The following is a 115,962-nucleotide window of genomic DNA, read 5'->3' on the forward strand; positions in this document are numbered from 1 at the left end:
AGGTGTGTCCGCAGTTAATCAAACGCATACGCAGCAGAAGCGGTTCCAGGTGCCGACGTAGGAGCCTGAGGGTACCTAATAAGCGGTTCCAAATGCCGATGGTAGAGTTTGGTGGTGGCAGCATCGTTACACGCCCACGGCGCAGTGGGCGGAGTCAGTGACAGGCGGTCACTGACGGTGAGTGGGAGTCCAAAAGCGCTAACCCGTGACCAGGGACGGCCTAGGCAAAAGGCGTCCGTTCACATCTGGTGGCACAGCGGTGGGATAATCCCAGGCGGCTTTTCGGTCACCCGACGAGAGAAGCCGAGTTACTCAGGAGAGGAGTAACTGCAGTTCAGGAGAACGCGCAGGATGACTGATTACAGCGGAATGGAGTTGCATCAGACGGAGGTGGAAAGTGCAGCCAGCGTAACAATGGACGCCCCTCAGAACGTGGTGAGAGCAACAAATCCCGCCCCCTCCCACAGCAGTTATGTTTCTCAGCATTCCCCAGCATGGCAGGGATCCCAACGTCCCAGGGGGGACAGAATGGATTCCCTAGCGGAGCGGCTAGCGGAATTGGGAGAAAAGGAAACGGAACAAGAACGTATGCTCATCATTCGGATGTGGCATGACGAGCGGGCAACACGGGCCGTGGTACCCCAAGCACCATTGCAGATTGCTGTACCAGGATCAGGACGTATACAGTTTGCCAAGTTTGCAGACAGTGATGGGGACATTGATGGACATTTACAAGTATTTGAAAGGACTTGTAAACTACACGATTTACCCAAGCAGGAGTGGGTCAGACACCTGGTGCCCACACTGCATGGAGAGGCCCTGGAGACCTATCGAGGAGTGGCCACCAAGGACTGCGGTGACTATGACGAAGTCGTAAGGGCCCTCCTACAGCAATACTTTGTCACTCCTGAGTCCTACAGGAAAAAGTTCCGGGACTTGCCCAAGAACCCTACCAGCACCCATGAGCAGTTCGCCACCCAGCTGAGGCAGTACGTGGTGAAATGGGTGAAGGGATCTGGTGCCACTATCTGGGACGCACTGATTGATCTGCTATGCCAAGAGCAGTTCTACCGCAGGTGCGCCCCAGAGGTGAAGGAGTGGGTGCTAGACCGGGAGCCACCCAGCTTGAAGATGGCGGCCCAGTTAGCGGACAAGTATGTGGCAATTCGGCCACAAGGGCAGAAGCACCCGACTAGCAGCAGACCCCAATGGACTGTACAACCAGGGGAACACCCCTCTTCTGCTCATCAGCCCCCAAAGCAGGCATCCTCCAACCCGGGTGCTCTTGGCCAGCAATCGCCCCGCCCTCTCCCTGCAAATCATCAGAGACCACCGGGGCCCCGACTGGACAAGAAGTGTTATGGCTGTGGGAAAATCGGACATCTGAGGATGAACTGTCCCACAACCCAAGCACCCCAGACTCGTGCCCCAAATCCGAGTGCTGGAGCCCGGCTTGCTTGCCTGACCCGGGGAGGTGAACCCAAAGAGACTGTTCCTACTCCAGTCAGTCCAATGGAGTGTGGGGAGAATCAGGTGGACTCTACGGAGGGAGTCACCTGCATGGCCAAGGGGCCACCCCAAAATATGTGGCAGCACCTGCAGACGGTCCAAGTGGGGCCCCTGCAGGGACAAGGATTAAGAGACTCTGGGGCCTCAATAACTGTTGTAAGCCCCAGCCTAATTGATCCTGCTGCAGTACTGCCAGGTCGCACTGCCAAAGTGACCGTGGCAGGCGGAATGGAGCGAGAGGTACCTGTGGCGAGAGTCTACCTGGACTGGGGAGCTGGCCCAGAGTTGAGGGATGTTGCCATCATGGATGGCCTTCCAACCGATGTGGTCCTGGGGAATGACCTTGGTGGTGGAATCGTTACCACGTTTGCTGACGCCATCGCCCGGAGTCAAGTTTCCGGATCACAGTCTACATCAACTACACCAGAACCGCCCAGCCCAGAGGAAAAGACCACAGCGGCTAGACAACTGCCAGCGCAGCTTACCACAGCATCAACCAGCCCAGAGGAAAAGATTACAGCGGCTAGATCAGCACATCTACCCAGCATGCCTTTTGCCTCTGGTATGCCTACGTCCCCTAGCAACGCAGAGGATGTTGGTTCCGGCTCGTTGGATCCTGTGAGGGTGCCCAGTGATGCTCCTGTCCCTAGTGGTTTGCCAACTCCGGCGGTGAGTATGAGTGACCACACTGACTTCCCTTTGACTGACCTCAACCAGACTGACCCTAGCGATGCCAACCCATATCCCCCTGTAGACTGGCCCTACTTAGAAGGAAGTAAGGGCCCCAGACAGGAGTTCAGGGAAGCTCAGCTTGCTGACCCATATCTGGAAGGCATATCGTGCCAAGGTGGCAGCGGCCCTTCAGGGGTAGCGGCAGTGAGTGTGACCTGGCGGGAAGGGTTAAGGTACAGGGTAGCCAGGAAGGTAGGAGGGGATAGGCCAGTTAGGGAGCAACGTCCCCTGCTTGTGCCAAGTAGATTGGGGAAGACACGCAGCCTACCCGTGGTGGATTCCACACGGAGCTCAGAGGCTGGTGATCTGTCCGCCATCACTGTGGAACAGGTAGCGGACAAGGTGGTGAGAGAAGGCCTAGGTGACAGGGTAGGTCCCCCTAGTCATAGGTCATTGGAGGAGGATGGTAGGGCAGATCTGACAGGTAGCACAGACAGATGCCAGGTGGAGATGACAGAGGTGCAGTGCCCGGGGTATAGTGTGGGGGGAGACAGTGGTAGGCCCAGACCAGTGGGGGTGGAGGCAATCAGAAACCATCCCCGGCCCACAACCCCAAGACAGGTACTGACCTCAGAAACTGTAAGGCCCTACGGACGAGTTGTCCCTGACTGTAGTACTGTAGTGACCCCCCTTACAGAGTTGACCACGGAGGGACTTCCCAAGTCAGTGGACTGGATACCCGCTTGTGAGTTGGCATTCCAGTCATTGAAGGAGGCTGTGATACCAGCTCCAGTGCAGATGGCGCAATTTCAGGACCAGGACATTGTGGTACGAACTAATGCGTCATTGCACGGACTGGGAGCAGTACGGAGCCAGGAGGAGCCATATGGGCAAGAGCACCCTTTGGCTTGTTTGAGCAGGATACTGCTACGGTGGGAGGTGGGGTATGCCACAATTGGAACACAGTGGTTGGCAATTGTTTGGGCATTGGGCCACCTTCGGCACTATGTGTGCGACCGGTCCCCCAAAAGGGAAACTGACAGACTGTTGTGGTGGAGCCTTGGACTTCAGTGTGACTATTTGGACATTGTGCACAGACAAGGGGAGGCCCACTGCAATATGGATGAACTGTCAAGGCCGGAGGCGAAGCCCCCCAGGTAGCTTCCCTGAACCCCCCAAGAGACTGCGGGACCAGGAGCCAAATCGTTGGGACATGGCCCTCTGGTGGCCCGCTTGAGGGGGGGGGGAGAAGTGTGGCCGGAGGCCGGCCTCACGTGGGGAATGGCGGCCGCGGCACTGAAGGGGTTAACCCCTGTGCTGCGGCGCCATTTTTAAAAGGGACACCGGGCGCTGGGCGCCATATTTAAAATGTGTTCACGGCGCTAGGCGCCGAGGGTTAAGTTAAATGTATCAATTTATGTATTTTCCTGCCGCGGTCCAGCCCTGCTCTGGCGGCTGTGGCAGGGATGAGGTAGCCCCCGGTGTGCCACACCGGGGGAGAACGGAGGGCAGGGAGCCGCTCTGCACTCCACGCTGGGACACGGGAGTGTGACTCCCGGCGTCCCAGCTCCACAGGGACGCCGCTGGTCCCTCCGTGCTGGCTGCTTACTGCGGCCAGGCAGCGGAGGGCAGGGCGGGATGCTGACCGCTGGGGACTGGGAGCAGAGCTCCTGGCGCCCAGGACAGCAGGGAGCCACTGCAGCCGGGATACGATCGTCCCGGACTGCAGGGCTAAGTGGCTCAAGGGGCGGGGACCGGGCTAGCCGGCTCCCCCAGGTGGTGCTGATCGCTGGGGACCGGGAGCAATGCTCCCGGCGCCCCAGCTGTACAACGCAGCGGGGCTGGCAGTTAACCCTTGGTGCGTGGCACCGAGGGGAGAGCCGCCATAGCCACACGCTGGGGGTCGGGAGTGCTAGCTCCCGATACCCCAGTGCAGAGAGGAGGCCACATGCTGGGAGACCGGAGAAGCCAGCTCCCAGTGCAGCGGGGCTGTATGGGGGCAGTACAGAGCGCTCGCAGCCAAAGTCCTGTGGCTGCGGTGCTCAGGAGATTTAACTCCTGGTAACCCCCAGCGCTGAGAGAGCCCCAGCACTGAACCCTGCAGTCCAGGGCGGCAGGGATAAGGGAGCCCAGCGCTGAGCGCTGGGCAGTGTAATAAATAAATATAAATGCATTTGAAATGATTTGTGCAGCACTGAGCCAGGACAGCAGGTCCTGGGCTACAGTGCTGCAGTGTGTAACAGCCTGATGCAGGGCACAGACTTGGTGTATGTGTAAGAACATAAAATGTATATGTTTAATGTATAATTTAAGAAAAGTGCACTTACCTGTGGTCTGTGGAGGTCCAGGGGGATCCAGAGCTCTCTGTGGGCTGCTGGATCCCCCAGCCTCCTCCCTAGGGGAATAAAATGTCCTCCTATGCAGCCTCATACCTGGAAGTGGTATGAGGGGGTGCATAGGAAGCTGGCTAATGCAGCCAGCTAAATGGGTTTAGGGAGCTTCAAATCGCTTCCCTTCCATGGCCAGGAAACCGTGCCCAGGGATCCTGCTTGCCCACCTCTGGAGCTCAGATTCGGGCAAGAGTAGCAAGCTTGGTCCCTTAGCAGATTCCTGGAAGTCCGTTTTTGGAGGGAGATCCTTATCTTCCTAGGCTGTGTCCAGACGGAGCAGAGCCGTGGGCGTTGCCCAGCTCAGAGGTTGAGCCCAGGCACAGGGGAGTCACCACTCCCCCTTGCCATAAGGGACAATGTTAAACGTGCATGTGGCTAGCACATGCACAGGTCATGCACTTATGATGATTGGTTGGAAACCACAGGGCGGGCTTACCCCCTGTGGAAATGTGTATTAGAGTGGCATAAAAGAAGGGCCTGTGACCCCTGTATGTGTACAGCCTTGTAAATCCTGTGTGGAGAAGAATTGCTGTAACATCTTGTATGCTGATATTCCCCTTCAGGTGGAAGGGAGGGTCTTTTTTAAGACTTTGAGCAATAAACACCTTGCCTGACTTCAATGATATCTCAATCCTGCGACTAACAGAATTGCGCAAAACGCTATTCCGTTCTCCTGCTGTTCTGGGTAAGAGCTCCGTGTCTCCAAGTTCAAGCCCTCTGCCAAGCTACCGTGCAGACCTGGTCCATTGCGAGGGATCAGGTGGGAACAGCCGACACCAAACAGGAGGTGTGTCCGCAGTTAATCAAACGCATACGCAGCAGAAGCGGTTCCAGGTGCCGACGTAGGAGCCTGAGGGTACCTAATAAGCGGTTCCAAACGCCGATGGTAGAGTTTGGTGGTGGCAGCATCGTTACACGCCCACGGCGCAGTGGGCGGAGTCAGTGACAGGCGGTCACTGACGGTGAGTGGGAGTCCAAAAGCGCTAACCCGTGACCAGGGACGGCCTAGGCGAAAGGCGTCCGTTCACATCTGGTGGCACAGCGGTGGGATAATCCCAGGCGGCTTTTCGGTCACCCGACGAGAGAAGCCGAGTTACTCAGGAGAGGAGTAACTGCAGTTCAGGAGAACGCGCAGGATGACTGATTACAGCGGAATGGAGTTGCATCAGACGGAGGTGGAAAGTGCAGCCAGCGTAACAATGGACGCCCCTCAGAACGTGGTGAGAGCAACAAATCCCGCCCCCTCCCACAGCAGTTATGTTTCTCAGCATTCCCCAGCATGGCAGGGATCCCAACATCCCAGGGGGGACAGAATGGATTCCCTAGCGGAGCGGCTAGCGGAATTGGGAGAAAAGGAAACGGAACAAGAACGTATGCTCATCATTCGGATGTGGCATGACGAGCGGGCAACACGGGCCGTGGTACCCCAAGCACCGTTGCAGATTGCTGTACCAGGATCAGGATGTATACAGTTTGCCAAGTTTGCAGACAGTGATGGGGACATTGATGGACATTTACAAGTATTTGAAAGGACCTGTAAACTACACGATTTACCCAAGCAGGAGTGGGTCAGACACCTGGTGCCCACACTGCATGGAGAGGCCCTGGAGACCTATCGAGGAGTGGCCACCAAGGACTGCGGTGACTATGACGAAGTCGTAAGGGCCCTCCTACAGCAATACTTTGTCACTCCTGAGTCCTGCAGGAAAAAGTTCCGGGACTTGCCCAAGAACCCTACCAGCACCCATGAGTAGTTCGCCACCCAGCTGAGGCAGTACGTGGTGAAATGGGTGAAGGGATCTGGTGCCACTACCTGGGACGCACTGATTGATCTGCTATGCCAAGAGCAGTTCTACCGCAGGTGCGCCCCAGAGGTGAAGGAGTGGGTGCTAGACCGGGAGCCACCCAGCTTGAAGATGGCGGCCCAGTTAGCGGACAAGTATGTGGCAATTCGGCCACAAGGGCAGAAGCGCCCGACTAGCAGCAGACCCCAATGGACTGTACAACCAGGGGAACACCCCTCTTCTTCTCATCACCCCCCAAAGCAGGCATCCTCCAACCCGGGTGCTCTTGGCCAGCAATCGCCCCGCCCTCTCCCTGCAAATCATCAGGGACCACCGGGGCCCCGACTGGACAAGAAGTGTTATGGCTGTGGGAAAATCGGACATCTGAGGATGAACTGTCCCACACCCCAAGCACCCCAGACTCGTGCCCCAAATCCGAGTGCTGGAGCGCGGCTTGCTTGCCTGACCCGGGGAGGTGAGCCCAAAGAGACTGTTCCTACTCCAGTCAGTCCAATGGAGTGTGGGGAGAATCAGGTGGACTCTACGGAGAGAGTCACCTGCATGGCCAAGGGGCCACCCCAAAATATGTGGCGGCACCTGCAGACGGTCCAAGTGGGGCCCCTGCAGGGACAAGGATTAAGAGACTCTGGGGCCTCAATAACTGTTGTAAGCCCCAGCCTAATTGATCCTGCTGCAGTACTGCCAGGTCGCACTGCCAAAGTGACCGTGGCAGGCGGAATGGAGCGAGAGGTACCTGTGGCGAGAGTCTACCTGGACTGGGGAGCTGGCCCAGAGTTGAGGGATGTTGCCGTCATGGATGGCCTTCCAACCGATGTGGTCCTGGGGAATGACCTTGGTGGTGGAATCGTTACCACGTTTGCTGACGCCATCGCCCGGAGTCAAGTTTCCGGATCACAGTCTACATCAACTACACCAGAACCGCCCAGCCCAGAGGAAAAGACCACAGCGGCTAGACAACTGCCAGCGCAGCTTACCACAGCATCAACCAGCCCAGAGGAAAAGATTACAGCGGCTAGATCAGCACATCTACCCAGCATGCCTTTTGCCTCTGGTATGCCTACGTCCCCTAGCAACGCAGAGGATGTTGGTTCCGGCTCGTTGGATCCTGTGAGGGTGCCCAGTGATGCTCCTGTCCCTAGTGGTTTGCCAACTCCGGCGGTGAGTATGAGTGACCACACTGACTTCCCTTTGACTGACCTCAACCAGACTGACCCTAGCGATGCCAACCCATATCCCCCTGTAGACTGGCCCTACTTAGAAGGAAGTAAGGGCCCCAGACAGGAGTTCAGGGAAGCTCAGCTTGCTGACCCATATCTGGAAGGCATATCGTGCCAAGCTGGCAGCGGCCCTTCAGGGGTAGCGGCAGTGAGTGTGACCTGGCGGGAAGGGTTAAGGTACAGGGTAGCCAGGAAGGTAGGAGGGGATAGGCAGTTAGGGAGCAACGTCCCCTGCTTGTGCCAAGTAGATCGGGGAAGACACGCAGCCTACCCGTGGTGGATTCCACACGGAGCTCAGAGGCTGGTGATCTGTCCGCCATCACTGTGGAACAGGTAGCGGACAAGGTGGTGAGAGAAGGCCTAGGTGACAGGGTAGGTCCCCCTAGTCATAGGTCATTGGAGGAGGATGGTAGGGCAGATCTGACAGGTAGCACAGACAGATGCCAGGTGGAGATGACAGAGGTGCAGTGCCCAGGGTATAGTGTGGGGGGAGACAGTGGTAGGCCCAGACCAGTGGGGGTGGAGGCAATCAGAAACCGTCCCCGGCCCACAACCCCAAGACAGGTACTGTAAGGCCCTACGGATGAGTTGTCCCTGACTGTAGTACTGTAGTGACCCCCCTTACAGAGTTGACCACGGAGGGACTTCCCAAGTCAGTGGACTGGATACCCGCTTGTGAGTTGGCATTCCAGTCATTGAAGGAGGCTGTGATACCAGCTCCAGTGCAGATGGCGCAATTTCAGGACCAGGACATTGTGGTACGAACTAATGCGTCATTGCACGGACTGGGAGCAGTACGGAGCCAGGAGGAGCCATATGGGCAGGAGCACCCTTTGGCTTGTTTGAGCAGGATACTGCTACGGTGGGAGGTGGGGTATGCCACAATTGGAACACAGTGGTTGGCAATTGTTTGGGCATTGGGCCACCTTCGGCACTATGTGTGCGACCGGTCCCCCAAAAGGGAAACTGACAGACTGTTGTGGTGGAGCCTTGGACTTCAGTGTGACTATTTGGACATTGTGCACAGACAAGGGGAGGCCCACTGCAATATGGATGAACTGTCAAGGCCGGAGCCGAAGCCCCCCAGGTAGCTTCCCTGAACCCCCCAAGAGACTGCGGGACCAGGAGCCAAATCGTTGGGACATGGCCCTCTGGTGGCCCGCTTGAGGGGGGGGGGAGAAGTGTGGCCGGAGGCCGGCCTCACGTGGGGAATGGCGGCCGCGGCACTGAAGGGGTTAACCCCTGTGCTGCAGCGCCATTTTTAAAAGGAACACCGGGCGCTGGGCGCCATATTTAAAATGTGTTCACGGTGCTAGGCGCCGAGGGTTAAGTTAAATGTATCAATTTATGTATTTTTCTGCCGCGGTCCAGCCCTGCTCTGGCGGCTGCGGCAGGGATGAGGTAGCCCCCGGTGTGCCACACCGGGGGAGAACGGAGGGCAGGGAGCCGCTCTGCGCTCCACGCTGGGACACGGGAGTGTGACTCCCGGCGTCCCAGCTCCACAGGGACGCCGCTGGTCCCTCCGTGCCGGCTGCTTACTGCGGCCAGGCAGCGGAGGGCAGGGCGGGATGCTGACCGCTGGGGACTGGGAGCAGAGCTCCTGGCGCCCAGGACAGCAGGGAGCCACTGCAGCCGGGATACGATCGTCCCGGACTGCAGGGCTAAGTGGCTCAAGGGGCGGGGACCGGGCTAGCCGGCTCCCCCAGGTGGTGCTGATCGCTGGGGACCGGGAGCAATGCTCCCGGTGCCCCAGCTGTACAACGCAGCGGGGCTGGCAGTTAACCCTTGGTGCGTGGCACCGAGGGGAGAGCCGCCATAGCCGCACGCTGGGGGTCGGGAGTGCTAGCTCCCGATACCCCAGTGCAGAGAGGAGGCCACATGCTGGGAGACCGGAGAAGCCAGCTCCCAGTGCAGCAGGGCTGTATGGGGGCAGTACAGAGCGCTCGCAGCCAAAGTCCTGTGGCTGCGGTGCTCTGGAGATTTAACTCCTGGTAACCCCCAGCGCTGAGAGAGCCCCAGCACTGAACCATGCAGTCCAGGGCGGCAGGGATAAGGGAGCCCAGCGCTGAGCGCTGGGCAGTGTAATAAATAAATATAAATGCATTTGAAATGATTTGTGCAGCACTGAGCCAGGACAGCAGGTCCTGGGCTACAGTGCTGCAGTGTGTAACAGCCTGATGCAGGGCACAGGCTTGGTGTATGTGTAAGAACATAAAATGTATATGTTTAATGTATAATTTAAGAAAAGTGCACTTACCTGTGGTCTGTGGAGGTCCAGGGGGATCCGGAGCTCTCTGTGGGCTGCTGGATCCCCCAGCCTCCTCCCTAGGGGAATAAAATGTCCTCCTATGTAGCCTCATACCTGGAAGTGGTATGAGGGGGTGCATAGGAAGCTGGCTAATGCAGCCAGCTAAATGGGTTTAGGGAGCTTCAAATCGCTTCCCTTCCATGGCCAGGAAACCATGCCCGGGGATCCTGCTTGCCCACCTCTGGAGCTCAGATTCGGGCAAGAGTAGCAAGCTTGGTCCCTTGGCAGATTCCTGGAAGTCCGTTTTTGGAGGGAGATCCTTATCTTCCTAGGCTGTGTCCAGACAGAGCAGAGCCGTGGGCGTTGCCCAGCTCAGAGGTTGAGCCCAGGCACAGGGGAGTCACCACTCCCCCTTGCCATAAGGGACAATGTTAAACGTGCATGTGGCTAGCACATGCACAGCTCATGCACTTATGATGAATGGTTGGAAACCACAGGGCGGGCTTACCCCCTGTGGAAATGTGTATTAGAGTGGCATAAAAGAAGGGCCTGTGACCCCTGTATGTGTACAGCCTTGTAAATCCTGTGTGGAGAAGAATTGCTGTAACATCTTGTATGCTGATATTCCCCTTCAGGCGGAAGGGAGGGTCTTTTTTTAAGACTTTGAGCAATAAACACCTTGCCTGACTTCAATGATATCTCAATCCTGCGACTAACAGAATTGCGCAAAACGCTATTCCGTTCTCCTGCTGTTCTGGGTAAGAGCTCCGTGTCTCCAAGTTCAAGCCCTCTGCCAAGCTACCGTGCAGACCTGGTCCATTGCGAGGGATCAGGTGGGAACAGCCGACACCAAACAGGAGGTGTGTCCGCAGTTAATCAAACGCATACGCAGCAGAAGCGGTTCCAGGTGCCGACGTTGGAGCCTGAGGGTACCTAATAAGCGGTTCCAAACGCCGATGGTAGAGTTTGGTGGTGGCAGCATCGTTACACGCCCACGGCGCAGTGGGCGGAGTCAGTGACAGGCGGTCACTGACAGTGAGTGGGAGTCCAAAAGCGCTAACCCGTGACCAGGGACGGCCTAGGCGAAAGGCGTCCGGTCACATCGGGTATTCGGGGTTTGATATAAGGACGCTAGTTATTAATGGGTGAGATTTAAGTGCATAATTTCTCAGACACATAGTGAACATCCAGCAGTGTGGATTGCTGAGCATTGTAGTCCCACATGCCCTCTGTCAGCAGGCCCCCACCTGTCCTGTGTTCAAATGAAAAAACCTCTTTTGTTCTCCCAGACTCTTGTGTGAACTGTGAATCAAGCTGTGAAGTTGGGGGCATCCTGTCTGTGTGTGGGGCTAAGACCTGTTTAGGATTCAGACAAATCCAATTGTGTAGATCAATGCCTGGATTATATTACAATTGCCACAACTATACTTTATCTGCTTCCAGGGATTTCCCAATTTGTATGTAAAAATACCCATTTGCTATTCTATTTACTTTTACTCAGAAAGCTTGTTATTCCAGTTGCCCTTGGTAGATTAACAAAAACATTGCCATCTGTTCTTAGCTCCTGAGTTGTAACTTGAAATGACGCTGGTCACAAAATGGCGTCTTGCAGATTCTTGTGTCTAAAATGGAGTCTATGCCATTTGCAAGATGGCGTCGCGCACGCTTCAATTTTAAACTGATCTTGTCTCAGCCAATTATTCAGTTTCGACATAATCCTCCTGGTGCAATTCCACAGAAGAATCGTCAATTTCTACATCAGCATGTTGATTTGGGCTGCTCATCCCCACATTTGCAGAGGGCACACAAATGGTGAAAGGAGGATCCTCTTCAAGTACAGTGTTAGTAAGGTCAGGCACACACATGGCAACTGCGGACATGCTTGAACTTTCCTCGGGGATCTGTGACTTTTCTGAGCAAGCAGTTGGTTCATGTGCCTTAGTGATATAATTTTTTTTGACACTTCTACAGGGAGAAGGGCTTACATCATCATAAGATGCAGAACCACCAGCCATAAATAAAGACTAAGGCCTTATCCTCTCCTTGCCACTTCGTGTAGTAAATGGCAGATTGCCAATTTTTTGTTTCTCTGCAGCTAACTTAGCTTTTAATTTTTTTTCTTTAACACTGTAAAACATTGCTTGTTTGATTTCAACTTAAGCCCTTAGGCATCGGCCTTCATAGATGACGTTGACGTCCTTGCTTCGTCATCATGACTGCTGGCAGCAGCTGCAACACTGGTATGTGGTTCCTGCTCTCCTCTCATTTGATCGTCCTCCATATCAACAAACTTACACTGCGGTCTGACTTGCAGTGTCACCAAACAATATTTTTTTGGACACTGGGGAAAAGCACCCCTGAATGAGGCAGCTGCCCCTTGATGAACAATACAGACAGCACCCCTTCGTTATGGACAACAAAGCACTCCTGCCGAGTGTGGACGGACCACCTGCAGAGTCACAAATACGTGGACGATAAACTGCAGCAGTGTCTCCGAACAATAATAGCGAAGCTAAGTTACTAATGAACACACACACAAAAAAGAGCACCCCTAATTGACAGAGCACCCCCCCTGGACAACACAGCACCCCTTTATAGACTGCAGCCCTAGCCTGATGGACAGGACAACAACACAGCAGTAGCCACAGTTAATCGACAGGACAAGTGACACAGCAGCTGCAGCTCCCACTGAAGGAAGCCCCCTTTATATACTGCAGCCTAAGCCCCTTTATGGACAACACAGCACTGAGTGAGTGAGTGAGTGAGTGAGTGAGTGAGTGAGTGAGTGACTGACTGACTGACTACATCTGCTAGCTTCTATCTCTACAGCTGGAGTGAAAATGGCACCGAAAACGGGGACCTTTATATAATCCAAAACCAGTGAGAATTCGACAGTGAGAGGATGACGCGTTTTGTCTCTTCAGATAACTTTCATTTATTCATTGTTACGCATCATACTGCAATTTTAACTATGTTCTATCACTATGTCTCTCCAGGCCCTTGTTTCTCTCCAACCCACAGTGATCCTCCAGACCCAGGTCACGCATCACTCCAGCCCCAGCATCTCTCTAGCACAGCCCACAGTGACCCTCCAGCTCAAGTCCACAGTGTCACTCCAGCCCTCAAACTTATCTTCTTTGTCTTCTGGCTGACCACCACGGTGCCTCTGCTCTGTGTTTCATCTGTGCGGTGCTGCGTGATGTCATGATGTCACACAAGCTGCGCTGTAATAAACACAAAAAACTTTATTGCACCGTCCACCGGCCGGTGCAATAAAGCTACAGCGTATAATTAGCTCTATAATACATACACAAGTTCTAGGTGAATTTCCCCATATGTTTTCACTTGCTGCCATTATGGAGAAATGCCACACACCCAGGATAAACTGAAATGTCAGCTCTATTTATTCTCCAGTAAATGTCACAGTTGCCTCTGACTTTCTTATTGTTTTTTTTTCCAACTTACTGCTGATAATATAAATGAAGTATACTGTAGCCTGTATGCCACAGCCAAGACATTACTTCTGAATAAAGCTTTACTTGGGGAAAAAATAAAAAATTCCAGTAATGAAATGTGAATTTTCAGCATCACCTTAATGCAGTTCTTAGCTGTAGCACAATTGCTGGGCATTCCTCCCCCATCCCTGGAAGGTTATGGTTAAGACCAATCTTTGTTTATAGTGAAGATTGCAATGTAACATATGATGCTGCAAAGACAAAGCACCTCTAAGCCCCTATATGGCCAAGAGACAGAGACTGATGTTTACATAGCTCTGGCAAGTAAAGAATCCACAATGTCCGCTCTCCAGTTCTTACTGGTCTGACAATCCCATTGTCCTGCAGTGGATGCTGGGAAATGTAGTAGGGCACCAACAGATGTGCAATTTGTCTATTTCTCTTATACAAACACTCATATCCAATGCCCCAGTACTTTAACCTTGGCTTTATTAAGCTTTCTATAGAGTAATAGTAATATAGTAGTATAAATAGTGCAAAAATATTACGTAAAAAAATATTAAGGAGCCTATTCATCATCGGGGACAGGTGGCCTCCGGTAGTTATCCAACTTATCTCTGGAGCAATTCAGCATTGCTCCAGTTTAGGGATAGCTGCTAAAAAAAACAGCTGTACCCACGATTAGGAACACTGTTGCGTCACTAGCAGCATTACTTACCACCCCCTGTTGCTGGCTGCTGCGCATGTGTGACTGGAGGTCGGTCATGTGCCAAGCTGCTGGGTACACAGTGAGGAGGCGGCAGAGGGAACCACTCGGATCCCTCTTTGCATACCCGGACCTCCTTCCCATAGGAAGGAGCGGGGCTCCAAAAACCAGCGCCATCAAGCAAAAGACCAGGTTATTGAATCCCTAACCATTAGACCAAGTAGTGGAATCGCTTAAAGAAGAGACACAATTATGAGAGTAATAGTTTGTCTCAGAAATAGGGCCCCATTTATTAACAATCACATTTGCAATGTGATCTGGGCACAATACTAGTGTTAGGGTTAGACTAGGGGAAGGGGGGTTAGGGTAAGGCACCCCAGGGAGAGGAGGTTAGGGTTAGGGTTAGGCACCCCCCAGGAGACTTAGGGTTAGGCTGTGGGGAAGGTGGGGTTAGGTCTAGGCACTTAGAGGGGGGTTAGGGTAAGGCACTTGGAGGGGAGGTTAGAGTTAGGCACCCCTGGGAGGGTTAGGGTTGGGGGGGGGGGTAAGGTTAGCGATACTTACCTTAATTAACGATCAGGATCCGGGCTGCCGCTGTCGGGATTACATACTGATTCCTGCATTGTATGTGACTTATTGCTAGCTGTTGTGTTGACTATAGATTGAGAGTAGCAGAGGACCTAAGACAGAGCCTTGCGGTACTCCAACTGATCGAGGTAGCGAGGAGGAGGCAGAATCAGAAAAACGAACAGTGAAAGAGCGATTAGATAGGTAGGATGAGAACCAAGAAAGAGCTGTGTCCTTAAGAACTAGGCATTGTAGTGTTTGCATGAGAAGAGAGTGGTCAACAGTGGCAAAAGCAGCAGAGAGATCTAGAAGAATTAGGAGTGAGTAATGGTCTTTAGCCTTGGCAGTGACCAGATCACTTACTACCTTAGTCAGTGCTGTCTCTGTGGAGTGTTGGGAAAGAAAGCCTGACTGAAGTGGATCCAATAAGTTGTGGGTGTTAAGAAAGTGCGTGAGGTGGGTGTAGACCATCTCTCTTGGAGGGGCATGGGAGATGGGACGGTAATTTGAGAGTGTGTTAGGGTCAGAATAATCAAATGTACTGTTTGTAGAAATGTTTTGAAAAGCTTTAAACACATAACTCAGAGTCACATACATGCTGGCTACATGATAGGACATTTTTCTGGGTGCATAAAATTGCATTTGCATCAGACTGAGCATATTACTTGGCTTCAGGGCCAGACTGGGACTAAAAATCATCTGTGCTATTCAAAGCACATAGGCCTCTGAATGGCTCAGCCTCTGACTGCCAAAACTTCGGCCTACCTGGCATTTTCCAGAAGGGCAGTCCGGCCCTGCTTGGCATGATACATCATATTCGGTATATTACATGTTACTATTTGGTCTAACAATTCGATCTTGTTAAGTGTACTCATTGGCATGGAACATTTTCTAGTTATACAGGTTGAGTCTTCTATATCCAAATATTCCGAAATAAGGATTTTAATTTTTTTTTGGCATGACTCAGATAATGACATCTTTGCTTTTTGATAGTTCAATGTAGAAAAACTTTTTTTAACGCATAAAATTGAAAAAATTGTATGAAATGACCAGCAGGCTGTGTGTATAAAGTATATATAACACATAAATGTATCGTGTGTGTATATTTGGGTCCCATTCCCAAGATATTTCATTATGGTATGCAAATATTCCAAAATACGGAATATTCCGATCTCCAAAATAACCCAGGTCCCAAGCATTTTGTATATGGGAGACTCAACCTGTAGTACATCATGTTTGGTATATTATCATTATGGCATGTAACCTGGCAAGCAGGACCTTCTTATCTCTTTATCTATTCCCCGATCTAATTTTTATTTTATTTTTCTGTTCACAGTTGGAAAGTGCAATAGAATATTTTGGCGCTATATAAATAAATGTGAATAAATGGCACAGGGCTATTATGCTGAACTATATGGAGGGCATTGGGATTGTATGCAGTGTTTACTTTTTTGCCATACCATACATGATAAGTATTTATGGTTTTATACATTATACTTGACAGTACTGTACATGGTGTTATTATGCATAGCATAATGAGTGCACATCTGCCAATACTGTCCTACTGCAGGTAGGGATAATTATATGCACCGCTAGAAGGGCATCACAGTGGGGGCACAAGAGGTGTGTGTGTATCCACATCTCCGCAGGCCCGCCAAGAGTCGTGGTGGGCCCTGGTAATAGGGGGCATGGCCTAATAGGGGAGGCGTGGCCACACCCCCTTGCCGTGAGGAAAAAAAAAAAACAAGATTTGCAGCGCCGCTCTGAGCCCCCTCAGCCCAGCGCAAAGCCAGGGGGGCACGATCAGGGTGATCGCTCCCCCGCACAGGCATAGGAGACTGCTGTGGCTGCTGCTCAGCAGCCACAGCAGTCTCCAAATGCAGCTCAGCACACGCTGTGTGCTGGGCTGCTGTGAGGGGGGGGGGGGGGGCGCCGAGTCCCTCAGGAAGCCCGGGTAATCTGTACCCGCTCCCCCCCCCTCTCGGCGCCCCTGCATCTCCGTACCTAGTGCTTTTGAAGTACTAGGTTGACCCCCCCCAACTCCCCTCCACTAAAACGCCTCCTGTATTGCACATTTCTTTAGTTAATGCAATTGTTCTGCGCTATGAGCTGACATGTGGCCATCAGTGCAATGCTGTGTGTAAAAATGATTGTACCTCCATTTGCCGGAGCTGGTTTAAGGCTTTGGCTGCTGAGGCATTTAAGACAGGCACCTCTGAAGACTGACTTTCCAATTAGTGCTGTAGTGTTAGGTCTGCTCAGGCCACCCCCTACCTCCCGCACACCTGAGAGCTAGGGGATGAGGTTACACTCCTCCTCCTTCTTTTCCATTCTTCTCTAAGTCCCCATTACAGAGGTTCCCAAACTCGGTCCTCAAGGCATTCTAATAGTCCAGGTTTTAAGGCTTTCCATGTTTGAGCACAGGTACAGGGGCAGAACTACAGGCGGTGGGTATACTTATGCAATGGGGAGTGGTGTATATGGCCTTTTTTTTGGGGGGGGGGGGGGGGGGGAGAGGTTGTTTGGTGTGTTTTAATTCTGTCTTTGGTGAGGTGGTATATTAATGTAGAGCGTGTGTGTGAGCAGTGCATTTATATTATCGGTGTTATAATTTCTCTGGCAGTCACTGTGTTGCTCACTGCATTATATGGCGGACAGTGCGATGCTCATATTATATGGCAGACACCCATAGTTTCTGTATTATATACTGGTCACTTTGATGCGCTCTGCATTATATAATTGTCACTGTAATGCTTTCTGCATTATATGGTGGTCATTACGATGATCATTGTATTTAATGGTTTTGACGGCAATGTTCTCTGTATTATATGGTGGTCACTGCGACACTCTCTGCATTATATGGCGCTACGGATACCCTGTGTGCTGCGAGGCCACCTCCTTCCCCACAAGACCATGCCCCTTTTTGCTAGGGCACACAGAAAGTCCCTAATTTGTAGTGAGGGTGTAACACCCTGGCAAGTATTGATTTATAGTGTGGGGTGGGGGTTTCCCAATCTTACCAGAACTGAATGTTTCTCTTGGTTCTTCTTAGTGAATCAGAGAGGTAAGAAGGAGGGGACAGGCATAAATGATAACCACTTTTGGTTCAAATAAGAGTTTTGGTTTATTGAAAAAATGTTTTTCAAACAATTGGGAAAAACTAGAAGATGATATACAATATAACGACCATCTACAATGTTATTGTTAAAACATCCAGGGCCATTAAGAGCAGATGGGGGCCTGGGGGAAGGGGGCGTGACCATGCCCCTTAGGAAAAAAAAACATTTGCATTGCCATGAAGTGCCGGTGTGAGCCCCCCCAGCCTGGCGCAAATCTGGGGGGGGGGGGGGGGGAAGAGAAGAGGGGGGGTTGTGTCAGACTCGGGCACACATTTGCACACTTAACACACCAGTAACGGTTTCTTTTTCTGGAACTGGCTGGCAACTGAAGTCTTCTCCAACAGGGTCATACTCTTCCAGAAGGACTATTGACAGCAATTTCAATATTTGGAAACGAATACTTATCACAAACTATATTCTTACCATAGGTGCTTACGAATAGTTCCCTAAAACAGTAAATAAGATCCTACTATACAATAAACTTTAAACCAAGATGCACGATAAATTATCACAGTAAGGTTAAAACCATAACATCAGTGAATTACATCACAATATACATTTCACATGCATCTCTAAATAAAATCCTGTTCCTAAGACATATATATATATATATATATATATATATATTGCATGCGTGCAATATACTGTCAGAAATAAGGTCCAGTGCTTACATTTACAGGTGGTGCACTTCAAGGGATTGCCCTGTTTTGTTTCAACTAGTGGATAATGTAAAGGTGAGAATTGGTAGCCGGAGCATGTACAGACACATACTCCAGAGAGAAGTTGTGCAGACGGGATTCGCAGGAACGGAGCTTTATCGCAAGCTCTGTCCCTGCAGGTGGATGTTAGTGCATCCATGTGAGATTTCCTACATTCACACTGCAACCGCATTTTAAATGCGTATAGTAAATAGGGGCCTTAGCAATAAAGTAACTTTGTGTAGCAGTATTGGGAGATCTTATTAGCACCTTCTGAAGTTAATGTCTTTCTCTTTAGGAGATCCTCTTTTGCGGTCTACAAATCATTTACAGAACAGCCAGGGACTTTTGATAGTGACTGAGGACTTTGGGGCCTAATTATCAATGAGTTTCATCATTCACAAGTGATAAAACTCGTTGCGTATGATAATGGTCCTCCAGCCAATCAGCTCCCAACTGTCATGTTTGAAAAATGACAGTTGGGAGCTGACTGGCTGGACAGGGCCGTAGCTAGGGTAGTGCGGCCGGTGCCATCGCACAGGGCACCACAGGACTGGGGGCGCTGTTTGGGCCTATCAAATTTCTGTTTATTATGATTCTTGCTTGTAGCTTCCTCTTATTTCATCCCCAGCATCTCCTGGCCTCTCCTATCTCTTCCCTGGCCCTTCCCCATGAAGCCATGGCCCTTTTTTGGGTGCATTATGTCCCGTTTGAAAAATTAGGGGGGTGCCAATGCTCTTTCTGGCACAGGGCACCAAAAAGTCTAGTTACGGCTCTGTGGCTGGAGCACTATATCATATACCCAATGAGTTTTATCACTCATTAGTGATAAAACTCATTATTAAGGGATGTAGTTATGAGACTGGCGGCCGCGATGCTGCCGTTCTCAATACCGACAGGGACATCCTGACAAGGGACTTAGGAGTTGGTATATTTAGACGCCTATCTTATCTTAATCCTGACGCCGGAAAGCAGGACGACGCCAGCCCGAACGAGGTAAGTCTGGGGTGCCCTTAGCGTGAGCCACGGGGGGGGGGGGGGGTGGTTAGGGTTAGACACCTCTAGGGGGGAGGGGGGGTTAGGCACTAAGGGGGGAGGGTTAGGTTTAGGCACTAAGGGGGGAAGATTAGTTAGGTTTAGGCTAGGGAGGGTTAGAAAGGGGAGGGTAAGTATACTTACCCAACTCCTGTTGGGAATACCAACCATCGGGATGTCGCTGTCGGTATTTTGACAGGAGGCATCCCGACACATGGCATTACATACCCATTCCTTAAATAATAAGGGCCTCATTTATCAGTCTTTCCTGTGCTGGAGGGAATCCTGGCTGCTACAATGCTCACTGACTGCACGAACTCCTCCTTTTAGCAGTAATGTGACAGCTGCTGAATAACTTCCACTCTACTGCAATATATTTAGGCTCTTTCCCCTCTCTCTACTAATAGCAGCCCTATGGAGGCTTTTAGTGTGAAGAATGGAGCAATCCCTGTAGCCGATAGTCATACTGGTCACACTCTCCGCTACTGGTGATGACAGGTCAGTGCTGCAGCTGGGATGTAAAACTGAAGTGGGGGCTGTGATTAGCATTTTATTACAGACCTCTCTCCTGTTGGCTCAGTCACACTGTCTCAGTTGGCCTGTCCCTAGCTGTGCCGTCCCCTGCAGAATCCATCAACAGGGAAATCACCGCCCGATGCCGGGCTCCTGCTCATAGTTAGCCCAGGGCTCCCTGTAACTGTCCCACTCAGCCACCTGCAGCTTCTGAGTCATGTGACCTGCTGCTGACTCACCACATACTACCTGCACCAGTACATATATGTATATGGGTAAATGCCCCCAGACTCAGTTACCATATGCAGAGGCTTATTAAGAGAGGAGGGGGCCTGTGTGCATTCACCGTCCGTGGCCACCTCCTCTCTCCCTAGCAGAAAACGCTGGGCACTAGTCTGTGCCCAGACTCTACAGTCAGTGGCGTAACTATAAATTTTGCTCCTCCATGCCAAAAAAAGTTTCAAGCGCCCCCCCCCCGCCCAAAGATCACACACACCCAAAGACAACGTTTAAGGTGTGTGGTTACATGATACAGCAACGTGCCTTACACATTATGACACACTAAGTAATGCCACTTATAACAGTGTGCCACACCGGAATGCACCTTACAACACATTATGCCACACCAGAATGCACCTTACAACACAACACATAATGACATACAGTAAATTTATGCCATGCTGTAATGCCCCTATTTCACATTATGCCACACTGTAATGCCACATACAACACATTATGCCACACAGTAATGCCAAATACACATTATACCAAACAATAATGCCCATTACATCCCACCCTTACAGATCTACTTCACCAACCCTCCTCTCTGCTCCTGCCAGTCTGTCACCTCAGCTCAAGACAGGTTGCCGTTTTTATGTCCGTGTAGAACCAGATTATTGGGAACATAGTTTAGAACCTGTAAACTGTGTGTATCAAGTTAGTGCCCCTTATACAGGGCCCCCTGTAGTAATCATGACGTCACTCCCATAGTGCCCTGCGGGACCCGGAAGTCGGAGGGAGCTCAGTCTTCCGGCTGCCGCCGGGGGTTTGAATAGGAGCCGGGCGCCTGCTGGTAACACACTCAGCGGGCACCCGGCAGATTGAGGGTGCAGGGGGTGCGACCGCACCCCCTGCAACCTCCGTAGTTATGGGAGTTCCGCACAGAGTGGCGTAACTACTGCCTCCGTCACCCCCAAGCTACCCAGTGTCTCCAAGCCACCGCAGGGGCTGCGGAGGCAGTAGTTACGCCACTGTCTACAGTGCATGCGCAGGTAACCAGGAAAATGGCACAGCTGCCCTTTTCCCAGCGATTTTTCTACTGCACATGCGCAAAACGCCAGGAAAATGGCGGCCATTTTCTAGGTGTTTTGTGCAGCGCCAGAGCTGATGCGGGACTTCAGGGGGTAAGCATTGAAACATATGCCCCTGACCACATGGTTCCATACTGTACATTAACCATTCTGTGCCACATACACAGTGCACACTGTATTTATTTATATACACACACACACTATATATATATATATATATATATATATATATATATATATATACACACACACACACACACATACACACACAGTATTTAAATATATACATTTTATATAGGACCCAACATGAGTGTGAAATCATGACATTACTCAAACCACACAAATACTATCCCTATGGTTAATATTAGTCACTTGAGTCATTATTGATTTGGCAGCTCTTCTATCTTTATGTCTATTTTGATTGAATATAATATTGGCATCATATTTCTGTAATGATACCAAATTGTCAATATTATATTTGTGTGGTATGAGAAGAGTAATGGAGGAATGCAATTGTCATTTCACAATAATAAACTCTTACTTTCATTTTTTTTTTGCTTTTTTACCTCAACACCCAAACCCCCCCCCCCATAATTTTGTGGAGCCTCTGCAGCAGCCAAGAGCAGGTAAGTGACCACTGGGCCACCAGGGACGATATGTTGACATTGTAACATTTCATTAGTCTCTACATGATCATGTCCACATGATGAATTTTGACAATAACTGCAACACTGAAGTTTAACAGCACACACTGTATGTCATTGGCAGAGACACCCTGTCCAATACTCACAGGTAGAACTTTGGATTAAGCGTTATCACAAGTAGCTGCTGTTATCAAAAGTTGTCAATGCTCACTCCACGATATCAAGACTTTGTAACTTTGCACAGTGCATACTGCTCACTTCCCTACTGACCTTTATAGCACTCCCTCATCATTGCTGTTTTATTGTTGTTAAGAACGGGGATGTTGTGATACGGCCATTGTGGTATCCCAGGTCAGGAGAATCCACGGCACAGTGCAATAGGTTGGGTCACCGTATCCCCAGCCCGGTTTTGGCGCCCTTGCTGTACCTATACGCATACTGATCAGTACGTTTTTATACAGCCTCGACCGACTGTTTACAACATAATTTCAAACACTTCTACAATCACAACCTCATCTCAACTGTCTATAGAGTTCCTATACAGTGCATCCGGAAAGTATTCAGAGCGCTTCACTTTTTCCACATTTTGTTAAGTTACAGCCTTATTCCAAAATGGAATAAATTCATTTTTGTCCTTAAAATTCTACACACAATACTCCATAATGACAACGTGTAAAGTTTTTTTTGAGAGTTGAGGGTACGGATATGGTACAAATAAAATGCTATGCTGTTTGGCCCAGACATTTGAAGTGACACGGTTATTGCTAGCGATATGCTAGATACAGCACCTGGCTTTGGGGCTAGTCTAACGCCTCTGAACGATTTTGGTCTGAGGAAATAATTTTATTTTGTTTTTCTTTGGAAAAGTATTGATAAAAACACATTGTTTGCAGCCCCATAGAGTTGCGTACAAAAATCAGCTTCTCCGGGCGGCAGGGGGGTGGGGAAGTTCCACTGCCGTTGCAATGTCAACCTCATCCCTAATTAAATTGACTCCAGTGCATGAAGAAAGAAAAACAGGACCTCTTTCGGGTGATTAGTGGTCCCCATTAAAGTTGTGGTATATGTAAAATAAAAGGCTGTTGGAGTTGGGCGATATTAAGGTTGGTGGTGAGGGACAGATGAAGGCCTATTCCCTGTCTCAAGTGCTTAGTAAGGTCCATTTTAGGACAGCCTAGTCCCCAGTTGTAAAGAACGTCAAGTTCTGGGGACGGTCACAAGATCAGCGGCATCAATCAACATTTAAAAAAATAAAACTCCAAAAAAATGAAACAATTTCAATATATATATTTTTATTTCTGCAAAACGCACATAATTTCCAGCACATAGCACAAACCCTAGATATGTAAATAGAAACCCGACATTTAACCACCCCTCACCAGCGTGATTTCCCCTCCCCCCCCATCCCTTCCCTGGCCTGTTTGCTTGTGTCTGGAAAGAGTTAAATTATATTTGGCTTGCAATGTATTTGTACTTCGGTTGTTGAGGAGCAAGGGTGGGGACTTCATTTTACAACTGGCGCCACACCTCACGCAAAACTCCATCATGGCTTATTTAAAAAGACAATGCCTTTTTGAGGACAATTTTTTTTCTTTAAAACCAGAAACAAAAAAGTTATAAAATAAAAAAATAAATAAAAACTACTATGACTGATTGGTGTGTGTCTTTACAGCATCGCGTAATGTCCTACACCAGGTACAAATAAAATAATAAAAACCTGGGTTAAAAATAGTCACTGCCCTTCTGTGACTTAAAGTGCACCTGTCTCCTAAACCCAGTGGAGCAGCCATTTTGTGGGTTGGCCCAATATGCACTAGGACCCAGCCCATAAATTCACAAGAAACCTGTTCAAATCATTGAGGATCAATCCCTGTGCTTCATGCCTCAGTGATATCCCTCATGAGGAGCCACAGAAGGAATAGACACCCTGTGCCTCATGCCTTATTAATTTCACTAGGAATTAGTGGAATCACTATCAAAATGGCTGCCGCCACGGTGTGTAGATAACATTTGAACTTAAGATATTCAGTTACATGCTGTACCCTTCCCTCCGTCATGTGATATCACACAAAACACACATATATATATATATATATATATATAAATATATATTAATATACTGCATACAGATTGCCACTCTGCTGCAGAGCGAATAACGTAGATATTTCAAGGCTGCAGTCCCCCGTTTTATTGCATGTACAGTAGGTGATGCTGCCTGGGGTATTGAAGCTTTTATATTAGAAAAGAAAACATACAGCGACAAGGACACAGCACTACAGAGCGAAACCTCTGTATTATAGTTATATGTTGCAACGTTACCGCAGACTCCGGCAGAAGTTGTGGGAGCTACAATCAACTGTTACCCAAGAATCCTGCGGTATCCATTATAACCAAACCACCCTCCCACCCCACAAAGGAATGAGTTATGAATAATGGACCAGCAATAATATACATTTATACACACACACAAACAATGTATGTATTTTTACATTACAAATAAAAAGGAAAGTGTGTAGGATTACACACGCCTGCTTTGTGCTCTTAGCGTCCTGTGACAGAGGTCCCCGAATAATAAAAGAGCGCAACAACCCTGCAACCCGCAGGCTGGTACTTAGTGGCTAAGAATGTTTAAAAGGGGGACACAGACAAGTCGGCAGAGGCTGCGGGACCGCACGGGGCACCTTCACCTGACCCAGTAGGTATAAACTGGAGAAACATTGCTGGTTTCTTAAAGTGATGAAATCTGCAGATCTCCCTTTAAGAGTAGTCAACTATACATATTGGACTTTTGTAAAATAATGTGTATTGTGGGAAATAGTCTACGGGAGACACCCTCCAAGGCTGATGGAGCAGCACTGCAGGTTTCAAATAGTGCAATGATCTGAAATAGTCTGTATCCATCTATGGAGGCAAATCAGGCCATATCCAGATTGGGTCTTGTGTTCTGCAGCCCTCCCATCATCCCCTCTGGTATAAATTGGGTATGGAGAAAACATAAAAATGTATATAATGACGTGGAAGGACCATCAGTTATTCTCGAAGAGGGACAGAAGGTCGTCATTGCCACTGCTTGGAAGGTCCGGCGGTCCAAGGTAAGAGAGCAGCTCATCCGGGTTTGTCAGTTCAGGGAGAAGCTGGAATACAGAAAGAACAATCAGACAATGTAAAAAAAAAAAAAAAAAAATTAAAATAAAGATAATGAAGGTCGACAGGACAGAGGCAACAGAAAAGAGAGCGAGGGTGGAAATCTCTTACATCAAGTGAGGGTTCTGTTACATCGCCAGCAGCTGGCATTGACACTGAATGGTTGAATGCCAGGTCACTTCCGGGCTGAGCCAACGTTTGCCGTGGTTGATTCCGATGGTGAAGCTGCTGTGGTGACTGGCTGCTGAGGTTGGAGGTATGAAGTGACTGAGAGGGATTGTGTGATGCCTCAATCCTTCCAGTTGAAGGAACCTGTAATTACATGATGTGGAACATGTCTAAGGCACAGTTATAGTAATGGGATAGCCAAACCAAACGTTCCTTGTACTCAGTACAAAAGTCATCTATATATGAACCATAGCATTGTTTGCTGAATGACCGACAGTTAGCATTTGGGTTCTGTGGGCTTGAACAGTGTATTCATTAAAATGATCAATTTACTAGGAACCAGTGACGACATGTCAGGTACTTTGTGACCTCACTGAACCTTGGTAAATAATTAAGTTACATTCTCATAAATAATGACTCATCCTACAAATTAGCTGCCTGCTCGTACAGATGTGTCCTTGATCATCTAGCCTCAATATGTCATGCAGCGCCTGGCGTGAATGAGCCTCAGGTCCCATGCAACTCTGCTTGCGCCGATGCGACTAGGACGCACCAGGAGACTGTGCTAACTTGATATGCAGCACTTGTATATCTTTGTGCGACGGAGACTGTAAATGGAACTTGGCGTGGAAAAAAAAGCTGTGGCCGCTAAACTGTAGCACTTGGCATGTTGATTGAGAGACTCAGTCGCACACAGATATACCAGTGCCACATATCAAAGTAATCGGCAGTCTCCTGGTGCACGTTGCGCTTCGACTTAGATTCATTTTTGGCAAAAAAAACAAACAGATGCCCGGCACGGTCTCATGGGACGAGGCGCGCAGTGAGGGGCTGTTTGGCGCGACTGCAGCAAAGACAGGTGAGGTAACATCTGTAGGTAGTGAGTACACTTTAATAGCTCCTGTAAAAGGCACGAGTATATGCCTATTCCTTTCTGCTCTAACAAATACACAGATCTTACTATGCAGACACTCAGTTGTCTATCTACACAGAAGCAAATCAAGATCAACACGACTCTCAGCAGCAATGAGTCCAGATACCCTGTACAGGGGCTCAATCACTAAACACACACAAAATAATGAATCCTTTATTCGGAGCCTCGGCTAGTTGGTGCAGGTACACCAGCCAGTTACTTGTACTGTCAGACCAGACAAGTATAATGAAGGTCGGATATTCATGGCTTTGATTTGGCAACATAGAGAAATCACTGTGCCCGGAACCAGCTTCAGACTGGTCAATCAGCAAAGCTGCCAGCTTCACCCAGAGATTTCGGCTGACCACTAAAGCTCAGTTTATAGACAGTTTGTAATAAAGGAGACTACCAAGTCAGGGATGTTACCAAGTCCTCCTCACATAGAAAGGGACATTACCTATGGGTATTTTTCAGGGATAAGAAAAACTAAATGCTGTAGTAGCAGGAAGCTTACACTAAAATAATACTTGAACTACCGTGGTTGGTCACTTTAAACAAATTTCGCCCCCACAGCTTCCAAAAAATAATACAAAGCAAATTTCCTTATAACACTGTATTACGCTTTGGGAAACATGCTAAAACGACAGATTAGCGAAATCATCCAGATATTCCCAGCAATACATTTTTCTGCCACCAGATGGCGCTTTGAGAGATCCATACAGTACCTCAGATGGATGGAATGTACTGTATGCAGCACAGACAAAATGTGTGCTGCAAATAAAAGTTACCATGTTCGTGTCGGACCTTAAATGAATGACAGCATTTGTGATCTGATCGCTTAGGGACAAAACTTGATTTACAGAGAGCTGCAAGGGATTGACAGTTACCTTCCCTCAAACCCCAGATCACCACCATATATGAGCCTGGTGCCACAAATTCTACACAAGTACCAATAAAGAATACTGTAGTCACACAATGCATGGGACAACTGTACGTATGAGCTGCACAGGGACAATGATAAATACCATAAAAACAAGTACAGATTCCATACATAGAAGTTGAACATAACTGAATAAATAATTTTAATAAAATTGCAGCATGAAACCTAATCTGTAAAAGCGGCGCAGTAAGCGATGGGACAGACATGAAACGTAAGGTGATAACGACGCAGGCAGCCTGGACCAGCACTCCTCACCCCTGTCGCACGTGTCATCATGACATCACAGGGAGCAGGAAGACGAGAGCTAGGTATGTCCTCCTTCACGTGCCTTTCTAAGTGGCAGGGGGGAACTCCAGGCACCCACTTTTGCACACCCCTCATGACGGTCAACCCTAATGGCTACTTGAATACGCCCCATTTTTGTTGTATATAAACATAGAAGAATTTAAAATAGGGGATTTACCTTATAGGGTGGAACAGTCAGACAACTATAAATTTCCCAGATAGAGTTATGCATTAACAGTACCGGGGCAAGAAAATACCAGAGGACTGTGGTAAAAATTCTCACACAACTGATCAGACAGAGCCCTTGAAAATATTTTTATTAATATTTACTTATATAGCAACAGCAACATTTCGTTGCGCTTTACAATTGAGAACAACACACTAAATTTGTCTGCTCATATTATCGGTGGAGAAGCACTTTAATAATAAGCAGTCTTAGAATTTAGCAGCGAGAATGTAGAAATTACCCGCTACAAACCACTTGCCTCCATTTTCCAACATTCTCCTTTATTTGTTTTTTTAATTTAAATCACCAGGATAAATAAGTAGAAAATAAATCAGACCCCCAACCAAAGCGACAAAACAATGCATAGCAAACACACAGTAAGCTGCAACCATTTACTCCTAGTACTTCACCTGTCCAGTCATTGGGGGGCCTCCAGTCTTCTCTTGGCTCATCATTGAGCTTGGAATGTCAGACTGATAGGAGATGGGCGGAGGACCATTGGGGGTGAAGTCATTCATTGTGGGGGTGCTGGGGTTGGAGGAAGGGAATCCGCCTTCAGAAAACGCACCAGGATTCTGGAAAGCTGGACCTAAAACGGGAGTAAATTACAGCCTGATTATTGGGTACCTGTGTATCACCTGTGCCCCATACTCTACTAGCGGTAATCTGAAACATTAAGTTCACTTCTCTCGTTTTACGTCTTTTCTGTGCTAGAAATAAACTGAATGAAGAGTCACCAGGTGAGGGGGCAGGGGTCAGCTTCCAATGTTACCTGCCTTACACTGCTATTAAGAGTAACAGCTGCTGATAACCGATATCCGATATCCCCAGAAGAGGCCGACTACTTATGACCAGAATAGGTAAACAGATATTTTGCTTACAATATGTCCAAATAACACAAATAAAGCCAGTGGCACCTGCTATAATACAATTGGCAGCTGTCCCTTATTACAAGGGATAGAATCAGGTTTAATATCCTTGTCTCGAACCCCTTAAAATGTCCCTATTTTCATCAGCATTTTCAAAAATTGACCAAATGCACAATACAATTCCTTTTTCATGCAGGTCAAAAGTCATTTTTACCCTCTGTCCTTAATTTCTGGGTTTTTTCCAGTGGATATATATTTAAGAACGGTATTTAAAAAAATAAATAAATAAAAAAGTGCATGTATTCCAACGAAATTCAGTAAACCAGGCACGTTTGGGATAACAGCGATGTTCTGGTCTGCGGAGACCATTTTATTCTACGCAGACCAGATCATCACTGTCCTGCGCTATATTTATTACGTAATTCTTCCTAAAATAGAAAAGGCACGGTATAAACGAGTGGTGCCTCATGTTTAAAGAACTTTAAACTACACATGTTTCTTAAAAGAAAGATATATTTAGTCACAAAAAGCCGAGCCATAGTACAGTACAGGAAGGGGTATACAAGACTTGTGAGGGGCCGCTGGTTCCAATTAATAGAATACCAGTCTATGAAAAGATTGTTTAATCTGGAATATAGATCTATGCAGAGAATGTTATTTGGGGACTGCCAGCTAAATACTTGTACGAATAATACAAAAAGTCTAAACAAAAATGAATGCAAAAAAAAAAAAACACAAGAAAAGAAACCAATCGTGTAGCTACACATAGGGATATATTTAAGGTCGATTTTAACAGATTTAAAAATCAATTAACATCGATGTTGTGTTTCTAGAGCTAAATCACACATTTACTGACAATTTTTTTATTTGGTTTTTTAAGTATTGGTAAATGTGTGATTTTGCCCCATAAACATAACATAGATGTTGATAGACTTTAAATCGATCAAGATTGACCTTTAGTAAATATACCCCATAGTGTAATTAAAAGAGTAACACATTATCCTCCAGCTCATGAGTTCCTACTATACAATACACTCATCCAGCTAATTTAGAGCCACTTAAAAGGAAAAAAAAAAACAAAGATAATGAATAAAGTGATAGGAAATGTAAAAACATAAAAGAATCCAGAAAACAATCCAAACTAATCCAGTTATGACAAAATGAGAAAATATTGATTAGTCGTGTTAAATCTCTGGATTGTATTATTGCATTATATAACTTATTAGTATTGTTATTAATGTATTATGCCGCAGCATTAGTAGCATTTATTACCCACCCTGTTGGCCACTGTAGTCTGGTCTGACGCCGCCTCCTGACTGCATACTATTGAAGGGGGAAGAACTCGGGCCTAGTGCAGCTATCATTTCCATGACATTCGGCATCACCATGTGGGCCGGGCTCAGACTTCGACAGCGCTTGAGAACCGGCCCATCCGACTCTTCCTTTATGTGGGTGTCTGGCTTCACCGGAACTGGTTTCCAGCAACACGAAGGATCAATAGTAATCTCTTCATAATCAGAGCTGGGCGGCAACATAAGACAAGAAGTGGAACCATAATGAATAATTCAGTTATAAATATTAACCTGTAGAATACATGTAACTGTACCAAATGAAATTGAGTATTTTTTGTAATCTAGATCACACATTACATTATAGATCTAATACAGTCAGATATTGTGAAACATCTACAAATGTATATATTAAGCTTAGCACAACACAGATTTTAAAGTAGAATTACTCCGCAGTTTTGATTTGTTGTAGCATTTTCTTTCAGAGGTTGCCCAATTCTAATTGGCCATATTCTCTGAAAGTCTCTTGTGCATTGGTGTATTTATAATAAGTGTGGTGCACACGTTCCCCTGGGTCCAGGGCAGCCCAAACCGCACACCCTGCACCCATAATTATACTTACCACTCCAGAGTCCCGCGATGGTCGGCACTGCAGTACAGCAGAAATCAGTGGGAAAAATGGCATGGCGGCCATTTTCCCAGTGTTTTGCGCATGAGCAATAGATTAGTCTCCAAGATCGTGGCATGGGCGCCATGTTCTCGGAGACCTGCATATGCGCTATGGACTTTTGCACAAAGCCAGAGTCACCTGCGCTGGCAGAGAGCAGGAGTGCCCGCACGGAGCTTGCACACAGGCCTCTCTTAAATCGTCTCTGCCCTAGCGCATGATGTGAAGCAGGAGAACTACTGCCCATTTAGTAGTAAAGTGAGTAGATTAGCATTAATCATGATCTTATAAATAATCGACACTCGACACACAACACAGCATCCCCCAGGCCTCAGACATATTACATGGAGTAGCTTTACTCCACATTATGATGTTTGACAGTGGATGTCCCATATTAATCGTATCATTTACATGGCGCAATCTATTTTTAGGCAATTGCAGGTTAACGCAGGCTTCTGATTCTTATCCTTTATTTAGTGCCACTCATTTGCAAAGAGCTGGGTAGAGAGTAGAGGTCATTCATTGCATGTGCGCACACTACTGACCACAATCATTTGCTCCAGCAAACTGCAGAGCGCTATACAAACCAAACAGGTACTACATATACCTTGGTTATGCTTTGGTGTGCATTAGTACTCAGTGCGTCCATTTCTAGTAACGTCTTCTTGTCTGACAGATGTCAGAGCTCTCTGTGGTGTCATATTTACTTTTAAATAAAAACTTGCACCCAATCCTATGTACATACTGTAGATGCAACAGACGGTTTTTGTGCCTGTCCCTAGAGGCCCTTACAGACTGACAATTTATTTTGGATACAACAGGTTCAGTAAGATACAGATCATACACAAACACCATACAAATAGAATTAGCACATATTACACATATACAGCCTAGCGCTATTACATAGTACTCACTTCTGGATATACAGCAGAGTTCCCAGCATGTACTGGTCAACTTCTAACCCTTCCAACAGGGCGGTTTTACTGCAAAAGGTCAAAAATAAAAATCAGATTATCCAGGAGAGGGGTGGCCATACAATACTATGGGACGTTTAGCTCAGCAATCATCTTACTACCTGACACGGAACACCTACATAGGAGACTAACTTTAATTACATGAAAGATACATTATTGAAGGACAATGTTTCCTGGTAGAAGCCGAGCTTTTTTTGGAAAACTAAAAATAAAATGTATTTGTGAATGTAAAGTTTAGGTGTATAATCAAAAAGCTTTAGCGGTTACACTCTGGGGCCCATTTATCAACGAGTTTTATCAGATAAGTTTTAAAATTCGTTGTGTATGATAGGAGCTGATTGGCTGGAGCACCATATCTGTCATCTGTTTGAAAAATGACAATTGGAAGCGGATTGGCTGGAGCATCATTTACCACATGCAATGAGTTTTAAAACTCATTATGTCTGATAAAACCGGTTGATAAATGGGCTCCTCTGTTCCTCGTTATTCAGATCTAGCCAAAGCACTACGATTCCACATGTTAAAGAGAATATTTTGTTATTCATTGGAATTCAAATACAAAAACTTAAAAAGGTGCCCATCCACTAGAAGATAGGCAAAAGACTGCACAATTACGACATTGTAATTGTGCAGTCGTTTGTCAGTCTGATGTGCCTACACTGAACGAGCAGTCGTTCAGTGCAGGCTCATCAATCATCTGCAAACATGCTGAACCTGACGTTATCGTCAGGTTGTCCAGCATGTTTGCCCGATGATAGATGTCTAAATGACCAGCGGGAGCGCACATCGCTGGTAGTTTTAGACATTTTTGCAAACTATTTATGAACGATATCGTTATCGTTCAACTTAATAGTCTAGTGGATGGGCACCTTAAGGAACCAGTGAACAATCACTAAAAGAACACATTGAGAGTGATAACAAATAAAGGTTTGGTTGGCTGGGAAATATGTATTTTATCTGGATATCTGTGGCACCATCTAGTGTCTGTAGGAATGTACTGCATGTATGAAACAAATACACCTCTGTATCCTTTATAATGAGCAGCTTTATATATCATACGTTTACACTCCTACACATCTAACTAAACGTTAAGTTTTGATGAAATTAGGAAAGTGTATTATAAGGAATAATGCATCCTGCAGCCTCTGATCACCGAACTCTATCATAATGGCCCTCATTCAGAGGCGGTCGGAGGATGCAAGCGGTCGCTCAGAAACTGGGCGGCCGCTTGCATCCTGACCGGCCGCCTCTGTTTCGGTTGTTAGGCTGTGGCTGTGATGGTCGCGATGGTCATAAGCCCCGGAGAGCTTCTGGCTCTGTCACTAGTGATGTCAGTGGGGCCTCCCCCAAACGGCAGGCGTTCCCATGGGAACGCCTCCGTTTGGGCTGCCACTTCCCCGGCCCGCCTTCCAAACGGGGCGAGCTGTCAATCAACATCGACAGCTCGCCCCGTTTGGAAAGAGACCCGCTACGACCGGCGCTGTCGTAGCGGGTCTCACGCATGCGCACGAAGGAGCCGGCTCCCTCGTGCACATGCGCACTGAACAAACATCGAGGCGGCCATGCGGTCGTAGACCGTACGGCTGCCTCTGAATGAAGCCCAATGTCCTTGTAAGGTTGGGGCACATTCCTATATACTTAGCGATAAAGTCTTAAAATAGCTGACACATTAATAATCCTTGCGGGAAAAATAGACTAAAAGGGATTATTTAGATATGGTGCAAAAAGCAACCACATGCTGTAACACATAGCAACTAATCACATTGAAGCTATCAGCAGTCTAAAGCTGCCTAATGGAACCCAGCTTACAGTAATTAATACTCTACAAGCTAGCGGGCTGCTAGGAGTTACAGCAGGTGTCCTAATTACATGGTTTTATTGAGTAAATAAACCGTTAAAGGGGTCGTGGACTTTAAATATGAGCAGAACTAAAGCAGCTCACTTTCCAATAAGTCCTTTGGTTAGAATAGATGGTGGATCTACGGCTATCTTTGGTAAGAGATGTAATTTAAACAGCGTTTTATTTTTTTAATTGAAAAGTGCATTATTGCACAGGAAAACTTTCATGTCTAACACAGAGTTTCATACTCAGCAGCAGCAAAAGGTGGGAGAACAGGGACATGGGGACATGACACCTACTTGCACACGGGGCATCTCCAGGTCCCTCGCTCGCAGTTCAGCTGCAGGTAGGATTCCAGGTCAAAACACTGAGGAGGAAGAGGAACACGTAAGGGAAAATATAGACTAAGAACAGGATATACTCTGCAGAAAACACAGCAGAGATGAAGACTGTGCCATAAAGAGGACAAAGTGATGGAAGATCAGGGAAAATATATGGAGAAAAAGATTCTGCATCCCAAATACCTGGATGTGACGACAATCGTGGCCCCTGGCAGGAAGCTGAATTCTCCTGAAGGTGATTGGACATTTTAGAGACACCTTAATAGCCGTCTGTTCCACCCCATCCTCCCCATTAGGACCGGGTGTCCCAGGGATACTGCCGCTGCTGAAATTTCGTTTAACTGGGGATGAAATCAACGAAGAGAGGGTGAACAAATGGAGTGTGACACAGAGGAAAAAGGAGAAGAGAAAAGGATGAAGAATAAGTGGGAGAGGAACGTACAGCGCCGGCCGTGGAGGCAGAAAAGCAAGGAGTGGGAAAACAGCTGTGGCCCCGGAGCCAGGATCTTACTTTTTGTGATGCAATGCTCTGCAGGGAGCAGCCTCTTCTTTATCAGGCCCTGCAGGACAGATCTTACAGATGGTCGGTGAACCAATTGCAGCACAAACAGGTGAGACTGTAATGGAAATAGACAGTGTTCTGTTAATACCATGCACCTTGCATGCTCTCTATTACATTAAGTACAGGCATGTTCTAAGATCAGCTTTGTACAGTTACCAGGACTCTCGATTTGGTGCTTACTGCACTGAGATAGCCAGGTTGCAGTGCCGGATTTTACCTAGGGGCTGTAGTGCTGCATCTCCCACCCCCTTTCTTAGTAAAATTTGCCACCTCCAGTCAGCCAGTTGGAGTCCATGCACTGGCAGTGACTTCCCATGGGAAGCACCAACTAATCACACACAGGACAGGCAGTGCCAGGAGGAGATGCTTTGTCTCCCAGGGACCGCGTTCTCCCAGGAACGCGATTAGAGAGCGTGCTTGTAGTGGGAAGCCACTCCCTGCCTTTACGTTGGCACTACCTGGCGAGGAATCTGTGCGCCTGTCTGCCAGTGTTTGTGCACATGTGCTGGGTCCCCACGCCTGCCCGATCCATTGCTCATGTGCGGTGGGGACCTGGCAGACGCTGAAGCACAGACAGCCCCATCATTATAAAGGCTATGAGCTGCCACATGTAATAAATAAATAAAAATCAGAACTATTTTTGGATGGTGGCCAGATGTGTTACAACACACGCTTAAATTAGAGTTTTGACATTAAGACACATGTACACGTCATACACTTAAGGAAAGCGTTCAATAAACGTTATACTACGAATTGGAATGTTCCTCCTGTTCTATAGGTCCCCAGTGTATGTACTGGGTCAGCCATGTTCTCCTCTAGCTTCTACAGACGCTCACTTGTTACAAACAGGCAGCAGTATTATCAAACCGTTTCCCCAATGCAGCGAATGAGGAGGTGACTGGGGGAGGGGTAGACAGACAGAAGCTGCCAGCCTGAAACTAGCAAATGTCAGTAGGAGCGTTATGACTAACGCTACAGACATAGCGGGGAACCAATGGATTAGGAAGAAACCAGGAAAACTTAAGTTTCTCCCAAAATTATACTTTAGTAGCGGGAGTGGGCAAATGAGACACCAGGAGTGTGTGTTGCCGGCAGATTGTCCTTTCGTCCCGATTAAATCGGAGGCAATTATCTCCAAGTGTAACCCTCTCATCATGAAGCCGCTACACTTACAGTCCAACGCAGCATCATTGCCCAATCATGGAACTCTGGTGAAATTCTAACCAGAGTGCAATTCCCGCTCATATATGGCCTGATATTACTCCACCCAATCTTTGCCATACATTTTTCTGCAACACTTCAGTGGCTGCATTAGGGCAATGACACAATCCCTAGTATTCCAGACAGAAACCATCACACACACATGAATTATTAGAACAAATACGAAGTGCAGAACACACAGCTTTGTTAGTCCTCTGGTTTCAGCAATAATCCAGCACCCTGTACTATTTGGAAAAAGCACCAGGGGGCGCCAGAGCTGTTGGATTTTATTGCCCCCTTTTTCCCCTATATACAATGATCGGTAGGTCCTCTAAGTAAGCGGTCACAGTAAACTTCTGGCAGCTCTATATGTAGTCAAGTGTTACATGAAATGGTAGGAGGCGGCAGGGGTGGGAGGATAAACAGCAGGAATAACTAGTCGGCAACTAATAGATGTCCAATGTGTAGTAAAATCCTAGTGCGCACCTTATGTAAGATCTTACATTTATTTTCCGCTAAATAGAACCTGCCACAAATAGAAAATGGAGCCATTCATTTTGTGAGCTGCAAACAGGACGTAGCCTCAAAAGTCGCTGGAAGTAAAAGTAGCCTATGAATATTAGTCAGGCCTCATTATAAATTAGTCAAGCAGTAGACCAGTCACTGGATCCTGGCAAACCGATAAGGAGGATGCTGACTCCACCCACAACAGGGCTGACACCACATTGTGTGGGGATTAAGGATCTACATTAAATTTTCTTTCAACATATAGGTTGGTGTGCTGGTTTGGTTACCACTCCCATTTAGTCACACCAGAGTTCTGCAACCTTTTGTAGTTCCTGCCGCAGTGGAGTTTTTTTTTTTTTTTATATAGAGAATAAGACTTTATAATACATCCTGAGTAAAGAAGACTGTTCCCTCTCAGTAGACTGGAGACCCTCCTCGCTCAGCCATTACATTATCCCATAGCAGGGCTCTGCTCCCTCTTCCCTTCCCACCGAAGGCCCTTACTGTACTCACACAGCAGCAGGCACTGACGGTGATCTGGATGCTGTTCCGGCCTGGCTGACACACGTGTTTCAGGTAGAGAGGCTTGTGGGAGGTCTTGTTGTCACCACGCTCGATGATCAGAGGTGTGGAGTTCACGCTGACCTGGACAGAGCACGGCCAGTTTGTGTTCATCTGTCGATCCTCGTGGTGATAACATTTAAACTGCAGCTCGAGGTCAGGCCTGAGGTCAAGGGAAAAAAGTTTAACACTAACACAGGAATAGCAACACCGGGTGCACACAGCCATTGAGAGCAGACTCTTTCACATTACCAGTCCACGTGAGAAGATCGCTGCTTGGACGTACCTCATCATGAGCGTCTTGTACACAGACTCCCGCAGGTGGTACACGTGGTTACTGACTGCCAGGTTATGCTGCAATCTGAAAGGTTCTAGCACAATCCCATCTCGCACAGGGAAGGTCAGGCGCAGCTCGTCATTGGAACCACCTAAGGGAATACATTCAGAGCAACGTTACTCGATTTTACCACCTCATTGCAATATCACTGGTGCTAAATTCCTGCAGCCATCATGTATAAAGCTCCAACATATTAAGTACCGCTGAACACCAGGGGGGGGGTGATCATAAGCCACATAAATAACACACAATGGCATGAAACAGAAGGCACACAAATGAGCTTACAGTCTAATAGGTGCGGGGTACAACTGACAATGTAGAGGGGTAATAACTACTGTAGGTGTTGATGAGTGAGCGGTGGAAGGCGTTATTTGCCCTCAATAAAGCCCCAAATGGCAACGAGCACTTTGTTCAGCTGTCTAATACAGCTGGCAACAAGGGCAGCCCTTCATCATCCATACCAACTAAACCCCTGGGCAAATACATCTCAAACCCACCTGTGGGCGACTGGTGCAAGGAGTTGTGCGGAGGTTTGACATCGGGCAGGAAAGGGGACTTGACATCTTGGCCAGGTGACAAGTACGGTGGAGCGCTGCTTCCAGGAGTCATGGGTGGGGTGGGGTTCCCTGGCAAGGGCGAGCTGGGATACCCAGGCATGGAGCGTCCTGGCTGCAAATGTAAAAATAAAGATATAATAGATGACATTATTTTTTAATGTTAACACCTCCACAGTAAAACCCACTGATCCAGTACACAATATAGGGGCTGATTCAGAGATGGACACTATAGCACAGCCGCTGCGCAAAATTATGCAAAAGCAGCAGAAGGCATCTTAAGGACGCCCACTGCCAGCTTCTCTGATCCGCTGCTGCGTCAGAAGAGGCAGCATCCGATCAACTGGGTGACCAGCCGATCTCTCACTAACTCCCAGGTTACTCAGGATATCCGGGTAAATCACGCTGACGGGGACAATGAAGCTGCGTGCAAGGAGGCAGCCATTGGCTTCGACACAGCCAGAAAATGGGTTAGACACCCTCCCCATTACCACCCCCAAACCCCAGCAGGATGTCCATCATGCTGCAGCTTTTGGGGCACTGCGACCAACATCAGAGAAACAGATCTGTACATGTGCAGTGCGATATCTGGTCAATATCCCGGCACATGAGCTGCCGGCGCTGAGAATACCAGCACCGGCATCCCGAAGGCAAGTAGCGGGGTTAGGGGGAGGGTTAGAGGTTTAGGCACTGGGGAGGGAGGGTTAGGGGGTAGGAGAAGGGTTAGAATACCTACCGACAGGTGTCAGTATCCTAACCCTGTCGAGATGCCGGCATTGGGATTTTGACCAGGGCGCCGGCATCCCGTACCCATCCGAGCAGTGCTGCTCCTGCACAACTGCAGATCCTTAAACATGGGATATTTATGTGAATCTCTGAATTAGGCCCATAGTACCAGGTTTTTCACAGATGTAAAAAAGAAACCCAAGCAAACAACCCCCCCATAAATAACGATAGGTACTTTCTCACCCCACTCATCGTCTGATTATACGTGAAGTTTCCCCCATTGAAGTTATTGCTCTGCCCGTTGTATTGATCCGTGAGCTGAAGAGAAACAATATTAGGTATTGGGAGTGAGACAGTGCCTCGCAGAGGAGTAGGAATAGGCCAGCAATACAGAGACAGACACGGTAGTGGTGGAAAGTGACTGAACAGAACGCACACAACACATCACTTGAAGGGAGAAAAAGGTAATAATAAATAATAATAAGCAGAGGCAACTGTGTATTTTCACTTGTTCCTCTGTACTCTGCTACTGCAAAACATCAGAACCAAGCAAGGGCCCAATCTTACAAATGTTTACACAAACACACACACACACACACACTTCTCCCAGCAATAAGCGTTCAATAATGTTCAGATGGATCTAGGTAGTACAGTACAGTACTAGCTCACTGCTACAGTCTTCCTCCTGATTAGGAGAAGATCATTGTGGTCAGAGACCTCCCTGTACTCGGGGTTAGACAGCTAATCATCTGTGACAAGCTCCCAGCCCCCCTTCTATCAATATTATAGAGAGCACTTGTACAGAAAGATTGTATATGCAGATGTCCTTTATCTATTCTCTGTGCGTTACACAGGGCACATGAGTCAAATGAGTCTCGTTCGCAATGCGATGCAGACTTTGCTGAGTAAAACGATATGCGGCATGTGTATGTTCTGTGTGCGGCCCAGTCTGTAGAGTCTTCACAGCGGAACGTGGTGTGGAGTCCAGCTGCTGACACTGTAACGTAGCATTTCCTATACAGATACAGCGGCACTCGCACACAGAACATACACATGCAGCATAGCGACGAGACGCTCGGCATGAGTAAACACTCACTGGACTAGGAGCGACTGTAAGGGCTGTGTAACACGACTGCAGGAGACACATCTGTATTAGGAGTTGTACAAAGGCCAATTAAAAAGTAAGTAACATAGCTATGTATAACTATGCATGCTGATCCAGTGCTTTAGTAGCATAGATGCAATCAAAAATGCGGAGCAATGTACTTTATGCAATTTATTGTAACCTCATTAGATCTCATCCGCGAAACAACGGCTATTACTATTAATTATCAAGGGTAGGAAACAACCCTTCTCAAACAGGTAATGATGCAAAACACTGTGTGGTTACAGGGGTAATTTCCAGGCTTACTTCCCTCACAATTCTCCTTGCTATAGGACTTGCTTCTTTATATGCCCAAGGACAATAGTCCACTAAGAAACACCTGTGTCCTTGAATTGGGTCTACGCTCTACCTTGAGGGCTCTCTTTTTGCACATTGGTATTCACATGGCAGGAGTAACCATATGAATGGTTATAAACATAAGGCTAAATACTAGTGTCAATCTGCAGAGAGATTGTATTATGGGTTATCATCATAGGCGTGCGCAGAAGCTGGCACAGGGGGTTCCGCTTCAGCACTTCCCCCTCCACCATGTCATGGACTTCCCTGTTCCAACCTCCCTCCGAGACATACACTACTCACCTGAGCGGTAGTGTATATGTCCCGGAGGGAGGCGGGGACTGGGTAATCCATGAATCAGGGGGATGTGCCGAAGTGGCGCTCCCTGTGGCGGCTTCTGTGCACACCTATTTTTATTATCCTATATATCTGACAGTACAGGGCAATCAGAAAAAAAAGTTACATCTGCCCGTGAGCCAGTGGAGCTCACAATCTAAGTTACAAAATGCAAGCGTAGAAAACCAATAGCCAAGTAGAAGTCACAAGCCAAATGTCTGAAAGACGTCAACCCCCGATACAGCAAATAGAAGCTGGCCCCTCCTCTATTGTTGACCAGTTATTTTATATAGCGCACACATATATGCCGCAGCGCTTTACAGGCCATATTTCGCTATTCACACCTGTCTCTGCCCCAGTGTAGCTTTACAGTCTATGTTCCCTACCTTCCATTTTTTGCTGGGATCCAATTAACCAATCAGTACATTTTTGAAGTGTGGGACAAAATCAGAACCCGGAGGAAACCCACGGAAGCACGGGGAAACTATACAAACTACCTCAACCCTTTACATCGCTACTTGTAGCTGGCAGCTGCCATAACAGGGGAGGGTAGAATCCATCCAATAGAAACACTCCAGAGAATACAGTTCCCAGCCAAATTTACAAGTCTCTAAAGTAGGAGGTCATTCATGTTTGTTTAAATAAAATATATAAGTCCTACATAACAATGTGCATTATTTCCCATGACTTGGCATATGTCATATGTCTTTGACCATCCCTGTAATACAGTGTTCCCGATGTACCAATGATTGTTGGCCATGTTGTAAGTGATGCTGTGCAAAACTCTGCTCTCTGTACCACAAGTCCCTTGCTCTATGTAAGCAGTCTCCAAGCAGAACCAGCCCGCATGGTACAGTTCTCTCTCACTGCAGGAGAGGGTAAGAGCAGCACCTTGTACACAGTGTAATAAACGTGTATTGCCACTATTATATGCTCATTTGTAAGTATTCTATTATGAAACAAAAAAAAAAAAAAAACAATGATAAAAGACTGTGGGAAGACACACAAGCAGGATAAAGAGTAAGGATGTTGTATATATTAGAAGATCACTTACCTTGTAGTAATGTCCCCCAGGACCCGCCTGGGGTATGTACTGCGAGATGTTCTGCTGCACACGGTGCCCAGGATAGGATGGGGATGGGGCAGATTGTTGAGGGGCAGAGGGTGCATACTGTGCTGCGTGGGGTGGGTACTGGCCACCTTGTATGTATTGTTGAGGTGCATAGCCCTGTGGACAAAGTAACCAAACAGAACCTCATTATTATTAATTTCATCTATAGGTAGAGTGCCTCAGCGGTTACTGCATAGTTATCACATGACCGTGCATTCATCATATTTATATTGCAAAACGATCACGTAAATAAAAAAGTATGAGTCACACTACAATGCACCAGGAAGATCTCACAGAAATTTGGTTGCGACACAGACATTATGGCATGTATACAACTCTGTCCATAAAATCTGTGCACAAGTCCACGCCATGGGTATTCAGATGGTGCAGAACTCAGAAGCCAGCGTCACCTCATTGGAGTAGGTCCTTTTTACTCCCTGTCGTTGTATCTGCTGGCTTTGGAGCTGCCCGGGGTATCCATGCGGCGGAATCCTTTGTCCAGTATACACCGGATTCATGCTCGGTGCTCTTGCAGAGTTCATCCCCATTTGAGCCATGCCTGCAGCACCCATGACTGAACCCATGGCCCCGGAATTTATTCCACCCTGAATGGATGGCCCTCGGGGCCCGGAGTGAGGCAAGAATTGGCCACCAAAATTATGAGAAGGTCCCACCTGCATAGAGAAGAAAACGGCCATTAAAATCATAGGGAGATTTATCAAACCTTCTAGAGAGGACAACTGGAGGTGTTGTATATAGCAACCAATAAGGTCGCTATGGGCAACACCACCACTTAATAAATCTTCCCATAGTTCCCTGTCGTTCATATGAACATACAAAAATTGTTAGAGAGCACGTTGGGTCCTCAAACCGCCCCACAACTCACCCCTCCATATTGGTTCATTTCTTGGCTCTGTTTCTCTTGCAGTGCAGCCACTGTTGCCGTTGCAGTCGCTGTTGCTGTCGCTGCCGCCACCGCAGCTGCGGCGGCCGCCTGTGTAAAGTCTGTCGGGCCGCGGCCAGAGTGTTGAGGCATGCCCATCCCACCTCCAGCTGTGGGGCCCCCGGGATAACTGCCAGTAACAAAAATGGTGTAAACATCCATGGAGTAGAAAAGGAGGTTACAGCTTACACACATACATGTTGTCATTAGTAGCTTCATTAGCAAAGAGGAACTAATGGATGATCTGAAAAATTTTAAAGTACCTGCAATTACTTCCACAAAATGGAATCAATTAAGAACCAGTGGCTGAACAGGCTGCATTCTCAATGTATTGGTTCAGTCCAAAAAAAATGTCTGCCTCCACTCTGTGCAGGCAGTGGCTGCAGACCATCTGATTTTAGACCTCTCACTAACAAGATCATAATCTCCTTTATCTGAGCACACTTTCTAGAGACATGGCTACTGTACATGAGCAGTATACCTGTCCCAACACAGAGAATTCTATCCAGCGCGCTGCACGGAATATTGGACTCTGTACATGACACAGACTCTGCACCATTACAATACAACTGTACTTTGCTACAGACTGATCAGAAGTAAAAATAACTGAAAACACATAAAACCAATGCACAGGATGCAAGCACATGCCTTTCTGAGATCTGTGCAAACACTGACAGCCTCCTCCTGGGCCTCTATTGCTGTATATAATAAAGAGTAGGGTCTGCAAGAGGTGGGGAGCCCATCGGTAAGAAATCATTACAGGAGAAGCAGAGAATAGGGAAGGAGTATAGCTTTGTAGGCTTAATATACATATAGCCAGCAACACTAAATATAGAACACTAAACAATGGTTGTTTTACCTATTTGTATATGCTGACCCTCCTGGATATCCACCACGTCCGTACATGCCCTGCTGCAGATAAGCCTTTCCAGCACCACCTTCAGAATATGCCTGCTGGCCAATGTATTGAGGGTTTCCCATTCCCCCATTATTGCCAGCCAGCCCCGGCATGACTCCGCCTCCTGTGGGGCCACCGCTGGGCACCATGGGATTCCCAAGGACCTCCTAAGAGAGAATGTCAGATGAGCGATATTTCAGAGGTAATTAAATTATAGAGAAAATTAGGTTTTATGGTGCAGTTTTCAGATACAGCAGGCCTACTAGTGAGGAGGAGTGCGTGATGCAAGCAAGATGATGCCTAGAGGGTTAATCAGAGTAATGCTGGCCAGGTCCTGAATGGGGGGAGTGGCTAAGACTGTGCATGCCAACGTGCTCCGCCTCCTGTGACATCATGTTACCTGGCTCTGCGACGTGTTGCTCAAACCCCAGACGGTGGTTACTACGGAGAGCGATCCTGCAGCCTGATTGGTGTTTGGTTGCCAGGGAACAGACTCGTATGCAAATGAACCATCACTGTTGAGGGCAGAGGCGGGAGTTATTGGTGAGCGCACAAACCAGAGGGAGAACGTTTTAAATACAAGGGATACATGAGACACACAGAAACAAGAGGCAGACATCACTTACGCTGAGATGCAAGAGAATTCGCGTCCTCACAGACACTGCATGCATCAATGTAAAGCTCTGTACCAACAAGTCTTTTTTTTTTTTTTTGCATGTCTCACATACACAGAAAAAAATACAAATTTTAGAGCCAAAAACTTAACACACTACAGGAAATTAGTCCCATGACTATTTTGATGCATTCCTGCAATCTTTATAGGGAACTCTGTTCCACAAATAATTTCTTGCAAGAAGCTGGTTCTGCTTACTGACATACCAGGACCATGACGTGTATACAAAGGAGAACCAAAATAAAGCTGGTGCTGGCAAAGCCAATGACAATAATAAAAAAAAAAAACATAATGAATACAATGAAGCAGAATAGTTTCCACATTATGCAGGGTCTCACCTGTGTCCTGTGCCTGGATGGGATGGTTTCATGGGGTTCATTGAATTCATTTGCAGGCGACTCTTGTCAGTGGCTGCAGAGACAGATATGATACAGTCATCTCTTGTGCCTAGTCCCCCAGAGGCTTTGCTGCACCTTTATATAACCCTGCATGACCTATGGTTTTTCTTTTGAGAGAGAACTGTGCAGCATGTAATACAGATATTGCACTGCCGAGCGCTTTCCTACTGCAAGGGTTAACACTGCTCATCTGCACCCCAGCCTCCCCTCTGGTCACATGACCACGCATTCTGTACACAGGACGTGGAAGCTGGCACCATGCCCGCATCTGGCACTAGTTATACAGACACCCCTTCATTAACCCTCAGGCTGCCATGGACAGACCCTTGAGTGCCCAGCAGAATAGAAAATGTGTGGACATACAAGACGGACAGCCCCCTACAACGGTTTCTCCATCTTGACATTATACATATGAAAACCCTAATCTGTTATTTACTGCAGCAATGCTAACAAATTCTGCAATGCATACAGAGATTCATGCGTGCATATTTAAATATAACACAAATATAAAATGCATTTATTTACACACAAGGACTGAAGTGTAAGAAGTAAAAAGAAAACTAAAAGCCCATTTAAGAACGAACATAACAATTGTGGGGTTCCCAAGCCCCTGACAAGAGCTGTAGGTGACTGTGCGGGGTGTGTTCAGGAAGAGGGGGCACAGGACAGGGAGCGCACACAGAGAGACAGGAAGGAAACTAGCAGAGGAGGGGACGGAAAAGCTGTGTAGCGGGTGGGAGTAAGCACAGCACAACGAGCTGGGGGAGACAAGGCTACATCATGTGCAGGGACAGGTAGCCTGAGGCGGCAGGTGTCATACTCCCCGTCCAACACAGGTTCAACCTATAACCGTACACAAAATATTAGATATTACAGATGTGTCCACATACATCTATCCTCCGTACGCTACAAGTCGCGTTACACAACGCCTGAGCGCCGCGTGACTCGGTAGTGCTGAACGTCTTTTTCTGCTAATTTTTCAATTCAAATGTGTCTTATTCGCACAGCGATGAGAATAGGAAGCACTAGCAGCTTCTGCTAATTAAAATGATATGTTGCATCCCTATATTCTGTGTGTGGCTGTGTAACGTAGCATTTTGCATGCAGGTAGTGCCGCAGTGGGACACAAAATATAGGAATGCCGCATGTCATTTTAACGCGAATAAGACGCATTTGAAGGGAAAAAGTCTCAAGAAGAGACGCTCAGCGCTACCAATTCATTCCACGGCATGGTACGGCTAGAAGGGCTGTTTAACGTGCAAGGAGGCTAGATGTAGGTGGACACATGTACTAATATGTCAATTGTGGCAAAATCTAGGAACAGATAGAGGCCAAAAGAAACAGTCAGAAATATTTTAGATTTAAAAAAAAACAACAAAAAACACTAGTTTAGGGTGTACAAAGCCTACACAAAACGCAGGCAGCCATTTTGTTGGCTTACTAAATATACATTAGAAGGCAGCCAAGCACTTTGCACCTCATGCCTCAGTGAGGTTACTAGTGGAGGCGCTGCATAAAATGCTTGCCTCCGCCACATGTAGACGATGGGTATCACAAACTAGATGAAGTAAAAGATAGCACTAAATATTCACTGCTTTAAAAAAAAGGCAATGCCCAGTCATAACTAGGTTATATACCTTACAGTGTACCATCAGTGATGGGACATACCCACTGTAATAATACAGCCAATATGGGACCATAGTAAAACTAAATAGACACAGACATCGCCATACCAGCCACCATTTTTAATTCAGTACACAATAAACAAACAAACAAAAAAAATTACTATTGCAATAAATTGCACAGAATCAATTCACTGATTACAAGGACTATTGTTTCAGAGAAGGGTTTTATATTGCGGTGTTCCAAATGGAAGCCAATATCAGGGAACCACAAAGAAAATTTAGCAGGATACAGGGCCTGTTTCTTTGCTGGCCTGGCCAGCAAAGAAACACAGCATTCGGGTTACCACAAGGCAAATATCCACACAGTTCTCACAGTAACCTTCTTGCTGCATACTCAATGCTGTCCCTGTGGACGACATATGCAGTAGTATAATATACGAATAGCGGATGAAACAGTTTATAGGAAGGAAACAGTCATGAGCACGCACTTTCCCCAGAATTAGTGACATCATGGAGGACCTTCCTGACCAATGTTCACGGGGATCTGGTTCCAGGAAGACTGGTTCATGCCATAACCTGCAGTTGGGCTCCAGCTACACCTTAGGGTGTTGTGTTTATTGTAATCAGTTATGTTTCCAAAATTCTCACATTTTATTATTTATATAGCTGGAAACGGCAGTTGTCATCTCTATAGTGTCTCTCCCTCAGCCCCACTTTTCTTAGGCTACATTACGACTAATTGGCAGACAAGAGTTATCTATAGCTTAGCTATTCTGAGCCAGGCTAATTGTGTGAATGGAGCAAGAAGTAGGCCATTATGAAGTGAGTGCAGTGCTACGCTGACAGAAATACACTCACTGAAGATCAATAAAACAGGGAAAACATGAGCTTAATTTTTGTTGTATAGATTATATGGTTTTTGCGCTTTTAAAAAGCATGCAGCATGCACTCACAAAGTCTCAATAGAGTGCCTAGAAGTGAGTGAAATAGTAACACCGGGGGGAATTGATGCTAGTTCGAAAACCATTTACAGGTCAACATCCCCTCTAGCCTCAATCACAAAGTTTTCGTTTCAGTTAGTACAAAACTTTAAAAGAAAAAAAGGCCAATAGGTTTTAGCGTTGGATGAAACACTTTCTTCAATGTCAGATCAGCTAGGTTTTATATCCCTTCAGAAGTTAATCATTACATGCCGACATATTTTTCTGGAAGACTGTCCTACATCCAGTCACCAGTCTGATCAATAACTAATCTGCACTGCCAGCAGGAACTAGGAAACAAGCTCTGCACCCTCCATAGATGTCTTGGATCAGGTGGTATGTCAGACTAGATAAGTAATACTCTGCATTAGGAGAAGATGTATCAAGCTTTGGAGAGCGATAAATTGGATAAATTGCCCAAAGCAATCAGTTTCTGTCATTTCACTTGATTAGCCTTTAAAACAACCATCTATCCGGATTAGTTTTGGTCACTTTGCTGATGCCGAGTGATCATGATGTTCCTTCTCAAAGATCGCAGAACATTACAGTAACACAGGGAATCCCACAGAGATGCGAAATGCGTCAAGAGAAAAAAGTTAATAAAAGCTGTATTGAATTAATTAGAAAAAATTGGTCATAACATATATTCATTCAGCAGAGAGTACAGCAATTAGAAAACTACTGGGAAATGTAGGAACAGACCACGTTGTGCATACACAGTTAAACGATACAGTTATTATTAGGGCAGCACAGACAGTGTAAAGGTTAGCGTTACTGCCTCACAGCGCTGAGGTCATGGGTTCGATTCCCACCACGGCCCTACCTGTGCTTGCGTGGGTTTCCTCCGAGTGTTCCGGTTTCCTCCCACACTCCAAAAATATACTGGTAGGTTAATTGGCTTCCAACACAGATTAACCCTAGTGTATGCGCATGTGATAGGGAATAGAGATTGTAAACTCCACTGATGTGAATGGCCAAATATTCTCTGTAAAGCGCTGTGGAATATGCGTGCGCTATATAAATAACTGGTAATAATAATAATTTGCACAGCACCAGCATACTCCAAAAGCGCTTTAAAGACGTGAACAAAAACACAGATAAAGTGGTAATGAAGGTGCAAGTGATTAAATCTATGGGACTATAGAAGATTGGTTAAAACATATTGGTTATGCCAGAAGCGATGGGAAATCGTGCTTAGTGGGATTAATATATGATCCGGTCACACAGTAATGGGGGACAGAAGGTTTTGTATGAGGAGCATGGAGGATGGTAACGGGGAACAAGGTGGTTCGGGAAGATGGTTATTTTGTTTATTTAGGAGGTATTTCCTGGGACTGTTTCAAGGATAGGGTAAAGCCTTGTTGTACGAGGGAGGTCATTTCTTAAGGTGGGTGCAGGTCAATGGGAACTGGTAATGCTGCAGGTGATGAGTGTGGAGGAGAGGGGCAGATCTGAGGCACAGCAGAGTTGGGAGATATTTATGCTGGTTTAGTATCGATAACAGGTTTTATATTTGATTCAATAAACTATATACAGCGCTTTTATGCTGGATACACCATGCAGGTACAAGCTGGCAGACTACCTAACCAGACTTTTACACCCACAATCCAATTTTAAAGCAGAACTAGTCAGAAGGGAGTTTCAATAGTCCACATAGGAGCCTATGAGGTTCACGCTCATGTGCCTACAATAAAATAAGAAAAGTGTATACTGCCCACCAAAAATAAATTATAATGGTGTACACCAATATCCTTTTGCAGATTTGGTACTTGCACTTCCTCACGTCTGGGAAGGTGGAAGTGGGCGGTTAAGGTGCGTGCAAGAGCAGACCAGGTGCAGTAAGGGCGTGTCTGCGTAACTGTGAACTGAAGCAGACGCACATAGAGATGCATATACAACCGTCAGCAGCTGTGTCACTTGTGGGTGCCTGGGGGATGGTGCACATGTACCCTGATGGCGTTCAGAGCTCAATAACCGCTTCTAATTGCTGAGTCACTACTGAAGCCAGTAGAGGTGGTCTTCACTGGTCAGGACTACTATAAGACTTTGTGGGGGAGATTAAATTGTTTTGGGAGCCACGGTAATTAATGGGCGCACAATGTAGCAATTCAATTGTTTTGGGCGCCCATAATTATCACGCTTGTCGATAGGGTTTAGCTGTGTCTAAAATTTCACTGCATCATCTGGTACACTGTATTTTTAGGGGGCGATTCAATTGTTTTGGGCGCCACGATAATTAATTGGTTTAGTTTTTTTGGGCGCCCATTAATTATTGCGCTCAATTTGAGAGAGGTCTATAACAGCGTATAGGCTTGATTAGCATAGTAGACGGGATGCATGAAGCATCGCACACGGGATGAGATTCATTCCGCCGCTCTACGCAAGCATAACGATCGCTACAAAGGGCCGCTCTCGGAAAGAAAGGCCCTTTGCGATTGAGGGACTTCCTGGTCTATGACCCAAAAGCCCCTCCAGCATCCTTCTGCGATCAGATCCCTCTTACAGCAATCTGCGTATAGAAGCCCATAGGCTTCTAGGGGTAACACCATCTGGAAGATGACGTTACCCACCACATCCAAGCTTCGCATCGCCTTCCGGGGTTAGGTGCATCAGGGTTTGACCGCATTTTTCACCTTGCTGCATCCCGCCCGCGTCTTGTGTACTGCCCTCCAGTGAGCTCCCCAGATAGTAAATGGGCTAACATGTTAAAGGGCATAGGGACCATGTCACACTTCACTAGGCACCTAAATCAGGATATGAAGTCACCAAAATAAATGCTATATACAATCAAATGAGTCAAGTAACAACATATACACTCAACTTGGGATTCTGAAATATACTGTACAAGATAACTGGATAACAGAGCCAGCATGGTTCTAGGAGCGACTGACCAGGTCTAAACACAAAACGACTATAGGACAGACACCAAGTTATACATTTGGTGAAAACATTTCACTAGAGATCTACACAGGAGTCTGGATGGTAATTTGGTATAGAAAAATAGACTGGAAAGTGAAATGGCAAATGAAGATTAATGTAATAAACACCTAATATGTTGTACTAATCATATTACTAACAAATTAAAAATGCAATTAGCAAAAACACATATGGAAAAAGACTGGAGAATTCCAGAGGTCAGGAAACTGAATAGCAGTCCGCGGTTCCAGGGGTACATCGAATATTGGGTTCATAAAAGGGGGATAAATTCACTCTGCGTCTGCACCAATGTCTGCATTACAACCACTGACAAATCCCACATTATGTGCACAAAGCTGAACCAGTACATTCGCCCATGTAGTTGTATGAATAGGTGGTGCTATTACATTGTTTGGCACCTCACTGTATGAAGCACATGGGAGTACTCATGTACCCCACTGCAGACGTTTCTTTACTTTGGGAAAAACATCCCTTCGAGATCACCTGATTAGTATCTAGAAATACATTTGAGATCAATACAAAGAGTGGTCTAACAAAATATTTGGACTAGGAAGTGGTCTTCACTGTAAAGGTGGTAGGGCTGTGGGGTTCCTACCTACCACATGTAATGATGCCAAAATCAAACGAAAAAAATGGATTGGATGGTGGTATGTATTGCTCGGGTAACTAATCAGGAAGTCTAGAAGAGCTGTTTTCCTACCAGTATAAGAGGAATACTATACATGAAAGGCGCACTATTGCGATGTAACTTCTCAGAGAGGTCAGAATTAATTACTAGGTTTTACCAGCATCAAGATCTTAGACAACGCCGCCGCTGGAGCACTCAGGTTTATATATATGACCTTGATGGATGAATCAATTAATCATTGTAAAATTAGTATTTGCCTACTTTTGAAAAACATAAAAGTTGGCTTAAGAACACCAACACAAAAAAGGTACATAATCATAGAAGACAGGGTTAATAAGTATTGTAGTATGTACGGTTGGCATTTCGACACAAATCCTCCTCACGATGCTTCTCCCCCCACCAGCCTCCTCCTCCTGCCGTCACATCCCTGGAACATTGGGTTCTGTCTTGTTCTCTCTCACCAGGATCTCTCTGTCCAACCCAAACACAAAAATGTATGACCCCCCCCTCCGTAAAAGCACAGTGCCCCTCCACTGCGCACAACCCCTCCCTGCACTTCACACATAGCAAACCTAAACCTTGCTAACGAGAATTCTGCAATCCGCACTGTGTTCTACTACGCTGTACCCAAACATCTCATTCCTGCACCCTATATATCCACCTCTATAACCAGCAGCATCCACACAGATACTGTTCTATGAGCAGGACAGCATCACAACAATGTGGCTACTGCTTTTTAAACAGCATCTCCCATTAATGTCCCACATACTCATTTCTTCCGCCACAGCATCTCCTACCTGACCCCACACCTTCATTCCTCCTGCAACAGCATCTCCTACCTGACCCCACACCTTCATTCCTCCTGCAACAGCATCTCACCCGCCACCCCACACCTTCATTCCTCCTGCAACAGCATCTCACCCGCCACCCCACACCTTCATTCCTCCTGCAACAGCATCTCACCCGCCACCCCACACCTTCATTCCTCCTGAAACAGCATCTCACCCTCCACCCCACACCTTCATTCCTCCTGCAACAGCATCTCACCCGCCACCCCACACCTTCATTCCTCCTGCAACAGCATCTCACCCGCCACCCCACACCTTCATTCCTCCTGCAACAGCATCTCACCCGCCACCCCACACCTTCATTCCTCCTGCAACAGCATCTCACCCGCCACCCCACACCTTCATTCCTCCTGCAACAGCATCTCACCCGCCACCCCACACCTTCATTCCTCCTGCAACAGCATCTCACCCGCCACCCCACACCTTCATTCCTCCTGCAACAGCATCTCACCCGCCACCCCACACCTTCATTCCTCCTGCAACAGCATCTCACCCGCCACCCCACACCTTCATTCCTCCTGCAACAGCATCTCACCCGCCACCCCACACCTTCATTCCTCCTGCAACAGCATCTCACCTGCGACCCCACACCTTCATTCCTCCTGCAACAGCATCTCACCCGCCACCCCACACCTTCATTCCTCCTGCAACAGCATCTCACCCGCCACCCCACACATTCATTCCTCCTGCAACAGCATCTCACCTGCGACCCCACACATTCATTCCTCCTGCAACAGCATCTCACCCGCGACCCCCACATTCATTCCTCCTGCAACAGCATCTCACCCGTGACCCCTACATTCATTCCTCCTGCAACAGCATCTCACCCGCGACCCCACACCTTCATTCCTCCTGCAATAGCATCTCACCCGCCACCCCACACCTTCATTCCTCCTGCAACAGCATCTCACCCGCGACCCCACACCTTCATTCCTCCTGCAACAGCATCTCATTCCATGACCCCATAGTCAATACTCCTGAAAAAGCATTTCATCTGTGACCCCCACATATTAATTTCTCCTGACACGGCATCTGATCCGCAACCCTATAGTCAATACTCCCTAAACAGCATCTCTTCCTCGACCCCACATATTAATTTTTCTCAGAGAAGCATCTCATCCCCGACCTCAAATGTATTTTTCCCGGAACAGCGCCACATCCGCAACCCTGCAGTCAATTCTACCAGAACAGAATCTCAACCGTCACCCCACATATAAACTTTAGCAACCCATTTCTTCCATGCCATCCACTCCCACCCTAAAAAAGCATGTGGGCTCATTCCTGCACCTCAGGAGTAATAATTCCACTTTGCAGAGAGCCCTTTTTCACCTAATCAGAGATATCTAGAAAAGTATAGCTTCTAGGATTTCTAATACAGCGATATGGGACCTAATCCACTTTACTGGCCACAACCAGCGGCCCTCTAACCTTCTAAGTGCTGCACACACCCTATGTATCCCGACCCTGACTTGCTGAATATCTAGTCATACAGTTAATGAAATCAGACAAATAGTCGTTTCTTCTCACAACATCCCATCTACTTATACAGTACTTACATGAGTTTGCAACAAACTGTGTAATGAAAGCTTTGCTGACCCTTCTCAGATTGCGAATATTCTGTCTGTGTAGTGTGTATGTATGTGTGAAGTGTTTGTAACACACTGCATCATCACACCCTCTGTAGTGTGACACAACCTGGTGAATGCACTGTCACATCCACTCATCAACACAGGCTGTGAAGTTCAGGTGACTCATGGACATATGACCCTCTCTGCCGTGTGTCAGCCTATACCTCTGTGACTCCTTACAGCAAACACAGAAACCCTGCATTCCTCATCCCGGAATGCACACAGACTAATAATCCTATGGAGGAGCAGAGAGATCAGCAAGTGTTATCCCCATGCAGAGGTTTATTTCCACCGCTCTATATTACGCAGATCAGTGCAGCCGCTACGTATTGTATATACAATTGTATTCAATGCACAGGCCTGAGCCTATATATCGTGGTGGACAAGGCGATGAAAAGTAATAAACACGCCTGGACAATAGAATTCTCTGAATGTGTAAATTCCCCTTGTAAAAGGCTCAACACCTATTTATGGTGCATTGAAATCATCATGCCTGTACCAGCGCAGGCTACAGGGGCCATGCACTATAAAGCCCAGACAGGTTCTGTAGCGTGCACGTTCTCACACACCTTTTCTGAATTCTTGTTATCCTCTATTTATAGAATGCAAACATCGAACGCGGTGCTATACAACCACATACGTTCACATCAATCCCTGCCAAAGTGGAGCTTACAATCTAGTTTCCTAGACAGTGGGGTCATTTAGTCAGATGACATCTTTGCCTACGAGCTTGTTTTTGGGATTGGGGAAAAAATAATAAAAATCGTAGGAACCCGCACAAATGCAGGAAGAACATAGGTAATCCCAAACGTCACCTACCCTCCACTAGCAAATATGCTCTGTATAGTGACTTACAAACCCTCTGCCTTCATTTTATTACTCTACGCTTCTCTGTTATCAGTCATACTTGTTATTAAAGAGACACACACACACACACGATACTTTGTTTTATACCAATTATTTAAATGGTTAAGACTTGCTAATGCTCTCCCAGCCCCCCCCCCGCCCTGTCCAACCTGCTGTGTGATGCTAATGCCGGAGGTTATGTGACTGTCGCACCTCCCCTGTACAGCCCTATCTGTGTCACACAGCAATGTAGGCAGATACTACAGGAGCAGGGAGGTGGGCCGGGGAGAATGATCGCTGGCTACTTCTACACGCAGACAGTCACATCATGGAGAGAAAGGAAATTATACAGAGAGAGAGGTTACACAATGGCGTGTGCAATGCAATTTTTGCATTTTTGGTTCAAACAGAAAAAAAGAAAGCAAGGAAAGACAATAATGTGTGTATTCATTCTGCATACAGTTTGCTCCTATAGAGATTAAAGGCCAATGTACTGCCACATGTCAGAAAGAAAAAAAGAGCCACCCCACACACTGGACTGCGACATAGATTAAAGCAGAGATGCAAATACAGTATCTGTGGCACCATTACTTCTTTTCATTTCTGTTTACATACAATTAACCTGCGGACAGGGGTTGGCATTGGCGCCTCAGTGTTTTAGCCATAGGTTTGATTCTGACCAATTGCACAATCTGTGTGGAGTTTGTATGTTCCTACACTGAGATGAGTAGAATGCGCTGGTGTACACTGCACAAGATGTCACTAGTAAATAGGCTGCATTCTCAGGTATCAATTCAGCCCATGAAATGGCTGCCTTCACCGTTGTCTAGACAACAGGTGTGCTTAAGCAAGAAGAGTCAGGTAATTGGGGCCACTAGCAGGTACTTATCCATTGGAATGTAACAATGACATTCCAATTTATTCTTCCCCTGGTGTCTTCACTATTTTGCACACTACCTGCAGCGTGTGAGTGAGAGACTAGCAGCACAGCTGTGACACCTACACTTGTTCTCTGAATAAAATGTGGTTTCCTTTTCCCTCTGACTACCCCCATGACACCAATCCTATTAGTACAGAGTGCTGCAAGCACCCCCCACCACGGACAGAGCAGGGTCTTTGTATACAACAAATACATATCAGTAGACGGTGCCACATGGATCATGGAAACTGCAATATTTTAGAACTATAAATCATTGATAAAGATGAAGTAAAAAGTAAATGAGGGGGGGGCGGGGTGTACCTCCAAACAGAGAACAGAAACGAATACACAAACAAACATCACCCACATGCAGCAGTCACCTACCAAGAACCCCCATACCAGTCATAAATGAGAACAACTTACATGCATGAAATAAGTACACTCCAATAGCCAATACATATGAGAAGTTAATATAAATAAGATGAAAACTATAACAGCAGAGATGAAGAAAATATAAAAAAAAAAAAAAAAATTACTTTTATCAAAGATAAAGGGGACAATTCAATTAAGCGCGAGGTGAATAGTGCTGGGAAGTTGGCTTCCGGAGCTATTAAATTCACCTCGCTGTTTAGTCCGACTATAACAACTAGGTCAGAGAATGGCCGTTCTCCTGGGTGTTTAGTCGTGAGAACAGGCATTCTCCAACTAAAGTGCCGGCCGTGAGGCTGTTTGGCAGCTTTAGCGCGGTGCTAACAGACGCACGGCCGGTACTTTAGTCAGATTTCTGCTTGCACCCTCAGCAGGTTGCAAGCAGAAATAGTTTAGTTGCGCTAACAGCGCGCTGAATTGAATAGCACCGAGAACTCCTTCCAAATGCTATTACCAGCTCGCTGAATTGAATTGCGTCAATAGATGACATACCAATGTGGGAATGCTGCCATCGTGTGCGTGTGTCTGGGATAAAATGTAAAAACTTCAGACACTAATACAGTGAACCAGATTATTCAGTAAACTGAACACGTTCTGTACATGGATGCTTCACTAGACCACTATAGGGGTCTATTTCTAAAGAACATTAAGTGGCTCACGATAATTATCACTATATAAATCGCATTGATGTGATATATATAGCATTCCCGCTAGGCTGTTTGAGGAGGGCGCTGCGCCCTGCCCTCCCTGCACTCACCGCGCTGCGCCCTACCCTCACCGCCTCTCTAAGACAGCCTGCGGGTGCAGTCTTCACCCACAGGTCGCAGTGTCCCGCGGGTGGGGAAATGTGCGGTGACCCGATTACCGCCGGTGAATAGACACTGGACGCATGCGCCCGGCATCTATTCTACATGAAAGCAGCGCTTGGGGGCTGCCTGGCCAGGCATGCCCCCTTTTCAATGACCACACCCCCTTTTTGGGTGCGCAATGCCAAAGCTAGAGAGAACGCTATATATGGTGATGTTTAGTAGCCATTCATGTAGGCTTACCTCTCCGGCCCCTCCGCGATCCCTGTACAGTGTGAGAAGACAGACATATCGTAAGCCTGATATGCCTGCTCCTCACTGCGCATGCACCTGAGAGCAGCAGGTCACGTATGGCATGCTGCAATGGACGCTGGGGAATGTGGGCGGAGCCAGTGCTGGGTGACGGACAGAGCAAGGAAGTATGCAGCTTCCCTGCTCGGTTCAGCTTGTGGTACAGATAGCGCTATCTCAGATGGCGAATCTGAACCGCAGAAGAGGAACAGAAGGCTGAGCTTTCCATTGCTTTATGAATCGCACTCCCCATACAAAAGTATGGTGATGCGATGCAGGCATGGAGCAGGGGTGCTGCTGGAGACTGAATAACCTTCTCCATGGTAACTTGCTCCATGAATTGCACGAAGTAGAGAAGAGCCCTGATTTCAGCTAAACAGGGCTCTTCTCTGCTTTATGCATAGTCACCATACCGTGCATACCCAAGTAATGAAGTGGTTGTGGGACCAATAATCACATAAAGACATAGGCTACAGCCATTGACCACCATAAATCACAAACAAAGAACGTGCGAAAAGGCAATAGGCTGTACTGGGACAATGGGCAGCTGTAGGTCACACGCTATATAGATTGCAGAATAGAGCAACTGGTACCCAGGCAGCAGTTCTACAACTGCAGCATTGGGTATTTCAAAATGGTAAAATGAAGGCCGCTAGCAAGATGAGAGCCTGCTTAAAGTGAGCTGTAATGGGAAACGTCCGAACACATTTACAGGTAGTGTGAGGTCACAAAGTATGCGTTCCGACACTTTCCAAGCCAGAACACTAGGGGGAAATGTATCAAGCCCTGGAGAGACAAAGTGGAGAAATTGCTAAAAAGCAACCAATCAGCTTCTGTTATTTATCTAGCGCAGTTTATGAAATGACAGAAGCTGATTGGCTGCTTGATGGGCAAGTACTCACACTTTCTCTCCAAGGTTTGATACATCTCCCTCTGGTGCTTCTAGCAAACTCTGGTCTATATCTCAGCAGTGTGTTCATTAGCTGAGTGTGTTAGAAGCACCAGAGCAAAGAGCGACACCCCAGGCAGGAAAGAGGAACTGCATGGGTTGTGACAGTGTTCATTCTAGCAAACTGCACCTATCACCTCAGTGGTGATGCCCCTTGATGCCGGATCATAAAGCAGAACCATGCGCTGCAACCACAATCAATTAAAACTATAGGCTATGGAAACCACAAGAAATTATAATTAAACCCATATACATCTATCTATATAAATATAATAAGAACATTGTGTGTTTGTTTCAAGTAGGCTCAAATGCTACTGAATCAATTTTCATATAAACTGCACTCCTAGAATTAACCTGCACTTTGTTTAATCTCGATCAGTCAAGTTAAAGCTGAGCAAAAACAAGAACAAAACTTATTGACATCAATGCTAGAGATAGATTTGGCACCATCCACGTGGCCGGTAAGGGGTGGGGGGGGTTTGAGAGGTGCTTTGGGCCTGTGTTCACTTGAATAGAATAGGCTACATAGCAGTCTGTGCACAGGGCGCACAGTGACATTGGTGTGAGTGGTGGGTGAATAGAATAGGTTACATAGCAGTCTGTGCACAGGGCGCACAGTGACATTGGTGTGAGTGGTGGGTGAATAGGATAGGCTACATAGCAGTCTGTGCACAGGACACACAGTGACATTGGTGTGAGTGGTGGGTGAATATAATAGGTTACATAGCAGTCTGTGCACAGGGCACACAGTGACATTGGTGTGAGTGGTGGGTGAATAGGATAGGCTACATAGCAGTCTGTACACAGGGCACACAGTGACATTGGTGTGAGTGGTGGGTGAATAGGATAGGCTACATAGCAGTCTGTGCACAGGACACACAGTGACATTGGTGTGAGTGGTGGGTGAATAGGATAGGTTACATAGCAGTCGGTGCACAGGGCACACAGTGACATTGGTGTGAGTGGTGGGTGAATAGGATAGGTTACATAGCAGTCTGTGCACAGGGCACACAGTGACATTGGTGTGAGTGGTGGGTGAATAGGATAGGTTACATAGCAGTCGGTGCACAGGGCACACAGTGACATTGGTGTGAGTGGTGGGTGAATAGGATAGGTTACATAGCAGTCTGTGCACAGGGCACACAGTGACACTGGTATGAGTGATAGCTGAAGGTGGTGCTGCCACCAGTCTATATAGCGCTACTGGTCATGTGGGCCACTCCCGCGATAGGGCTCCTATGCAAAGCAATACAAAGAACACCTCAAGTAAAAACAAATGTTGGCAGAAGCAATTTCATCATGGGCGAAGCCGCCGGCAACTGCTAGTGTTTTATATATTTACAAATGCATACATGTATTTTTGTTTAAAGGCAAACATTATCTCAATATTTGCACGAAACGTCTACCACTTTACAAGTTTTGCTTATTTAGCATGTGATGTGCCCATATAAAACTGCACAATGGTGTAAAGCATGGCCCCTATTTAACAATGAAGCATACCCCTTTAGTGTTCGCTAAAGGGGTTATGCCACCCTTTCTGGATTTAACAAAAAGAGGTAATATAAGATTACCAAGCATCGCTCGCGCCATATTTTGGACGACAGGAGCGATGCGCTCCTCATTGCCGGCAATGGGAGTCCCGGCAGTGCCTTTCCGGCTTCAGCGAAGTCTTCCAGGCACTGCCGGGGCCTCGCGTCATGCGCAGACGAACCACCGCGCAGGCGCATTACACTGGGCCCCATCGCTGGCAGCAGCCCGGCGGAGGACCTCGCAGAGGACGAAGACTTCGCAGGACCTCGTCGGAAGGGGTAAGTACCAGTGAATTTTTCGTTAGTAATACAAGGATACTAAATGAAAAATTCCGCCGGTATTTGCCTTCATTGTTAAATGAGGGCCCTGATCTTTAAAACTTTTACAGAATAAGCTGGCAAGCAATCTCATATTTAACAATGACAATTGTATAATTAATAAAATCGTTCTTTTAAAAATTATAAAAAAATAAATAATAAAAAAAAAAAACTACTGACAAAAGGGTGTAAATAAACTGAATTTGAAGGCTTATTTGCGTAGTCCTAATGTTCTTGTTTTTTTTAGCAAGAGATTTTATCATGGTTTATTATTATTCATTTACAAGGTGCCACAAGGGATCTATAGCGCAAAACATGGGGGTTCGGAAGGGGGAGTTCAATTCTCATTTCAGGGATGTACAGTAGCTCCCAGGTTATGCCCAGAGTTAGTCAATTGCTTATGCTGTAAACCCGCAACTAGCAGATTTGTGCTCACTACCTCCTGAGAGTAAACTAGTGCCTCGGGGCTAGCAACGGTGCTACCGCATGAGAACAGCATCGCAACCCGGCACTTAAACCAGGATATGCAGTTTACCGGGCACTAGTCACTGTAAGGTGCATCGCCTGGGTTAAGTACCGGACACAATGCAATTGAATAGCTCTGGGCACTTAACTGTACTGTTCCAGGACAGCACATTGCAAGTTTTTTTCTCATCCCATAGGAGGAACAAGGGAAAAACTTGCGATGTCTGCACTACTGTAACTGGCCAATATGCGCACAGCCCGGTATCATTGTGATGGGCGGCTGCATATTGTGCCAAACTGAATTCCCCCAAAAGAAATCGAAACACTAGTTTTAAAAGGCACATTTGATGGTTGGATGAAAGTACAGATAGCAAATACTACAATGAGCCTTTCAAAGCCCATAGTATCTACTAAATATAACAATTTTTGTAGAACAGTGTCATTTAAGATCTACAGTGGTTTGGATCATGATCAGCACCAGTGGCGGAACTCCCGGAGACAATGGAGTCATTTGCCGCCAGGCGTCAGCCCTGAAGGAGGCACCTGGCTCCATTGTCCTCGGAAGCAGCATGGAGAAGGAGCGCCGCTGATCGGCGCTCCACCTCCATTGGCGTAACTACGGAGGGTGCAGTCGCACCCCCTGCACCCTCCATTTGCCGGGCGCCCGGCTCCTATTCAAACCGCCGGCGGCAGCCGGAGGATGGAGCTCCCTCCGTCTTCCGGGTCCCGCAGTGTACTATGGGAGGGACGTCATAATGACGTCACTCCCATAGTGCCGAGGAGCGGACGCCGGGGATGGACGGCAGCAGCACTGGAGCGGGGATTGAGGTAGGGGTGTGTGTGTGTGTGTGTGTGTGTGTGTGTGTGTGTGTGTGTGTGTGTGTGTGTGTTGGGGGGCAACTACAGGGGGCTCACTACAGGGGGCACTGCACAGGGGGACCATTACTGGGGAGCACTACATAGGCGGGCACTACATAGGGGGGACCACTACTGGGGGCATTATATAAAAGGAACTGCATAAGGGGGGGCGGTGGCAGCTGGGGCTGGCATAGGTCATTTATCTTGCCTCCGGGCACCTGGGATGAAGTTACGCCACTGATCAGCACCCACATTATGTCCCTGTAGTCAAAAAAAATCATACGTGATTTAAAAGGGACTCTAAATATAGGTTATTTTCATTTCTAGTTGTGTTTCCCTTTTAAGGCCTGAAGAATGTGTTTTTGTGTGTGTCCCGTATTAAGCCAGATATGTGGCAATACTAAGCAGCAGCAAGTGTACAGCATTCCAACTCCCCTACACTAAGGACAGGTTATCTGGACAGGTGCTGAGTGGGAGGAGCCACATGACCTGTGCACTCTGTAATATATTCATGCAATGGGTTATAATTATATCAATTATAGCACAGTGTACACCGGATACTCTACCTGTAGTCAATATACAGTGCAATAATTCTCTCACTTCGCAGACAACTAAGATGATGGAGACTAGAAGGGAACTTAGAACACACTTCTAGACATTACAGGATGTAACAATAACATGTTGTCCACTGAAAACAGGGACCGTGTCACGTTGTTAGGACAGGAACAGAGTTATGCAGAAAACCACACAAGAGGGTAATAGCAGAAGAATAAAGATACTCCAACAGCACAGAGCAGTAATAGTATGCTCCTGTCACACGTATGAGGAAAGACTGGTCTGAACACCCACAAAGTTTATACACCCAACCTATTTACCTTCTGTTGCAAAGTGCGATCGTCTATATCAGGCTTAGGCTGTAACATCTAGCTGTTGTACAACTACAAAACCCACAAATGCCAGTTAGTTGCACGGTCTAAAAAGAGATCTAAAAAGAACTTCATGAGCCTGGCTGGCTCCTCAGCTCTCCAGGGCAGAGATCACCCAATCTTATTACCAATGAACAGGTATCATTATTACACACAAAAGTTTTACTTACCATATAATTAAGCGGTACACTTAGTCTATGAAACCAAAACAAAAAATAAATCACATTTATCACCAATAAAGTGGTGCTTTTGATATCTATAGATTTATAATTTTAAAAAAAAAACAAAAACAAAACTGCGGCTTTTGTTATAATCTAGAATTGAGAGTCAGCAATATACGTAATATGCTGTTCTAAAACACAGTCCAATGAAGTGGGTGCACATTTTTCTATGGCTCCCACCTGTGTCTCTTTTATAGGACCATAGCGAAACTATCTGATAACATACCAAGTGCATACACCCCTCCAATTGAAGTAGTTATAACTCTCCAAAAGGGCTGTACGATAAATATATATTCATTATTTAAATGGAGGTTTATGATGAACTATTTTATAACCAACAATTACTTCAATATGTCAAAGATAGTAAAATACATTTTTTTAACGGGGTCCCATTTGACCCACAAGAACAACACACATTGCATCTACAGGGAGGCATCAAATCAAGTTTTAACATCAGAGCACCATTATTTAGTCCCCACGCTGTGTCATCCAATCATTGACCAATCAGTGCAAATAAATGGTGTGACTGCTGTGTGCGTATTCTGTGATAGCGGACTTATGAGAATTACTAGGAGGACCAGGAAAAAAAAAGGGAAGAGGGAATCAGTCTCTGGCCAGGAAGGACCCCACTACTAGTTTAGGAGGGGAAAATAAACTTGGAGGCACACTGCTACAAATTCAGAGGGAACGGTAGTGTTGATTCTAGCATCCTGCACTTGTCACAACCCATACAGTTCCTCTTTCCTGCCTGGGGTGTCTCACACTGCTCTGGTACTTCTAGCACACTCAGCTGATGCAACAAACGATTGAGATACAGACCAGAGTGTGCTAGAAGCACCAAAGCAGAGAGAGTAGACCCCAGGCAGGAAAGAGGAACTGCACGGGTCGTGACAGGTGCAGAGTGCTAGAATGAACACTAGGTAACGGCATCACTGCACGCCTATAAAAACCCTGGAATGGTTTGATATGCCCTACAATTTACAACAGCTGACGCGAGCGGCAGAGGCGTGCATGTCCCGATGCCACAACAGTGTGGGAAAAGCAGGTCTGAATGAGCCACCAAACACAAACACATTATAATGCACCCTATGGACGGAATGTACGAAGGTTGCGGTGACCATTCCGCCAGTCACCTCAACCTTACTAATGGCATATGTACTAACATTTGCGACTAGTATCGCAAATGACAGCTCTTGCGATAAGAGCTGCCCTTTGCGAAATAGCCGACGCCAGGTGACGGGGTCTCCATGGGACCCCGTCCCCTCCAAGCCCCGGGAGCTTCCTGCTGGTCACATGTGCAGGAAGCCCCGGGCTCCTCCTCCCTGCACCCAGAAGAAGATTAGGAGGAGGTGGATGCCCCAGGAGGAACGCGGGCCGGCGACAATGTAGTGCAGGTGAGTGGGGGCCAGCGCTGGGCGATGGCGGTGAACCGTCGGGAGTGGGATGCGGTAAGAAGCCCATAGGCTTCTATAGGGCAACGCCAGGTTTTTCTAGCGTTACCCTCCGTGCAGAAAAAAGGGTGGCCAGGGCTTAGTACATATGGAAATGCGGTAAAAACCCCGAAAACCGGGTTTTTACCGCATTTTTCCTTTAGTACGTCCCGCCCTATGTGAACTACAAAATTTGTGGAAGCTGTAATATGAAAGTGGCCATATGATTGGCTGATACAGATTAAAGCACATTGCATATGGCATGATCGTATTAAATAAGTCCATTAGTGTTATTGCACCAAGGGCCTCATTTAGTGACGAGTTTTATCACCAAAATAATAATTTAATAATAAATGTCACCGTGTATGATAAATGGTGAACCAGCCCCCAACTGTCAGAAAAATGGCAGTTGGGAGCTGATTGGCTGGAGCACCATTTATCATATACAGTGAAATGTATCACTCGGTTTGGTGATAAAACTCGTTACTAAATGGGGGCCCAAGTCTGCATTGGGAAAAGTGTGAAAGTCCCATCAATGACATAGGAGAAACAAGGAGAAGAGCTACAATCCCCACACTCCATGGAACACCCTTGGCCCAGTGACTTGCACTTACTTTTCCCTGTTCAGTACTATAAAAGAGCAACAAGGAAACACGAGAATAACAAAGGTCATAGATATACGACTGCATACGCTCAGTTTACCAGCATTATAGGGAAGTATTATATCCTCTTTTATTATAGCTGCAGCTAAAATGCACACTTCCCCTAACATAGCAGAGCCCTGTGAAACATTCACCAGTAGTTTCCAGGAGACCTATCCACACCAACGGGCCACAAAGGATTAAACTCCAACCCACCCACACTGTGGTGACAGACTAATTTGCTCAAGCCCCTCACTCCCACCCATACCCCTGGCTTCTGTCCATTAGGGGGGGAGGGTCTCAACCTTTCCATATCTAAGGTAAAGCCTGAGCAGGTGCTGATATGCTGCTGCTCCAGAAGGGTCAGTCTTCTATCCGTTACAGGATTGCACCATAGGAGATAGTGACACCATCGGGATTTGGGGGGGGGGGGGGGGGGGGTGTATGTGTATCAAAGCTCGGCAAGATATAAAATGGAGAGAGGCAAACTTACCAACCATTCAGCTTCTAACTGCCATGTTACAGGCTTGAAAAAAAAAAAACAATGACAGTTAGCAGCAGCTGATTGGTTGGTACTTGATCTCTCTCAAAGCTTTGATAAATCTACCCCTAAGTGCCCTTAAAAAGTGTTTGAGCATGGATTTGGGCTGCTTGCCCAGCAATCAAGGAGATCCGCTCTACTACCACCTCCGTTCCAGCTGATGGGAATATCTGTGGATGGAAGCTGGTGAGCGTTACTTAGTTCAGCTTCCAACAAAGCTCTAGACACAGTTCATGCTCCAAATCTTAGGAAGAAGTATAGAGTGAAAACACTGAATTGGTTCTGCAAAAGGTCAGAGAATAAATGTATTTGACTTTTCTCTGTTCTAAAAGGACGGAGAGTGCGTTCCCCATCAAGGTGAAAGTCTCAGACGCTATATAACCGCCATGAAAAGAATGCTCTCTGTACACTAGGAGACCAATAATTCTGTGAGGAATGATTGGAGCATCTAACAAGACCCTCATCAGCACAATGTCCGACCATGATGGAGGAGATGAAGACATTCTTTAACCAATCTCTGGAGCCAATTGTTTCCAAGGTCACATAGAATATTATAACAAACAGGGCAGTCTTTGGTGGTGTCACTCTATGCCAGGTACCATGTACAACCCAATGTTATTATAGGTTTCCAGTCATAAAATTCTGCTTACAGGGTACTAAAACAATTTAGTTAGAAGTATCCCAAGAGAAAAGATTCTGAATTCCCAGTCAGAGATCACACTGTGTACCATGTGCATTCACTTATGGATTGCCCTTAGATTGTTGGTCAGGACTGTACATTTGCTTTGGTGGCATTGCACTCTCTGTTGCTCAGTCAATAGCAGTCTGATTCAACCTCTAAACATAATCAGTGTTTGTTGCCCTGTTGAAACTTGAATACATTATTTCCAAGGATACTTCAGTGAAGCACGCATTGCTTACGTAAACTACAACGTTTCATAAAGGATGTCAAGGTTCAGCGGCTTCTCAAGGAAGCTCAGCCGTAACAGCCAGGTAAATAGCACAGATATCAGACAGAGAGAGAAAAAAAAAACAGAAGAATCCTCTCAGTATCCCACAAAAGGGAAAGTCCTCTGCTGACAATGCTTTATGAAGGCGCTTAAGCCCAATCCATCTCTATAAAAACTCTACAGATAGTTAAATGTGGATTCCTTCAGAATGGATATATTGAACTCCATTACTCTGGATATCCAACAAGGGGGCTGGCTGTTAAAGATCAATATAAAAGGACGCATACTCTTATATCCCTATCTTAATTAGACACAGGAAATTCCTTAGATTCCTGGCTCTGGGAAGACACTTCCAACATACAGCCTCTCTTTCTCTATGGACAAAGATGAGAGAAGAAACACTACTAAAGCAGACCCGGTGGACATACCTAAACTATATTCCCCAAGAAGCCTTGTTAAAAGGGCACAACTAAATAACTATAACCACAGGTGCCAATGTCTCAGGTTGGGAACCTCATTGGGGTAATCAGGTAACTCGAGCATCTGGACAGGACTCAAAAGAACCAGTTCGGAAACTCTCAGAGCGCTGAAAGCTGGAAATCTGGCCTTGTTGCGCATTCACAATCAATCTGCAAAAATTATTTTAGACTGTTCCATAAAACAGCAGGGAGAATCCCTTGCAGACACCATGTTTTTACAGGCTGAAGTTCACCTGAGTCAACTGACAGCTGCTGACATTCCAGAGTCATCGAGCATTCTCCCTGGAGAATTGGCCTGGAGTCAGAAAAGGTTTCATCAATGTTATATCCATGTGGAGCTGATACCTAGTCAGAAGTCTGATGGCGACAGCAATCAGTGCCTGTTGTTTGCACCAGGTGAGTCCAGGAGCCTAGAGTAGATCTTATAGATGTCCTGTCTACCCCACGGACCTTCAGGTGAGCATATCTGTTGCCCCACAATTTTACTTATTTTTAGGATCAGGACGAACACCCATATAGTCATTCCGATATGCTGGTGACCAAGGGATTCATAATTTTCACAACTATTCAAGATGGGCAAAAAAGACTGCTCAGGAGCCCATGGTTTCTGGGGGAGATTCGCCAGGGCACTGTGCCTCATCTGAATCCTCAAATACCATCCATCGTGGTGTGAAAATCAAGTGACATATGACAGACACACACACACAGGTCTCTTGGGGAGCACCATCCACACAGAAGTATCATAAACATACTTTACTTCGTAATGGAGCCAATCTGGTGTTCATCCAAGGGTTTCAAGGCAGAGTTTAAGAAATCTGATGACCAGGTGGGTCTCTAAGGGGTAAAACATTGACTCCAATGCAATGGAGGGTGCCTCCATGGGGACGCTTCTCTGGTACTACAAGTAGTATTACTACCTTTGAAATTTTTACCAATAAAACTACTTAACTTTAAAAGGTTTTCCTAGAGGTCAATGTCTCAGCTAGGAGGGTTGGAGAATCCATGCATATCATTTGTCTCAGGATTACAGTCCTACCTTTACTGGATAGCTTCTTAGGTACAAGAGAAAGATGGCGCATTCTTCCCCAGAGGACCCGTGTAACCTGGTCCTCGCACCACATGTGATTATTTCTCAAATAGTCTAATTTTGGGCAGTCTGCTCCCACCTCCCTGTCTCACTGCCTTCATATACTCCTCGATTATTTTGGATATGATAACATAGAAAAATTATAGTAACTTTACATCCTGGCTTGCCATGTATTATAGGAAAAAAAAAAAAAAAAATTAAGATTAATATAAAAGATAGATAGAGACACACACACACAGACACATTATAGTATTACACATTGCTCAGCCATGGAAGTAAATTTTAGTTATAGATAATTTGGGGGAAGATCAATGTAGTCAAATATTAAACATGAAAATCTACACTAACAAGCCAATACCAAGTTGATCCACAGCTTCTGATCCAGCAGCAGCAAACGTTTTCAGAATTCCAAGTTCATGAGAAATCACACCACCAACTAAAGCTGGCCATACACCAGACCAACTTTCCTCCAATCAGCCATTTGCTCCCAAACACCAGAAAACAGACGAAAGCTGTTCAGACAAGTTGTTTAAATCAAACAGATTTAACCAAAATGCCTGAATGACCTTTTTCGTGTTTTCTGTGTTTGGGAGCAAATTGCTGATTGTCATTTACTACAATACATTACCGGTTTTTCATTCCAACCAACTAGTTGGATGGTCGTAGGAAAGTTGGTCTGCTGTATGGCCAGCTTAAAGGGGCCTATCTATTACACGGCTTTTTGAACAATCCCACCAAAAACCAGGGAGGTTTTGGTCGCATTGTTCAGAAAGTTGTCTAAGATAGCCGGCAAGGACCAGCGATGCGCGTGCACGCTGGGTCCTTGCCGACCCCGACTATCTACGGAATATGCTGGTCAACTTGACAATGATTGTCTCCTGCATTGAATGACGTTCAATGAACGCCGTTCAGTGCAGGCACCGCACCCGGCGACCTGAAGGACTGAACGCTAGTCGTTCAGTTTTTCAGGTTGCATAACGGATAGGCCCCTAAAGTCCTGTTTACATCATTAACTCAACATAAGAAACTACATTTACTAATGTAATCTCACATTTAGGACTACCCAGCCACCAAGAGAGTGAGAAACCTGCATAAATTAAGCCCCCAGTCAATACTTTATCCGACTCTCAAAAGGGTCAGCATTAGTATACAAAGAGGATGAAAATTGCAAAACACAAAATAGAACCAGACTTCAACATAATATTATTAACAACAACAACAACAAGCATACAAGTTTTAGCAATACTTGGCAAAACATAACAGAGATATCTCTCTCTTGTATATATAACCGGTTTTTGCAATTTTATTCTTAACTTGCTTACGTCACCCATCCCAAGGCTAAACCAGATTCTTCCCTTGGCTATAGAATCTATAGCCATAGTCAGGTATTTTATTTATACAGCTGAACCCAAGGCGCAACTAGATCTTTCAGTTGCATACACACTGTAGCCAGAGATTGCTTGTAGATCAGATTGCTTGGCCAAGTGAACAATCCCAAAAAGCCAACTAGACCTTTTATTTAATAATATACCATATGTCCAAGCCAAACCCAATTCTACAATGTGCCCTACTTCCAGGTCAAAGGCACAAACAGGTTTTTCACATGGCATGAGAGTGCCAGACCCAAGACACAGCCAGATAATCACATGGCCACATACCACTGCACTTTACCTTGCACCCATGGCAAAGCCCATCAAGAACCTATCCTAGCCAAAGGCAAACCACACTCTATGCCTGACCATACAAGCCAGCATAATACAGTAACACTCTACTATAGAATTAACAATAATCCTACCAGCAATCTATTGCTTGTCAGCATTTCCATGATGTACATAGACAATGAAAGTAATATATATATATATATATATTTATTTACACATACACATACAGTACTGATTTTCCAAGGTTTAGCTCTCAGACAAACGAAAGCAGATTTTAATTCCTACCTTACCCTGAAAGCTGTATCGGGCTGTGGCTCTAGAGACAATCTCACCTCCCCATGCTGCTACCCTCCGCTCTGAGTGGGGACACTATGGGGGCTTCTGCCCCAGAATACAGCAGGCAGGGACTGGGAGAGGGAAAGCTACAGACGAGGAGGAGAAGGAGGGGGAGTGAGGGGGTAGGGAAGAAGGTGCAGAGCATGCAGTGCAGCAGGGACACAAGGAAGGAAGTGGGGAAGGTGCAGTGCATCCAGGCAGGGTACAGCGCAGGGAATGGGGGGAGGGGCAGGGGGACGTGCTAGACCAGGGATAATAAGGAGCTGAGAGGAGATACCTTCCCGGCCAGCTCACATCACCACCATAGGCTCCATGCTGCAGCCTGAGCACCCACCTCCTCCTATCGCTCTGCTGCTCCGACCTCTCTCTCTCTCTCTGCCCGCTGCTGCCGTCGCCGCTCTCCTATTGCACAATGCTTGCTGCTCATTAATATTCAGGAGCTTCCTTCTTCTTCCAGTGTTCCGGGTCACGCCCCCTACCCGGTAACCCCGCCCCCCTCCATCAGCGCAGACCTTGCTAGGCCAAAGCAGAGGAGCGTCGAGAGCAAGGAGCTGGAAATGTGCTGGGGGATGGGTGATACATTGTATCACTAGTCACAGCGGGGTTAACCCCTTCGGTGCAGGCAAGTCCTACAATGCTGAAAACGTGCGGGTCTTATAGCTGAGCTCATTATTGTATCGCTTGTACTGAAACCATCCAGCAATAGGAGTGACCATTCCACCACACATATATTAATTATTATATATATCGATATATATTATATAACAACATGTGCAACATAGACATATTATATATACAACAGCTCAGTAAGCAAATACCGTGTGTAGCCTGATGTGTACCCATATCCTGATTCAATAGAAATTATAATTGGTCTTGTGGAGAAGCCACATCAGGACAAACACTGCAGGTTTATATTACAGTAGGTTACAGTAGGTAATTTGCCTGGCTGCTATTGTCAGGTATATAAGGTAGATGTAAGCAAGAAGATGCAAAGTTGTATATTTTGTCATAATAAAGAAACTGCCATAGAAAGTTCGGATATTATTTAAAAATTGGAAGAAGCCTTCATGGGATGTTATAGTAATGATCACTACATCTGCATAAAATCTGCACTATTCCAAAAACAATAAAAAGAAATGGACATAAAAAGTTGTCATATCTCAAAAATCATCTTTGAAAGTTACTTGGCAAAATATTCTCCTGTACTGAAAACATTTTAAAAAAATCCAGGAGGAGATGTATCGAAGTTTGGAGAGAGATAAAGTACCAGCCAATCAGTTCCTGTCATTTTTCAAATACAGCCTGTAAAATGACAGGAGCTGATTGGTTGGTACTTTCTCTCTCTCTCCACCTTATGGGGTAAATTTACTAAAGTGAGAGTTTTTAGAACTCAGTTTTAGAAGTGATGTTGCCCATAGCTGCATCCGTTTTAGAATCAGGCCCTCAATTTTCAGTTGCTGCTGAATGAATAATATCCAGTGGCGTAACTAGGGCAGGGCGAGCGGGGTACGTGCGCTGGGCTCCGTGGGACCGGCGGCGCGGGGGGGCGCCGCCGGCCACGGTACCAGCCCGCCCTAGTTAGCCAGTGTAGTGCCGACCGCAGTGAGTGCGGTCAGCGCTACACATTTACACAGGACTGGCGCTAGGCTTCCAGCGCCGGTCCTGTGCTGCACAGCTGAGCCCCTTCCCTCCCCATGAGCGCTTGCCCAATAGCGCCAGGAGGAGGGTGGCAGGCGGGCTCAGACTGTGCTAACACACACTTCGCCACCAGCACGGCAGCGATGTGTGTGTTATTCAGCAGCCAATGAGAGTCAGACAGACTATCATTGCCTCCTGCACGCCCACTGCAAGAGCCTGTTCCCTTCCGGCTCCTGCAGGGGGTAATGGGAGAGACGTCATGCTGTGATGACGTCTCTCCCAAAATGCAGAGCGCGCCAGCCCGGGAGGACTGACTTGTTGCGGCGGGAGCGGTGTCCAGAGCAGGAGCGTGGATTCAGGTAAGTGTATTTTATTTTTATTTTGTTTTTGTAACTTGTGTGTCTGCACTACGGGGGGGAGGGGCTACTATTACTGGGGACACCATTACTGGGGGGGGCTACTACTACAGGTGACACTATTACTGGGGGGGCTGCTACTACTGGGGACACTATTACTGGGAGGGCTGCTACTACTGGGGACACTATTACTGGGGGGGCTGCTACTACTGGGGACACTATTACTGGGAGGGCTGCTACTACTGGGGACACTATTACTGGCAGGGCCGGATTAAGGGCAGGGCGACAGGGGCGGTCGTCCAGGGGCCCCCACACATAGGGGGCCCCCACACACTGTCCCCGACCCCTGGCCACATGCCCAGCGAAAAGGTTGATCGCGATCTACTGGAAGCTCACGGAGCTCCTGCCCGTAGATCGCGATTAACTAAGGTAAGTGGGAACGTTGGCCTCTGAATACTGATCGCTTCAGAGGCCATCGTTCCCAGTGATGCATTGCGCGGGTGACGTCATGACGTCACCCGCGCACTGCAGAGGAGAGGAGCCTGCGTGCCTCTACTGGATCCAGCAGACAGCGGCAGCAGCAGTAGCAGTGATGCCGGGACTCGGGATCCGTGACAGCGTGGAGCGAAGACAGGTAAGTTTTTTAACGGGGGTGTGGGAGGGGAGGGAGAGCTACTGGGGGCACTACTTTACGGGGCACATCTACAGGGGACATTTAAGAAGAGGCACAACTACTGGGGCATTGCAAGGGGCACAAATACTGGGGGCATTTAAGAAGAGGCACAATTACTGGGGGCATTAAAGAAGGGACACAACTACAGGGGGCATTGCAGAAGGGGCACAACTGCTGGGGGCATTGCAGAAGGGGCACAACTACAGGGGGCAGGAGCACAACTACAGGGGGCATTGGACATCAGGCAGATAGACCAGTGTGTGTGTGTGTGTGTGTGTATATATATGTATATAATATATATATATATATAATATATTTATTTATATATATATATATATATATAACTTATTGATGGGGGCCCGCACACGTTTGTTGCCCAGGGGCCCCCACAGACCTTAATACGGCCCTGATTACTGGGAGGGCTGCTACTATTGGGGACACTATTACTGGCGGGGCTGCTACTACTGGGGACAATATTACTGGGGGGCTGCTACTACTGGGGACACTATTACTGGGGGGGTGCTACTACTCGGGACACTATTACTGGGGGGCTGCTACTACTGGGGACACTATTACTGGGGGGGCTGCTACTACTGGGGACACCATTACTGGGGGGGGAGCTACTACTGGGGGCATCATTACTGGGGGGAGCTACTACTGGGGGCACTGCATCAGGAGGGGGAACGTCTACTGGGGGGTACTACTACTGGTGGCACTATTTAAGGGGCTTACTACTAGGGGACCACTACTGGGGGCACTAAATAGGGAGGACCACCACAGGGGGCCCTGTGTAGGGGGCACTGGATAGGGGGGATCACTGCTGGGGGCCTGCATAAGGGGGACCACTACTGGGGGCACTGCATGGGGGGCTACTGCTGGGGGCACTATATAAGGGGCTTACTACTAGGGGACCACTACTGGGGGTACTAAATAGGGAGGACCACTACAGGGGGCCCTGTATAGGGGGCACTGGATAGGGGGATCACTGCTGGGGGCCTGCATAAGGGGGACCACTACTGGGGGCACTGAATAAGGGGAACTGATGAGGGGCTGCATAAGGGGGACCACTACTGGGGGCATTTCATACTGGGGGTACTGTATAAGGGGAAGTTATGGGGTTAAGGTGCATATGGAAAGTAATGTGACAATAAAGGGGTGTGTCATGTTGACACGCTACATTTTTAAGTGACCACGCCCATTTTTCACCGCGAAAAGACATAGTAGGGGGGGGTGTGCTCCACTTTTACATTTGCCCTGGGCTCTAAATACCCTAGTTACGCCACTGATAATATCTCTGTTTTACTAATATCTCTCATCTTCTCTATGCCTCTTTTCTTTTGCTGAATAGCCATTTTGCAGTGTATGAGTTTTAAAAATTGCATCTCTTTCTTCAATATACATAAACTCATACTGATTGCCAGGGCTGCCATCAGAAATTATGGGACCCGAGACTGACAAAAAAAGGCAGGGCCCCCTTACATGGTGCGGCTCCTCTCTCATTCAGCGGAGCGGCATGCCGGCTAACAAGAAAAACTTTATTGCATGGGCCGGTCGCGATGTAGGCAGGAAGCGGAGCTGAAGGGCGGCCCAGGGAAGTTGGGTGAGATGTGACTTACACGGGGGGAAGGGTAGTAGTGGGTGGGGTGCTTGTATGAACCGACCCCCGGCTAGGCCTGTCACTCACCTCACTTTCAAGGGGATAGCAGTAGAGGACAAGTGGGCAGGCAGTACTAGATGCGAGCAGGCACCCCAAGTGTCTGGTTGCAGCGTTGATAGGCAGAGCGGGAGGGCATCCCTGGGCTGGGTCACTCACTGCTATTGTGCGGTGGGTGAACAGGAGCAAGAGCAGGTTTTGTCGCGAGGGGTTTCTATATTCACCCTTCAATTTTATATATATATATATGTATATATATGTATATATGTATATATATATATATATATATATACACAGTCAGGTGCATAAATATTGGGACATTGACAGAATTTTCATATTTCGGCCTCTATTCACCACCACAATGGCTTTGAAATGAAACAAACTAGATATATATATATATATATATATATTGTGATTGAAGCACTGGAGAAGTGTGGAATGGCTTATATGTATGTCCTAGGTTCCTGTTATATGTGTTCTGAAACCCACAGGAGAAGTATGTTTGGGAAAAACAGACTAGAAATGTTGGCTTTAGAGAAAAGCCGGTTTGGGTCCTGGGGGTGTGGATGTGAGGAGAGGGAGGGCTCCATCCATTGGGCCTTTCAGCCTGGTAACAGGCTCATTAGTGCTTGCAGCTGGAAATGGATAATATAAGCATGGTTTGTTTGTGGCTGAGTGTCTCACACCTGGGAGAGCAGGCAGACTAGCCTGTTCAGAGACACTTGGTTACTTTCCTTGTAAGTACTGTGCACATGTTTTGTTGATGGTCTGCAAATGCTTAGGGAAGCCAGGTTCTGCTTCCAACCTACACCCCAGGACAAAATGGAGGACATTGTTAAAGCCTTGCTCCAAGCTACGGCAGCTCAGCAGGAAACGAACAAACTGCAGCAAGAAGCTACCAGGGCTCAGCAGGAAACGAACAAAGTTCAGCAAGAAGCTACAAGGGCTCAGCAGGAAGCTACCAGGGCTCAGCAGGAATCCACTCAGGTGCAACTATTGGCCTTGGAGGCAGCCCAGAGGCAACAACAAGTCACCATCGAGGAAACCCGCCAGGCCATAGCGGAAAACAGCCAGGCCATAAAAGAGGTGGTACAACAGCTTGTAGTCCGGTCTGGAGATGCTTCCCCTGCTCTTCTAACTAACACTCACACCATACGGACCAGTCACTTTCTGCAAAAGATAACCCAGAGTGATGATGTGGAGGCGTACCTTACGGCCTATAAAAAGAACCGCTGAAAGAGAGAAGTGGCCTAAAGAGCAGTGGGCAAGTCTTGTGGCACCCTTCCTGTCTGGAGATCCACAAAAGGCCTACTATGATTTATGCCTGGATGATGCCAAGGACTATGCAAAGTTAAAACGGGAGATCCTAACCCACTTGGGAGTCACCTCATTTGTTTGGGCCCAACGAGTCCACCGCTGGGAGTTCCAAATGGAAAAACCTCCACGCTCACAGATGCATGACCTCGTCCATCTAACCATGAAATGGCTGCAGCCCGAGACGCTGACAGGACCACAGATTGTGGAAAGAATTGTGATGGCCCGTATCTGCGATCACTACCTGCGTCTCTGCGCAAGTGGGTGAGCCATGCAGACCCTAAGTCCGCAGACCAGCTGGTCGAACTGGTGGAGAGGTACGTGGCGGCTGAGGAGCTGATGAGTGTGCCCCACCGAGCCCCAATGGCGTATCAGCGAACTCCCATTGACACTGGTAAGACTGTTCCAGAGGAGAAGGGTGCTGGGCGGTGGAAGGTACTCAAGACTGAATGTGTGGAACCTGGAGACGGGCCAGCCAGGCCAGGAAGGTTCCTACCCCGTAAAAGACTAGCTAATAATGTAATTCAATGTTTCCGATGTGGTGGTTTGGCCATATAGCGGCTAATTGTTTGCTTACCTCTGAACCTATGCAATGTGATACTGATCATGTCAAGCGCAGGATGTCTTTCTTTGCACAACCAGCCTGTACTGCTGACTGGCAAGTTGAGACAGATAAGCACATGTGTATACTCACTGTAGAAGGCAACTGAGTAGAGGCTCTGTTAGATTCTGGTAGCCTGGTTACACTTATGAAAGCTGAACTGGTGAACCCCTTGAAGCGTAAGGGGAAAACTGTTGGTGTGACCTGCATACATGGGGATACCCGGTATTATGTTACTGCAGAAGTGAACATAGAAACACCATGTGGTTCCGCGATAGTCTCTGTGAGTTTCGTACAGGGCTTAATGTATGATGCAATATTGGGGAGAGACTTTGCTCACTTCTGGAAAGCCGATTTTGCACAGAGGTAAATCAACCTGACTCGTTTGAGAGGGTTACTGGTGTAATAGCAGAGTCAGAGATGTTCCCTTTTTCTAGTATGATTGGAGAACTAGAGAATGCGGAGCGTGATGGTGGCAAGCCAAGTGGTGTGCCTCCCACTGAGGTGGGGAGTGTTATTGAGCCTGTGGACTGCCTGTCTGACCTTGAGGTCAGGAGAGAGGTCGAATGACCCTACTCTGGTAAAAGCCAGGGAGAATGTCAAGGTGATTAATGGTAAACCCATAGACCCCGATAGTCCTTTGTCATATTCTCACATGGCAGTATGTCAGGATTTGTTGTATCAGGTGACTAAGAAGGGGGAAGATATTGTGGAACAATTAATAGTTCCCAAAGCATACAGAAGAACAGTATTAGATCTGGCCCATGGTAATATAACGGCAGGCCACCTAGGGGTAGAGAAAACTACTGAGTGAATTGTGCAGAGGTTTTTTTGGCCCGGGGTCCATAAAGAGGTATCTGACTATTGTGCATACTGCCCTGAATGTTAGTATCATGCTCCAAGGCCACATTTCAAAAGTCCCCTGGTTCCGTTACCCATTATTGAGGTTCGTTTGAAAGAATAGCTATGGTTCTGGTTGGGCCATTAATTAAATCTGCCCAGGGCCATCAATATATTCTGGTGATAATGGATTACGCTACCAGGTACCCGGAAGAGATACCATTACGCAATACATCAACCAAAACCATTGCTAGAGAATTAGTCCATGTCTTTAGCAGGTTGGGAATACTTAAGGAGATCCTGACTGACCAAGGTACCCCATTTATGTCAAAAATCATGAAGGAGTTATGCCGCCTGTTTAAAATTGACCAATTAAGAACCTCTGTGTACCATTCCCAGACCGATGGGTTAGTGGAGAGGTTTAATAAAACTTTAAAACACATGCTAAGGAAAGTAGTGGACAAAGATGGTAGAGATTGGGATTACTTGTTACCTTATTTGCTGTTGGCCATAAGAGAGGTTCCCCAATCCTCCACAGGGTTCTCCCCTTTTGATTTGTTGTACAGGAGACATCCAAGGGGGTTACTTGACTTTGCCAAAAAGACATGGGAGGGGCAGTCCAGTCCATATAAAACAGTTATTGAGCATGTTTCTCAAATGCAAGAAAGAATTGCTGCTATGGTGCCGATAGTAAGAGAGCACTTGAAACAGGCCCAACAGGCACAGCAGAGGGTATACAACCGCAATGCTCGTTTACGCAACTTTGCTCCTAGGGACAGAGTGTTGGTGTTGGTTCCCACAGTAGAAAGTAAACTTCTGGCTAAATGGCAAGGACCCTTTGAAATCTTAGAAAAAGTGGGGCAGGTCAATTATAAAGTTTACCAGCCGGGGAAAAAAAAGCCAGAACAGATATACCATGTAAATCTTATAAAACTCTGGAAGGATAGAGCAGCACTGTCAGCTGTCCGAGCCCCTCCAGTAAACCCAGGGCCCATGGTACCCGAAGTGACAGTGGCAAAAACCCTGTCAGCCAGTCAACAGCAGGAAGTTAAGGAATTTCTGATCAGAAATAGGGTGCTGTTTTCTGACGTACAAGGGATAACCACGGTCATCAAACATGACATAATCACTGACCCAGGGGTTAAGGTTAACCTAAAACCCTATAGGTTACCAGAAGCCCACAGAGAATCAGTGTCGAAGGAAATTAAAAAAATGTTAGAGTTGGGTGTAATTGAAGAATCGCATAGTGAGTGGTCAAGTCCCATTGTGCTCATTCCAAAACCCGACGGGAGTGTGCAATTCTGCAATGACTTCCGGAAATTGAACAGTGTGTCAAAGTTCAATGCCTACCCTATGCCTAGGGTGGACAAACTAATTGAAAGGCTGGGGACAGCCAGATATTTAGCTACTCTTGACTTAACCAAAGGGTATTGGCAAGTGCCGTTAACTGAGAATGCCAAAGAAAAGACAGCTTTTTCTGCACCAGAGGGGTTGTTTCAATACAAAATGTTGCCCTTTGGGCTACATGGGGCACCTGCTACCTTTCAAAGAATGATGGATAGGATTCTAAGGCCCCATAGACTGTATGCTGCTGCTTATCTGGTTGATGTGGTCATTCATAGTCTTGATTGGCAGTCTCACTTGCCCAGAGTACAAGCAGTGTTGGACTCCATCTATAAGGCAGGGTTGACAGTCAACCCAAAAAAGTGTTGTCTGGGGATGGAAGAAGTAAAATATCTTGGGTACACCATTGGCAGAGGTTTGGTAAAGCCACAGCTCAATAAGATTGAGGCAATCCAAAACTGGCCACGACCCCTGAATAAAAAGCAGGTTAGAGCCTTCTTAGGGATCACTGGGTATTATAGGAGGTTTATACCCAATTTTCCCACCATTGCAGTCCCACCGACTGACCTTACCAAAGGCAAACAGAAAGTCATGGTGGAATGGGGTCCTGAAGCAGAGAATGCTTTCCAGGAGTTAAAAATAGCATTATGTACCCAACCAGTTCTGATGACCCCCGATTTTGACAGAGAGTTTGTTGTACAAACCGATGCATCAGATGTAGGCATCGGAGTGGTCCTGTCCCAAAGCAAAGAGGGTGAAGAACACCCGATTTTCTTCTTAAGCCGGAAATTAAATGTACATGAAAGAAACTATGCTACAGTCGAAAAAGAAGCATTGGCCATAAAGTGGGCATTAGAGACTCTCAGGTACTACTTGGTGGAAAGGAAATTCAGACCATGCCCCTCTGAAGTGGATGTCAGAAAACAAGGACAGTAATGCGAGAATAACGAGATGGTTCTTGGCATTACAAACCTTTAAATTTACCGTAGAACACAGGCCAGGAAGCCAGCTGGCCAATGCAGATGCTTTGTCACGTATCCATTGTTTGGGAGCTGCAGTTGTTCTGTCCCACAGGTCGAAGGACGGGGGGGGATATCTGATAGAAGCACTGGAAGAGTGTGGAATGGCTTATATGTATGTACTAGGTTCCTGTCATATGTGTTCTGATACCCCCAGGAGAAGTCTGTTTGGGAAAAACAGACTAGAAATGTTGGCTTTAGAGAAAATCCGGTTTGGGTCCTGGGGTTATAGATGTGAGGAGAGGGAGGGCTCCATCCACAGGTCACTCCAGGTTTTGGGCCTTTCAGCCTGGTAACAGGCTCATTAGGGCTTGCAGCTGGAAATGGGTAATATAAGCTGGGTTTGTTTGTGGCTGAGTATCTCACACCTGTGAGAGCAGGCAGACTAGCCTGTTCAGAAACACTTGGCTATTTTCCTTGTAAGTACTGTGCACGTGTTTTGTTGATGGTGAGGGCAATAGGCCCTACCATTATTATAGAGAGGGAATCTGCTGTGTAGCTAGTGCCCAGCCGGGCTAGGACTTATGTTTATGTTTTGTTTATGTTTACATTTCATTTGGCACAATAAAGACTGGCGCCGACCAGTTTGTACCCCAGGAGAAGGACCCCTACCCTGACTGTGTCACAATGTATATATACTGTATATATAAATACATATACGGAATCGGTATGTAATGCCGGCTGTCGGGATGCCTCCTGTCAAAATACAGACAGCAGCATCCCGATGGTTGATATCCCGACAGGGGTCGGGTAAGTATACTTACCCTTCCCCCTTCTCCCCCTAACCCTCCCTTCTTATAGCCTAAACCTATCACTCCCCACCCCCCACCCTAACCCTCTCCGTTAGTGCCTAAACCTAAGTCTTCCCCCTTCGTGCCTAACCCAACCCTCCCCCTTTGGAATCTAACCCTAATCTCCCCCCCCAGTGGTGCCTAATCCTAAGCCTCCCCCCTAGGGGTGCGTAACCCTAATCTTCCCCCTTCGAAACCTAACACTAACCCCGCTATGCTATCTAAAACTAACCCTCCCCTGCTGCTAACACTAAGGGCTTACCTCGTTCAGTCTGGCGTCCTTCTGTGTTCCAGCATCGGACGCCTATCTTAAGTCCTGTGTCGGACTTGCAGCATCAGGATTGAGACTGGCGGCATCGCAGCTGCCGGTGTCATAATTACATCCCTGTATATACAGTACCACAGCCTCCTGCGCTCTGATTGGTGGATAGTTCCAGCCATCCACCAATCAGTGCATGAATCCATCCCATCACTCTGATTGGTGGATGGTTGGAGCCATTAACCAATCAGCTTTGCACAGCGGCACCCCACTGACTGCACTGCAGCCAAACAGAGCTGTCAGCCGCCGGATTCTACGTGCAGTCACAAAGTAGTGGTGTGACAGACAGAAGTATGCTGCCCGACCACTTTCATTGCATTTACAAACACAATTGGAGTGGCCTCTGCCTGCATGCCACCAGCCCAGTCTGTCCTTGGCTGCCTGTGTGGTCCGCCGGGGGATAGGGTGTCTGAGCTCTTCTGGGGTAGGAGTGGGTGGGCCCCCGAGTGTCCGGGCCCAGGACTCCAGTCCCTCCCTGATGGAGGCCCTGCTGATTGCCCAAAAGATTGTTAGCTTGATAGCAGGTCCTTCATACAACTTTGTCTCTCTGTTTATACCTAGTGGGTTGATTTGCCATAATGCTTGTTTACAAAAGTATAGATTTTGCTCATCGCAACCAATCAAATTCTACTTGTCATTTATCTAGTACCTTCTAGAAAATGATAGCTAGAATCTGATTGGTTGCTATGGGCAACATCTCTACTTTTGTAAACCCGCACTTTAGTAAATATACCCCCTAGTCTTGTTGTCATTCATGTGTTTAGTCTTAATTGTAAAGCCGACCTCCCAAATGCCCCAATTCTAGCGGTACTGTACCAATTGTAGACCTCAAAAAGGGCGCACTTGCAATAAACAAGGCGGAGTTGTCTCCAAAAGTGAATGTTACTGAGCAGAGTAGGGGAAATTTGGTTGGATCAAGATGGGGATTATTTACCTCAATTTTGCATGTCTAAATGTTGGGAGGCATGGCTTGAGTGATGTCTCAGGAGGTAGTGATCAAGTGCACTAAGAGGGGGTGCAGGTACAAAGTACCCGAGCCTGGGCATCTGTGGCGTGATCATACTCATCTCAGCTTCTACAGGGTGCTCTCTAGTACCAGGACCCGCACATATCTTGGTGGCCCTGCTGATTATGTTTCGGTGTTTGAAATTATCACTGAACAGTAGCAATCATTTACTTTTATTAATTTATAGCCTTCAGAACTATCTGGATAATAAGTGTTTGGATACCACAGACATAGGCAAATGTCTTGGTACCCTTACAGCTCGTTAAAAGAAAATATGCAATTAAAACCTATTGTCTCATGTATACCTGCATGCCTTTAGTATGTCATAGAATAAAGCAAATAAAAAACTGTGAAAAGAGATAAATTATTGCTTATTCTCAAAATATATTCTAAAATGGCCTGTACAGATTTGTTGGTGCACCAAAGAAAATATAATAAATAAATATTATAGTGATATTTAAAACAATTTTTCATTAATTAGCATCACACATGTCCTCAATCTTCCAAATAGGCATTCAGCCTATTTAAATGGTCACTCTGCTGTTTGGAATCATTGTGTGCACCACACCGAACAGGGACCAGGGAAAGCTAAGGAGAGAGTTGTCTGAGAAGAAGTGATGTGCAATGAGGTCAATGGCTGGGGAGGCACACCTGGAGATGGGTCTGAGTGCTGGGAGCCTGTCTCACCCCCTACTCACTGTAACTCTCCCCTTACTACACTAAGCTTCAGTGTCTATTGATTCTCCTACCTGCATCACTGTGTCTTCTCTTGCCACTGAGCTCCAATCTCTAAACACTGCAGTGCACTTCCTGGTCACATCACACTCTCCTACCTGCATCGCTGTGTCTTCTCTTGCTGCTGCTGACTGAACTCCAATTTCTATACACTGCAGTTCACTTCCTGGTCACATTACTCATCCAAAGTGTCCATCAGTGCTCAAGGCACGCCCTAATACTCAGAGGCATGCCTCTATTAGCTCTATTTATGTGCAGCCTACTGCCTGTGGTGTGGCCATGCCCTCAGATTTGCAAGCAGTGTCTGACTATACAGAAGCGAAGCTGAGCTGTTGATGCCTCATCTGTCGTCTCCCTGCAGTCCCAGGGAGTTCCACAAAGCTGGGGAATGTTAACTATAAAAATTATTATAATAAACAAAGAAGATGTTTATAAGTTATAAATATTTTCTTTGTGTTATTCTAATCATTTTTATATCAAATCACAGGAGTATGACAGTATGACATAGTTCATAACTATTCAAAGAAGAAAATAAAAACAGTGCTGGATTTCTGCTATAAAGGTGGTTGTGTATGTTGGAGCAGCTATCAGGTTGTTGTCTAGCTTTATGTAGCCTGCGTGTTGAGATTTGTCTCTTGAATTGAAAGAACTGCCATCATATCGAGAGATGGAGGGGAAGTATAATATACCATTTAATATACCATATAAATAAAATATATTAATAATATCTCTCACTCACTGGCCCCATTGTGCTTGGGATAATACAGTGGGGGAGAAGTGAACCAGTATACACAGTTACCAAGAGTGGAGTAACCCCAATAAGTGCTGGATACTCTCGTTCATCCGACAATTGCTGACATTAGTGAATATTTTCCTGATCTACATAATTTTCTGTCTTGAAATATATGAACTGTGATGTCATCCTAATAAACTTGCTCCTTGATTGTCCCTTATGCCCATCTATGCATCCAGAAACAGCTGGCAAATAGCACAGGTACAGTCAGATGTGTCCAGCTTGTTAAGATAGAGCAGGGATCTGTATAAGGGGGCTTTATAAGGCCCGCGGAATCATTTGGTCTGGCCCTCTGAGCTTTTTTTCTGCTAGTCTCTTCTGGCTAGCAGGGTGCCTAGAATGGCATCCTGCAGCCAGAATCTATGCAGCAATGCCACCTGGAGCATCCTTAGGATGCTTCAGATGGTCACACCACAGCCCTTACAGTTCCCCGGAGCATCCTCATGAGGCTCCGGTCATTGCTGTAATCACCGGTGATTGTGGCCCCGCCCAGGGCCATCTCTTCCATTGGGCTTGTTGGGCAGTTGCCCAAGGGCCCTAAGCTTGTAGGGGCCCGCCAACACGTCCCCTGCAGCCGCGGCCAGTTGGTAAATTTGTGATATTTTTATAAGCCAGCCGCCGGTGCACTGTATTCTGATCTAACCTTCCCCACCCCATCCCTCCCCCAGTGATGAGTACTCACCTCAGTCCCAGTTCACTTCATCCGCTGGCTTCAGACCAGTCAGACAGAGTCTCTCTGCATGTGTGGAAGGTCTGATGGGCATGCAGGGGGGTTTAATTTTATTGACAATTTACATTTTTTTTTCCCGTGAATGGGTGGGTAGGGGCCCCAGTGCATTGCTTTGCCCAGGGCCCACACTACTGTTAAGACAACCCTGGCCCCGCCCCCATGTGATATCACACGTAGAGGGGACGTGGCCTGCACCGGACCTGCGAAAACTGTTATATATATCAAAATGGCCCTCGACAGAAAAAGGGTCCCCCACCCCTGAGATAGAGTTTATTACATGCAGAAACATCATGTGAATACCTTCTAGGATGGTGTAGTCTAACATTTAAACTCCTGATGGTCATAATTGGTACTGCATGTTTCATTATTATACTTTTAACATTTTTCAGAATATATTTCATGTCTTGGTCGCTTCGGAGCACCTGTAATCCCTGGAATGCTTAAGATGGTGCCCATTCATTACGTTGGTGTAAAAGTTTTCATATGAAATGGGTAGATCCTCACCACATAGACTTAGGGGTCCTAGAACAATGGCACATTGGTAAATGGAACACATTAGCAGGTCAATGGCACAGTGACAGAAAGCGTCAGACTGGGGCATGAAGGGCCCATCAGGAGAATGCAGTGGTAGGGGTTCATGCTTATGCGGTGTGACCAGCCACCACCAGGGGCATGGACATCCATTAGAGAGGGCATAGGTTGAAGACAATATTGATAGTACAGTGCATGGTCTGGGCCCCTTTCTAAATATATTTATAGTGAAACAAATACTGATGAAACCACTAATTTTGATTGGCAGGGAGGCAAATCTTGGTGTAGTTTCTATAGGAACAATCTAAGCGCTCATGTTCATCAAAAAACGGCACTTTAGACACATTTTTTCTCGCACCTCTGGAGGCTGCGACAGAAAAAATTTCACTGCCACGGCTAATGATCATCTATCAGAGAAACAATTGAATTGCTCTGATAGACAGCCATTACTATAGACGCCAGCACGGCACAACTGAATCACCCCCATAGAATTTGCGCATTAAGAACCTACATCTTATTACATATAATTAGTCAATTGTTTGGTGGCTGTGAAGAAGCCACACTGGTCCAAGGCTGCACTCCAACTGCACACAAATCAAAACACTACTAGATACTGAAAAACATCCGAGAGAAGCGCCGAGACCACATCCAAGATCCTAAATGGAAAATATACTGTTTTAAATATGCCATGTGTTAGTAACATTAAATAAAAGCAAACATGCTGCCAATTTGTTTCATACAATTAAAAAAAAAACATAATTCCCTTTAAGCGCAGTACCTCCGGCCAGCCTTAGTGGGTGCTGTTCACAATGATTTAAAGACCATTTATCAATAGTTTTACAGTTTGGCTAATAAACTATTCACATGGGGCCACATGCAAGCTGTCATAAGGTGTGGCACCCCCATCTGTAGCTTCACAACATGTCCTCAGTTAATTGATAGGAAAGAGCAATGAGTAATATGCTCCGTACAACATATATAATGTGTGACTGCGTTTTGCATATACATTGACATATGTCCATTTGGGATTTTATAAGATGATTGAAGGGACTTATTGTTTATCAGAACAACATGGTTGTTGTAATGTTATAAGGAAGTGCAGAAAAGTATCAGGTATTATGTTATGTATGAATTTAGGGGCAGGTGGTCATTATCAGGTCAGAACTATGAGATATGGATGATTTGTAGTGAACCATGTCAGTGCCCGGTGGTCAGAGCCATGAGAGCACCACACACTGTCAGTATATGAACATGCAGAGTTGCTGCAGATACTTTGTACTATTTCCCGTGTTCCCAAGGAAGAAATGAGATGTGTTCTCACATATGTACCCCATACTTGCCTACTCTCCCGAAGTGAGCGGGAGTCTCCCGAAATTCGGATGGTGCTCCCGGACACCCGAAAAAGTAATCAAGTCTCCTGAGTCCGGCGCCGTCGCCACTACTTCCCATCGCGGACCCCCTCCACCCACTTGCGCCCCCGCACCTTCCCACTTACAGAGCACAAGTGGGCAATGCGGGCGGGCCGACGATGTAATTCACAGCGAATCACGTCATCACAGCCCCATCCCGCTATATAATGCCTGTTTTCTCAGCACTGTAAAGCAGGGGGCGGGGCCACAGTGATGCAATCATGCTGCCACACCTCCTGCACCACCCACTTTCCTGCCCGTCATGCCCCCTTTTTACGATCTGCCTGCCCCCTCCCAGAGATCCGTGGAGGCTGTGGGCCTGATTCTGAGCCGGACGCTATTTGCGCTCGCTCGTTCAAAAAAAGGGGTGGCTATTCAAATGAACCGTTCGCTCTTTGCGGTCTGTTCACGCCTCTAGGTCTGAACGAGCGAACAAAACTTGCGGTCGTTTTTTTGAAAACTACGCCCCCTGGCCGCTCGCATCCTACGTCATGTCCGCTATTTATTAGATTAATCGAGTACATCGACCAGTGTATGAACTGCTCGCTATTCTTGGGGTTGGTTTTTCCTACCGCAATCATGTGAGCAGTTCTGACTATAAAATAACCCAGTGATGTGGTCAATGACGCTGCTGTTTTAATTATGGACACCCATAAAGTGTCCGTTTTGACCTTTAAGCACGCCTGCGTTCGGATCTCCACTCCCCGTTTTCAAGCACCTTCCCCTGTTACCACCCACATACGCCTCCTCATGTCACTCAAAATAGCAGGCATTCGCTATTTAGCGAACAAACGATTTTCGGCCGCACTGACTGGTTCGCACATGCGTATTACGATCCTTATGCATGCGCAGTTGTGCAAACATCGCTCGGAACGAACGAGCGGCCGCTTACGAGCGGCTCTGAATCAGGCTCTGTGTGAGCTAAAGATGCTAAAAGGAGACGTACCTCTTGCATGCATATATAGAGCAAATAAAAAAACAGGTTGAAAGCCTATTGAGAAAGTACTGAGTAACCCTAATGGTGCATACACATGGTCAGATTTGTTGTCAGATATGAACGATAACGATTGTAAAAATAATTCAATCGTTGACATCGTTGACATGTAGGGCATGCATCGACCAACAATGCGACTGTGTTTGCAGTAAGATTTGAACAATTTCATTCATTTTAAATAGTGTCAGAAATCGTTCATCGTTGATAAAAATCGTTCCAATCGTTGATGAAATCGTTCACCGTTATCGTTCAACGAAATCGATAATCTGACAAATCTGACCGTGTGTATGCACCATAACACTTACAAGAGACTGAGCTAAAGATCTGAATATGCTTACAGCCTGATATACATCCTGTTTGAGTTACTATTGAACCAGTGACTGTGAGGCCTATTCATCATCGGAAGGCCGTATGGCCCCCGATGAGTAATGCTGGCCATACACGCTACAATTATCGGGGCGATCCGCCTGATATCAGCGGATCGCCCCGATAATTGTAGCGTGTGGGGGGGGTGACCGAGGGTTAAATATTGCTCGGTTGGGCATGCCGGATTGTCCAGCATGCCCGTCCGATGGGATATTTCCCGGTAAACTGTCGGCCGCATGGGGCAGTGTATGCCCAGCCGCGGCCGACAGACAGACATTTCCTGTGTTCCTTCCTACGGAAGGAACAGGGAAATGTCTCCTCCCTCGGGGGCGGAGCGCAGATGTCGGGCTGATACACTGTATGCCGGCGACATCTGCGGCTGGCAGGCTGCCAGATAAAATGTCTGTCGGTCTGACAGACATTTTATCTGGCCGTGTATGCCCAGCAATGATCTCGTCGCGAGGGATATTTAAGTATCCAACTTGCAGCGGGGGAAGCTTTGCACAGGAGCAATTCAGCATTGCTCTGGTGCGGGAACAACTGCTCCGAAAAGCTGCTCAGAAGTAGCTGCATTACTTACCTCCTCCCCGTTAGTGCGGCTACTCATGCGTGACCTGAAATCACGAATACGCAAAGCTGCCGGGGAGGTAGTGAGAAGGCGGCGGAGGTATCCCTCGGATCCCTCTTCACATCCCTGGAACTCATAGGAAGGAGCAGAGATCTGAGAACAAGCGCCATCTGAAGATGGCACTTTTTTCGGATTTTGCTGATTATCAGGTGGTCAATTTGGGAACCCTGATGATGATGAATGGCCCAGTAACTTAAATATGCTGAAACTAGCATTTCCGCATAGTTACCGGACCATTTATCGATGATGAATAGGCCCCTGTGTCTGTTAGTATAAAGAGAGCAGGGTAGGACTAGCCCACAGGGGTATGAGGGAAATACATTGCCTGAGGGCCCACCCCCATGGGCCTCTATTGGTCAAGTTCCAGACTGTGCACTCCATTAAATACATCATTACTCTATTAGGAGGTCAGTTACCTGGTGGATCTGGACCACAGATGAACTTGGGTGCTTGGTTCCCACCTATAGAAACTACACCAAGGTTCACCCACCAGCCAATCAAAGTGGGTGGTCACAACACACCCCTGTCCCCTCCTTTTGTTGGCTATAGTGGTGTGTAGTACACTCACTGTCAGTGAGTGTACTACCAGGTGCTGGCGGCGGTGTGTTTGTTTTACTGTGTAGTGCGGACCAAACTGAGGGCCTGATTCAGACCTGCTCACGAGTGCACAGAGCTCTTAAGCGGGTCGATGGTCCCCCACTGCGCATGCGCACGCTGAAGCCGGCTCCGACGTGTGCATGTGCGAGACCCGGCCAGCGACGGGCGCTCCGTTGCTACGGGTCTCGCACTAAAATGGGGCAGCTGTTGATTTCGATTGACAGCTCACCCCGTTTTGGAGGTGGGCAGGGGGGGTGGCTGGCCAAACGGAGGCGTTCCCAAAGGAACGTCTGCCTTTTGGGGGCGGCCTCAGTAGTGAGCTTCCGGCTCTATTAGAGCTGGTAGCTCACTAGGGCTTGCGATGCACGCGACCAACGAAACCATCACCTGGCCGCTCGCAAAAGCTGTCGGAGGTCACTCACGGCTTAGCGAGTGGCCTGGAGGCCGGCTCACAAAAAAAAAATACCGCCCTGTTTCAGAGCGAGCGCTCTGAAAGAGCGTCTGGCTATAAATCAGGCCCTGAGTGCACTACACACTGACCTGGACAATGGCGCCCCTCCATGCCACCAGTCCAATGGTGCCCAGGGCACGTACCCCGTCCGACCCTCTCTAGTTACACCACTGAATGTTTGTGTGTTATTCTCTCTAACGTTTACTTAGTTGTTGAGATATAATGTTAGGTATTTTCTTTTGGCCTAGGGGTACCAAGAAGAAATTTTTGAGACATATAGGCCTATTTCACACCTGCCGGTTTTGCCCGACCGGCAAATAAACCAAGCAGAAGCTGGCCAGTTTTTTCAGACCCTCAATGCCTTTCAAATGCAGCGGCTTTAAGATGTTTTTAATGTCTTTTTTTTTTTTTAAATGTATCTACTGGGCATGCGCAGTATTGTTTCCTATACTCCACTGGATTGCAGGGACGGCACGGCACAGCAGCCGTCCTTCTCAGTGGATATTCCCAGCTGTAACACGGCGACCATGCCGTGCCATGTGAAAGGACCCACCTGCTTCCATACACCACTAAATTTCACACCCGGCAAGAAAACGCACAGATTTTTGCCGGACGGTGAAAACCAGCAGGTGTGAAATAGCCCTAAGGGTGCCATGCTGTGAAGAAGTTTGGGAACCACTGGGCTATATCAACATAAAGAACACAGATCCTGCCAGTGATAGGAATGGCATTGTAGCTGTGTATTCATTGACTAACCTACAATTAAGTCATACCAACGGTAAAAGCTTAGATAGTTGTATCTTTTTGCAATGGCTGGTATTTTGCCTTTACTGGAGTTTTAGACATTGGCCGGTCAGTATCAGAGTCCATTATCACATTAATGTGGTTTATATACAGGTATATATAGACAGAATAACCATTGTGTGCTAAATTATTATACATATGTTACATCTTACTGCTTTCCAGGACTATGGTGCATTCACTATAGTGCACTGCTGCTATCAATCTGATACGTTATCATGCATGCACTATGTATTTATAAAGGGTCCAAGACCATGCACTCTAATGGTTAAGGGTGGTTGGCTACACCCCTTAAACACTGCATTCCCCTGGTGGGTCCTTCCTGTCCCAGTCAAACACCAAAAGAGAAGATGCCATTTTGTGAGAGATTTATAAGCTGATTAAAGTACACTTTAGGAATGAGCTATTGATACTGAAAATGGAACTTTGTTTATTGTGCTTTATCACTGGAAAGTCAAAGCTATTGTTCTCACGAATCAAGAAACACCAGCATTAGATGCTAATCCTATTATGTTTGCTTATTGTGGATTACAAGTACATGCATGTTAAAGGACAGTTACCACCTAGCAAGAGAGTACTCCAACAACAGAACTTTGTGTTCACTTTAAAGTAAATGACTGATCAGTCTGGGGTTTTGCTAGTCTGCTGAGTAATAATCTGTTTTGCTATTTCCTTATATGTGAGTGTTTTGGAAAGGTTATTGCATTTTTAGAATCTAGTGTATTGAAGCAATTGAGAAACTACATATTCCCTAATTATAGCCAGAGGTGCTGTAGTATACATTTAAGAAACCTACATATTTCACTATTCAAGAGAGATATTGCCCATTGCCCATTGACTACCGTGTTGCAAACTATTGCTTTAGATTTGCCACATTCCATCTGTGCGGAATTGTCTGTCATTTGTATGGTGATTATTATTTTCTTCATGCAATGACCTGCCCTGAACTCAAGTTCCTTTACTCCCCTTTTAATAAATCTACTTGATTATTCTACTTATCAAGGCTGTCACATTATGTAATGTTACTGTGTATATGGGGCTGGCCTCTCTGCTACAGCCTGAGGTGGATAAGGTTGATGAGTCATTGCCAGAAAAGAAAGAATATCTGCTGGAGCTGCTGTCTCAGCTGTAAGGTGCCATCTAAACCTAACTTTCCTGTGCCCACACCAACACCCGATGTACCACAGGGACAACAGAGATAGCAGGTTGTTTATGGGAATGTTTAAATCACATAGGGGTCTATGTACTAAGCAGTGATAAGTGACAGAGTGAAAAGTGATAAGTCTGTGATAAGTGCCAGCCAATCAGCTCCCAACTGTAATTTTTCAAACACAGCCTGTGAGATGACAGTTGTGAGCTGATTGGCTGGCACCTTATCACAGACTTATCACTTTTCACTCTGTCACTTATCACTGCTTAGTACATAGACCCCTTAATATGAGAGAAGGCAGGTCAAGGAATAGAAAATAATTGAGTCTGTCTGCAAAGATGTCAATGAATTGGAAAACAGGAAGAAGGGAAGAGAAGGGGCAATAATAACAAAACAATGGAGTAGATGACAGAGAGAGTGTGAACTAGGGGAATAAGGGTTTCTGGGATTTGTGGCCTGGAAGGTGCAGCATGGAGAGAGTAGAATGTCTCTACCACCTTGCCTGCTTCCTGGCCTCAGAGCGTGGCCAGAGTACCCTGCAGGAGAGAGCAGCAGGGGATGTAGTGATAGACAAGGTTAGCAGGTTTTGCTAATGGCAATGAGATCAAGGGATTTTGAAATAATTAGATCATGGATGGATGTAAGTGCACAGGAAAAGGGGAGTCTGTTCTTGGAAATACAGGGGGTCATTCAGACCCGCTCGCGAGCGGCAGTACGCTCGCAAGCGGGTCGATGTTCCCCACGGCGCGTGCGCACGATGGAGGGAGCTCCATCGTGCGCATGCGCGAGACCCGGGGAGCGATGGGCTTTCAATCGCTCTGGGTCTCGCACCAAAGGGGGCGTGCTGTCGATGTTGATTGACAGCACGCCCCCTTTGGTGGGCGTGCCTGCCAGACGGAGACGTTCCCATGGGAATGCCTACCGTCTGAAGCCGGCCCCACTGACATCACTAGTGATGTCAGTGGGAGTGATTTTGGCTCTGATAGAGCCAAAATCACTCCAGGGCTTGTGGCAGGGAGACCCTACCGCAGGGTCTCCGTCGCAAGTCCGATGGTCGCGATGGTCAAGACCATCTTTTTGGCCGCTCGCATATGCTGTGGGTGGTCACCCACAGCTATACGAGCGGCCAGGAGGCCGCTCCATTTTCATGGAGGAGGGCCCTGATTCAGAGCGAGCGCTCTGGTCATAGCGTTCGGCTCTGAATCAGGCCCACAGAACACTCAAACAAACTACAATAGTTTAGTATTAGAGTAATAGTTTAGTGATTTAGGGGCCTATTCATCACACAATAAATGGGCCGGTAACCATGCGGAAACGCATATTAGGTTACTGGGCTATTCATCATTAGGGGTCCGATAGGACCCCCCAGTATTCAGCAAACTCAGAGAATTGAAAGTTTTCGGAGTTTGCTGCCAAGAACAAGCTCCATCTTCAGACGGTGCTTGTTCTCGGATCCCCGCTCCTTCCTATGGGAAGGACCTCCGGGGATGTGAAGTGGGATCCAAGCGGATCCCTCTGCCGCCTCCTCACTCCCTCCCGGCGGCTTTGCGCATGTGTGACCCGAGGTCACGCATGCGTAGCCGGGACGACGGGGAGCAGGTAAGTAACGCAGCTACAGAAGATGCTTTCCACAGTGACAACTGATTGTCGGAGCAGCTGTCCCCTCACCGGAGCAGTGTTGAATTGCTCCGGTGTCACGCTTCCCCCGCTGCGAGTTGGATAGTTAAGTAACCTTCACAGCGAGTTCAATCCTTACGGCCTTCGATGATGAATAGGCCCCTATCTCATTATTTAGGTATTAGGATATCTTCCTACTTTTTATTACGTGCAGTGCTGATTAAGTCGTAATTTTACTCACACCTCTTCTTCTGCTAATGAGCATTGTTTAATACATATTATTTAATGATGCCACAATAATATATCCCTTTGTAGAATATGCGCAGAATACACAAGGGTAATTTTGATTTTATGTAAAACTAGTAAATAAATAAACCTAGCATCTGCCGAGTCACCTCAGCCACCCTGTCCCCTCAGCAGCTCCCCCTGTAACCGCCCCCTTTCTGTAGCATCCCCTCTCGTCCCTTCTGTCTTTGCCCCCTCCTGACCCCTTATACGTACCACCCCCGTTCCTGGTCCTCCTCACTGTATTAATAAATGCATTGTTGTTTTTCTATGACACATTTGGTTATTAGCCATATTTTAGCTTTCAAAAATAAAATGTGGCTCTACAAGATGTCTCATTTTTCTCAAATAGCTCCCACCCCAATGAAGGCTGGAGACCACTGCTCTAACTGTTGCTTAGTTTCCACAACGATAAGATAATGTTACGGCGATAAGTAATTATTGATTATTGCAAGTATATGACCTCTTCCGTTTCATACTGGTAGGTGCCAGTCTCTAATTCTCTATATATTTTTTGTCTTTCTACAGTATCTCTAAGTTTTCATTGTCCTACTTGTGTAAGCTGCATGATCTGACCTTGTATAACCTGTAGCTGTTTGCTGGCTAGGACAGAAAACATCCAGCTTTGCTGTGTCCACATGACGACAGCCAGAGCTGTATTAATGCCAAGTGCTGTAGTAAGGAACTATGGGACTGCATGGGACCATGATAAGGCCCCACTACAAATGGAAATAAAAAGTCCTCTCACTATCGATAAACTTAGCTTTTGCAGCGATCAGAATATCCAGGTCCATTAATCCCAGGCTAAACATTTTATTATTTACTTTCACAGTCTTCCCCATACTGACTGCAGTCCAAAATTCAAATATCGGAGCAACACCGACTGCCACTCCAAACGCTGCCAAACATCAACTAGACTCACTGGCAGTTAGTGTGGCTCCCCTAATTCCGTTTTGGACTGTGCTGCAGGCCCACATCTGGAGCCGCCACTACTCCCGAACCCCAGGTGGCTCTTCCTGATGCCCAGAAGAGTGGGCAAGTCTCCTGGAGGCTGCCTGCCGAGTGAAGTGGGCTGTCCTGGTGACCAATTACATGATTCATGCTGAATCGCGTCATTGTGAACCCGCTCCTGCTTCACAATGCCAGCAGTAATCATGGCATTTTATACTGGGGGCGGCACCAGGAAGTGATTGCACCATCCCACTCCCAACTCTGCCCAGTTGGCCAAGACATGCACTCCTCATCACCGATCTAAAAGTGGCAACTATGGTTGGCTTTCTGCAGGTCTCACTATTCTGCTCTCTATCCTAATTCACAATCTACATTTTCTACCTTTTCTCCCCTCTTACCCTTCATTGTCCAGTAAATCCCTTGTCGTTTGGGGCAGATTTGTTATAAAGTCTATTTGCACAAGTTGAAAATACACTATATGGCCAAAAGTATGTGGACAGCCGAACATCTTTTTCTACTACCAAGGGCATTAATATGGAGGTGGTCCCTACTTTGTTGTGAGAACTGCAATATACTGTGATTCTACACTGCCAGAGCTTGGTTCTACTTGCACTGATACCCGCATACAGTCACCGGCTGGTGAGCTGTTTTCCTCCATTTGTTTCACGCTCCGCTTCATGTTTCCTAAGTGTGTATAACTGTGAGTACGGCTGTACAGTCACATTACTACCTAATAAACCACCCCACTTGTTATGTACTGGGCTATACGTTCAGGGTATCCATGTACATACACTCTGCCAGAACATCGCCACCTGTACACACATGGTCTAACAAGAAGTTCTCAATTCTCTAGAATTTCATTGTCAGCTGCAGTATTAAGATTCCCTTCACTGGAACTATAGGGCCCAATCCAAACTATAATAAACATTAAAAACTCCTCCACCAAGTTGGCCGTATACATTCAGTTACGAAACATTACTCTGGCATCCGCAAAACCCAGGTTCATCTGTATAATGGAGAAGCGCGTTTCATCACTCCAGAAAACGTGTGTCAACTGCCCTGCCCTGTCAGCTTTGGCATTATGAATGGTGATATGAGGTTTGTGTGCCGCTGTTATTCCGTGGAAACCTAGGGGTCATTCAGACCCGTTCGCGAGCAAAGGATGCTCGCAAACGGGTCGATGTTGCCCCACTGCGCATGCGCACGATGGAGGGAGCTCCATCATGCGCATGCGCGAGACCCGGATAGCGACGGGCTCTCCGTCGCTCCGGGTCTCGCACCAAAGGGGGCATGCTGTCGATGTTGATTGACAGCACGCCCCCTTTGGTGGGCGTGCTGGGGGCGTGACTGCCAGACGGAGGTGTTCCCATGGGAACGCCTACCGTCTGAGTCCGGCCCCACTGACATCAGTAATGATGTCAGTGGGAGTGATTTTGGCAGTTTGAAATTTATAAAGTAATTATTATGTGTATTGGATGCTTGTATTGCTTGTATTGCTTGTGTCGTATACTGTTGAGGATTATGCTTGTGAATGTCACAGTACCAGCCTTATGAGGTCTATATTTAGGAATAGATTGTTTTCCTGTAGTGTTTGTGTGCCTTTCCTATTCTGCATCATTCTGCTTTTTGAGCAGTCTTTAAATGCCAGTAAAAAAGACCTGTAGAGCATTAAAACTGGGTTTGTTTCATTGACTAACTGATATTATAAAGATGAGAGAGGTTTTCCACAGTCATGACTTTAACAAGTCACTTGGAGTCACATACTGTACAAGGCATTAACTACTGCAAGCAAAATAATTAAGGCTATATTAACACAGAATCATCTCTGACTCACAGAATTAGGAGCACATCCAACTGCACCGGAGGGATAAAGCTAAACGAAATACATAATGTTTTCATGTGACTTCACCTGCCACCCCAGGTAAGAGATTAAGCAATGTAAAACTATATTTGTGCACATTTGTAAAACAGATATATTGGTAAACTTTTAGGTGCAGAAACTATACCTCACCTAAGACACAAAGGGCCTGATTCAGAGATGGAAGCTAGGACAATGTTTTGCGCATGCATCATGTTTCATTACCGATGAGTTCCGGTGGCCATTCTGCGGGACCATAATATTACTCAACAATCCGATAATCAACTTTACAGCATCTTTGTATGAAGCCGCAAGGTCCTGCAAATCAGCCGTTAGTCATCTCAAATACAAATCCCGGGGGCTTGCATATTTTCGTAAGGCCGCTGCGAACAAATTTGCAGCTGCCACAGCATTTGCGTTCCCAACAGTAACAAAGGCCATGTACATATCGAATTTACAATTGTTTTTTTTGGTGAGCGTTAAGTATAAGTAAAAAAATGATCTAAACTGCACAGTGTTTATGTACTAGTTTAATATGCATTTAGATGTGTTTTCAAATGTGTTCAAACTTTATTTTACACTTAGCAGCACACTGTTGTGAGGAGGAGGGTGTGAGTGTTGCTTGCAAAAGGACCCGGTAATAATTGGAAATACAAGGATGACAGCGATTGGCGGCTGGAAAAGCTTATCTACTGTGATAGGGGGATTAGAGCTATACTAGCTGCATGCAGGCTCCACGCACTCATGCACATCATATGGCACATTTTTCTGTATTCATTTTGCAGTACTGCATCAGGGTCCAGTGACAGTAGTATAACTTTGCAACTTGATAAAGGTCACAAGAGTGACCGAAACATATTGTTGGTGCTCCCAGCTCTGCTACTATTACACTACCTCCACTTTGATTGATTAATTAAAACCACGCTGTGCCGCTATTGGGTCCCTGGCCGCCAGCAACTCAGAGACCTGCGCTGTGACTTGAGTGCTTGCTGCATTACAGTGCTACTTGGAAATTAAGGTGCGGCGTGCATTATAGAGACAAGTTGGAATATCAGCGGTGGTGCCTCTGAACTATCTCACGGTGGAGGCTTCACTTGGCCACTGACATCTAATAGGGAGGACGCTCCCTGGCTGCCGCTAGAGATCCCTATGCTTGGCAGGGACCTTGGCAAGACGGCACCACAATAAGGGCCTGATTCAGAGCCACCCGTAAGCGGCCGCTCGTTCGCTCCGAGCGATGTTTGCCCAACTGCGCATGCGTACGGATCGTAATACGCATGCACGAACCAGTCAGTGCGGTCGAAAATCGTTTGTTCGCTAAATAGCGAATGCCTGCTATTTTGAGTGACAGAATGAGGCGTATGTGGGTGGTAACAGGGGAAGGTGCTTGAAAACGGGGAGTGGAGATCCGAACGCAGGCGTGCTTAAAGGGCAAAACGGGCGTTTTAAGGGTGTGCATAATTAATACAGCAGCGTCATTGACCACGTCACTGGGTTATTTTATAGCCAGAACTGCTCGCAAGATTGTGGTAGCAAAAACCAACCACAAGAATAGCGAGCAGTTCATAAGCTGGTCGATGTACTCGATTAATCTAATAAATAGCGGACATGACGTAGGATGCGAGCGGCCAGGGGGCGTATTTTTTAAAAAAATGACCGCAAGTTTTGTTCGCTCGTTCAGACCTAGAGGCGTGAACAGACCGCAAAGAGCGAACGGTTCATTTGAATAGCCACCCCTATTTTCTGGACGAACGACCGCAAATAGCGTCCGGCTCTGAATCAGGCCCTAAGTCACCTGGAGGTGGTACAAGTATCCATCCATATGTTTTAGGTTTATGAGCGATATTTTTTTATTTTTGTGAGTACTCACTTTTTACATTTTTAAACCTTGATACATTTGGATATAATTGATATATGTCTGGAAGTCTTTCACTGATAACTAATGCTGCTACTATTGCACTGGACTTTTTACACATATAGGTCTTGTTCAGTGAAGTGATATAGTTTATATATTGCTATTTTTCGCTTCATAATTTATTGAGTCTATAGGGTAATGTTTACAATATACTTAATATTGTTTTGAACTATTATATTATGCTTTTATGTTAATATATGGCTGTCTGTTTCTATTTTTACCCTTCATAAAAATAAATACACAATTGATAAATAACAAATATACTTGTTTATTTATTTATATACATCAGCGCAGAATACTAGTTTGCTAATTGAGTAGTATAACTTTGGCCACAAAGACCCTGCTCCAGGAGTGCGGAGGGAGGACATAAAGGATTATGGGTAAGAGAAGAAAAAGAGTGACTGTACTGTATGGTGCGCTATGTAGGCAGACATCCTATCCAGGGCTGTAGTGAGGGGAATGTAACTGGTACAGCTAAGATGCAAGGCCACGAGGCGGCACATTCCCTGCTACAAGGGCACTCATTTACATCTTGTGGCCTGCCGATAGGTAGAAAGGAGCACTGTGTATCCTTCCTCCCCTGAGTTTGTCGTGTGACGTCGTGCTATCACGTGTGCCAAGAATAGGGGCAGCGTGGGCCAGCATAGGGAAACTAGGGGGTCTATTTACTAAGCCGTGGATGGAGATAAAGTCCCAGCCAATCAGCTCCTAACTGCCATGTCACAGGCTGTGTTTGAAAAATTACAGTTAGAAGCTGATTGGTTGGTACTTTATCTCCAGACACTTTATCTCCATTCAAGACTTAGTAAATAGGTACCTAAGTCATTTAAGAGAGAGACATTTGTAAATATGTTTCCCTTAATATTAGCAAATACAGAAGGAAAATAAAAAATAGAGTAAGGGTCACTATGACAGTGTAAAGATTAGAAGTTAGCAATATTGTTGCAATACTGAATGTAATACATGTGTAACAATGTAATGCGCCATTTTGCAGAGGTGCATGGTTCCACTGATACTTCCCTTAGTGTTACACTTTTACTTTACCATCAGCACGATATTTGTTCATTCACATTTTGCAGAATTTATAGTCATACAGTATATATATACTGATTAATATGAGGTAAATATTATATTCTACAAGAAAGTTCAGAACATTTTGCTCATGTCTAGTGTCATAGACTCGCTCTCTGGTTGTGCCATCAGACTGTAGGCATACTGTACTTCCCAACATTGGGACATTGCGAATAGGCAGATCTTTTGGAGGTGCACAGTGTTGGAAATTGGTTTGTGTGCCAACAACTAGGCTTTGGATTCTTCAAGAGTAGCATATCATGGAGGCCTTGGTGAAATAATACACCAATAATACACTTTGTAAGGTTTGCTTTTTACATTGCGTAGAGATTATAGGCAAAGTGTTCTTTTATTAATCTATTGTATATATGCTCCATTACCCAATCTTTTGGGAAGCTATTAGATCACTAAGGTTACACGATAACTAATATTATAGAAGCAGGGGGTGACTAAACAACTGCTTGGTAGATTGTGGTGCTGAGACTGCACAACTGTGATGGAGTGTTAGAGGACCTGCGGCTCTTTGTGTATTTACCACGGGTGGTGGAAGAAGAGAGGTGTCTGGTATAATGGGCAGAGAAATTGAATACAATAGGATTTGGGGATCAGCGTGATTGCAGTTCTGGAGCTAGTGTAATATGGTGATACAGTTATTGGCTCCAGAGTGGAAACTCAGGGATACAGACTGTACCATACATGCCGGCTTTCTGGCGGCCCCTTCCGGGAGGGGGCTGCCAGGTCGGTGCAGCAGGGAGGGTGGGGTGGGGGGCTGAAATGGGCGGAGCGAGGGCGTGTCCGCATGATCGCGTCATTGCGACCTCTCCCCCCACTTTATAATGCCGATATTACCGGCATTACAAAGCAGGGGGCGGGGCTATGATGATGCGATTCAGCACGAGTCGCGTTCTTGCACATCCGAACTGCCCACTTTCCAGGGAGTAGCGCGGGGGGGGAGGCGTCGGATGATGCGGGGGACTTGCCTCCTTTTGCGGGGTGTCGGGAGTGGCACCCGATTTTCAGGAGGCTTCCGACAGTCCCAGGAGAGTAGACAAATATGTACTGGGGACATAATGGACCATTGTTGTGTTTTAATTATAGTGGTACCACTATCAGACATGTCCAGCTTATCTGCACATCAGTTGGAAGACGATTCGCCAGGGGCATATCTATAATGGGGCCAGGGGGTACCCGCACTGCACCCACCTGTACCCATAGCATTACTTACCTCTCCGGAGTCCCACGCCAGTGTGGGGGTCCGGCGCTGTAAAAACGACTGGAAAGTGGCCACTGCAGTACATGGAAAATGGCCGCCGCGGTGACCTGCGCATACTTTATAGACTGTTGGCGCACTCTAGTTCCCAGAGTCTATAACTCCGGCGCTGGGCACGAACAGCTCAGTGCGCTACTGGCCGACGAACAGAGAGGAGGGGGCCGATGTCGGAGACTGCAAACAGGCCCCCTCCTCTCTAGAAACGCCCCTGCGATTCGCCATAGAATCTAAATTACTTTGTACAACAGAACTACCAATACCATGGACAGTTCTAGATGGTAAAGTGTTTTGGAGCTTATCAGTGTAGCTGGGAACCTCCTAAATGGTCTTTTATAATATGCAATTTTCAGCAACAATACAGAGGTGTCATGATGACCCATTTCATCCGGGAGATATTAATCAGCACTCGTCGATACCACAGACTTCCTGACTAAACTGACCTGGGCTCAGTTTTGTAAATCACACAATTGGCATCAATGAATGAAATGAGCCATGGTCAATATAGCCAGAGTTACTCAGTGATTAAAGCCGCTGATGTATAACTGATACTGGGAGGCTTGGACAAAAACATCCTGGTGCTGGCTCCATGTAATCTTGGAGAAATCTCTGTATTCCAGCCAGCAAAGAATAGGTTGTCAGCTCAGATGGGCAGGTAAACTGTTACAGGAGTAATAATGCGCATGGCAGAATGTTGACATTAATTATGTAGACAGTGTTGAAATGTCGACATATCGCGCCCCCGGTGCCCCAGCACTGACTTACCTTCTCTTGCGGCTCCAGTGCTGCTTCTGGGTCCCAGAGGTCATGTGTCTGTGTCAGAGCTGTGATCCTCTGACTTTCCGGTAAGTAATTCTTCCCTAACCATAATCCCTACCCCTTTATCTAGTGCCCTAATCACCCCCTCCCCCACAGTCTAACCTTAACCCCCCTCCTGTAATGGCACATGCAGGGGGGTTTCTTAGTACCCAGAAACCACTCCTGACAGTCAATTTTTATTTTAGTTGCAAAATGTCACAATTTGTGGGTCAGTGGGGAGGGGGCAGGGCCAATAAGATGCTATTCCTTTAGAATCACGTAATTTTGTCCCCGCCGTCTCCCGATAGACCTGCGAATTGCGGAATTTTGCTGCAAGGGGGAGTGGCCTAATGACGTGGTGTAGCTGCTGCATGATGAGTGAGTAGGGTTGAGGGGGGAGAGCCATTGAAATAAAGGAGGAAAGCTTTATACATGCATAGTCATTCCCCCTCCCCCCAGAATTTATTTTGAGACTATTTTACCATTGTCAGTATGTATTAAATCAATATTTGTATAGATAACGCCTGCTGTAAACTTAATACTGCACAAATTGGCCAACAGTGATTTTGCTATGGCTAAGAACTTTCTGTTTTAGGAAGGGGTGGTTTATATATGTTATAAACAGCGCTACTATTCTGGAAATATAGGTTCAGGAATTGTGGGTGGAGCAATAGCAAAAAAAATATATATATTATAAATATATATAGTATTTAGAAAAGAAGGCACCCAAAGGGGACTTTAAACTAAAACTAAATATCCAATATGCCCGGCACTCCAAACTTAAGTAATGCTCCGGTGCCCTCCAGGGTCAAAGCAGCCCAGTACACAGAAATTCACAAATGGAGGCACTCACGAGACTGAATTACTGAATAAAATGGTCCTTTAATCCTACATTTCGGGATCAAATCCCGTCGTCAGGGACATTCAGCTGTAGAATGTAAGCTCTTACGAGCAGGGCCCTCTACCCTCTTGTGCTTCTCCTTACTTTAGTTTCATCTACTTCTAACTCACCACCTAACACTTGGTTGCTTATGCTCTGTTGCTTATTTGGATGTTATGGTTGCTAATGTAGCAATATATATTGTCCTGGTCCTGTATTGTATTGTTCTGTAAGTCGCTTATCTACAATTTGTTTATGTACTTTGTAAGGCGCTGCGGAACACTAGTGGCGCCATATAAATAAATTATATATATATATATATATAACACTTTCAAAGGCACTCGTCGGAACTACTTTTAATTCATGACTCATAGTCCCAAATACTTAAACATTTCGGGTTTATTTCAACCCCTCATCAGCATACAATATATATCACCAACATAATCTTACCTTAAATACCATCCCTGTGGTCAAGATACCGGACCCCCGGCATCAAAGGGACATTACGTCAAGTGCATCCCAGTATGTATGGTAACTAGTTTAACAACTGTAGCTGGGTTCACTTGCTCTAATGGGGGGCAGGGTCAAATCTGTCCTAATTTTTGGCCCTTCCGTTTTAGGAAATATATATTGTGAACATATACCCACACAAATGTGCCTGCTTACCAAGTGGCAGCAGTGGATCTTTTACATCCAGGATGTATATATATATATATATATATATATATATATCCAATGTTGTGGCCGGCACTCCAAAGTAAAGGTATATAGCCACGGTGCATCTCCGGAAGCCCTCTGCAGACCACCTTCGATAAGCAAGAAATGGCAGAACTCCGTGGACTTGGAAATAAATACAGTACATCGTCTGGTAACACCAGTGTTACCAGACGATGTACTGTATTTATTTCCAAGTCTGCCACGATGTACTGTATTTATTTCCAAGTCTGCCATTTCTTGCTTTTATATATAAATATATATATATATGTGAGTGTATGTATGTATGTATGTATGTATGTATGTATGTATGTATCACTTGGCTTGTGATCTAGCAAGACACTTTTTTTTAATTAGCTGTCAATTGTCTAAGCTGTGAAACACAGTCTATATGTAAATCCCTGTTTGTCTGGTGGGTGGGGAAGCAGTGTATTCCTCCATTACAGCTACTTTACTACCTCGGGATTAGCACGTGGTTTTAGCTGAGTCTCCCTCACCTCAGGCTCCTGTGGGTGAAAATCAGACAGGTGTTACTGAATATGCACACAGCAGGTGTAGCAGTGCACATTAATCAATGATGAAATGAATGGGCACCAGACTGTTTTATTTGATTAAAATAAATGAGGAAAGTATTTATCCATCTTCACCCTCCAGCATAGTTAGGGGCAGAGGCGTATTATAGCCTGCGACTGGATGACCTCGCTCTGCCAGGCGATCAGAAATTTTTGTCACTGATAGAATATAGGGTGGTTACTTGTCCCTTAGTAACTTGAGTGGGCTTACTTCACCCTAGGGATTCCCTCTCACCATCAGTTACCGACTTTTTCGGACTCCTTCCACTGCATAGTGAGCGGGTAACTCACTGCCACCAAATAGCTCCTACACCGTCACCATTACCTGGAACCGCTTTTTCCACCCAGACTCCCACACTGGCACCTGCAACCCCTTCTCCCAAGCTTCTACCACCAGCACATGGAAACGCCTACTGCCACACTTCCTGGGTGGTGTCAGCAAATTCACACTGGTCCGTCACTATAGACTAGTCTACATGGGGTAGCTGGCACAGGGCTTCAGCTTGGAGAAACTAGACTCAATCCAAAACAGCTGGAAAATGGAATAGTGTTTGGCTCTATTCTGGTAGTCACAGGATGCAAGCACATGCAGGCGTCTTAAGGCAAGATGTTTATTGCTCAAAAGTTTATAAAAAGACGAGTGCCTTGCAGACACTGCTTGGGAACATCACAGCATATAGATGTCACAGAAGTACAATCCTTGATGCCAGAGCCGGCTTAAGGGCCACATGAGCCTGGTGCTGAAAATGTTCAAGGGTCTATACTAAGGAGGGGAGGAGTTGTATCCAGTGCTGTGTGGGTGTGGCCAGTGCCATGTGGGTGTATACACCCTATGCACTATCAGCCCCGCTGTCTTTCAAAATGTATAGAAATAGAAATAATGCATAATCCTTTGAGAAAACGAAAAAAAAAAATTTTTTTAAATCTTACAGTCAGGTCCATAAATATTGGGACATTGACAGAATTTTCAGATTTTGGCCTCTATTCACCACCACAATGGTTTTGAAATGAAACAAACAAGATGTGCTTTAATTGCAGACTTTCAGATTTAATTTGAGGGTAATTACATGCAAATCGGGTGAACGGTGTAGGAATTACAAGTTTCAATATGTGCCTCTGACTTTTTAAGGGGCCAAAGTAATGGGACTATCAACTCAAAAGCTATTTCAAGGACAGGTGTGGACTATTCCCTCATTATTTCATTATCAATTAAGCAGGTAAAAGGTCTGGAGTTGATTCTAGGTGTGACATTTGCATTTGGAATCAATTGCTGTCAACTCTCAATATGAGATCCAAAGAGCTGTCACTATCAGTGAAGCAAGCCATCATTACGCTGAAAAATCAAAACAAACCCATCAGAGAGATAGCAAAAACATTAGGTGTGGCCAAATCAACTGTTTGGAACATTCTTCAAAAGAAATAACGCACCGGAGAGCTCAGCAACACCAAAAGACCCGGAAGACCACGGAAAACAACTGTGGTGGATGACAAAAGAATTATTTCCCTGGTGAAGAAAAACCCCTTCACAACAGTTGGCCAAATCAAGAACACTCTCCAGGAGGTAGATGTATATGTGTCAAAGTCAACAATCAAGAGAAGACTTCACAAGAGTGAATATAGAGGGTTCACCACAAGATGCAAACCATTGGTGAGCCACAAAAACAGGAAGACCAGATTAGAGTTTGCCAAACAACATCTAAAAAAGCCATTACAGTTCTGGAACAACATCCTATGGACAGATGAGACAAATATCAACTTGTACCAGAGTGATGAGAAGAGAAGAGAAGGAAAGGAACTGCTCATGATCCAAAACATACCACCTCATCAGTGAAGCATGGTGGTGGTAGTGTCATGGTGTGGGCATGTATGGCTGCCAATGGAACTGGTTCCCTTGTATTTATTGATGATGTGACTGCTGACAAAAGCAGCAGAATGAATTCTGAAGTGTTTCGGGCAATATTATATGCTCATATTCAGTCAAATGCTTCAGAACTCATTGGACGGCGCTTCACAGTGCAGATGGACAATGACCCGAAGCATACTGCAAAAGCAACCAAAGAGTTTTTTAAGGCTAAAAAGTGGAATGTTATGCAATGGCCAAGTCAATCCCCTGACCTGAATCCGATTGAGCATGTATTTCACTTGATGAAGACAAAACTGAAGGGAAAATGCCCAAGAACAAGCAGGTACTGAAGACATTTGCAGTAGAGGCCTGGCAGAGCATCACCAGGGATGAAACCCAGCGCCTGGTGATGTCTATGCGTTCCAGACTTCAGGCTGTTATTGCCTGCAAAGGATTTGCAACAAAGTATTAAAAAGTGAAAGTTAGATTTAGGATTGTTTAGTTTGTCCCATTACTTTTGGCCCCTTAAAAAGTGGGAGGCACATATAGAAACCGTTGTAATTCCTACACCGTTCACCTGATTTGGATGTAAGTACCCTCAAATTAAATCTGAAAGTCTGCAGTTAAATCTAATCGTGTTTGTTTCATTGCAAAGCCATTGTGGTGGTGAATAGAGGCCAAAATATGAAAATTCTGTCAATGTCCCAATATTTATGGACCTGACTGTATAATTTATGACTGACTAAGGAGCTGGTCATCATCATGATGATTGGCCTATTATTATGTGGAGGTCTGGAGTTGTTGCTCCATTCGCCCCATTGCTAATCTGGCCCTGACCATTTTGTAGAGAACTGCTAGTTTTCATCTCTATCTACTGATCTGACATGTCACAATGTAAGGAATGCTTACTTTCACCTAAATGTTGTATATGAAAATAATGATAGAAAGATAGACAGCATTGGTGAAATGCAAGTCAGATGTGATTTATAACCACAATAGGATGATTGTGACTTGCTATAGAACTGTTAGTTTTCAACTGCATCTGTTAGTATGCCTACTGACTGTGTAGTGTAAATTTATTGTAACATAAATTATAGATTATTAATAGATTATAGATATATAGCAATGGCATAATGCATGCAAGAGGTGATTATCCAACTCCGTAAACTGACCATGTGACTTGTTGCATCATAAACAGCCTTTGTGATGTCACTCAGCTTTGATACCAAGGTCAACCTTTTATAAAGAACTGTCAATTATCAACTGTATCTGCTGATATGACATCTCCCAATGTAAGGTATGCTTATTTTATCCTTAAATATTGATAGATATACAGCATTGTTGGAATGCAGGTAGGTTGTGATTTATAACCTCAATAGACTTGTGACTTGCTATAGAACATTCAGGTATCAGCTGTATCTGTTAATATGCCTACTGACTGTATAGTGTAAGCTTATTTTTTAACCTAAATGATATATAGATAGATAGATAGATAGATAGATAGATAGATAGATAGATAGCAGAGAGAGCGATAGCAATGGTGAAATGCAGGTATGATGTGTTTTATAACCGTAATAGGCTGATCATGTGACTTGCTATACAACTGTCAGTTATCAACTATCTGTTACTATGTCTACTGGCCTTGTAATGTCAGCACATTTTGACATAAATGATAGACAGACAGACAGATAAATTGATAGATAGCAATGGTAAAATGCATGCAGGAGATGACTTGTTACATCATAAACAGCCTTTGTGATGTCACTCAGCTTTGATAGAAAGGGCTGGAATAAGGGCCACGTGGGCCTGTGGCTGAAAATGTTTAATGGCCTATATTTAGAAGGGGAGGAGCTGTAACCAGGGCTGTGTGGGCCAAGTGCGTTTGTATACCCCATACAGCCTTACTGTCTCCCTAAATACATGAAACTAGAAAAAATGCATAATATTGTGAGAAAACTAGAAAAACTATTTTAATACTTATAATTTATGGCTGAATAGGCAGCTGGTCATCATCATGCTGACAGTGAGGAATGGTTACTCTTCTGTGCATGAGACCACATAAACAGGCAATCCACACCCAGGTGCCAGTAAATCTAGAGTGGGAGATGGTTCACTTATCACCTTCTCTGGATGAATTTGGGCTCCAGAGTGTCGAAGCTGGAATTTTGCGAATGGCCGCCTAAGCGCCATTTTAGATAAACTCACACTTTAGTACATGTGGTGATATTACTATTAGTTTCATGCGATTGCATCTGTGACCATCGCCATAAGTTACGGCAATTCATCAAAAGCCCATTTCATGACTTTACGTAGTTTGGGTGCTCTGGATAAAGTGTGTATATTATTATAATTCCCCTAAAGGATATATTTCAGAAATGGCTGTACAGTATGTCAAAATTGGATTGCATTAGCTAAACAGAGCAAATGGCCACGTGACAACTAGCCTGTGTAGACAAGCTTCATGGACATAACGTCTGCTCTCACTCCAGGTGGCCCTGCTCAAATACAGCAAAAGGGTCGTTTGTAGCACCTTACATTAGCAGGCTTCCTACAATAAAATACCTTCAAAGCCAAGAGTGTTATCTGAGGTTTGGGTCTTGTAGCTGTGCTAATTTGCATCCACACAGGCCCTGGGAGAACAAAGACCAGTATTTTGGACCAGAGACCCCTAGTTGTTAGAGGCTGGGTTGTGTCTATTTGAATCAACCTGTTAAATGCCTTGTAACATATGCCCTCTCCTTTAGGACCAATGGTATTAGCAATAAACTTCTCTATTGTGTTGTTTATTTCTGGGGGGGTATAAATATGTGTGCTCTGACCCTGGGTTCCTAGTCTTTGTTCTGAATGCTGATTGACGAGGGGTTTCTTGCTGATGCCTAACATCTGGACCAGAGAGCGCTGCGTATGTATAATTGTACTTGGGTCTGTATAATCTCTTTGCGCTAAGATTATATGAGGATCATAGCGTGTAACTGCTGTACTTTTACTTGAATAATACTTTGTGCTTTGGAACCACAGATTCTAGGTCTGGAGTCTTTATTTACTGTATGACTGCGTATGCAAATTAGCGTAATCCTTAGAGGTTTATAGGTAGGATATTAGAAGGTATAGGCAGGGGTATATAGAGGTTCAAAGGTAGAATCCTTAGTTGGGGGCTCATCGTGAAGTCAGTTACCCGCTCACACGGCACTTACGGTTATCGATTTCTCACCAAAGGGTAGAGTGGCCACATGCAGGGTTTACCTGCAACTGCTCGGTGCTGAGAGATCGCTACCCATTTTCGTGTGAGCCAGGGACGCTGACTAGAATCCAGGGACAAGAGAGGAAAAAGTTTGTTTTCCTTTGTTGATAGAACCTAACATTTAAAGGGGGTGCCGCAGTATTGAACACGCGGCTGAGTTGCAGTTTTGCGCACAGTAAAGATGCACTTTTGCATACGCAGCTAAAAAGTTGTCATACGGTTGTGTGGTAGTCGCATTATTGTGTATGTGACTGGTCACACAATAGCGTATACATTGGAACGCTGCAGCATCAATACTAAAACTATTACTCTACACGCTCTAGCTCATTTGGATTTGTGGGACACCACTCTCCATTAGGGCGCACACATAATTCCACAAGAAGAGGTTGGTTCTCGTCACTAGTGAACCCCACTTTTCATTTTTTCTATACCAGCATCCGTGCAGGACTGAGATTATTATATGTACCTCTAGAAGGATCATATTTCCCATTTCCAACGGTGCTATAATTCCTGTGCCATTGGAGTTTATTTAGTTGTGCATACTCTATTGCGAATATATTTTTGTTTTTAATGCATTTGTATATAGACTTACTACTTTAACAGTAAAATATCTTTCATTAATATATTTGTGAAGTAAGTCTTTCGTCTTTCATCTGTACACACACTACAAGGTTCCTTTTTGGCGCTTGTTGCATATTGTATATTGTCTCAATAGTGTATACGTACTTCCGGTTGTGCTGCCACATGTTTAAATAAAGCCGTTGAGGTTTACATATTTCAATTGTTATCAATATCTGGGTTAACGTGTATTTATCTGCGCAGGAAAAAGTGTGTAACAGGGAGTATTTGTTGGTAGGGGTAACTTGTTCCCTACAGTTAGAGGTACCGTATGACCTTTAAGGGCTAAGTGCTAGTCGCTCGGTAAACAGCTTACTGTTCTATACACAGTAGCAGGTGTACATGTTGTTTTTGTTGTAGAGAGGTGCGTGGAAGTAGCCGACATAAACTTCCATAGGTGTGGAAGTTGCCTTACTAAATCTTATCCGGGTGTGGAAGTTGCCTTTTTCAAATCTTATCCAGGTGTGTGGGCTCTGCCTTTTAAATCGTCCACAGGTAAGTGAAAGTATCTTGATTGTCTTTCACCAGTTTAAATCTTTATTGAAAAGCATAGGAGTTGTCTCAGAATGGGGGCCATGCAAACAATAGAGATGTTAGACAAAGATGTGCTGCTAATGGAAGCGCCATTTGGATCAGCCCATCGTATTATGCATACTAAGTACGGTACGTATTGCGATGTATGGTTTAAAATGACGATGAAAAGTGTTAGACCGTTTTCCCAGAATTGGTAGTTTTGATAAAAATGTACTAGATGATGTCCGGGATCACATCAGTCTGATGCACTCCCGAGAGAAAAAGGTAAAATATTATGAATGTTTAAAGTTGTGGCAGTATGAAGGGGATGCGTGGCTTAAAAATGTGCAAGCAACGCAAACTAGCGTTGCGAACGCATTGCCAGAGAATACATCCATGATGCTAAATTGCAATACGGGCGAGCCGTAAAATGGCGCGCACGTGCGGCAAGGTAGCGTTGTGGAGAGTATTGTCACCAGTTCACGCTCACCACCCCCACCTTATGTGGATGGAGGTGCAAGTACAGTTACCCAAAATACCCATAAAAATGAAACAAGCAATTTGTACCCTCTCCTAAGCAACCATAAAGAAAATGTTTATGATGTGGATGATGAGCCTATTGTAATGTCTGCCATTTCCCATGCTGTGCAAATGATAGATGCTGCATCACCACAATCACGAGTGGTGCCACCATCTTCATCGGTAACAGCAAGGGAAGTGCTAACACCCTCTGCACCCGTAGAGAAAGTTGTTAATACCATACGTAGCAGCAGCAGATTAAACCCCCAGCCAGGTAACAAGGTCAAAGGTAGCAGCGCTGCCGGTCTGCATCCCATTCGGACAATAACCGTTCCGAATGGAAATGCAGATGCGAACGGTGTAGTGCCCACGAGGGAAGTAGTAATGCATTGTCCCTGGACAAGAGCAGAACTAAATTCCATCAAAAATGATTTCCCCGATCCCAAAAAGGAAGTAGCCAAATGTCAAAGATTTTTGAGAAATTTGGGTAGTTCTCATGAGCCAACTAATAAAGATTGGTGTGTGGTGTTAAGGGCCTGTCTACCACGCAATACCGATGTGACAAAATTTATCACGGATTGTGTATTGGATGGTGACGTTCCCTTAACAGACCAAGTAAACCAAGGTAACATTTCCCACATTGGAACTCAATTGGGTATATATTTTCCGGTAGTAGTTAACTGGAACAAAATTTTCTACAATTAAGCAAAAGGAGAGTGAATCTGCAGAAGATTATTGCGACCGGGCTCTGCAGGCTATCACCCAGTACACTGGGTTAGAAGATATTAAAGATAGCACTCACCACAGGGGAATGATAGTCACGGACGGTCTGAAAGAGAATTTAAAGACTCAGGTTCAGACCTCACAACCTGGCTGGAGGGGAATCACAATAGATACCCTCATAGAATCTTCCATAGAACATGATAAAAACATCTCAAAGAAGAGAGAGACCCAGAGCGAAAAACTAATGGCTGTCAGTATACAAGCTCTGGAGGGAATAACGGTAACATCACAGCCAACAGGCACACACACTTACACCTGAACAGTTATATGCCCTCACTAACCCCACACAACAACAAACACAGCTCTATTCCACAAACCCTATACAACCACAGGTCCCATACTACTACCTCATATCCCCCACAATACCCTTACCCTCCCTATCCTTACCCATATCCACCACCTTTACCCTCTGCTCAAACCTCACAACAACACGTGTCTTCACCCGATCCACAGACATGTTTTAATTGTAAACAAACAGGACACTTAAGTAGAAACTGTACAGTTAAAAGAGTAGGAACCCCATATCAGGGAAGACCTGGACATCCCCATAAGGGATGTGCACAGAGACCAGCAAATGTCCAGCAGGCACCATCTCCAATTGTGGCCGTAAACGCTTTATTGGAGAATGGTAGCCAACGCTAAGGGTCAGGTCATACCTGTAGTCTACAGATAGTCAGGTTAACGGGAAGTACTAGGGAAGAACCGGTCATGATGGTTGATGTAGCTGGTACTGAATACCCTTTTCTTGTAGACACAGGGGCGACCAGGTCAGTGATAAAATCTCCCGTTAATTTGCAGGTGACCAACGAGACAGTACCAACAATGGGTGTAACAGGTAAAGTGGAACATTATCCTTTAACAAAGTCCACAGAGGTTACTATTGGGCCGTAGCATGCCAGGCATTCTTTCCTTCTGGCTGCTGCGACTCCTACTAACCTGCTGGGTAGAGACTTGTTATGTAAGATGGGATGTGTTATATATTGCACCTCTGATGGTGTATTTTTAGATATCCCAGAGAGAGTTGCACACGAGGTGCGGGATATGTTGGACACTCCCCAAAGGATAATGTATCACTGTACAAGTTTAAATGAAAATCCATCTCAGGTAGATGAAATGTTGTCGCAAATTCCAGATTCTTTTTGGACTAAGGATGGACAGGACACTGGATTAATGGCAAACGTAAGCCCTGTAATGGTAAGTTTAAAAAGTGGTAGGCAAGCTCCAAAAATTCCCCAGTACCCACTAAAATAGGAGGTAGAATTAGGGGTTTTTCCAATAATTGAGTGATTATTGCAACATGGAATTTTAGTGCGTACAGCTAGTGTAGCCAACAGTCCCATCTTCCCGGTGAAGAAGAGTAGTGGGAGGGGTTATAGGCTGGTACAAGACCTTAGAGGTGTTAATAAGGTAGTAGAGAGCCAATTCCCTGTAGTGCCAAATCCAGCTGTCATCCTGATGCAGATCCCACCAAATGCAACCCATTTCACTGTCATTGACCTCTGTTCTGCTTTGTTCTCTGTGCCTCTCCACCCTGACTGTCAGTATCTATTCGCATTTACATACAGAGGTGTACAATACACATGGACACGGTTACCCCAAGGTTTCATAGACAGTCCCAGTATCTTCTCCCAGGCATTGCACGACTGTTTACAATCTTTTCAACCTGCCAATGGATCTGTTCTAATTCAATATGTGGATGATTTTTTGCTATGTTCTGACTTGTTTATGTCATGTTTGAATGATACTAAACTTTTGTTGCTTCTTCTCTCGTATACAGGATACAAGGTGGCTAAGGACAAACTACAGCCACGCCAATCCAGAGTAAAATATTTGGGACACTGCCTAACCCAGGGGTTATGACATCTTACAAATGATAGAATCCATGCCATACAGAACATGACACTGCCGCAGAATCAACAGCAAATTCGTGCCTTCTTGGGAATGTGTGGATACTGTAGAATGTGGATCCCAGGTTTTTCTATTTTGGCCTTGCCTTTACAGGAATTAGTCTCTTCCTCAAAGCCCGATCGTGTCATACACACAGAGGAAACAGAGCAGGCTTTTCTTAATCTTAAGGATAGTCTGACAAAAGCTCCTGCATTGTGAATACCTGATTATGAAAAACCTTTTGATTTGTATTGTACGGAAGCCGATGGTTGTGCTGCAGGTGTCCTTACACAAAAACATGGTGATGCCAGTAGGCCCGTAGCATACTACAGTGCCCAATTGGACACTGTGGCAAGATCACTCCCCACTTGTTTGAGAAGTGTAGCAGCTACCGCTTTATTGGTGAGTAAAAGTGAGGACTTAGTATTGGTTCATGATATGATTGTCTACACTCCCCATGCTGTATCTGCTCTGTTGAACTCAGCTCAAACCAGACACGTCTCTTCGGCTAGGTTTACCAAATGGGAACTAGCACTAATCGCACCCGCAAACATCACTGTTAAATGTTGCAGCACGCTGAATCCAGCAACGTATTTACCATATGTACAACATGATGTACAAAGGGTGGAAGGAGGTGAGTTGCTGGTGGGAGGGAGTTCAGCGGACATAATGATACGCATGATTGTATGGAATATCTGAATCAGACCTTTACTGCTAGACCTGACATACACGACACACCTTTAGAGAATGTGGATGTGACTTTTTATACGGATGGGAGTTGTCATAGACAAACAGACACAGGTGAATTATGTACAGGTTATGCTGTTGTAAATGACATAGACATCATAGAAGCTAAATCTCTTGGTCCTCCTCACTCAGCCCAGGTGGCAGAGTTAATAGCACTAACTAGAGCGTGTGAACTGGCAGCAGGCAAATCTGCTAACATTTACACTGACTCGAGGTACGCGTTCGGGGTGGTGCACGATTTTGGGGCTCTAATTTTATGACAGCAGCAGGCACACCAGTTGCACATTCCCGACACATAAAACATCTTTTAGAAGCAATCCAACTGCCCAAAGCGGTGGCAGTAATTAAATGTAAAGCCCATACATTTGAGGATGATCCGGTGTCACTGGGCAACAACAGAGCTGATTAAGCTGCAAAATGGGCAGCAGGGTTAAAAATGTTTTCTCCCACTGAAAAAATTATGTCTTTCCAAACCATTGATATGCTGAAATTAATGGAGATGCAAAATTTGTGTTCAATTCAGGAAAAGTCCATTTGGAAGTCCAAGGGATGTGGGCAAGAGTCCTCCGGGCTCTGGAGGGACGGACAAGGTAAACCAGTAGCCCCCAAGGCATATTACCCCAGCCTGGCTGAGGCAGCACACGGTCTGACTCATCTGGGAAAACAAGGTATGTGCAAGTTGGTGAAAGCATACTGGTACGCACCAGGTTTTTCTTCACAAGCAGAAAAGATAGCAATGTCCTGTCTGACCTGCTTGAGGAAGAACATAGGGAAAGCGATCCCTACCGAACCGTCCCACATTCCACCGACTGATGGACCTTTCCTGGTCATACAAATTGATTTAATCCAATTACCACCCTGCAGGAATCTTAAGTATGTATTAGTGTGCACTGATGTATTTTCTAATTGGGTTGAGGCCTACCCAGCGGCCACTAATACTGCTGTGTTTACTGCCAAGAAAATAGTTCATGAATTTGTATGCAGGTACGGTATCCCTAAAATCATTGAGAGTGACAGGGGTACTCATTTCACAGGTGATGTTTTTAAAAATATGTGTAAGCTGATGGGTATTAATAGCCGACTTCACACCCCCTACCGACCGCAAGCCAGTGCCAAGGTAGAGAGGATGAACGGGACTATTAAAAATAAGTTAAGTAAAATCATGACAGAGACTGGACTAGGATGGCCAGAAGCGTTACCTTTGGTCCTACATAGCATAAGGACCACTCCTAGACCCCCTCTAAATCTGTCCCCATTTGAAATACTGTTCGGTAGACAACCTCATTTGATTATAAGTCCACAGGAAGACTTGAAGGGTAACAACGAGGTAACTGTAAAGTATCTTATATCAATGAGTAAGCAGTTAAAGCAACAGCAGCAGAAACTGAAATTGTTATCTAATGATATGCCTGAAACTAACTGTCATGATGTTGAACCAGGAGAATATGTTATGATCAGAAATTTCTTGCGTTCAGGTTGTTTGACTGATCATTGGGAAGGTCCGTACCAGGTCCTGCTGACAAGTACTACATCTTTGAAGGTGGCTGAGAGAGATACCTGGGTCCATTCCACTCACTGCAAAAAGGTCAATCAACCGGTGGAGAAAACAGTCGGAGACAAGGCTGATAGCGTGGACCTGTCGCTTGCGAGCTTGTTCCGGGAGGATTGTCGTAGTGAGGTACCTGAACTAAGAGACATTTGCAGGTGTTGTTGTGACAATGGACGGGCCTGCTGTGTTCATTTTCATATTCTCTTTTAGAGTGTTCACCATCCTGGTCGGTTCGGGAATATCCAGTTTCTGTGATGGGAGACCGATTGAGGAAATGGGAGCTGATGGCAGTGCTGATGGAGTGGAGTCAGGAGGAGTGCAATGCCAATCAAGGGAGTGTCTGACCAATCTTAGTACTGTTATTGTTAAGAGAGCTGTCATTTCAGATACTCGGGGACGGTGTGGAGGTTTATCGTCTGAAGATTCCTGTATTTGTGAGCTTTGTGGGTGCCTAGTTGATGAGAACTGTATCCAACGGTGCCAGCCTAAATATAACCCATACTGGGGTGGGTATCCTTTAGAGGATTATCATAGCATGGTAGGCAAAGTGTTAAATCAAACTGATTGCTGGGTGTGCACATGTGTCACAGGGACAGCATAATGTAGGGTTGGTGCCATTTCCGCTGAATATCACGGAAATTTTAGAATTACAGAAAGGGAAAACACTGGATGGAAAATTCCGCTCATCCAAACCACCTCATTGCAAACTCTATCAATTCCAAGTAGATAGATCACTTTTGTGTTTAAACATAACCAACCCCAATAAACCCAGGAGTTGGGAAGTGACAGGGAATAATCAGACGATGACCTTCTCACAAAGAGCTGATAATGAGTCCATAAACCATGATCTGTTACGCTCAATTAAATCTAGTGAGAAACATTTTAGGTATCGGTATACATTGAGTTCCACCAAAGAAATCATTGGTAAGGTGCCAGATGGTTATTGTGCTAAAATAATACAGCCAGAAACTTGCATGTACCAGATGGAAGACCCAGAAATAGGATTGTTTGCAAGGGAAATGTGCTTAATGATAATGATGCATACCATTCCTTAAGTTCTCCCTGATAATGTATATTTTATAAATGTTGAAGAAAAGTGTATAAGTGGCTCTCCCCGAGTTCCGAAGGTTTGTGTTACCTGGGAAGAGTAGTCCCAGAAGTTATGACCCTCACACATGTTGAAATGCTTGGTATACATAAAAACACACTGTCACCATATCTTAACACACAATATGAACACAGAGGCAAACAAAATATGATACCTGGTGACGTGCACAAAGCCACTCAGTTAATTAGTGAGACAACTGGCTTTCAAGTTTTAGTCGCATTGGATCCCACCAGGATCACTCGGGGTACATTAAACTTTAGATATATTCAGGAACTTGCTAAATTGATAGATAATATCACCGAGATGTACGATAACACATTCAGGTATACAGGGAGAGAATTGCAAGTGTACAAGAAAGAACTGGTGCAACACAGGCTAGTGTTAAATTATTTAACTGCTGTTACTGGAGGGTATTGCGTAACGTTGGCCACCCAATTTGGAGTAAAATGTTGCACCTATGTCACCAATGATACCAGCGACCCCAAGGAGGTGATAGACCGGAAGATGGATGAAATTCTGCAGCTAAAATGGGAGTTTCGTAAGAACCATAACGCTTCAGTGGCTGAAGTAGGGAAGAAGATAGAAGGATGGGTTTCATGGCTGAACCTAGTGAAATGGTTCTCAGGTCTAGGGGAATGGGTCCAGGAAATGATCGCCAGTATAGGCAAATTCTTAATCCTTATACTGATTGTCATCATAATAATTGGCATATGTGTTCGGCGTGTTCCTATTGTGTTGAAGTATGGAAAATTAAAAAATAGAGTAAAACGAAAGAACGAAATTATGATGGTGGTCAGTATGAATACCGAGGTAAATACAGAACTGCATTACAACCCTGAGCTAGGAAATACCATCATTTAATGTATTATATTTAGACATGTATAGAATGTATTATTGAAATGTTATTTTTAAAAACACCTCAGGTAATGTAAAGTCTCAATTCCCCTTCAAGACTGCCTTTATAAGACTGGTGCATCCCCACACCTTTCACATGATCTTCCAAGATCCGCGGTGTGCGTATAATAGTAGTTTTATGTCCCCACTCAGAGACACATTATTGATGGATTAAGAACCACCTTGTGCCATCCCATAATAACACTAAACAGTATATAAATGTAAGCCTAAATTATATTTTAAAATCAGATTGTGATAGCATGTTGTTCGCTATCAAAGGGTGGACTGTCGAAGCTGGAATTTTGCGAATGGACGGCTAAGCGCCATTTTAGATAAACTCACACTTTAGTACATGTGGCAATATTACTATTAGCTTCATGCGATTGGATCTGTGACCATCGCCATAAGTTACGGCGATTCATCAAAAGCCCATTTCATGACTTTATGTAGTTTGGGTGCTCTGGATAAAGTGTGTATATTATTATAATTCCCCTAAAGGATATATTTCAGAAATGGCTGTACAGTATGTCAAAATTGGATTGCATTAGCTAAACAGAGCAAATGGCCACGTGACAAGTAGCCTGTGTAGACAAGCTTCATGGACATAACGTCTGCTCTCACTACAGGTGGCCCTGCTCAAATACAGCAAGAGGGTCATTTGTAGCACCTTACATTAGCAGGCTTCCTACAATAAAATACCTTCAAAGCCAAGAGTGTTATCTGAGGTTTGGGTCTTGTAGCTGTGCTAATTTGCATCCACACAGGCCCTGGGAGAACAAAGACCAGTATTTTGGAGCCTGAAAAGGGTGAGGGCTGCTGGGGCATGAGCGAGTCATGGAACTATAAGGCTCAGCATTCCACACTGCTAGGTGTTCACTTAGTTTAAGTGAGATTTAAGTGCACCATTTCTCATACACACATTAATACGCACAATTGCGCTGTTAACTAGTCGCATATTAGCGAATGCATAAGACCCTGTATGAAAACGCTGAATATTAGCTCCATGCACACGCATCTTCCCCAAGTTAACTAGCGTCTTTACGTCAAACCCCACATACTCACACCTTACATATTCACATACAAGGTTCCATAAGCTTTAAGGTATAAGATTCAAGTATGCACATTTACTATAATTGCTATGAAATAAAGGTTATTTCGTAACTAAGGTTTTATACGTGATAAGTAAGCCATGTTTGGAATTGTACTGATGCGTACTCTCTCAACAGTATTCCGGTAATATCGATGGAGAGATCGCAACATGCATTCTCAACTTATGGACCGCAGAGACTTCAAGCAACAAAATGTACATTATATGAACAACTGTTAGGATGTTGCATGAGGCAGGAAACCAGAGACCCCCAGTTGTTAGAGGCTGGGTTGTGTCTATTTGAATCAACCTGTTAAATGCCTTGTAACATATGCCCTCTCCTTTAGGACCAATGGTATTAGCAATAAACTTCTCTATTGTGTTGT

General features: G+C 46.0%; 1 protein-coding gene across 5 annotated transcripts; it reads right to left on the reverse strand.

The window, feature by feature from the left end:
* Positions 1 to 23,160: 23,160 nt before the first annotated feature.
* ZMIZ2 (zinc finger MIZ-type containing 2) lies at positions 23,161 to 68,558 on the reverse strand. Of its 5 annotated transcripts, none has more exons than XM_088443336.1 (19): positions 68,454 to 68,558; positions 43,732 to 43,804; positions 43,121 to 43,235; positions 42,682 to 42,887; positions 41,766 to 41,952; positions 41,290 to 41,553; positions 40,823 to 40,996; positions 38,235 to 38,309; positions 37,209 to 37,380; positions 36,661 to 36,802; positions 36,327 to 36,537; positions 34,056 to 34,161; positions 33,728 to 33,885; positions 33,503 to 33,570; positions 31,304 to 31,372; positions 29,710 to 29,954; positions 27,975 to 28,153; positions 25,144 to 25,344; positions 23,161 to 25,022 (listed from the first exon to the last, which is right to left on the reverse strand). In XM_088443336.1, the coding sequence occupies exons 2-19, from the start codon at positions 43,779 to 43,781 to the stop codon at positions 24,915 to 24,917; spliced, it is 2,730 nt and encodes a 909-aa protein (XP_088299462.1). In that variant the 5' UTR covers positions 43,782 to 43,804; positions 68,454 to 68,558; the 3' UTR covers positions 23,161 to 24,914. The 5 variants fall into 5 exon arrangements, with proteins under 5 accessions (XP_088299462.1, XP_088299459.1, XP_088299461.1 ...); XM_088443333.1 differs by having other exon boundaries at positions 68,397 to 68,480; XM_088443335.1 differs by lacking the exon at positions 68,454 to 68,558 and adding an exon at positions 68,116 to 68,307.
* Positions 68,559 to 115,962: the final 47,404 nt, after the last annotated feature.

Source organism: Taudactylus pleione, unplaced genomic scaffold (assembly GCF_031769625.1).
Source record: "Taudactylus pleione unplaced genomic scaffold, aTauple2 ptg000329l, whole genome shotgun sequence".
NCBI classification, from domain to species: Eukaryota; Metazoa; Chordata; class Amphibia; order Anura; family Myobatrachidae; genus Taudactylus; species Taudactylus pleione.

What these genes read in the sequence shown, in the direction of transcription:
- ZMIZ2 (XM_088443336.1), bottom strand. Translation starts at nt 43,781, where the DNA reads ATGAATTCAATGAACCCCATGAAACCATCCCATCCAGGCACAGGACAC. An exon ending in CTGGGGGACATTACTACAAG is followed by an intron (nt 38,310 to 40,822) that starts GTAAGTGATCTT and finishes GTTTCTCTTCAG; the next exon opens with CTCACGGATCAATACAACGG. An exon ending in TGGAGATGCCCCGTGTGCAA is followed by an intron (nt 31,373 to 33,502) that starts GTAGGTGTCATG and finishes GACCTTTTGCAG; the next exon opens with TAAAACCGCCCTGTTGGAAG.